The sequence below is a fragment of the Saccopteryx bilineata genome, chromosome 12, assembly GCF_036850765.1.
Source record: "Saccopteryx bilineata isolate mSacBil1 chromosome 12, mSacBil1_pri_phased_curated, whole genome shotgun sequence".
In the NCBI taxonomy this organism is placed as follows: domain Eukaryota; kingdom Metazoa; phylum Chordata; class Mammalia; order Chiroptera; family Emballonuridae; genus Saccopteryx; species Saccopteryx bilineata.
In genome coordinates, this window is record NC_089501.1 from 28,321,261 (window position 1) to 28,458,151 (window position 136,891).

The following is a 136,891-nucleotide window of genomic DNA, read 5'->3' on the forward strand; positions in this document are numbered from 1 at the left end:
AGCATTTTTCCTCCTTTAGTCAAAAATGACTGGCACAACCTTAGTTCTCTGATGCACATTACTACCAAGTCTTGGAAACGCAGGTCAGCAAAAAGCCTGCCCCATAAATTTCAAAGACCCTTACATACTTATAAATGTGTCCTCCAGTCATGCTTAATTTAAACCAAATACTATGGTACCAAGATAAAACTTGCTTTGTTTTGATAAAACCTATATTAATTTGTCATTGTGTAATATATTTGGGATTAAAGTTTGTTCCTTATGTAAAAAAAGTTATGCTCCTGCCTCTGTAAAAGAAGTTTGAGTACTGTACATACATATTAAAGAAGAAAGTAAGTCGAGGACCTCCAATCAAAGAATCCTGTTTGCTGTGAGTGATCAAATTCCTTTTTTGAAATAACATAGTTCCCTTCCATTTACATTTTTTAAATTATAGGAAGATTAATAGATATTTGTAATGTAATCAATGTTGAACTATTATCCAAGAGGTTAAGTAAGTGCTTAAGATATGAGCAAATCAAAGGAACCAGAAACGACTAAGAAAAGTTTAATTGTGATGAATTTATGCAGGATTTCAAAATTAGAAAATATAGAAAAAAGTAATTTTATTTTCAATTTTATAAACTTTTGAAGAAAATAAAACTTCTTTTAAATTACATGTGGGGTTGTCATCACAATCTTTTTCATATTCTAAGCTTCTAACATTTTCAATCCAGCCCTGGATACAAAAACTCTAAACACGAGGGTTAAGGCATCAAAGATGAAAGCTAGTCCACTTACAACTATTTATATTGCAAACGCTTTGCCCTTCTGCAAGAACATGCTGTTTCCCAAACACTAACCTCTCTTTACAAGGTTATGCTTATTAGCTGGGATTTGTAGCTCAATAGCAACACTGTTCATCCTTGCTTCAATTCAGATTGTAATTTCTTTTTAAACTACCTGACCCTTATAATCATATGGTGAGTAGGTTTGATCATTCATCTTCCTGAGGCCAAGTACTTGGTCTGAACACAGAGTCACTTGTATTTCTGAAGCCTCTCAGCATTATGATGACTGGGGAGAAAACTGTTGAGAAAGGTTTGAAAGAAACCTTTCATACAACGATTTCATTGTCTTTCTTGTTCTTGTTCTTTTTCTGAAACTAAAATTTCTGATTGCAAAAATAAAAGTCTTCCTGGACATGAGAATGAAGTTTTAAGAGATGATCTTTGTTTTTAATTAAATGTAAGCTATCAACTATTTTGTTGTTGTTAGAATTTGCTGAGTAAGATTTTGCTTTTTCTCAGGGCCCAGCTATTTTTTAGCACTCAGCAGATGCTCACCGAATGAATGAATGAGTGAATGAAGGAACGCATGAATTACCCAACCTCATGTCTTTGTCTTGAAGCTGTATCTTTTCTCATAGCATTAAAATGTTGCATTAATGTCTGACTTCACAACCGGAGCACCACAGTTCGCATGTTGCCTAAATTGGATTACAGGCTAGAGGAAAGGACATCCTGAGCTAATTGCCTAGACTCGGTTTCTGCCCATTCCTGAACCAGTCGCTGAGGCAAAAGGAATGTGATTAGGCTGTCTGATTTATATAAAGCAGAATGGATGAACTGTGGAGTTAGGATGGAGCCCATTTCACCCACGGAACATGGCTGCTACCCAACAGAGAGAGAATATTCCAAAGAAAAGTCTGGGACCATTTAGAACTGACAGGGGTTGCATAGATATTGACAATGTAATTTCTACTTTCAATATGACTCAGTGAAGAGGGTCAAAAAATGATGATGGAAGATGATTTGACTTTGGGTGGTAGGCTCACATGCAATATAGAAATCAGAAGTCATAGAAATGCATGCTTGAAACCTATATAATCATAATAACCAATGCCACCCCAATAAATTTAATAGTAATATAAAGAACACAACTTGAAAACAGTCAGAGAGAAATGATGCATTATTTCTAGGAAAACAATAATTCGAATAACTGGATTTCTCATTAGAAACTATGGAGGCCATAATAAAGTAGAATAAGGTATTTCCAGTGCTGAAACTACCTTTCCACCCAGCATTCTAAATCAGAGGTAAAGGTGGAAAACAAAATAACGAAACTGATGGACATAAATTATGTGTTAGAAAGAATTTTTTTTCGGGCCCTGGCCGGTTGGCTCAGTGGTAGAGCGTCGGTCTGGCGTGCAGAAGTCCCGGGTTCGATTCCCGGCCAGGGCACACAGGAGAAGCGCCCATCTGCTTCTCCACCCCTCCCCCTCTCCTTCCTCTCTGTCTCTCTCTTCCCCTCCCTCAGCGAGGCTCCATTGGAGCAAGGATGGCCCAGGCGCTGGGGATGGCTCCTTGGCCTCTGCCCCAGACGCTAGAGTGGCTTTGGTCGCGACAGAGCGACGCCCCCTGGTGGGCGTGCCGGGTGGATCCCGGTCGGGCGCATGCGGGAGTCTGTCTGACTGTCTATCCCCATTTCCAGCTTCAGAAAAATAAAAAATAAAAATAAAAAAAAAGAAAAAAAGAATTCTTTTTCTTAAGATTTAAAGAAAATTTCCTTTAAATTGGTTTAAAAAAACTAAAAGGTTTTTAGTCATATTTGACATTATGCTTATTTTTTTAAAGAAGAAACCCTAAAATAGGATCCCACCTATTGTGATTTCGACTTTAACTAGACATAGCTGACTGACCTTGAGTGTTTCTGAAACAGTTAACAGTGCCGTTTCCCGAGAGGTTTTAAGTAAAAAGCGATTGATCTTTTGTAGATTATGGTTAATATTTTTTGCATATTTTCTAAGAAATATTTTGCTACCTAGAGGTCATAAAAACATTCCTCTAATATTTTCCTTGTAGAGCTTTTATGCGTGCTTGAGTAAATTGTGCATTCTCTCACCGAGGGGCGCATAATATCTTATGATTTAAGTCAATTTAGTTTACTCTGTTCTACATATTAACATTTTTGCTGCTTGAGATAAAAATTGAGAGAGGTACATAAACTACAATGTAGTATGTTTCTCAATTTTTTTCCCTGTGGTTCTATTAATTTTAGATTTTTTTGCTACGTTTAGAATTGCTATCCCTGCCTTATTAGTTGAAACTATTAACATTTTTACATACTTTTTATTCCTATTAAGGCTTTTCACTAGTATTTATAAGAACTAATATTGATAGAACTAACCTAACTTGGTATATTTACTTACATTGTTTTTTCTAATCCTACTTTTGGTCTTTCTCTATCCCTGTGCTTTCTGTCTTTTGTAAACTGAATATATTGAGGAATGTTGCCTTTTTTATTTGATGAGGTAAGCCATTAATATTTATTGTAACTATTGATTTAATATGTGTTCCATTTCTTTGCTTTTTCTTTGTTTTTTCATTCTTCATTGAATTTTTTTGACTATCAAAGTTGGGATTTTTAAAAAAGGTTTATTTCCCCTTATTTCAGAATGCTTCTTTCTATTGGTTTAAAGTTATTCTTTGTTATTTTCTAATGGTTATCCTTGAAAATTTACCATGAATACTTAGGTCAACAAAGCCTTAAGTTATTTATTCTCTTAACTTCTATGTGAAGGGGAATGAGATTTTGAAATGCACATACTGATTTCCAAGAACTTTCTCCCACCTTCCCTACACATATATTTCCTGGCTTATACACCATTTTGCTAGTATCTTATATTATTAATTTTATGTTTTTAAGATTTTATTTATTAGAAGAAGGAGAGCAAGAGAAGGGGTAGGAGCGGGAAGTATCAATTCATAGTTGTTGCTTCTTGTATGTGCCTTGACCAGGTGAGCCTGGAGTTTCAAACTGGTGACTTAGCATTCCAAGATAATGCTTTATCCACTGCGCTGCCACAGGTCAGGAACTTTGCTAGTGTTTTATTTATGCTCTTCATTTTAACCTCCCAATGTAAGTATTTTGTAAATATAGATAGTATTAATTTACATTTCCTGCATGATTACCAGTTCCTTAGCTCATTCTTTCTTGCATCTTAAACTTTCCTTCCTCTTCATTTTTTTCTACCCTACAATTCATCCTTATTCTTTAAGTGAAAGCCTATTAGTCATAAATTCTCCTTTGGGAAAAAAAACAAATAAAACAAAAAACCCAAAACGATATATGTCTTTATTTTGCCCTATTCTTGAAAGGTAATTTCACTGGCACTCATTGTAGGTTGACTGTTATATTCACCTACTACCTTGAAGATGTTATTCCACTGTTTTGTGGCTTCAATTTCTTGGTATTAAAAAAATCTCTTGTCAATTTGTCATTCCTTTGTAGGTGGATATTTATTTATTCTGGCTGCTTTTAAGATCTTTTTGTCTTTGTTCTCAAGTTTCCTATATTATAAAAAAAGAACCTGCATTGGTTTTCTTTTATTTACCTTGTTTGATATACATTTCGTTTCTTGCACATGTGGATTCATATTTTTGATTAGGTCTAGAATTTTGAACAATACCCGTTTTTTCTGTTGTCTTATCTCTGAGACTCCAATTAGACACATATGAGATCTTCTTATCCTACCCTTCAGATCTCATGATCCATCATTCCTATTTTCTATCTCTTTGTCTGTCTTTGCTACAATATGTATTAATTCCTCAGTTCACTAATGATTCCTTTACCAATGTCTAACAGGCTCATAAACTATTCATTGAGTTATATATTTCAATAATTATTTTATACTTATTATGTTTGATTCCTTTTAACATCTGTATTTTCTTTTTACTTATCTCTTGTTACATATTTAGTTTAACTCAGTGATTTCTTTACCCATTTCATAAATTATTCCATTTTTGCTAATTCCAATATCTGAATTTCTTGAGTATATAAATCCTGTTTCTCAATCAAAATTGCTTATTTTCTTGTGTGTTTGTTTGCTAAATCTAGAGGCATTAATTAGGCAGGCTTTCTTCCCGAGAGGATTTTTACTCACTTGTTAGAATTACTGTCAGAGTCCACTGACCTGGGACCACTTTGTCTCAGAATCAGTCTTTTCCTGTTTCCCAATAATTTTGGGTTTAACTCACTTTCACTTGTAATAGTCCTTAGTGATTATATTGCTTTCTAATGAGCCAGAAAACAAACTAAATATTATATGTGCTGTTCTTTGTTCAACAACTAATTTTATTTTGTAGAAGGATCATTGAGAGGACTTAGTCAACCATACCGCCAGAAGCAGAAATCATCTACTTCTTTCCTAGTTGATTTTGGTAATTTGCATTTTTCATATAAATTATTCATTTTATTTGTGAAAGGATGAGTCAGCCTACGCAGTCAACTTCATTGTTATTTAATTTTAAGTAACTGCCACAGTCACCCCCACCTTTAGCAATCACCACCCTGGGCAGAATGCAGCCACCAACATCGAGGTCAGACTCTCCACCCAGCAAAAAGGATTATGACTTGCTTCACTGAAGGTTTGGGTGATGGTTAGCATTTTTTATTGTAGCAATGAAGTATTTTTTTAACTACAGTATGTACATTTTTTTTAGACCAAATGCTATTGCAACATTTAATAAACTACAATGTAGTGTAAACGTAACTTTTGTATGCACAATGAAACCAAAAAATTAGTGAGATTTGCTCTATTGAAATATTCACTTTATTGCCATGATCCAAAAGCAAATCCACAATCTTTCCAAGGTCTGCCTCTACTGGTTTAACATACAGTAGTTCTTATCAAAATCCCAGCAAGTATTATGTGTAGATAACGTTATTCTAAAATACATATGGAAAGATAATGGACGAAGTACCTAAAACACTTTTAAAAAAGAATAAAGTAGAAGCAAATAATCTCTTTGATTTCAAGCCTAATTAAACAGAGTAATCAATACTGTCTGGTATTGGTGAAGGTTTGCACACACAAATCAATGGAATAAAATAGACAACCCAGATATAGACTTACATAAATATGTTCAACTGATTTTTTTTTCCCAGTAACTCACTTTGTCCAACAGATTTTTGACAGAGGAGCAAAAATAATTCAGTTGAAGAATGATAGCCTTTCCAACTGACATGGTGTTGGGCCCTGGCCATGGAGTTCAGTTGATTAGAGCATCATCCCTATACACCAAGGCTGTGTGTTTGATTTCTTGTGAGGGCACATGAAGAATCAGCCAAGGAATGCATAAATAAGTGGAACAACAAATTGATGTTTCTCCCTCTCTCTCTTTTCCTTCCTTTTTCTAACAAAAAGAAAAAATCAATCAATAAAAAATTAAAAAACAAACATGGTATTGGAACAATTGGATATCCATAAGCAAAACAGTGACCCTCAATCTAAGTCTCACAAAATTTTTTGAAAATTTTTAATTAATTAATTAAGACAATTACATTTAACAGGGTGACATTGGTCAATCAGATTACATAGATTTAGAGAGAAAATTAAGTATTTTTACAAAATTAATTTGTAAAAAATTAATTTGAGCCCTGGCCGGTTGCCTCAGCGGTAGAGCGTCGGCCTGGCGTGCGGGGGACCCAGGTTCGATTCCCGGCCAGGGCACATAGGAGAAGTGCCCATTTGCTTCTCCACCCCCACCCCCTCCTTCCTCTCTGTCTCTCTCTCTTCCCCTCCCACAGCCAAGGCTCCATTGGAGCAAAGATGGCCCGGGCACTGGGGGTGGCTCCTTGGCCTCTGCCCCAGGCACTAGAGTGGCTCTGGTCTCAACAGAGTGACGCCCCGGAGGGGCAGAGCATCGCCCCCTGGTGGGCAGAGCGTCGCCCCTGGTGGGCGTGCTGGGTGAATCCCGGTCGGGTGCATGCGGCAGTCTGTCTGTCTCTCCCTGTTTACAGCTTCAGAAAAATACAAAAAAAAAAAATTAATTTGAAAGAATCATGGACTTGAAAGTATTGTAAAACTATAAAACTTTTTGAAAAGAACATAAGATAATAAAGAAAATCTTTGGATCTAGGCCAGTGAAAGAGTTTTTGATATCAAAAGTATGATCCATGAAAGGAAAAATTGATAAACTAGACTGCATCAAAATTAAAAACTTTTGCTCTGTGAAAGATCGTTAAGAAAAGACAAGCTACAGATTGGAAGAAAATGCTTGTAACTCGATTTACATATTAAACAAAGAACTAGTATCTAGAATATATATTTTAAACAAACACTCAAAATTCAAGCATAAAGATATAAACAATCCAATTAGAAAAAGGGAGAAAGACATGAAGAAACACATCACTGTAAATTCAGGTGCCATATATGTAAATGGAAAGAGGCAATAAGAAATTTATCCATGTTGTTCAACTTCATTAGCCACTTGTGAAGTATAAATTAAAACCATGGTAAGATATCAGTAGACACCTTTCAGAATAACTAAAATAAAAATAGTGACACCATCACATGCATAAGGAAGTAAAGAAACTGGACATTCAAACATCACTTCTGGGAATGTAAAATGGTATAGTCACTCTGGAAAACTGGCAGTTTCTTAAAAACTAAACATTCAACTACTAATGCCCCAGTAATTGTACTGCTGGGCATTTATCCCAGAGAAACTAATTAAAACTATATTCACAAAAATTTCTATACACAAATGTTTGTAGCAACTTTATTCATAATTGCTGAAACTCAGCCCTGGCCGATTGGCTCAATGGTAGAGCCTTGGTCTGGTGTGTGGATGTCTCAGGTTTGATTCCCAGTCAGGGAACACAGGAGAAGTAACCATCTGCTTCTCCACGCCTCTCTTCTCTCTTCTCCCTCTCTCTCATCTCCTCTGGCAGCCATGGCTCGATTGGTTAGAGTGCATTGGCACCAGGCACTGAGGATGGCTCTATGGAGCTTCTGCCTCAGGCACTAAAAATAGCTGGGTTGGAAATATGGCCCTAGATGGGCAGAGCATTGACCTCAGATGGGGACTGCCAGGTGGATCCCGGTACAGGGATATGTGGAAGTCTGTCTCTCTATCTCCTCACCTCTCACTTGGAAAAGAAATATATATATGCCCAAACTCACTAGATGTTAGCCAGTAGGTAATTGGTTAAACAAACCATCATACATCTGTGCCATGGACTACTACTCAGCACTAAAAAATGAACCACCAATGTACCTGATACAAAAAACAACATGGATGAATTCCCAGAGAATTATGCTGAATGAAAAAAAAGCTAACCTTAAAAGGTTACAAACTATATGATTCTAGCTACATAATATTAATGAAATTATAAAAATGGAGAACAGATTGTGATTATTGAGGGTGAATGAGGGGACAGGGGTGGAAACAAAGTGGCTGTGGCTATGTAAGTGCAACACGAGGGGTCTCTGGGCTGGAATATTCTGTATGGAGATGTTCTGCATCTTAACTATATCAATGTCAATAGTCTGGTTGCACAAGATGTTACCCTTGGGTGAAACTGAGTGAAAGGTATGTGGGCAGGAATCTGTTTTGTTTTTTTACAATAGAAAATAAATATTTATCTCGAAATAAAAGTTTAATTCAAAATACTAGCATTATACATATTTTATACTTTATAGGGAATGGACTCATTATTTTAAATGTTTAAGCCATTTCAAAGGAAAGTATTGGTCAGTTGTCTACATTCCTGTCTTGATAAAAGTTTAATCGAATATGGAAAACTTCTAAGTAACCAAGAAAAATGTTTGATTATAGATCAGGAAAAAATAAACAACAGGGTAGCCCTAATTTAGAATATCCCATTGCACCCAAGACTGAACTAATTTAAATGATATATGATGGTTGTCTTACTAAATCTTGGCATATTACCCACCACACAATAATAATGAAATGTTAAAGTTACATAACCTTTGAGGAAATTCAAACATTACATTTGGTACTGGAGGTTGGATGTGGTCAGGTACATTGAAAATGTCTTTAAATGAACTTAACATGAGCATAACAGTCAAGTTTGAAAAAAATATTCTCCACCGAATGATAATCTGGCTTTTTGTTTCTAGAGTCATTATTGGCAGACAGACCAGTTTGACTTGAAAGCTTTTCATGATCAACCAAGTTACTAAAAGCTGGTATCTTATCCTTCATTAAATGTCTAATTTCTAGAGATGTAAACTGGGTCTCTTCATTCTGGTCTGACTTCCATGTTTCAGACCTACCATTAAATAGCTGATATAAAATTCAAGAGACATTAGTAATTGAAACTAGTACCAGTAAATCTTTGTTGAGACTAAAAGACTGAGTTTCTAAGTTTTCCACCAATGCTAATAGGGTTTGGAGTCAGCAATGACTGTCAAACAGTACTTACAGTAAACACTTAAAAATTTGTACTTTGGGTTTGCCAAAGTGGGAATTAAGGCCCTTTCAAGTTTATTTAAAGACTCAGTTCAATTCTAGCAGACTCCCTCTAGAACAAGTAGGGGTGTTGTGCATGTCACAACTGCACAGGAAATCTGGTTTTGCCTTCCGCCACTTACATTTTAAGCAGAAATGCCATCACTATACAAAACCTACAGAAATCCCACTCTGAGTAATTAAGTGACCAACCTCTTAAAAACCTGCCAGGAGCAACAGTGTCTATAAAAATCTATTTAGTGTGTCAGTTATTTAGTTCTATTTCTGCATTTAAAATTAGGATTATTTGAACAAAAATAAGATCTTACACAATTTTCATGTTAACTAAATGATTGCAAAAACCAAGGATTAAGATTGATATAGTATGTGAATTATAAGGCAATGGGTTAAATGAGCCATTAAGAGGGTGTTCTTTCTTCCTCTTTAAAAAAAATTATTAATTTCTGAGAGAGAAAAAGAGACATTGACTTGTTGTTCCACTTATTTATGTATTCATTGGTTGTTTCTTATAGGTGCCATTATCAGGATCCAACCCGCAACCCTGGCATATTGGGATGACACTCTAGCCAACTGAGCTACCTGACCCAAGGTATTCTCTTTAGATACCAAAAAAAAAAAAAAAAAAGACTTGCTAAAGAATAAGGTAGCGTTGCATGACCAGGCGGTAGCACAGTGGATAGAGCATTGGACTGGGACACAGAGAACCCAGGTTCAAAGCCCCGAAGTTGCTGGTTTGAGTGTGGGTTCACTAGCTTGAGTGTGGGATCATAGACATGATCCCATGGTCATTGACCTGAGCCCAAAGGTAGTCGCTGGCTTGAAGCTCAAGGTTGCTGGCTTGAGCTCAAGGTCGCTAGCTTGAGCAAGGGTCACTTGGTCTGCTGTAGCCCTCTGGTCAAGGCACATATGAGAAAGCAATCAATGAACAACTAAGGTGCCTCAACGAAGAACTGATGCTTCTCATCCCTCTCCCTTCCTGTCTGTCCTTCTCTGTCTCTCTTTCTCTGTCACAAAAAGAAAAAAGAAAAAAAAAAGAATAGGGTGGGGTTAAATTAGACACACTTTAACAGGAGCATTGGTGATGCATTGGCGTTCAGTGCATTCTAAAAAAATATAGGTTCCAGGCCCTGGCTGGGTATCTCAGTTGGTAGAGCATCATCTGATATGCCAAGCTTGTGGCTTAGATCCTCAGAGAAGGCACATATAAGAACCAATGAATGGATAAAAAAGTGAAATGACAAAATCAATGTTTCAGTTTTATTCTCCCTTTCTCTTTTGCTTTAGAGTCAATAAAAATATACATATACAAAAGTTCCAATTTCCCCTTGGCTCTTTCCCTTCTTCCCAATGCTCTGCCTTCATTGGAAGCCATAATTTTGCAAAAGTCCTATAAACATCAGTCTTGACCTTTAGGACCCCCTAGCTCTGAATCCAGATGCTGCCACCAGCAGAAGGACATTTCCTTTTTGGAGCTATTATATATAGATTACCTTTCAACTTAGTAGCTACTCTTTAGAAAAGTATCCATTCTCTAGTAGTATGTTAATGGAGCAAAGAAAAGGAAATTCAGTTAGTAAGACGGGAACAGGATGAACAGGAAGCCAGCCCATGAGTGAACGGGCCCCAGTCCTCAGGTGCTAGCTAGGTGGTTGAAGTGATGAATCCACCCTCACAAATGCCTGTCTTCCTTGCCTCCTTCCTCTACCACCCATTTTCCTTCTTACACATCAAGTGCTTTTACACCCTGAATGCCAAAATGTAAGCTCCTGAGGGCAGGGATTATATTCTTTTGAAACACTCTTGTACCCCTCATGACCAGGGATGAAGGAGCCTGTCACAAAATAAGTGCCAAATTAAGTCAACAATTATTTATTGAGCAACTCTGGGCAGAGGAAAGTGCTAGGTGCTTGGGCCTGCGTTTGTATGCATAAACTTTGTTCTAGTTGGAAAAATTGACTTACCATTAAGAAGCAATACTTCTAAATTTTTTCCACCAAAGAACCCTTAAAGATAAGAAAATTCTGCAAGTCTTTCTGCTTCACATAGTTTATAGTCTTTCTGCTTTTCGGTGTTTCCTACCTCGCTGGGCAGTCTGTTGTCACCTCAACATCACCGCCCTCCTCTTTCTGAAATGTCTGTTCTCTGTATTGCTGGGAAGCCAGAAACTACATTTCCCAGACTTTTCTTCATCTTCTGGTTCGAAGTTAGAGTGGACCAGTGAGAGGTGCTTCTATCAGATTGGAAAGATGGAGAAAAGGAGAGGCCGAAGTGTAGGTAGGCAGCACACGGGCTTCATGGCCATCTCAAGATCTCTTGCAGGTCATCTGCTTCGGTGCTATCAACAGCCTAGCAGGCTGGTGGCAGCCCTTTGAGACCCACTGGTGTCAATGATACAAGCTGAGGACCATGAACTTTCAAGGGCTCAAGATGCAGTGATGTGGGGCCAGCTTCCGAGAGCCACCCTTGCTGCGGCTGCAGACTCACCTGCTCCTCACATGCTGGAGGAAGCTCCTAAGTTCAGATTGAAACCCTTTTACTTACACCAAGTGGCTCCTTTCCTGACTGAACCCTGATAGTAATGTTAAAATAGTCCAAAATCATCATTAAGGGACAATGTGTTCCTAGTGTGCTGTTAACGTAGTGAATGAGGTACTACTCCACTGCATCTACTGACTTCTGAAAACGCAGCGGAAATGAAGAAAGGTCACCCTGCAGGCTTAGGCCCAGGTAGTTTCTTTACTACTCTCTGGGTTACAGTATTTCAGGACACAAATCCTATTTGGTGGGAAGACATGGTTTTCTCTTCATTGACTTATGAACTAGGACCGGACAGTTGTTAAGTCGAGCTGTCATGCATTTTGTTAAAAAAGTGCTATCATGTACCTGTTTCAGCTCCTATCGGTATAAATTTTACTACATGTATTCCTTGCTGAGAGGTCAGGCTGCTCAAATCCTATGGTAAGACTCCACAGAAGTCTTGGGATCCACAGGTCAGGTTTTTGTTTTTATTCACTGAATCATGAAAATATACAATTTTATTTTTTGTTTAAGGAACGATCCCTGATGATTTTTACCACTAAAAATGTCACGTAACTCGTAACTACCCAAACAGCTCTCTTCATCTCATGCTAAAATTTTATTTTTATCACAGCAACTTGGTCATGAGTAAAAAACAGTTATTTACCTTTCAAGAAAATAAGCAGAGCTCTGGCCTTATGTGCTTAGCTCAGTGGTAGAGCGTCAGCTTGATGTGCAGGAGTTCCAGGTTCGATTCCCAGCCAGGGCACACAGGAGAAGCGCCCATCTGCTTCTCCACTCCTCCCCCTCTCCTTCTTCTCTGTCTCTCTCTTCCCCTCCCGCAGCCAGGGCTCCACTGGAGCAAAGTTGGCCCGGGCACTGAAGATGGCTCCGTGGCCTCTGCCTCAGGCACTAGAATGGCTCTGGTTGCAACAGAGCGACGCCCTAGATGGGCAGAGCATCGCCCCCTGGTGGGCGTGCCGGGTGGATCCCGGTCAGACGCATGCGGGAATCTGTCTGACTGCCTCCCTGTTTCCAACTTCAGAAAAATACAAAAAAAAAGAAAAGAAAAAAAAAGAAAATAAACACTGAATAAAATACTCTTGTGAATTGCTCTTTATTATTAAATGGTGAACAATGACTATTTTCTTTATACAGGTTTTCTATTTTATTGTGACATTATTTTCTACATAAAGAAACAAAAATCACACCAACTAGAAAAACTATTCTGCACTTTCCTTGCTAAACTACAGACTAATTTTGTGGAATAAGAGGTTTTCACAAGTCATTCCTTTTTTCATTATAAATTTGTCTAAAAAGATTGATATTCAAAACATTTTGTCTGTGTAGAAAAATTTAATCATTTTAACAAAAGCAGTAAAGACCCTGAAGGACGCAGTGGCAGCCTTTGCAAGGAGCAGAGGGTTGTCAGTCAGTGGCACAGACGTCACCGCTGGGAGCCGGTGCGCGCAGTGGGCCTGACTTCAGGGGCTGTGTCCGTCCGTCGCTTGCTGTCCGAGATTGCGTTCCACCTGTATTCACATCCATATACTATTTTGGAACTGATCCCATGCCCACTAAAAAAGCAAGCTGCACTGACACCAGTCATTCTTTTACCATCAATTACTGCCAAACCAAAACATTATTTTATGACATTTAATGACCAATACAAAGGCCAAATTCTTCCTGCTGTACTGTCATTCAGTTTCAGTAAAGAAGCTGGTTAACCTCAGCCTGCATCCTTCAAGCATGTCTTTGGGGCGCACTGAAAGGAACACTAGGTGTCATTTGATAAGGAAACTTCTTCAGTTAAGAGTCTCAGTTTGCCTCACACAGATTCAGATATGCTCACAGGCATTAAAACCATGCTAATTTCGCTTTCTATAATGTAAGCTTCACCACCTCTCAAGGTGACTCTAAAACTAACGCAAAGGAAAATGTTTAAAAATTGGCTACTGTCCTGTTTTTCATTTTATTTTTTCTAATCGAGACTCTTCTTTGTGTTCCAAATACTGTGTGCAAACTTCCCCTTCAAAATGAATGATTCCTAGAAGAATGCAAGCCACTCGAGTTCCTCTTTGCAGTCACTGAGCTGTGTCCCAGTTAAAATCATTTATAAATTATTACACTTTAAATAACGGTGCTAAAATTATGCCAAAAAAATCAAGTGCTTCTGCTGTTCTTGGGAACTTAACTATGAAATAAATAGAAGTAAATGCATTTGCCTTTGTGATAACAACATTTATCAAGTAAAATTGTGGCAAGAACAATAACAAAAACAATAACAAAACAAAACAAAAAAAAAAACTGGAGTGATTTGTGAAAGCCATTAGGACTTTAGCCACAGGGCGCCGGTGCATGACATGAAACAGCAGGCTTCCCTACACTTTTCTCTCCACTTAACAAGGAGAAAACACGTTCAGGAAAGTCTGACATGCTTTCACTGACTTCAGAATGAGTAGAAACTGCCTGAGTTCTCCCCTGCATCACCCATCCCATTCACTAAAGTGAGCCGATTCTGATAAACACAGGTATCAAGGTTGCTAATCACTCACAGAAGAGTTTTCTACAGTCTCTTTTGTAGAAGAGATTGAGTTTTACTGTCATGCAGCTTCTACCTATCAGAGGCAAAATCTTTTAAGATTGCCAAAATAAAAATTGAGTAAGGTATTTCAGAAAGATGGGAGAATGGCTGTTGGGTGGGTTACCTTCCCAGTGGCCAAAGTGTGAGGGAAAGGTCAAGTGTCGGTTCCATGGAAGCAGAATCCTCATGGAACAGAGCTATCCAGACACGATTAAAATCATCTTTATTTTGGCTGCCAATGTACACTTTAGTTAGTTACTTAATATTTTATTTGTTCCCATTTGAAGTTTATAGCTTGCCATGTAAAACACTGCCTTCACTATCAAACTGTGCTAGAAGAACATTATAAAATACAAGCATTCAGATTAGTGTATTAAAATAACATGGCCTTAAAACGGTGAGTTAATTGGCAAACATCCAATTCCTTTTCTAATGAAGGATGGTACAAAATGGTACTCAAGGTAAATACATTTTAAGTTCTGGGTGCTAGAAATAGTAATTGTGGGATAGTTTCCTCCCCAATAATTTTGACCTAAGAATACAAATGTAACCATTATTCAATAGCATGTAAGGAAAGATCACTAATTTCCATTCTAATAGCTGTAGAAATACACAGCCGAGTAACAGGTTGGGGTATTGATTTGTTACACTCTCCTTCCAAACCACATTGAACATTTATAGTGACTACACATTCCTCAGTAAACGTCCAATTTAAACACAGCCTATGTAAAAACAATCTAAGGAGTATTTTACCAGGCAATCTACAGCAATGCTTAATATATACACACCCAGTATATGAAATGTAGTAGGAAACTGTTCATTGATTTCATTCAGAGTAGTAAGGGGTCTGAAGATTAAGAATAACAGTCAAATAGATAATCTGTGCTGGTATGAACCAGCAAAAAAGCCAACACAAACAGGTAATTTTTAAAATTATTTAGAACATTTCTTCTGGCCCTAATCAAAATTCAATTTTTAATTAAAGTAACAAATCTCGGTTTATGTTGTACTGTGACAAAAAGACAGATGCCCACAGAACACATACACCTTTAAATTTATTCATTCTAAAAACTAAGTCAACAGGATAAATAAATTATAAATGAAAGACATATACAACGTGGGCAAAAAACTAAGTTACCAGATCGAAAAGCATGGAAGTTATGCCCACAGTGATACTTAGAAAAACATTCAATATTAGAAAATATCAAATTTACTCCAAAAGAACCCCCCCCCAAATAAAAATAAAAGTACGGAAACCACCTTTTATGCAATAGCTTTAAAATAATAATAATAAAAAACCACTGTTACAAGAACCTTCCTACATAATTTAGATAAGTACAACAGTGTACTCCTTCAGAATTTTAGCTTTTCACTCCCAGTATGATACCAATAATTACGACTCCGATGACAAGGAGAGAAATGATGATGCACAGGGTTTTTCTGGATTTGCGCTGCAGATGCAAAAACAAAAATATGTTTACAAATGTAGAGAAGCATCTCCATAGCAACTGAAAATCATTTGGTTCATTTCTAGAGTAAAATCAATAGTAATTCATTGCCCTCAAATTTTTTAGTGCATTTTTTTTCTTCTTAAAAATCTCTTCAATACACATAGGACAATTTTCTTTTTCAAAAATATTTTTCTTGAGTTAATGGTGCAATTCAAGGGGTAATTATTCAACTTTTGTTGGTAATTTTTCTGGGGTAGAAAACACAGAAAAATGAAAGCTACTGATTTAAGCAATGGACTGAGGTTAGCTATGTATGAAAAAAAAGAGAACAGTTTAAGAGCTTCTGTATTTAAATACTATTATAAAAAAATTTGTTCTTCAAATTGCCAGTTAAAAAATAATCATGGGGCTGTAAAGTACAATATAGGGAATATAGTCAATAATATTGTAATAAATATGTATGGTATCAAATGGGTACTAGACCTATTGGGGTGATCACTTTGTAAGGTATATAAATACCTAACTGCTATGTTGTATACCCGAAATGAATATAATATTGTATGTCAACTGTAATTGAAAAAAAAATTTTTTTTAACATAGCTGATCTTCAAAATGAATTCTCTGAAAATATAAGCAAGAGTAAATGTTCAGCAATTTTTCCAAGGTTAATTTATTAGTTTCCAAATCATTCTCAATGAAAACTGCATTCAACATCTCAACATAACAAATGAAAAGCAAAGAGGCAAAAAAAATTAAGATACAAAATTAAGATACAGTCATTTAAATATAAAGGTTAAGTATTTTGTTCCATTCTTCATTCCTGGCCCAGCTGCAGATTACTGTATTTCTTTAATGGCTTGTATATTTCACAGCAACATGCAGGAATCCTTTTTCTTACAAAGTAGAAAAATTTATAAATTTATTTTATGTCAACCAAAAGTATCATTTTTTTACAAAAAGGTATGTTTCTGGCTTTGAAGTTACCCTAAAAACCATGAATACTTTCAGTATTCCACATATTCATCTAAATTTGTGTGTGTGTCAGAGAGACAGAGAGAGACAGAGAGAGGAACAGACAAGAAGGGAGATGAGAAGCATCAATTCTTTGTTGCAGCTCCTCAGTTGTTCATTGATTGCTTTCTCATATGTGCCTTGACCAGGGGGCTACAACAGAGTGGCCCCTTGCTCAAGCCAGCGACCTCGGTGTTTCGAACCTGGGTCTTCTGCATCCCAGTTCAATGCTCTATCCACTGCGCCACTGCCTGATCAGGCTCATCTAACTTTTCAACTGAATAATACTTATGTATAAAACACAATTCCTCTAAAGTTTTGATATCATGCTTACATATTTGTCCCAGATTCCACTTGGTTTCCAGACACGTGTAATGCACCATTATAAACAGTCATGGGCACTCTGCTACCGGGGGAAACCTCCCTAGGGTGGGGTAATGAGGCCCTTGGGGTGCCATGGTGATAAGAGCACTTATCCCCTTCCTTTATGCTCATGGTCCACCCAACCTGTTTAGAAGCACCATGTTTTGCATAGGCATGAGTTTATTAACAAGGTTTCCAAGTAGGACTATTGGAAAGCAGTTCTTTTCTCATCACTCAGGGCCTCTGGAATTAAATAAATATAAGGGCAGCTCCAGTTTTAGAGGTGCAGCTTGGGAAGATGTGTTTCTTTTCCCCAGGGGACCTGCTGGCTTTCCCTTCCACTAGGGGGAGGAAAACTACCGTACAACTTAATACAGATCTATAACCCCCAAGATCCAAGAGCAAACAAAATAACATGTAAGCCCAGTCACTGACGAATACTACTAAACACTTTTGAGCAGTTCTAACTGTTGGCATTTACAGATTACTGTGTGTGGTGTGTGCATGTGTATAACTACTCATGAATAATGCAGGCTATGACATAATGACATTCATTCTGCAGAGGTGCATATCTGCATCACATGCACAAGATGGTGACCACGAGTCACTCCATCAGTGAATATAAGTCGCTGTGACTCAGCATTCTCTTATAGCTTCACTGTCCTCTACATGTCACTTAATATGCAGTGGATGTCCAGTGAAAAATGGTACTGAAATTATAGGGAACTTTTATGGTTAGTGAGAAAAGTGCAGAGCAACTGAAAATACCCAAGATGATGTAGATCTTAGTTATTTTATAAGAAGGTAACAAGGTTTGAGAAAATAATTATAAACAACAAGAAAAGTAGAGTTTGGAAAGGGAAGTTAAATGCTAGGGTGGAGTTTAGTGGTTTCCAAAAAGCCTGGCCGATCCTTGTTGAACATCAAAGGTCTATGTATTAAACCAGGGGTCCCCAAACTATGGCCCGCGGGCCACATACAGCCCCCTGAGGCCATTTATCCGGCCCCTGCCACACTTCCGGAAGGGGCACCTCTTTCATTGCTGGTCAGTGAGAGGAGCATAGTTCCCATTGAAATACTGGTCAGTTTGTTGATTTAAATTTACTTGTTCTTTATTTTAAATATTGTATTTGTTCCCATTTTGTTTTTTTACTTAAAAATAAGATATGTGCAGTGTGCATAGGGATTTGTTCATAGTTGTTTTTTTTATAGTCCGGCCCTCCAATGGTCTGAGGGACAGTGAACTGGCCCCCTGTGTAAAAAGTTTGGGGACCCCTGTATTAAACAATAGACTAATAGTTTACGGTCCTAATAGTCATATAATACTTCACACATATTTTATATTTGACACATACATATGGACTCAATATATTAACCTGATTTGACTTAAGAAATCAATTTCTTCCCAGCAAAGGGTCTGCTGAATGCTGACAGAGTATCTATCTAGTAGTCAAGGATATTGCAAGGTAATATAATTTCCATAGGACCCGAAGAGATCTCTCTAGGACAATAAATCTATGCCTCTTTAGTGCACAGTGTCACTGAAAAAAAAAAGGGAGGAAAAGGTAGAAGCGAACAGTGAGAAACAGAGGTTATAAAGGAGATTTCTGGCTTGGAAAGTCCCAGTGACATCAGAGGCTGCCAGAAAAGCCGGTGGTTCCCTGTTGCTCCCCTCAGTACTCGAGAAACACTGAAGTTCCTTCTCCTGTGGGCCACAATTCTGGTGCAAGCCTGAAAATAATCAGGCTACATCCAGTTTTGCACTGACTGGCATATTTCTGACCTGTCTTCCGTGGGATTTGAAATTTCAACATCTCTAGCCACTTTAAGTCTGAATAGACACACACACACACACACACACACACACACACACACACACGTCAAAAGTCTGAGTTAGAAGACAATTTATTACAGTTAATATTACCTGGTAGTCTGATGCCCGTGACAGTTGTTGGTTTGCTTGCTGCACATGCACCTCTGCGTTTTCAACGTTGGCTTCTATGCTATCTTTAAAATAAAACACACACATTGTTAACCAACACATGTGCTGATACTTGCATGATCACTCTCTAGAGCAAGAACTGCACAAATCATGAGGTTTCATTCAAGGTCAGATTAAACACATTCATTATTCAAACAAAATGTCACCTCTCAGTAAGGCCTTCCCTGACGACGTAAAGCAGCAACATCTTCCACTGCCAGCAGCCCCGTCCTTATTTGGGCCTGGCCTTACTTTCCCCAAAGCACTTATCAACATTCTTTTTTTTTTTTTGACAGAGGCAGAGAGAGGGAAAGATAGAGACAAACAAACAGGAAGGGAGAGAGAGGAGAAGCATCAATTCTTTGTTGCAGTTCCTTAGTTGTTCATTGATTGCTTTCTCATATGTGCCTTGATCAGGGGGCTATTTCAGAGCACGTGACCCCTTGCTCAAGCCAGCAACCTTGGGCTCAAGCCAGCGACCATAGGATCATGTCTATCATCCCACACACCAGCCAGCGGCCCCGCACTCAAGCTGGTGAACTTGCACTCAAGCCAGCAACCTTGGGGTTTCGAACCTGGGTCCTCTGTGTCCCAGTCCAATGCTCTATCCACTGCACCACTGCCTGGACAGGCTCAACATTCATTTACTTTACTTTTTAAAAAATAATTGTCTCTCTTTTTTTTAGATTATAAGATCTATGTAGGCAGGATCTTTTATTTGTTGTTCAATTTCACCTGGATCCCCAATGCCTGGATTTAGTAGGCACTCAATAAATATTTGTTGGATGCATAAATGGTTTTAGAAATTTTACCCTGTGACCTATGGGGGTGAGAGAACAGACTAAGAATGGACAGATAATAGTTACATTATAGGTTTGAGTATTTCAATTGAACCACATTCAAAAAACATATTAAATGTATTTTTAGATATATATATTCTCATATTTCAAAATGATAAAAATGATCAGGATCTTGATCAGTGCTGACAGTTACATCTTAAATGAATCACTATTACATTTAAAACTTAAAGTGTTAGTCACTAATTCATTTTTAAGAATTTTTAATAAAAAAATTTTGAGCACCTAAGTAATATTACTAAACTAATCTATTAAAAAAACTATTGGAATGAATGATCGAGCAGATAGATACCTATTTCCTTCCATCTAAAGGCAAGATTGCAGACATAATTATAAATAGCACAAATTTCCCCCAAAGTCCTTATTGTGATGAGAATTAAATTGGAATAAAACTAAAACCAGAGGCCCTGGAAATAAGCTTGAATGATGTTACATGGTGCCCTCCATGATCTCAGCAGTAGGCCTGATTAAATCTAACTATTTTGAAATAAATGAGGCTGGAGCCAAAAACAAGATTTATTTTAGATAATGCCGAGGGTGATGCTTCATCTGTTTAGACTATGCTTTTACCTGCAGCGGAACCAAAAGGCAGAGAAGGAGCAGTGACTTATCTCTTTTTCTTTCTTTTTTTTTTAAATGAGAGGAGGGGAGATAGAGAGACCCCTGCATGCACCCAAATCAGGATCCACCCCGCTCTGCCCACCTGGGGCCACTTGAAAGTGATGTATTTTTAGAGTCTGAGGCAGAGGCTCCACTGAGCCATTCTCAGAGCCCTGAGCCAATATGCTCGAAACAATAGACAATTCAGCTATGGCTATGGGAGAGGAAGAGAGAGAGAGAGACAAGGGGGAGGGAGGAGAATGAGATGGCTACCTCTCCTGTGTGCCCTGACTGGGAATCGAACCTGGGACATCCACACGCCGGTTGACATCCTACCGGCCAGGGCCAGAGCAGTTCACTTGAGAACTAACCACAGGTAAATTGCAGGCAGCCTGCTAACACCTCACGAAGCCCAATCAGCAGGACTTACCTATCATATCTCCTTGCTCATGAATCATTGTCCCCAAGTGTTTAAATATTTCATTAATATCCATAATATCAGCCTAAGAGAAAAAGGCACAAATTATTATAATCAGAAATTCAGTCCCCAATTCATAGAAGGGGAAAATAAAAAAAACCTAAACCACCCTACAGAGAAACTTAATACATAAATTTTAGAAATATCAGAAAATTATTTTATTATAAACAATCCCAAGAAGAAAAAACAGTAACCAGTTCTCTAAAATAAGTTTGTGACATTAAAAATATCAAGCCAGGCAGGACGGAAATGAAGGATCTATGTTAGGAAAGGGCTGTGACTGCTGAGCTTGTTATATAATCTGATTTGTTCTGTTATCACAAGTATTAGTTTTGCTATTTCCTCACAAGGGTAAAAAATATTCTTGTTATATTTCTAGTAAAAATGTATACACCAATTTGACAACTTAAAAGAATAAAACATTAGGTGTAACATCTCATATTAATAAATTTGAAAATACAATGGAATAGTGAAGGATAAAAAAGTTATAAATTTACTCTTCTTCAATACAAAATAACTATTATTTTGCCTGACTAAAGAGTAAAATTTAAATACTTTATTCAGGAGGGGTGGGGCAATTTATATATTCCTCTCGTGTCTTAATTTCCCCAAATGTAATATGGCAATGACGGTGTCACAGTTCACCACTTCAGAGAGATGTTCTGAAGACTAAATTAGACAATGAACATATAGGGCTTATCACACAGTACTTGGCACATGGAAGCCCTCAAGCTGTAGCTATCATTAGCTATTAGTATCTCAACTCCTAGGGAACATGTAATGCCCTAAGAACTAAGGTTTTAGACCTCTTTGATGTCATAAGCATACTAAAGAGAAATAAAACACAGTTTAAGCCCTTGTAAAAGTTATTATTCATGCAGGTGAGATGTTTATCATGTGCCATGGGAGCCATCCAGACTCGCTGAACAGACATTTAACTCTAGACTGTTATTTTTCTCAATGCCAAGGTTAAAAAGAATTAAAAGAATTAAAAAAAAAAGAGTAGAAGAAAGTAGGTTCTCTCATCCCACCACAAAGTCTACAGAGATTATTTTTTTAAAAAGAGGAATTATTCTAATTTACATGAGAAATGCCTCCAAATTGATATATTTATTTAGTTTCTTTTCTCAATCCCTGTCCCAGCATTAGCTAAGCATCCTGAAGACAAACTCACTAAGAACAGGCAGCAGTCCAACTCTATAATGTAAAGCTTACTTCAAGCTGCTTAATAGAAGACTCTCTCTCATGAATAAGGCGGAGGTCATCCTCTGTAATTTCGTCATCCTGCACCTGCACTTGAGGTTGAGTTTGGCTAATAAAAAGAAAAGAATATGGAAACAAGAAAGTCTGTAATAAACAATGGAACTCTTTCCTAGTAATATCAAATAGAATATTTTTTTCAAAGTCAGAGAATGCTCAGATTCTAATATGACATAAATATTAATCATATTTTATTTATATTACCTGTTACTGACACTTTTTAAAGTTATGACTTAGTTACCAGAAACTATATTGGGCAGCTAGGTATTTCCTGTTGTTTGATTTAAACCTCACACAAGGGAATAATGCATATCAAATAATAATTAAGAGATAATATTCACTTGGAAAAATAATTACGAAGTATTATTCTTGTATTAGAATATTTTTATATATTTATATATTTTACAATATACTATATAATTTTTCAAAATTTTTATTTTTTATTTCTATAAAGTAATTTAGGACAGTCATGATATAATATACTGAAGGTTTTAATTCTGTGCTAGGGAACATAATGTATAAAATTTATCTGAATAAATATCTTTCAATCTGTATAATGTTTTAGAATTCTTACCTTTCCCACGATACAAGATTCCTTTCTTTTGAGCTCTCCTCAGGAAAACCGCCCTGAATAAGTTAGCAACAGAGTGGATTTGAGAAGGGGCAAAGAAAAAACACGAAACATCATATTTTCCCTTATAGTAATGTAGACTGATTTACATGGAATGTAAATAAATATATGTGTAGAGGGAAAAAATTTTTGTTCCAATATTTTAGGTTAACTACCTCAAATAATAATAAAATTATATCCTAAGATGACAAGGATAACAATCATTAAATATTCCCAAAAAATAAAAATTATTTAAATAAAATAAATATTATTTAAATAAAATGTAAACTACTCTTGGAAATGGTATCAACTAAGGACTTGTGATTTCCTTTAAAGACTAATTCAAAATTCCACTCTAAATTCTCCTTTCACTTATCCTCCAGGTTATATTTCTACAGATGAGTATTCTTCAGTATTTGTATGATACTATTCTCCAGGTTATATTTCTACAGATGAATATTCTTCAGTATTTGTACGATACTATTCTCCAGGTTATATTTCTACAGATGAGTATTCTTCAGTATTTGTACGATACTATTCTCCAGGTTATATTTCTACAGATGAGTATTCTTCAGTATTTGTACGATACTATTCTCCAGGTTATATTTCTACGGTGAGTATTCTTCAGTATTTGTACGATACATTCACTCTGCTCATTTCCATCTTCATACAACGCAGGAGTAAAGTGCTCTCTACACTAGCATGAGCACTAAGCAACAGCTTCAAGTTCTAGTAAATGTGGGACTTATTAAATCTTTTCTGACAAAATATTTCTATATTTTTAATATAATCTGTAGGTTTTTTTGTTCCACAACCTGGACAAAATAACTACACAGTAATACATAACACCATCACCGTTGTCCTTCTTCAAAACTGAGAAGAAACACTTGAAAATTACACAACTACTGATTTTCTAAGACAGTCACAGATCTTCACGACTTAAAAACATGCCAAGGTTGTCGTTTCAGGGACCTCTATGGAATAGCACGTTCGCTTTTACGGCACCTTCTAACATACTTACGGAGACTCGGGAGCTGGCTCGCACTCGAGCTACGAACTCCTTCTCCTTCTCGGCAGCCTGCCTCTGGACCTTCTGAAAGTTTGTCAGGGATGTTGTGAACTCGGCCACTAAGCGATCCTTCTGTATTTTCCTTTGACGCTAGAGGAAAGGGGGATGGAAACCTACTAGAATCAAGCTGTGAAGTGCGACAGAATTTGCAAAAGTTGCTGCTCTTTATTTAATTCTGAACTTGTCACCCACTCTCCAATTACTGGGCCTTACTGATTGATTCTCAAGAACATGAACATTTTGACAACATGTTCAAATATTGTCTAAATTTACCCTGATGGCAAAAAGGCCATAATGCTAAAATCCTTACTTCAAATTTTCATCCTAAAATTGGAGCCATGATTTTGAGGTTATTTTAAAGTAGTTCTCCTTTTTTTTGAAAATAAAACCTTGCACTCTTACCTAATATTACATCCACTAAATAAGCAAGGAAATAAATATGTGCCCCTAGGAAACCTCGCATGTTGAGTGAGTGCGCAGGGGATATGAAGTTAGTCCTCGAAGGCCAGGAAACAATTACTCAGGTGGCATTTTCTGAGCACTTACTTAATTATGGGTCAGGGCAACTGCATGGAAATAATTTTTGCTTTATTGAACCACAAGATATTACCTGTGCAATTAAATATTGTTTTGTGTTCTGTGAAATAATCTCAAATAGAACTTCCCTTCCCAATTTCCTTTCTAGCGTAACAGTTCGCAGATCCCATAATACATCTGATTCCTTTCACATTCAATACATCAACAATGTGTTTTTAAAGCTTTATACCTGTTCACTGGGAGTGGTGGGCAGAGATCCAAACTCTTTAATGTACTTATCTGTTTCTTTGGCAAGTTGGTTAGTATACTGCTGATTCTGTTGCCTAAAGTGAGGAAACACACATTAAAGAAAAAGAATTATTATACTTCTTTAAGTTACTACTCGGCCACTTGAATCAACCCTGGTGAATAGTTTTATAAAAATCACTTTTTTTATAGACTGGCTCCAAATTTCTCGATGAAAATAAAATTTTCAGGTTCTATTCTTTAATAAATATTGAGGAAATATTACATGGGAAGATCTTTATTCATACAGAGATTTAAGTATAACCAGCTCATTAAGAAAGAAACATGACTCAAGCCAACGTGAGACTGTGAGATGTCTCATGCTTGAGATACTGGGGGTGTGGAAGCATTTTATCTGCATCCCACAACTGGGAGGTTGTTAGTAAGTAAAGAGGGTAGCCTTAAACTTGGCCAATTTTAGGGTACATCTAGCCTCTCATATTTTTCTACCTGAGCATTTATATCCTATAGATACATAAAAAATAGAAAAAGGGGAAGAGGCTATAAGTAATAGTATAAATTTACTATTATTTAAGTTCACTGCTGAAAAAAATTGCATTTTTCCATAGAGTGAACAGGAAACAATAAAAACAGTAAATTATATCAGTATCTTGCTAGCTAGCTTCTAAGTAAAAAGGTTTCTAACTAAAGAATGTGACACTAAAAAAAGACTTGTATTCATGTGGTGCTTTATAAATTACAATATCAGTACTGCTCATATATATTATTTCTCATTCTAAACATGTATAGATCACACGTAGGAGCCTTTAAAATAATGAGATACTACATAGGACTATGCTTAAATACAGATACCTGCACTTAACTAATAAAAAAGAATTATAACCTTTTTGTATGTATGTCCTGAGTATCTTATTTTTAATATGCCTTTTTAAATCTCTAGAAAAAGTAATATAATTGAAATTCTAAAAGAACACTAATGATGTCTATATATTTGAAATCTTCACTGTAAACCTTAGCAAAATATTGTAACTATTAAGAATTGTGTTTTCCAACTCCATTTTACTTTATTTTAACCCTTTGAGTAGTATGAACGCTCATGTATGTCCTCGTGCCTCCTGACCATCCAGAGTATGACTTTAACAAAAATTTTTATTTTAAAAATGTGTAAGGCAACATTAAAAAAAAAGGTAAATGTATGTTCTTCTTGTTCTCATAAATTGCTTATCAAACAAACATGATTTTAAGTTAATAAAACTGTAACTGGGGCCCTGGCCGGTTGGCTCAGCAGCAGAGCGTCGGCCTGGCGTGCAGGAGTCCCGGGTTCGATTCCTGGCCAGGGCACACAGGAGAAGCGCCCATCTGCTTCTCCACCCCTCCCCCTCTCCTTCCTCTCTGTCTCTTCCCCTCCCGCAGCCAAGGCTCCATTGGAGCAAAGCTGGCCCGGGCGCTGGGGATGGCTCTGTGGCCTCTGCCTCAGGTGCTAGAATGGCTCTGGATGCAACAGAGCGACGCCCCAGAGGGGCAGAACATCGCCCCCTGGTGGGCATGCCGGGTGGATCCCGGTCGGGCGCACACGGGAGTCTGTCTGACTGCCTCCCCGTTTCCAGCTTCGGAAAAATGAAAAAAACAAAACAAAACAAAACAAAAAAAACTGGAACTGGAACTAATTTCATTTTTTGAAAAATAACTCACTCCCGGGTGTCAGCAAGCATGAAAAAAACTCACTACTCACAGGGTTTATAAATGATGGTTTAGATTTGGGCATTTTTACCAGCCTGACATCCATATACAACAGAAAAGTACAACACAAATTGGAGATAATTATAAATTCTTCAACCTGTACTTCACAAAAATATGAATTATTATTACCTATCATTTAATTTTTTTCCTCTTCATTTTTCCTTCCAGAGCAAATATTGTTTGGCATGTCATTTATTACATAATATGTAACTTGAAATTTATAGCTGTAAGAGTGCTGAACTAAGACTTAAAACTCAGCTCTAGACTGATGTTGGGCAAATCATCAAACCCCCAAATAGACATGTTTTCCTTATAAGCAAAATAAAAATAGTTCTTTTGATTTATTTCACTCTAGTTTTAAAAGGTTCACATGAGAAACTGTGTTAAAACAGATGGTAAAATCTGTAACACCACAAAGTATTATTGCTGTTCTTCTAACAGCATATTAATTTACTGAAACATGTATTATAAAACTGTTTTTTTTTTTAAAAAAAAGAAACAGAAACTAATGCTTTCTAAATTTAAGAACATAGGTATAAGCTTTTGGGGACTAGTTCATACTGGATATGTACTAGATAGAAACCAAGCAAACATGATCACTGTACCACTGTAGGAATTGGTAACTATGGGAAGTAAATTACACACATGCAGAAGCTTAGAGTATTATATTTCAAAAACCATCAAAAACAACCTATTTTAGAAGTGTAAGAATAGTCACTAAAGAAGTTCCGCTTTGATAGAGTAAGTCATACCTTTAAAAAACAAACATCTGTCTACCCTGGATGGGAAAAACACAAAAGCTTGGTGCATATAAGGGAAAAGAAATACTTTATTAATTTTCCCTTGTTTTCTCCAGTAAATGTAACACTACACACTAGCAAAGAAATATAACAATAGTTATTTTTCTCATCCTTTTCCTTTTTTCTTGTTTTGTTCAATTAAATACTTACAGCTGTTGCCGTAATTCAGGTGAATCTTGAGGTGTCCCAAGTTGATTCAGAGTTCTCTGTATTTCCACAGCTATTAAAATGAAAAAGAAATGTATAACTGTTATAGATGTTATGGTAACAGCAAATAAGTTGGAAATTAATATAAGCAATTAGCCAGTTAGAAAGAGATAGAAAAACAAAGATAAATATAAAAAACAGTTAAATAGAGAAATAAATGGCTTAGTGGCATGTAATTAGTGATAATACATTAACTTTCAAGAGGAAATCGTGTGGAGGCATCAACACAGGACACTGACTTGTGCTCCAGAAGGACTGTGTCCTTCCCTCTCCCATCAGAACATTTAGTACAACGGCACAGGCACTCTCACTTAAAAGTTGTAAGAAACATAACTGTAGCAATTGCATAATTCATGGAATATAAAGTAAAAGAATTATAGTTAATAAATGAGGGAGGAATAACAGAAGTAGAAAACAATCATTTTTCAATTATCTCTGTAATAAGTGACTCAAGCAAGGATCATCAAAGAATGCTAAAACCAAACGACAGTCACAGGAACTTAAATTATCACCATATAGATGACATTAATTATATATAAAAGTGCTAATTTCATCACAGATGAATTTGCAGCTTAACACAATAATCAAATGTAGTGCAACCAATGGTACAGACTGACACTATGAGCATCCTGACAATGCAGTAAGAAAGTCACAATATGACCAATGCATTCTTCTTACCAAAATATTGAACCTGCATCTGATCATGAGAAAAAGCAATCAGACAAACCTCAAGTGGGATCATCTACAACACTGGCCTGAGCTTTTTAAAATGACAGTGTCACAAAAGGAACAAAACTGAAAGCAAGAGAATTTTCTAAATGGGAGAGCCCAAAATAATAAAACACACAAAAGGTAATAAGATTTTTGACTGGATTATAAATGGTAAAAAATGCTATAAAAAAAAAAAAACTGTGGGGATGATCGAATAATTAGAATTTGAAGTTTGAATTTGGAGTGAGAAATATTAAACAAATGTTGAAAAAGTGCCAACAATTAGTGGACCCAGGTGAACGGTATATAAAATGTTTACAATAAACTTTTTTGTAGGTTTAAAATACTTAAAATTAAAGACTAGGGGTTTAAAATTCATGCTAAACTCACAAACCGGAAGTTTATGACCACTGCAATAATAAACAAAACAAAAAACTAAAACAAAACAGAAAAAACAGCTCTTCACAATAGGGAAGGGTCCCACAGTTTTGTGTATGTGTGTGCACAAATAAACTGCCAAGTAGAAGTAAGTTGAAAATCCATCTCAAGGTAAAGAACTTTCACATTTCCAAGAACTAGTGAAAAATAATCCAACCCACCTGTTCTTTTCATTTAAAGTAAGTGGTTTACTTATATAGCTTAACTGCTCTAAAACAGCCATATGTATTTATGGGATCAAGGAAATGATTGTATTCCAAAAGATAAGATAACTTCTGTTCACTGAGGATGACGTAATGAAAATTGCTTGCAAGTCAAAACTGAAAAATATAAATACTGAAGAAGAATCACATAATATAAAGCAATTGTTAACCATTCAGTTAGTTTCAAAGGAATTTCTTTTCATTTTTATTTTGGCAGTAGAATCTTATTTTGTAGGATGGAGAATTCTTGTTCGCTGTTTTTAACTTGTGGCTGCTTGCAATTATATATATATATATATATATATATATATATATATATTACAATATATATATATATATATATTTTTTACCTCAGCAGATGTTCTTGGACTATCTTATGGGGGGTTAAAGATTTTTTTTTTTTAAAAAAAGCATGTTGGGAAAAAAAAAGAAAAAAAAAAGCATGTTGGACTAATGGAAGTATAGAACCTACCTCTCTAGGGATTTATTTCATCTCTAGAGGGTTCTTGTCTTTTAAGCAGGTCAAAGTAAGTGAGAAAGAATAAACTGTTCAATAAAAGATATCAGGAAAACTCACAAACCACTTGGGGATTAGAGAACCCTATCTTACCTCAGATAACAAACTAAATCTGCAACAAATTATTAATTTAAACATTAAAACTTGAAATCATTAGACTGCTTCACAATACTACAAAAATGTATGTATTACATGATCTAAGTTATGATCTTGGAGTGAGGTATAAAATAGTATCTAAATATGACACAAAACTACAAACCATAAAGGAAACTATGACAAACTGACAAAACAATGTTTAAATGATATATGAGAACCATATGCCTATGTTAAAATACATATAAATAACGTGTTTTTGTGTATACATGGGGGAAAATCTCTGCAGCATATAATGAGCAAAGGGTTAATATCCCTAATATTGAAATAACTTCTATGAATTGGTAATAAAAACAGCCCGTGGAAAAATGAACAGAAGAGATCATCTGGAAATTTACAACAAGAAAAGAAAATGTAAGAAATTCAACTTTATTGGTAATTAACTTTTCACATATCCAATTGGTAAAAAAAATCAAGAAAAATACGCAAGTAAGAATTTAATTATAATCAAAAGCCTTAAAAACAAAAGGCAGGGCATATATAAGAAAGCAGGAAGGACACCATGTTGTATGAGGATCTACTTCTGATAGGCCAAGTGGGAACCTACATCCACCAAGAGGTTAATTCCTCTAGTTTCTTTTCTTTTTTTTTTTTTTCTTTTTTTTTTGTATTTTTCTGAAGCTAGAAACGGGGAGAGACAGTAGACAGACTCCCTCATGCGCCCGACCGGGATCCACCCGGCACGCTCTGCCCACCAGGGGGCGATGCTCTGCCCCTCCCGGGCGTCGCTCTGCTGAGACCAGAGCCACTCTAGCGCCTGGGGCAGAGGCCAAGGAGCCATCCCCAGCGCCTGGGCCATCTTTGCTCCAATGGAGCCTTGGCTGCGGGAGGGGAAGAGAGAGACAGAGAGGAAGGGGGGGGGGTGGAGAAGCAAAATGAACGCTTCTCCTATGTGCCCTGGCCGGGAATCGAACCCGGGTCCCCTGCACGCCAGGCCGACGCTCTACCGCTGAGCCAACTGGCCAGGGACTCTGTTTTCTTTTTTTTTTTTTTAATTTTATTTATTCATTTTTAGAAAGGAGAGAGAGAGATAGAGAGAGAGAGGAGAGACAGAGAGAGAGAAGGGGGGAGGAGCAGGAAGCATCAACTCCCATATGTGCCTTGACCAGGCAAGCCCAGGGTTTCGAACCGGCGACCTCAGCATTTCCAGGTCGACGCTTTATCCACTGTGCCACCACAGGTCAGGCCCTAGTTTCTTTTCTAAACAGATATATGGAGCAGCAGCCCGTTCTCAGCCTTTCTGCCTAAGGGTCGTACAAACCCTGACAAGCTGTGAGTGGTGATCCCTCTCCATTCCCATTCACTGGCTTTTCTGGAGGCTGCAGAAGATACCCAGTCCCGACGTTAGCAGAAGCCTATCCAGAAAGTGACTCCAATTGCAATGCTCTTCAAAATGTGGTATTTATTTGAACAGATCATCACATTCGCTGGCACCTTGTATAAACCTGCTGATACAGTAAGTATACTTTGCTGTATCCTAAAAAAATAGAAAACATGAGAAGGAGTTTGCTTTCAATTAGATGAAAAACGAGCCTTAACTGTGTGGTCTTGTTATGCACGCTCATATCTCTAGTACAAAACCAGTTTCCGAGGACACCGGTCATCTCTCCCTGCAGGACACTACCCTAGTCCAACATATTGCTCATATCTGCTTTTAGGATTTGGAAAGCAAGAGCAATATATACTTAGAGGCCTTGGAAGGATGTAAGTATGCCAGCAAGTAGAAGATAAGATCTATGAAAATATAGGGTCCTAAATAAAGAATCTCAATCCCTTAATCTGCATAGTTTGTTGACATGCTCCTGCAAAGTAAGTGATAAAGTACTTTCCTTTAGAGTTTCAATACAAAGAGGCAACGGAGCTTGGTGAGAATTATGCTGCTTCAACCCATTTTACCAAATATCTCAAAGGCTTGCCAGCTCTTGCTTCAACTCTCCGAAAGAAAAGGCTATCCAGCCTGTTCAAAGTGGTGGTACAAGCAGCTCTACAACCTGGCCTTGATGACCCGGTTGATTTAATGGTAACTCAAGTGCCTATGTATTATCAGATGGTATGTAAAAGCAGTCCCAAGTCCCACCAGAAAAAAACCCACAGGAGTCCCTTAGAATCCTGAGGCAAAATCATGCTGTCTTTGGCAAACCGATGTTATCCTTTTGAGGAACAGTTTTGATCTTGCTACTGAACCTTGGATTAAAAGTAAACAATGGTGTATACTAGGTAGCCAAGTGACCAGAGCTGCCCACTATGCCTTAAGTGTTATGTGACCTCGTTGATATACCTTACTATATACATTCATTCTATGCAAGTCTGTCAGCCTGTCCCTCACCCCAACTCCTACGGCACTGATTCCCCTTGTCCAATGAGATAATAAACTAGTAATAAAGGAATAAAAGCCATATATAGGCTCGCCAACATGAACTTCCCCTTCTCAGACTAACATGATTACTGGCAATGCCATATACCAGTTTGTAGCAACAGCAACCAAAAGTAAACACGGGATACAGCACTTCTCTCACTGGTGTCAGCAGCCGCTGAGTGGCAAGATGATTACGCTCCTCCCACCGTAGTGGAGGCAGAATGTTATATTCACTGAAACAGTGGCACTGTAGATCATCTCAAGGTTCTGCCAGCTTCCCAATCCATGTATTAGTCACAATCACGGAAAATACTTCACACACCAGTGCTTCTGAACAAGATATCCACTTTACAGAGGAATAAATGAGCAGATTCTCCCAGGACACTGGGATTCACAGCCCTGCCAGTACTGCATTAGCCAGAACGTGCTGGGCTTCTGGAATGGTCAACGGCCTATTGAGGACACAATGACGGTGTCTCCTGGGAGACAGTATCTTGGAAATGTGTCCTACAGGATCTTCATGCTCTCAAAGGACAGCCACTCCAGGGTGTCCGGAAAGAAAACTTAGATTCGGCAACTAAGGGGTAAAAGCAAAGAGAAATATTTCACATTTACACCAAAATTGCCCACTGGCAAATTTTCTTCCATCCCTGGAGGTGTCTTAGAGATAATATAAGAAATGTAACCACGTCTTCACCTTAGTGGAAGCTGAGATTGCATCTGCCCATTTGGTGCCAGGATAGTATAATGTCGCTGACAGAGGAAATTGTGAACAGAAGTAAGCAAATCATACCAGTGTGAGAGGGAGAAGTGCAACAATCTTAGGAGAGTGGCTGGAGGGAGCCAAGCAGTCTGCCACGTTTAATCATACAAGTTAGCACCACACAGCATGAGAGCGGGAGCAACGAGGACCCTAGTCTGAACATCTGTGTTACTCCAAGCAGCCAATGTGCTGAATGAAGACCCCAGGAACACAGAAAGACTACTGAAGGAGAGAAGTATCCCTACAAACTGCACCCTGTTTTCAGAGGTAGAGCAGCAATTACAGACAAAAAAAAGAGGTTTCTGGGTAGATGACAAATAGGATGGCGATATGAAAAACTGATAATCATTTCCAGTTTCTCCCACATCATGTCTAATAGGTTTCATTTCATTATTTAGCCCGTGGTCTCGTGAATTTATGGGATAGTTATATTCATTTTTCATTGGCTTATGTGCAATTTTAAAGAAAACTCTTGAAACATAAAAATGAAGAAACAAATTCTTCACGTAACCATAAAGAGTTTCTTGAGGAAAAATTTACCTAATACATGGAGGTAGGCTTAAATCAAGGTGCACCTCTTCGCCTGACTGGGCAGTGGCGCAGTGGATAGAGCATCAGACTGGGATGCAGAGGACCCAGGTTCGAGACCCTGAGGTCGCCAGCTTGAGTGCGGGTTCATCTGGTTTGAGCAAATGCTCACCAGCTTAGACCCAAGGTCGCTGGCTTGAGCAAAGGGTTACTCGGTCTGCTGAAGACCTGCGGTCAAGGCACATATGAGAAAGCAATCAATGAACAACTAAGATGTCACAACGAAAAACTGATGATTGGTGCTTCTCATCTCTCTCCGTTCCTGTCTGTCTGTTCCTATCTATCCCTCTCTCTGACTCTCTGTCTCTGTAAAAAAAACCCAAAAAACAAAGAAAAAAGATGCACCTCTTCAAGAGTACAATGAACAAATTAGAAATTAGTTTTACACTTTTCATTTTTCATAATTTGGAACTATTTGAGTCATTATTTCTAGGCAGAAAACTTTAAAGTATATATTAAATTTTTCATAACATCAAGTGAACAATATTCCCTATACATCCAAAAGAGTGTATTGCTCTTTCCTCAAAACCGAAACAGTCCCCTCTCTGAACCTTCAGTTTTACTCCGCAAGACGCAGGTCTGCTGCCCTCTAGTGAATCACTTAGAAAATGCTTCACAGCAAAGAACATTCAGGCAGTCCGGAGGTTACCAACAAGATAGGTTCTGTAGGTTTTTTCTTAAATTGAATTTGTATATAAGTTGAAACAGGTAGCTTTATCTATTAAATGCAACTTAGATAGATGTTTGTCTTAACATAGTATTTATTTTTACCTTTCTGTGTATAACAATCCTTAAACATTTTTTTTCTTTTTTTTTTTTGTGAGGGGAAGGGAGGCAGAGACAGACTCCCACTGAGCACTGATGTGGATCCACCTGGCCAGCCTACTATGGAGCAATGCTCTGCCCATCTGGGACCCTTGACTTGTTGCAACCGAAGCCAATTTTTAGCACCTGATGCAGATGCCATGTAGCCATCCTCAGCACCCAGGGCCAACTTGCTCCAACTGAGCCATGGCTGCAGGAGGGGAGAAGAGAGAAAGAAGCAAGAGGAGTGGGGAGAAGTGGATGGGCGCCTCTCCTGTGTGCCCTGACTGGGAATTGAACCCAGGATATCCACATGCCAGGCCGATGCTCTATCACTGAGCCAACCGGCCAGGCCCACTTAAACATTTTCAAATACAACCTTAAACAATCTTGGACGATGCAGAAGATGATGGACTTGTTGGCGAGGATGGGACTGGGGCTAGCGAGTCAGGTTTGATTCTGCTGCTGGACTTGGTTTCTTAAAGAAGGCATCAAGGGAGGTTTGTACAGGGCTTTCCTTTTTCTCATCATAAATGGCCCTGTAGCATCTCAGGCCTTTGGTAACTGCACAGTAAACTTTGGTGAACCTCTCCGTATCAGGATCTTGCTTCTCTACTCTTGCCATTCCTGCTCCAAGGAGACAAAAGTTTTTAGGTCCCTGTTTTCTTCCCTAAATGCTATAATCTGATGCTCTGGTTCCATAAAGTCTTCATTGGTTAGCTCTTTATCATGAGGGTCAAGTAACTCTATGATAGCATTTTCCCTGATGTGCAACTGCAGTTGATTACCTCCTGGTGCTCCATTCATAAGTACGAGTTGGAAGTTAAGTCGATGTTTGTAACTCGGGGACTTACTTTATACATATTTTTAGTTATAAAACTGCAGGCACCAGTTGGTATCAAAGGCTATGTAATATGAGAGCCTGTTGGAGTTCACTGAAGACCAGGGAAGACGCTGTGTGACCAGTGCAGTGGCAGGCTGCAGACCACCCTAGCAGGCCCATGGAGCACCTTCAGATAACTGTCTCCAAAGAACGGAGGACAGAATACAGCTATCTTCTCTTTTAGCCTGAAACACCACTGTTGCTCAACCCAAATAAGTCAGAGTTGTAACAGCCAATCACAGAAGAAAATGATTAGTAAAAGCCTCGGCAAGTGACTCTGAGATTCTGACTCCGTCTCACCCACAGTAGACCGAGGAACAGGCAGAGTTTAATGCTGACCAGGAAGCAGCCTTGGGGCCAGGCAGTCTGATCTGGAAACCTGACCCTTCTTCAGCCTGGCTGATGACCTTGGCCAATACACCCAACGTCTCCAAGATATTACTGCCTCAAGAGTCAAACAGAGAAAATCACCTGAGTTATCAGGAACTTCAACTGACACAATGTATGCGAGCCCCTTGTACTGGATATACGGTGAGAACTCAATGAGCTCACACTATAAATTGGTTTGTTTTTCTCCCGAAGTCAGAAATGAACAAGAAGAATATTCTATTCTTACTAACATAACTTATTAATGTGAGTCATGCTTTTGGGGAATACTAAAACTTAATTTCTAATATACAGGGGGTCCTTGGGTTATGACAGTCTCAACACACGACGTTTTGAGTTTACACTGCTCACTCCCATAAAAACTTAAAACAATTGAGACATGAGTGTTTTGGCTTACACTGTTAGCATCATACTTACGTACTATGTGGGCTAACTAGTCTGGCTGCGCGTGGCGGAAGAATACGCAGCAATGCGCCGTATGAGTGTTGGCGTCTCCCTGCACACTTCCCTACACCATTTTGGACTGTTAAAAGCGCAAGTGTTCTGTTTGTGTAGTTTTGTTGGTAACTTTTTTCTGTTACTACAGTACTGTGTACAATACAGTACATTAATGTCCTTTTCCTTTTTCTGTGGCTTAGTTGTGTTTTTATATTCTAGATTATGAGTTTACAACTGTGTTAGGATAGGTAAATGACAGGATAGGGTGTGTTTTGACTTAAACCAAAATTTGAGTTAATCACTGTCATAGGAATGGAGTTGTGTAAAAATCTGAGGACCCCTGTGGTGATAAGAATTGGAGAGATAATGATACATATCAATTGATACAAGATAGTTACAGCTCATACTTAGGAGGGAAGCCTCAGCTAGCTGACAAGCATCTAGTGTTATATGCAAGTGACATAATTGAAACTAAACTGGAAAAAAAGAAAACAAGTAAATGTTAAAAGAAACAAACTGTGGATTCCGGCCAGGGCACATAGGAGAAGCACCCATTTGCTTCTCCACCCTTCCCTCTCTCCTTCCTCTCTGTCTCTCTCTTCCCCTCCCTCAGCCAAGGCTCCATTGGAGCCAAGTTGGCCCGGGCACTGAGGATGGCTTCACGGCCTCTGTCTCAGGCACTAGAATGGCTCCAATTGCAGTGGAGCAATGGCCCAGATGGGCAGAGCATCGCCCCCTGGTGGGCATGCCGGGTGGATCCCGGTGGGGTGCATGTGGGAGTCTGACTGCCTCCTCACTTCTCACTGCAGAAAAACACACACACACAAAAAAAAACAAACTCTGTTTTAGATTCAACTCTTCCCTCATCTATGAAACAGATGTTGTAAACATCTGTTTAAACAGTGGTCTAGAGTATTACAGATGATATATATGAAAACTGGTAAGTTGACTACAGTTAGAGAATCACTAGGTTAGGTTCACTACAAGGTACAGGGTGCATGGTATAATGCATCACAAGAAAATGCCTGTATCGGGGAGTTGAAAATAAGTACCGACTCAAAAAGTTTCTAGGACACAAAATCAAGTGAACTCGGTCTATTTCACATATCAAGAAAAAAACCAAGGCAAGTGTATTATAATTGCAAGAGCGCATCACAAGCGGAGAAACTCCCTAGAGAATCCAAAAGACAGCTACTAAAATAACTGTGGGCTTTCTTCCAAATAGGTTCTGTATCCCATGCTCAGTCTTGTGACCTAGACACGGAGCCTGTCTTCTTTGTGGATAAAAGAACAGACATAAAACGTAGAGAGATGGGGTGGATCTTCCAAAGGCTGCGTCTCGAGTGGCCACGCGCCCCGCGGCCACACCCACTGGTTTGCTGTGCTGGCCTCCCCAGCCCCTGAAGCAGATCCTGCCTCCACAAAGCAAACTCAAATTTAGAACCCATTTAACATTAAATTTCTCTCTCTCTCTCTCTCTTTCTTTTTTAGAGAGAGAAAGAGGGGACAGACAGGAAGGGAGAGAGATGAGAAGCATCAACTTTTGTTGTGGTTCCTTAGTTGTTCATTGATTGCTTTCTCACATGTGTCCTGACCAGGGGGCTCCAGCAGAGTGAGTGACCCCTTGCTCAAATCAGCGACCTTGGGCTCAAGTCAGCGACCTTGGGCATCAAGCCAGCGACCTTGGGCATCAAGCCAGGGACCTTCAGGCTCAAGCCAGTGACCATGGGCTTTTGAACCTGGGTCCTCAGTATCCCAGGCCAACACTCGATCCACTGTGCCACCGCCTGGTCAGGCTCTCACTGGTTTTTCTTTCCAGATACTTCAAAGGTAGAAAGGCATAGAGGTTGACAAAGTGGGCACTTAGGGCATTTTAAACTTACTGTAAGTTAACAAAGTGGTTTAAATCTGAATGCATGGTTTTAAAAATGAAATACAAAAATGAATTATTTTACAACTATATGTAAACAATACTTTGGATTTCTAAGACGACCAGAACATTGCAAGCTGTCTCTTAGCAAAGATATTCAGCCCTAACATTTTATCACACAGACCTGCTTAGTTTACCAGATCTCAGAGCCTAGAATCAGAAGCAACAAAGGCCCACTGGAGGTTATGGCCCTTAAGAAGGTGATTTGTGCAACCAGCAAACACAGGCGAGGACGTGGCGAGGCTGGCCTCAAATCTGCCTCTGAGAAACCTTCTCAGGGTTCCCTCCCTGCTTCTTAAGTCGTATGTTTAAAAGAGACAGTGCTTTGTTACAGGTTATTGGAAAGAAAGTTGTACTGTCATGGTGTCTCTATCCCATAGTTCTTGAAAAACCCCAACCACCCTGTGTAAATTTGGGAGTTATGGAACAGACCTTTGCTCTAAGCAAAATTCTATTTTCAAAAATGGGAGAACAGTACAAAATGGTGAAACCACAGTTTGTTTCCTCCTCAAGGTTGTCTTATATGTGCCACTTGAAGACCTGCAAACTTTCAACAGCTTTTTTTTTTCTTGTTTGTTTTAAAATCTGGACGGCGCCCCGGCCAGTTGGCTTAGTGGATAGAGCGTCGCCCCAGTGTATGGATGTTCTGGGTTCCATCCCGGTCAGGGCACACACACGAGAAGCAACCACACAAAAAGTCTCAGAACATGTACATGTGGCCAAAAGCAGCAGATCCAGAGTGAGAAGGCGCATGCGTGGAGCAGGGAGACTGCAGGGCGCAATAGGGGAGGCAGAGCTCCCAGATGTCACCAACAAACATCCACTTCTAGAACGGGATCGCACTCTGCGTGGGGCTGGGTGGCTGAGAGGGACTGTGCTCCCTGCTGGGAGAGGCGGGGAGGGGAGCTGTGAACCACACTCAAGGGCCCAATCTCGGAAAGCACCACCTTGCTCTAAGAGGGGGCAGACTCCTTACAAAGAGGTGGCAGCGCATCTTGGGGCCGATGGAGTGATGGGGACGCATAGGACTGGAGGGCAAAGCCCTCCCAACCAGGCTAGTTCTAAGGGGCAGAGGGAAACAGTACTGCCTCAGGGCAGGACCGAGAGAAAGGAGACCTTGAGCAGAGAGACAAGGCACTTCCCTCCCTTCTCCCTTCGCAGCACTCTCCCCGGAAGATCATACTCATTCTACCAGGTAACAACAAAAAGGACAGCGATACACAGTGTGTCTGAAAAGTCATGGTGCACTTTTGACTGGTCACAGGAAAGCCACAAAAGATGACAGAAATGTGAAATCTGCACCAAATAAAAGGAAAACCCTTCCAGTTTCTGTAGGATGATGTGGCAGCATGTGCGCATGCGCAGATGATGATGTAACACCGTGTATACAGCGGAGCAGCCCACGGCCATGCCAGTCGAGATGTGGCGGTACAGAGAAAAGTTCAGTGTGTTCTGTGGACGGTACAGAGGAAAGTTCAGTGTGTTCTGTGGCTTGCTAAATTCGAATCCGTGACCAAAGTGCAACGTGAATATTGGCGCGTTTATAACGAAGCGCCACCACATAGGAATGACATTACTCGGTGGGATAAGCAGTTGAAGGAAACCAGCAGTTTGGTGGAGAAACCCCGTTCTGGTAGGCCATCAGTCTGTGACGAGTCTGTAGAGGCTACACAGGATAGCTATCTAAGGAGCCCTAAAAAATCTGTGCGTGAGCCCACATCGAACTGCACTGAATAGGTATGAAACTGGGAGAGTTTTCCTTTTATTTGGTGCAGATTTCACATTTCTATCATCTTTTGTTGCTTTCCTGTGACCGGTCAAAAGTGCACCATGACTTTACGGACACACTGTATAACCATACACAGACAAATATCAAAATTTATGAAAATAGCAAAACCTCTATAAAGAAAATACAGAAAGGAAAAAACTGTTGCCACAAAGCAGATATGGTGAAAATTATAACCCAAAATAGTGCCACTATTTTTTTTTAACTCAAAGAGGCAATAACAAAAGAACTCATGAAGAGATGGCCAGATAACAGGCACTGGCAAAGTGGATAGGAAGCTGGAGGAACTCAGGAAAGTGAAAAGCAAGTGCAGACAGACGGCTAAAGGACAAGGAGCACAAGGAAGGCAGACACAGAAAGCAGGGGCGCCATCGCCACTGCCCGCTACAGCTACAGTCACTTTGGGTTGCTTAGGCCACAGCCCACCCCCACCCCCACCACGTTCTGATGGTTTTAGCACCTGGCTCAATGTCACTCCTAATTTGTCCCCACTCCTCCTGATTTCAATATACATGCTAATGACCCTTCCACTATCCTGGCCTCAGTTCTTTCCATATTTACCTCCAAATGATCTTGTACTCTACCCTTAGTCACACACTCCAAGATTATATCAAATGTCTTCTCATTACCCATAACCGTAATTCTTCCACAAAGTTATCTTCATGCCTACTGCTTACAAATCAACACCTCCCGTCAGTCTAGCTCACACACACTGGTTCCCTGACTCCAACAAGCCTCTGACCCACCAGGACCTACCACCCTGTGGTCCTGCCACTTTGCCATTTTCCCTCACACAACCTCCTCCCGCCCCGCTCTTCACTGGCCCCCAACCCAGCTTACCCTCCGCAGTCAGTCATCAGATCGCTCTGTTGCGTATATCCTCAAGTCCCTCGCTCTATTCATCCTGACCACTCGACAAATCTAAAACTCTGAGACCAACACCGCGCCTCCTCCAGTACATGAATGCGCCATATGTCATGCAGCCATGCTCTGCTAATGGACATTTTATCCTTCAGATTACATGTTTAAAGGTTGGAGAACTTACTGTTTATGCTGCCTTTACAAATAAATCCTTCTGAGTTCTACATAGATAAAATAAAGCATCATGCTGACTAAATGATACAATTCTCATGTCTGTTTCCATACTCCATTTATTTAAATGCTCAGAACATTTGTTCTACTCAGAGTAGATCCTGAGTCCTTACAGTGGTCTGCAAGGCTCCACCCGGCCCAACCCCAGCTCCTGCTACCAGTGCTCTATGCACATAGCCACTATGCTACACCCTGGGCTTACTTCCACCTCAGGGCCCTTGCACCAGCTGTTGCCCTGTCAAGAACATTCTTTCTCCAGATATTGAAAAATGCATTCCCTTACTTCCTTTAAATATTTGTTCAACTACCATCTCATCATTATAGGACTATCCTGGCTCCTGACGTACCCCATTTATAAATGTAATCTCCTCTCCAGATAACAAATCCCCTCTGGGATGTTCTTGTCATTGTTGCTTTTCAGGACACTTAACATCTCTTTCCAATACACTATATAATTTATTTTATGTCTGTTTTCTCTCAGGTATTTTGTTTATTTTATTCACTGACTATAGCATCCTAGGACTTCACAGGTATTCAATATACACTCATGGAATGAATGCAAGGTAATGCCCTAGAGTAATATAAGACATGATCCAAATGTATACTGTTATGTGGACCAGACTGTCCTGGATTCAGATACCAGCTTTCCCACTTAACAGCTGTATGAACTTGATCAAGTGACTTAACTGCTCCAAACCTAAATTTTCCACCAGGGGAGAGCAAATAACAATGCACAAAAAATAGATATAAATATCCAATACAAGGCACAGAGTAAACATTAATGAAAGATGATTAAAAGATACTTACTTATATACCTTCCAGAAATTTCTGAATAAAGAAGGGTGTATACACAGGCAATATAACACAGATAAAACCACTGGATGTATTATCAGGGCCAATCTGCCCCCCTGTCCTCCCACGCTGTCTGCAGTCCTATGTGTAGTCACAAATAAGCAGGTCTCAGTTGAATCTTTAGCTAAAGGCTTCCACACACCCCAGCAGGAAAAGAGTCCACAGGCTAGGTGGGCATCCTGATGCTGTCTGCAGGCATTCTCTCGGACTTTAAAAGGGATGAAGACCGAGCGATCCCAGAGAAGTAGATGGCTACACCTCATAAAGGTAATATGCTACTACAGTGGTGGTTTCTTCAAGTAACGATCATGATAGTGTCACTACAAGAGGAAGGAAAACTGGAAAAAATAAATGTACCGAGACTTACAGGACACTATTTTGAATAAACTTTAGGTTCTTCCAATTCAATTATTAGGCAAACAAATTAATAACTAATTTAAGAAAAAAACAACAACAAAACCCAATCTGGAATAAGTAAAAAAGGCAATTACTATTTATTTATTTTAGTGAGAAAGAGAGAGAGAGATAGACAGATAGATACAGGGACAGACAGGAAGGGAGAGAGATGAGAAGCATCAACTCTTCGTTGCGGCATCTTAGTTGTTTATTGATTGCTTTCTCACGTGTGCCTTGACTGTGTGGTTCCAGCAGAACGAGTGACCCCTTACTCAAAACAGCAACCATGGGGTCATGTCTATGATCCCATGCTCAAGCTGGCGACCCCACACACAAGCTGGTGAGCCTGCACTCAAGCTGGTGACCTCAGGGCTTTGAACCTTGGTCCTCGGCATCCCAGGTCCATGCTCTATCCACTGCGCCACCACCTGGTCAGGCAAAAGGCAATTACTCTTTACTGAAAACTATTGCTCAGTAAATGGTGAAAACAACAAAGGATCCAAGAGATGAAGATAAGAGTCATTAAAACCTCTTCCATATGACAACTCTTCAAGTATTTGAAGCAGCAATCCCAGCTGCCCTCTAGGTGAGGTGTCCCCAGTATTTGCAACATGCTGTGTGTCCCAATGCTGCACAGGGTGATCTCTTCACCCTGTTTATTCTTCTCAGTCTCTTCCCATTGTTCACATTCATTAACAGTTTCAAGAACTGAATTCACACAAAGATAATGTGCCTTTCCTTTAAGATTTCCTTATATACCTTGTTTCTTCTTTATTAGGGTAATTTTACACTGCAGTCAGGGCAGCTGAGAGCTGCCATCTTATTTCACTGTCTTCCTTCTCTCCAGTGTCACATCTTGGAATCACAACATTCTCTTTTCTACAATTTTCTGTTCTAGCCTTTGTCAACCAACGATCCCTAACAGCCTCTGTATGTAAATCTTTGAGGGATACAATTAGGCATAAACACATGATTCCCTGCCATAGAAGACATTATAGACCAGATAACAACAATAACAAATGTTGGCACTTAGAAAAAATAAAGGCTAAAAGATGAAATAGAAAAAAAACTCACAAGCCAGTATCTTATTACCAAATGAGTAGAGGGCACTGCTGCCAAAGGAAGAAAAATAAAAACGTATCCGGTGGCTACTACCCCACTCTTTGAAAATAGATAGATATAACTTAAATATACTTAAATAAAAATAGGTTCATAGGTTCATAAGAAAAAAGAATAATTAGAGAAAACAAGATAATCGATCAGGAAAGACATCTCTAAGGAAGTGACCTTTGTGCTGAGAACTGAACGCCAAGAAGGAGCCAATCACATAAAGGTCTGGAAGATGTCTGAAGCAGAGGACGAGCAAGTGCAAAGGCCCTGAGGTTAGAATCAGAGGATGGTCCAAGAAGCAGAAAAAAGGCGACTGTGACTGGAATGTTGCAGCTGCCAAGGGGGAAAGAGGTAGGAGGTGACAATGGGGGGCCAGGAACAGATCCTGGAGGATCTGTTTGTAGGGCTTGAAAATCACTGTTGACTATAGTGCCACAGGAAGTCGCTGCAGAGTTTTAAGCTGTGGGAAAGCATGATCTGATTTATAGTTTTAAAAGTTCACCCTGAACAGACTGTAGCTAGGCAGGAATGGAAGCAGAATAACGTGGAGGTGGCAGTCATACAAAGAAGTGAAAGCAGCAGCTTGGACATGGGAGGTGATAGCTGGGATGGAGAGAAATGGGCAAATTAGGCCAGCAGAACCAATAGGACCTGACTTAGATTGAATATGGGGTATGATGACATGGAGTACTAGGGTTTGGAATTGGAACCAAGAGTAACAAAATTCATGTTCAGGGTAAAAGCATGCAGATGAATAATCACACAGAGGAGCAGCTTCCTGAAGCAGCCAGAGTCATCTCAACATTTTAATTCATAAAACAAAAAGGGTTCACTCACAATTGGTCATAAAAAGCACTCATGTTTGGTTATGTAGGAGAAGTCACAGGAGAGAGGAAAAAGTTGTCGCTCTTGGTTAAAATTCCCTTGGAGAGGACATTAATTTCCACACCTATCTCTGTTTAATGTCAACACGTTAGGCATGAAGAAAATCACAATGGAATCAAAGTTACTGAAGTTTTTCTCCTCGGAGGGGAAAAAAACAATAAACATTTTCAAAGGTGGGATATTAGCAGTAGATTATCTCTCTATCTAACTGCACTTTAAGAGGGAGAAATGTAGGAAGGACAGTTTTCAACTCCTTTTCCCTATAAACTGCCTTCTCATCCACCAATGCTTACCAACAGGAAAAAAAAAACCACTCCAATCTGAGTAAATACACACAGTTCCAGTAAATTCATTAACTGTTTAAGATTGGAACTGTTTTTTCAAGAAAAGCTTGCCCTGGCAAGAAAAAAGAGAAGTTGATATTAGCTTCCCTTTTATGCAATCATGTGTTAAGATGCAAAAACAAGCGATCCCTTCACCAGACTATTAAAAAGAATTGTATTCATTCTCGTAAGTAACAAAAGGGCTCACATTTGTATAGGCTTTGTATTTCATCTTACAGTCTTAAGAACCTTAATGGGGACAAGAGCCAAGCCCTGGTCCTTATTAATAAATGAGGAAAGTATCACACAGAATTAGAAGCTAATTACAACACAAAGTAATATTTTCTCCAACTCGAAACAAGTCTATATTGGACTAACAGCTTTAATCTAAAGCATAAAAAAAGAAACAAAGATTCAACATAAACATTTTTCAGTCACCACCTAACCTTTGTAACATGGGTTCAAGTTCAAACATTTTATGCCTCCCTAGAAAGTCCTGCCTTCCCATATCTTCTGGAAAACAAATGTGCGTGCATGTGCGTACACATGAGAGTGGAGGGGGGAGTGATAAATTTTGCATTTTGTAGCTGAAAACTTCTGAACTCAAAAATTCAGATGAGTATACTTAATATTACATAATCACTTTGTTCATTTTTGAAAAGCTGTTAGCCACTTCATATTCTCTGCTTTCAGATTATTCTAAAAAACAAAACAAAAACCCAAAATACTCAAATGCCAAAATTCTCATTAGCATTGGTATAAAGACTTACTATTTATCTCAAGTACGATGTTTCATGGTCACCTGTTATCATTTCTACCTGTCAATTTCCTCTAGTTCATAATTCAGCTAATCCTGACATGATGCCAGAGTCTTAAGACTGCAAATGTCCCACCACTTAACGCTTAGAACTAACACCTAAATCTTAGCTGGTCTTGTGAATAACTGTTTCTATAGTATTGTGGGATTTTAAAAGTATAAATTATTGGTCCAGATATGGCAATTGTATCTTAATAACAAAGAGAATAATCCTGCATATGTTAGAAGAGTTTTCAGGATTCTTTAAAACTTTGGTTAAAGTTATAGCCTGTTGACTGATTTTTAGAGAGACAGAGAGAGGAAAGGAGAGAGAGGGGAGGGGGAAGGGGAACATTCATTTGTTGTTCCACTTAGTTGTACATTCATTGGTTATTTCTCATGTGTGTCCTGACCAGGGATTGAACCTGCAACCTTGTCCTTTTGGGATAACATTCTAATCAACTGAGCTAACTGGTCAGGGCCAAATTATAGCCTGTTAAAATAGGGAGACCATTATCCAGACCACAGAAAAAATATAGAAGACAATCATGTGCTAGAGAGTGAAACAGCTCACTCAGGGTCACACTGCTACTTGGATCCGAGTTCAGGAAATGTGCATGCACACACTTACAGCTAGTCCAATTGGAAACTTTTCCTATTGTCTCATGGATTGTCCGAACTATTAGGCAATATTCTAAAAAGTCTGATTCTAATCAGGGAATTGCAATACCAATCACAATGAGATACAGCTATGGCTAAAATGTAAGACTGTAAATGCCACATTTAGCATGGATTTGGATCAATACAAACTCTGATACACTGGCTGGGAGGAGGATAACCTGGTACAGCTACTGTAGGCAACTGTTTAGCTGTATCTACTATAGCTGAACATACACATATCCTATGACCCAGCAACCCAATTCCTAGGTACACACATGAAACAAAAGAATGTACAAGCGTGTTCAGCATTGTTTATAATAGCAAAGAAACAACAACAAAAAACCCCCAAACACTCCAAATGTCCATCAACAATAGAAAGAACTGACTGTGGTATGTTTGAATATGGAATACTATATAGTAATGAAAATCAAAGACCTATACTACATTCAACCACATGGTTGAATTTCAAAAACATAGTGGGAGAAAGAAGTCCAACACAAAACATATTACTTGGTCTATTAAATGAAGTTTAGAAGCTAAGAAAATGAAACAGTGATGCTACAAGTCAGGACACTAGCTATCTTTGGAGAGGGGATAAACATAAGAAGAGCCACAGGGGCTAGTAATGTTCTAGCTATTGACGTGTGGTGTTGTAACAGGCAATTCAATGAGCTACACACTAATAATGGGCGTACTGCTCAATATAGATAATATACAGCTATTTTTTTAAGTTAAAAATAATTATATGATAGATTTCATTATATTTATTCTGTTTCTTTCAAAAACATGAGTTCTTTCTGTGTGTTCTGAATACATTTTTAAGTATTGTCTGCGTTGGCACAAAGATAAATGGCCCCTGTGAAAATAGCCTACTCTGGTTTACCTTACACAACAGACTCGGCCGTTTCAACCCACCAAGGCTGGCTTAGTCTTATACTATACACATCACTGGTGGCAGTTTGTCTTAAAGAAAGTACAGATGATAAAAAGTAAAAGGGGGTACATTTCATCTCCAGATACTGCTAATCAAAAGGCTACTTTTGAACATATCATGCCCAAGTTGGAAACAAAATCTAAACATTTCTTTGGTTCATGATGATTTTTCTACACCTGAGATAACAAACAGTTTAACTGATGCGCCCACTACAGTGTGCTGAGAACTGCTGTCTGGGCCAGGCCGAGAAAGACTGGAAGCCCAGTGAGGGCAGCGACAGAGAACACGGTCTGCGCCACGAGCAGAAGAGGGAGCACTGCGGGCACAGGTACCTGCTGATGCTGTGACAGAGTCCACAGGGCACTTTCTCTCACAGGGTGAAAAAAAAAAAAAAAATATATATATATATATATATATTTGTGACAGAGACAGAGAGAGGGACAGACAGACAGGAAGGGAGAGAGATGAGAAGCATCAATTCTTCATTGCGGCACCTTGGTTGTTCATTGATTGCTTTCTCCTATGTGCCTTGACCGGGGGTTACAGTAGACCGAGCAACCCCTTGCTCAAGCTACCAACCTTGGGCTCAAGCTGGTGAGCCTTGCTTAAACCAGATGAGCCCGAGCACAAGCTGGTGACCTTGGGGTTTCGAACCTGGGCCTTCTGTGTCCCAGTGTAACACTCTATTCACTGTACCACCGCCTGGTCAGGCTGAAAATATTTTCTTAATCATTTTAAAGGCTGCACAGAGAAATCCCTAATAAAATTCTTAAAGTTATCTATTATATATATATATATATATATACACACTAATTATTTATACACACTAATAAGTAAATTATTATATTAATATAATTCATTTTATCTAATATATTTTATATTTAAGTATTCATAATATTTATTTTTTTAAATTTTTTTTAATAATTTTATTTTTAATGGGGCGACATCAATAAATCAGGATACATATATTCAAAGATAACAACTCCAGGTTATCTTGTCGTTCACTTATGTTGCATACCCATCACCCAAAGTCAGATTGTCCTCTGTCACCTTCTATCTAGTTTTCTTTGTGCCCCTCCCCCTCCCCCTTTCCCTCTCCCTCTCCTCCCGTAACTATCACACTCTTATTAATGTCTCTTAGTTTCACTTTTATGTCTCACCTACGTATGGAATAATGCAGTTCCTGGTTTTTTCTGATTTACTTATTTCACTTCGTATAATGTTATCAAGATCCCACCATTTTGCTGTAAATATATTCATAATATTTAAGTATTTTGTTTGATATAAATTATATTACTGCACTATGACTTAAATATTTCACTAGTAAAGCAAATTGGTAAGACTATATACATTATTATCAACAAAAGGTTTAAAGAAAAAAAGTTTAAATATATTTTGTTCTATCTTAGTCTTTGCAAAAACAAAGCTGCCAGAATAAAATACTAGAGGAAAAAAAAAATCCCATCTTACTAACTACACTGCTCACAAAAATGAGGGGATATTTCAAAATGAATATGAAGTGTTGAAATATCCCCTCATTTTTGTGAGCAGTATATTATCCTTGGGTTCTTCCAAGAATAAAAAATCTTTTCGCTTACTATTTTCTGTTTTGGTATAAAGTAAACCATACAACTCAGTACTCTGCTAGTTTTCATTGATCTATATCAAAACTAATTTAATAATAAGTCCGCCCACTGCGTGGTCAGGTAGACTTTAGCTTTAGCTGCACAGACACCCATACTCTAACTCAGGGGTCCCCAAACTACGGGCCCGCGGGCCGCATGCGGCCCCCTGAGGCCAATTATCCGGCCCCCGCCGCACTTCCGGAAGGGGCACCTCTTTCATTGGTGGTCAGTGAGAGGAGCATAGTTCCCATTGAAATACTGATCAGTTTGTTGATTTAAATTTACTTGTTCTTTATTTTAAATATTGTATTTGTTCCTGTTTTGTTTTTTTACTTTAAAATAAGACATGTGCAGTGTGCATAGGGATTTGTTCATAGTTTTTTTTTTTATAGTCCAGCCCTCCAACGGTCTGAGGGACAGTGAACTGGCCCCCTGTGTAAAAAGTTTGGGGACCCCTGCAACTACAAGGGCATTACCTGCTTCACAGCATCTTCTCCTTAGGTTTCTTTGTACAACTAGGTAATTCGTGCAGACAGGAATTCACAGGATGCAAATGTAGTGAGAAGACAGCACCTAAATGTGGTGCAAAGTACCACTTTATTCAGTCACACCAGTATTATTAGCATTACCAGATGGAGAGAAAAGGGAACTGAAATTTCACACTTCTGCCTTTCACTTCCATGTGATTTCGTCACAGCCCTTCTCGGACACATACACTGGATAGTAGGTTAAGTTTTTAACAACTAACTCTAAGTCTACACTTACCTTCATTTAGACACTGAATCTTGGAATTAGAAAAAATACAGTGATGGCTGGTTTCACTATATTCATGACCCCAAATCCCAAAGGAATATTCAACCTGCCATTCACACTTCTCTGCTTCTGCGATGTCAATTCTCTCAATTATCAAAACTACCAGCACTCACTTTCTCTTCCTTCCATTCACTTCCACCAGCCTTTCTTCTCATTCTCTCTCCAATGCCTTTGTCTCCTATTTTGTTTAAAAACAGTCCATTCCGAGAGGAACTCCCCATCTTCACCCACCACGCTGACTGTTTCTAACACAAACTCTGTACAGTGGAAGAAAGGCAAGCCAGCAACTCGAGATCCGGCCCCTCCTCCTCTCGCCTTCAAAGACATTTCTTTTACAATTATACTCTCCACGGAATCTCCCTCTTGTAATGGCAAAATGCAACCCTTCCTTTGTCCTTCTTTCTACTTCCACGGTAAAATCTGCCAGTTGCCTACCAAATACTGACTTTTCCCTTCTCTCTCAATTGAAGCAATCCCCAATGTTAGTAGGCCTGCAATCCAGACCTCCCAGCACCTAGGTGTAGCCATGTGACAATATCCAAATTCTGGGCAGTAATATAAGCAGAGGTGAGTAGGATTCTGGGAAGTCTTGGTCCTTCTTCCTCCTTTTCTCCATTTACATCTGGAACATGGATAAGAGACCGCTCTTTCCAAAGTCACCAGAGATCAAGTCTCTCCTGTCATCTTAGTCTCTCAATAGCTTTAGACACAGATGCCTCCTCACTCGGTCTTGGAACACACATACACTATCTCTCTTTTTATATATTTAGAAACTCACATCTTAATTTTCTTGTTATCTCTCCAGTCACTCCTCTGATTCTTCATGCTGCTTTCTTCCTGCCTTCCCGACCTTGACATTTTCTAATGTTCTGTGCCTTTTCTCTTAACTCTACTCACTCCTTTGTGATCATTTTGGACCTATGATTTTAAATACCATTTATACTCTGATGACACTCTGATCTCCTAACTCATATATCTAAAATAGATGTTTGACATCTTCCCTTAGATGTTTAAAAGACATCTCAAGATTTACTTGACCACAGCAAACTCTCACCATTTCTCGTGGTCTGCCGTCTCAGTACACACTCCCCACCATTCACTTGGCTGCTCAGTGCAAAAGCCACGAGTCATCCTGATGCCTCTCTTTCTCTCTCAGTCCATCCACATTCACCAGCAAGTTCCGCTGGCTCTGCCTCCGGAGAACATCCCTCATTTCTCTCCGTCCCCACAGCCCACCACCCTGGTGCAAGCCAACATCTCTCTCCTCAGAACCCTGCGATGGCCAGTGCGTCCCTCTTCTACTTCCCCAGTCTGTTCTCCACATGAAGCCAAATCAATCTTTTCAAAGTGCAGATCTGATTGCACTTCTTCCCTGCCTCTTAGAATGAAATCTGAACTCCTCCCCAGGCAGCCTCCGAGGCTCTAGGTGAGCCGCCCAACCTCCTCTCTGATTTCATTATTGAATTTCTGCTCACTCTACCCTCAAGTGCTGTGTGTCAGCCACACTGGAGCTTCCTTTTCTTTTTGTATTTTTCTGAACATGCTAAGGAGTAGATGCTCAATAAATTATTTGCAGCATGAATAAAGTCAGCCTCTCAAAAATAAAAGCCGCTTAGTGTGAACCAGTATCTCAGAATTTATAACTCTTAATAACAGACAGGGAAAGTATCTGACCACCACAGGCTGGTCACTCAGGAACAGGGGTCACACTCATCCTGAGGCAGGCAACTCCAGTTATTTGAAAGCCCTTATTTCTTCCCTGCAGCTAAAGTCTGACCACTGTGGCTTCTGTTCATTTGTGGAGACCTTTTAATCATGCGGAATACGTTTCTTATGTTTTATACAAGACAGTGCTTCAAATATCGAAAGGTGGTGACTGTACTTTCTCACGGCTGAGCACTCCCCATAGGAACAGGTCATGACAAGGCACAGGAGTGGGTCTGGCCACCGCTCCGATGCTGCCCTGAATCGCAATGCAGTCGCATACCCAGCTATTAACTGTGCCATGTACATGCAGCCCTGCTGCAGTTTATCACCTCTCATCCGTCTGGGTCAGCTGCTCTCTTCCTCGGGCAGCACGACCTCACTGAAGTTAACCCTCACCCCTTTCTGTTCAAGCCCACATGCAGTCTCCACCTGATGTAGCTTACATACCACCACGTGCTTCCTGCCACTACCAGCTCAGTGCACCACAGGAACTTCTCCTGCCTACAAGTCCTGGTGCCGTTTAGCGTGGCAATACCTACGCTATTCTTTGGAGCAGGGGTCCCCAAACTTTTTACACAGAGGGCCAGTTCACTGTCCCTCAGACCATTGGAGGGCCGCCACATACAGTGCTCCTCTCACTGACCACCAATGAAAGAGGTGCCCCTTCCGGAAGTGTGGCGGGGGGCTGGATAAATGGCCTCAGGGGGCCTCATGCAGCCCGCGGGCCGTAGTTTGGGGATGCCTGCTTGGAGCAAGGTCTCCTGGCCTTCTTACACAAAGGTCCAATTTTCCACACATATATAAGTGAAAATGATAAGCTCTCTTAATTTTCACATGGTCACCAGTGCTATTTCTAATCAGTAGCAGGGAAGCCACAGAAAGGAGAGGCCCTGCTGACATCATCGGAACAGGCAACGCTGGTGCCCTGGGACACACTGGGACAATCCTGGAGGTACCCGTCCCACGGTCTCCGCTGTGGACAGCATGATGCCTCTACACTGTTCACTTCCTTGCTCCTTTGAAAACAGCCATAGAAAACAAGAATTAATCCAAATCAGAATAAGCATATTTCTACACAGCTGTGCACAGTGGTACTTTTTTAGAAACATCTATAATCCAGTTTTACTCCGTTTGTCCAAAAACACACTGACATCTCATCTACATCACTCATGTAGAGAAATAATAGTTGGGAAGCTAGTGATTAGGTAAAGATACACAGTTTGGTCATCTGAAAACAGTCCTTATTTCTGCAAGGTGTTAGCATCTGGGTAAAAAAGAGTACCCTTAACGAAGTAAACTGAAGAATAAAACTACTAACACTCGGAAAGAGCACTGCTCAGGTAATGCCCAGAGGGCCAAAATTCTGACCGCAAGATGACCAGAATGGTCCAGTTATGCAATGAGCTGTGATGCAAAACAAAACAAAAAATCTATAGGCTCAGTGATTCTTTTAGCCATATATATATCGATAGATAGATAAATAGATAGATAGAGAGATAGATATCTCCTGGGGAATATTAATTTCTTTTTTTGTGTGTGTGTGTGTATATATCTGAAGTTAGAAACGGGGAGGCAGTCAGACAGACTTCTGCATGCGCCTGACCGGGATCTACCCAGCATGCCCACCAGGGGGCAATGCTCAGCCCCTCTTGGGCACTGCTCCATTGCAGCCAGAGCCATTCTAGCACCTGAGAAGGAGGCCATGGAGCTGTCCTCAGAGCCTGGGCCAACTCTGCTCCAATGGAGCCTTGGCTGTGGGAGGGGAAGAGAAAGACAGAGAGGAAGGAGGGGGGGGGGGTGGAGAAGCAGATGGGCGCTTCTCCTGTGTGTCCTGACTGGGAATCAAACCTGGGTCTTCCACATGCCAGGCCAAAGGTCTACCACTGAGCCAACCGGCCAAGGTGGGAGTACTATTAATAATTTCTAAAAAAAATGCCACATTGGATCGGTCTCCTAGTATTCTGTCTTTGACAGACATAGCAAAGGATCTGTGAGGAATCCTGATAGTCTTCTTCTATATCTGCCTCATCAACAAAATGTTCCCTTCTTAGTTCTTCCCTGCTCCTGAATAACACAGCACATGGTCACCCTTTACAAAATCAACCTAAACCAGATCCTGCCAGATTTTTTCTTTTTATAAACATACATTCCTTAAAAACTTGATAGTGCTACCCAGTTCCAAACTGGTGAGATTTCATCAGTGAGTCTCATCAATCTCATTTAGAACCAGATAGTTTTAAAACAAACCTAAGTGTCTACTTCTCTAAATCTTTACTTCATTCATGAAATTATTGTGTGACGTGCCTGAAGCTCTAAAGAAAAATGCAGTTAAGTATTATCTATTGTACATACAATTATTTTTATATCCACTCTAAAGAATTCTCGCCTTTTAAGATCTATTCTTAAAGGAATGCTTCTCCCTCCCTCAATCACTAGTAGTTGCCCTTTTATTAATCTCCACCAAGTTCAGTTAAGAATTGAAAACAGTGAAGGCAGTTTAAAACTCAACTCACAACACTGTGTGATCTTCTGGATGTTGGAAGAGATACGCTGCGCCAGCTGAGTGGGGTCACCACCAGTCCCTGGAGTGTAAGACATGGCTGATTCGCTTAGCAACAAATTTCATCAGATGTTGGTGGGCTACGCAGTTTTCTAAGCAGCCACCTAAATAACATAAAAAAAGTCACATAATTGTATTTTTAAAGTTATTGGCTTCACAAAATGTCAATTTGGGAGATTACAAGTAAAAACCCAATGAACCCAACAGGGTTGAAATCTATCAAACAGACATGTCACATAGTAAAACTCCTATGTCTATAAAAAAAGACAACTGAACTTTAAAGGACAAAGTCAAGTTAAAACATGTTAAAATAAGGTTCATACTGTACATTCTGTTTGAACTTCTCTAATTTCTCTAAAGAAGAGTTACTAAGTCCCTTTTCTGTATATAATTTGAGTTGTCTATATTTTTTTTTCTTTAACTAAACTGTGAGCAAGTATAAGGCAGGGCCCACCTGCTATTTATCTTTCTTTCTACAACATTTCAAATAGTTCCTGGCACAGGCCAGTTATTTAAATATTTATTAAATGGAATACAGACTTCAGGCTTTCCCCAGGAATTCCATTACTATATCTAAGTTAACACACATAGTAACAGCTCAGGAACATATGATTAATGGAGCTCTCATTTTAATGGGGGAAAAAATGTTCTAATTTGAAAGAACAAAGCCAACAAGTGAGGAAAAAAGGAATACCCTGTGAAATCCTCATCACACACACACACACACACCTTCCTGACAGAGCAAGAACAACTCTTCTTCCAGGAGCTAAGCTGGGGCACTGCTACAGTAAGAAGGAAGATGAGCTTTTCTTCTCCTATCCACACCACACCACCCAGACTTTGAAAAGAAAGAACAAAAAGCAGCATCCTGTGTACAGGATGTGCACAACAAAGAAGCTGAATTAGTCCCACACCATCTTTTCACTGAGTGTGCACTGAAAACTGCAGAGCTGTAGGTGGTCAGCAGGTGAGCCGACACTCTGCTACGAGCCTGCCACAGGCCCAGCATTCAGAGAAGCACATGAGAACTGCAAGCCAAACAACAAAGATGAAGCAACAACTTTGTCTTTTTGGAGAAAAAATAAAGTTAATAATGTAAAACAATAAAAGCAATACAAACCATTAAAAGGTCAATAGGGACAGGGACTATGAAAAGGCAACATTATCACACTTATCTGGAGAGAATTCATGATACAGAAGCATAAGATTTGGGTATGTGGGTATGACTGGTATGGAAAACAAAGGCAAAGCAATAAAGCCTGGAGTAGCTAGACTCAGAACATGTGGACAAGGCAAACACACTGTCGTTTACCAAAGGAAGGAGAGGTGCCCAGTCTACTCCAGGGCAGATGATTCATGGCTGGGACAAGTGGGAGACAAGAGCAAAAGAAAAAGAGAGGAATGACCTAACACTGTACCTCTGTGAAAAGAAAAGCATTTCCAATAGACTGACTAAATTCAATTTCAAAATCTCCCCTTTAAAGTAGGTAGCAGCAAATAAAGCTCGTTTTAACACTGAGCAAACTCTGGCCACCCTGAAATTCCTGGGAGCTTTTAAATGCTCTTTATTCTTCACTGATCCACAGGTCCAACTTATCTATCCTGGGCCCTCTGGACCTCACCACGTCCTAGACATAGAACAAACCCAATTTCATAAAAGAGTAAATTAAAACCTCAACGCAGACAGCAGAACCACTGCAGCAGGGAGCAGGAATAAACTTCCTGCCAGAGAGCCTTGAACTTGCGCCTGCAGTGACCTGAAGCTCTGGGTTCCAACAGAACAAGACTGGATCTGGGGATTCAATGAGACTAAGCATCCTATCAACCACCTACTGGACCTCAAAATTCTGCATCTTTTCTTTTTCAGTAAGAACTTTATTGAGATGTAATTCAGATATTAGGTGATTCATCCACTTAAAGTATACAATCCAACAGTGATTTAAGATATTCACAAAATTGTACAACCATCACACATTTAGAACATTTTGTTACTCTAAAAATAAAGCCCATCCCCATAAGCAATCACTCCTCCTTCCTCTCCAACCTTCCCAGCGGTAGGCAACCACTAAGCTAGTTCATATCTTCACAGGTTTGCCCATTCTGTATATTTCATATGAATGGAATTACACAATACGTGTTTTTTGTGACTGGCTTCTTTCTCTCAGCACGCTTCCAAGGTCCATCCATACTGAGGTATGACTTGAACTTCATTTCTTTTATAACCAAATAATATTCCATTACATGGATAGAAACCATTTTCTCCTGGCTTAATGACATCTTTCTTTTGCCTTTGCCTCTACCAACTACAGGTCTAGAAAAACTGGCTCACAGCCAACACGAACACACTGAATGAGGAAGTGTTCCTTTTCCTTATTTATGCACTCTCTTCTAGTCTCTTGTGGGGGAAGGCTCCTCTGTTCCCACACACAAATAACCTATAAAGAAATGAGTCTCACATCCGTGTTTTGCAAGTCATACTCTTAACTCTACTTAGCGTCTACATGTCCTTGAAGACGCAGGATCTCACCAGTTTCCTTTCCACCTGCCAGTGGAACTGGCAACCAGAAATCTCTCACTTGGACAAGACACTAATCATTCAGGGAGGGACAAAGCAAGAGAAATGGTTTGTTTCTTAACTAGCATAAAACACTGGATTTCACTTCACTTCATGTCCCCAAAATGTAAAAATAAATTTGTCAAAATATAGCATTTGACAGAAAAGGCAATGTTTTTTTTTTCATATCTGATCTTAAAGAAAGTAACGACCTAAAACACAAGAAGGGGAGGCATCTTGAAAGGCATTTTAATGTATTTTTTAAAGTCTTTATATAACCAATTAATGAGGGGCAGGAGGTCTATTTTGTAGACTGCTCTATTCTCAGTATTAGCTATATAATAGGTGCTTAATAAATATCAGTAGAATGAGTGAATAAATGTACCTATTTCCTAAGAACACACAACTAGTTTGAGGGTAAATGTCACCTTTACTGAGACACTGAACTCCAGGGCCTTCTTGCAGATTGAGTATCCCGGGCTTATTGCTGCCTTGAGGCCTGTGCTTGGTGCCATTTCCTATCCCTAGAAGGCTGTTTTTCCCATGATCTCCATGTGACTGGTTCCTTTTTTCCCCAAGCACATCTAGTCACATGCTAGGGAAGCCTTTGGTGACCACTCGGATCTGAAGCGAGAAGTCACTTGACCGTACGCTGCCACAATCCATTGACCTCTCTAACTTCCTGCATCACAGTGCTAATCACCATTTTAAATGATCTAGTTAGTGCATTGTTTAATACCTAACCCTACCTCTGGAATAGAAATATGAGGGCTTAACCCCATCCTTTAGTTCAGCTCTTCCATCTGTTAAAACTATTTCATTATTTGTTTAGTTCACAATACCAAGGATTATTTTACACCCTTTCATACACTAAGCTTTCAAATTAAATGGAATCACAGCAAACTTTACTCAGACTTACTGCAAATGCTTTATATATTTTTAAACCACCAGCACTTAGCTAAAGCTTGGTATCCTAAACAAAACTTTTGGTTTGACTTTCTTATCAAGAGCAGCAGAAATAAAAGATCTGAAGAAAGATGACTTAGACCTTAAGCAGTTAATATGGTATCATATTAACTTCTACAGAAACTTTGAAACTACAGCATAATTCTTAACTAGTCACAAGTTTGAGACAAATGTCTCCAAGTGGCCTGCAAAGAAGAGGCTTGTCCACATCACAAGACAGTTCAACACCATTATCAGTTTATGCTCTGGGGAGCCTCAGGCCACCCCAGAAGGAACGACCACCTCCAACATTACTAACAGAACAGCATTTCATAATCATTTCCTTTTCTTCCAAATTCTGTACAAGTTTTAAATTATATATAGTTACAGTCAGGATACTCTGATGGGAATTAAACAAAATTAATATATGGCTTTTGTATAAAGCCAGGCAAATGCAAGAAACTTGAGAGAAAAATACAGCATTTGACCAGAAGAGTAATGTTATTTTTTTTCTTTATACTTTAATTGAAAGTAACAACCTAGAAAACAAGAGAGAGGGGGGCATCTTGAAATGTTTTATGTATTTACGAACTAAGAAGATCAAGAAAAATTAGCTCTAATCAAGCTAAGTAGGAAATCAACCACAATGCGCCTCTGAACAAACGTATATGGCTCCTTTACTATAGCCATATATTTTCAGTTATTCCATATCCAGAAGGAGAACTTTAAGATATGTTTTTTTAATTAATAGGTTAAAAAGAGGAAGAGGTCAGTTCGCGTCCAGATCGCGGCAGAAGCGGCCGCCTGGGCTGGCGGGGCTGGCGTGGCTGGCTCCCGGGCCGGTCCCGCCCTGGTGCGCGCAGCCCTCAGGTGCGCCGGGGCGAGCGCGGCCCGGGGCGGACGGGGGCGGCGGCGAAGCTGCAGGCGCGGGAGTGGCTAGACCGGCCCGGCCGCCTGGCCAGGCCGCCTGATCGCCCACCCGCGCCCGGCCGGGGGTCGTGGGGAGCGGCGGGCCCTCTGGGACCTGGGAAGCACCCGACCGCTGCCTCCCGCGAAGCGTAGGGCAGCCACCTGACAACGCGTATAAACAAGGAGGCGCGGCAGCTGCAGCACATCGCACTCCGGGGCCTGATTACGGATCCCGCTCCCCGTGCTCGTCTTACCCCAACCTCCCCGGCTTCCTTCTCCTTCTCCTTCTCCTTCTCGTCCTCCGGTCACAGGCTCCCACGGCCCCAAGAACCCCCAGCTACAATTATCAGCTGATGGGTGTTGGCAATGGGACGCCCACTGCGCATGCCCGCAGTACAGCCCAGGAAGAAGGCGGGGCTTACTTTCCTCCCATTGGATATTGGGGTTGAGTGACAGCGGCAGTCGTCTCCCGCCCTCTTTGGTTTCAAGCTAAGGAATAGGGGTATCAGCAAAATTGCAAGGGAGGTATTATTCTTTGAGGACTGACAATCAGATGTTGAACTTCTTAGCCTGCATGCAAAAAAGAAAAAAAAAAAAAAAAAGGCAGGAGAAGGAAATGGAGGGCGGCTGTTTTCTCTATCTGGAGAGGCCAGCCTCCCTAAGCTCAGGTTTTCAGCCCGCCTCATCGGCTCATTCCAGTCTGCTTTCCTAACCCTTTACTCTGCAGTAGACGGGTTTCACAATTCCAGCAAAAAATGCAAACGCAAATCAATAATCGTAGCAGGAACAATGAAGGAACAAGTAGCATCACCTCCGTGTGCTCATTAGGTAGGCAAGTCTTTACACCTTACATCTAAGCATCTTTGAAAGGCTGGGCATACTTCGCATGGGGTTTGAAAAAAGCAGAGGCCTGACCTGTGGTGGCGCAGTGGATAAAGCGTCGACCTGGAAATGCTGAGGTCGCCGGTTCGAAACCTGGGCTTGCCTGGTCAAGGCACATATGGGAGTTGATGCTTCCAGCTCCTCCCCCCTGTCTCTCTCTCTCTCTCTCTCTGTCTCTCTCTCTCTCTGTCTCTCTCCCTCTCTAAAATGAATAAATAAAATTAAAAAAAAATTAAAAAAAAAAAGAAAAAAGCAGAGAATCTTCTAATGATAAATATTTAAACATAATGTAATTGTTAGATAAAAGGCATCACTTTCTTTAGATGATTAATTTCACCAAATTATTGCAATAAGAAGATAGATTGGCTTGGCCTTTGCTTATAATGAGGCAATACTATTTTCTGAAAGGATCTTGAGGACATCACAAGTCCAGATGCACTTAAGTAGAAAGAATAAAAAAACTTCAGGGATAAGAAACACAAAATCTCTTCACTTATCTTTTATTTTCTACTTTTGACAAAGAAATGGGAACAAGAAATATTTTCTATTTCTCATCTTTATTGGAGAAAACTACTGTGTGAGCATGATACTAAGCAGCACCTTAGACTCTGTCCCTGCAAAGAGGAGCCGTGAGAGGAAAGAGAGGTGGGCATGCTGGCCAAGCGGAAACACACATCCCACCTAAAGGCACAGCATGAGTCAGCTAGAGTCCATTGTAGACTTTGAGGGATTTGGGCCCAGTATAGTCAAATTATTTGCTTTGTTAAGAAATAAAGGAAATTCAGAATTTTATGTGAAATTTCTCCCTTTTACAATACAGTGTGTCTGTAAAGTCATGGTACACTTTTGACCGGTCACAGGAAAGCAACAAGAGACGACAGAAATGTGAAATCTGCACCAAATAAAAGGAAAACACTCTCAGTTTTCTGTAGGATGATGTGGCAGCATGTGCACACATGCAGATGATGACGTAACAGCGGAGCAGCCCACAGCCATGCCAGTCGAGATGTGGACGGTACAGAGGAAAGTTCAGTGTGTTCTGTAGCTTGCTAAATTCAAATCCGTGACCAAAGTGCAACGTGAATATCGGCGCGTTTTTAACGAAGTACCACCACATAGGAATAACATTACTCGGTGGGATAAGCAGTTGAAGGAAACCTGCAGTTTGGTGGAGAAACCCCGTTCTGGTAGGCCATCAGTCAGTGACGAGTCTGTAGAGGCTACACGGGATAGCTACCTAAGGAGCCCTAAAAAATCTGTGTGAGCCCACACCAAACTGCACTGAATAGGTATGAAACTGGGAGAGTTTTCCTTTAATTTGGTGCAGATTTCACATTTCTATCGTCTTTTGTTGCTTTCCTGTGAACGGTCAAAAGTGCGCCATGACTTTATGGACACACTGTATTTATACATTTTTTCCTTCTTTTTTTCCAAATGAGAGGAGGGGAGATAGACAGATTCCCGCATGCACCCCAACTGTAAGGTCGGTGGATAATGGGGAAAGGTCAGGCCTGCAAACTTTGGCTAGGACGTCCCACAACCAAGCGTGCCAAAAGAAACTTTCCAGGAGCCCTTTGGAAAAAAGTGACCGTCTGCCAGCCAGTGAGATTTTACCACATCATATTAGCTCGACCACCCTAGGAACCCTTTAAATATCTCCCACGGGTCTAATTATTCACACACCCGTCCTTAATCTCTCTGCTGCCTGTTCCACTGCACAGGCCTTTTTCTGGCCAGGGAAACCTCACCTAAAACCTCCATTCCTGATCTTTCCTTCTCTGCGGACTCCCAACTCTCTCCCCCTCCTGCCTGACCCCTGGAGGTGCCCCACTCTCGGGGCCTCTTTCTAGTCCTTCTGCGGACCTCTTTCGCTCGGGTCTCTTCCCTCCGAGAGCACCCTCCCCTCCTTTTGCAAAACCCTGTTTCTTATTCACCACTACCAGTCTCTCATTCTCCTCCCCTGTTGACCAGGGGCCCCTCCTTCTCCATAGTGTTCTTAAACCCCTCCTCCGTCAGGCCATTTTCAGTCTAGCATTGACCCTTACACCAGTTTGCAGGAACCCAAGGCCCAACCCCAATTTTCTTACAAGAAGTTCTGGCCCTGTCCTGCCTTTGGCTCCAGTGTTTCCTGCTGGATCTGGGTGCCAGGCTCCCCACAAGCCCCCCTCCTCTTATTCTCAATCCCCAAACCCCTACCCGGGACCTGTGAATATGGCATTTAAAGTTTTTAATGGTCCCAACTAGTAGAAACAGGCCAAGGCTGTTTGCCAGGCCTGCATACAGCGGAAGGTAATGCTCCAAACCTAGGCTCTTGTGTCAACCCTGAGGCTGACAGAGCAACAGAGGCAAGGCACAGGAAGTGCCCAACCCAAGTCCAAGCCACAAAGAGAAATCCTACCAGCAGCTTGCTTTAAGTGTGGCAAGCAGGATCACTGGTCCCGGCAGGACCCCTGCCCGTGACTGCCCACTGAGCCCTGCCCTGACTGCAAGCACCCCGGTCACTGGTGGAGCAATTGCCCCTTTGGGCAACAGGCTTTTCCTCAGTGCCATTACATGGAGGACAAGCCACCCGAATGAGAGGCCAAGCCAGCTAGGTGAGTGCATTGCTCAAACTTCTAGGACACGGCCTGGACTCGGAGAACCAGAATATGCTGCAACTAGTGGGTAAGTCCATCTCATTTCTTGTGGACACGGGGGCGACTTTCTCTGTTTTGCCAACACACCCTGGACCTCTAGTTCCCTCATGGGTCTCGGTTATGGGAATGGATGGGACCCCTTCCTTTCCCCTTTTTACGCCACTCCTGACATGCAGTTTTGCCTCAAGCTTGCCTCCATACAGGACCACTGGCAGTCGGAACCACTCGACTCCATCCATCTCTGACTCACCAAAAGGCTGGACCCTGCAAATCCCCCTATCACTCCTCTTTTTTTAAAATCCTTACAGGACCACATCCGCGAAGTTTCTCAACTCACAGCCAAACAGATGTTCCTCCTGACACCCCTCAAAGCTACCACCCTCTGATCTCCCCCTCTCCATGATGCCCCTATTCAGCAGAAAGTAGCCAGACAAATAAATGGCACCCTTATTCTATTTAACACAAAAGATCAGAAGGTAAGGTCAGTGGATAATGGGGAAAGGTCAGGCCTGCGAACTTTGGCTAGGACTGCCCACAACCAAGGGTGCCAAAAGAAACTTCCCAGGAGCTCTTTGGAAAAAAGCGACCATCTGCCAGCCAGTGAGATTTCATCACATCATATTAACTCTAGGAATCCTTTAAATATCTCCCACATGGGTCACCACTTGCGACTTCCCTGGCCTCCATCTTTTCTTGGGACCAGGGAACCTCATCAGGTGGAAAGCGCTCTATACTCAATAAAGACTTCATTATTCCACACTTCATGGCTCTGGCCCCTTCCTTCCTTCTCGGCAGGAAAAAATACCTTACACCAACCAGGATTCATCTGGCAATCCCCTCTGAGGCTGATGCTCTACCCATCTATGGCCATGCTTGCAACCCAGCTATTTTTAGAGCCTGCAGTAGAGGCTCCAGGGAACTATCCTCAGCACCTGGCCAATGTGTTCGAATCAATTGAATCCACTGAGTCATGGCTGCTGGAGAGAAAGAAGGAGAGAAAAAAAGAGAGAAGGGAGGAGGAGGGGTAAAGAAGCAGATGGTCGCTTCTGTGTGCCCTGACTGGGAATCGAACTGGGGACATCCTCACGCCAGGTAGACACTCTACTGCTGAGCAAACCAACCAGGGCTGGTAAATTTTTATTAAACATTCTGTGATCAGATAAACTATGTTTCAACTTCTAATAGGCAATGGTGCCAACCATAAAGTCTTAAATCTAGAGAGGCTCTTATAGAAGATCTAAGTCTACTTCCTCATTTTACAGTCTAAGGAAGCTGTAACCCGAAGAAACTTCATCAAGTCACCCAAGTTATTATAAACAGCAGAGGTCCAGATGACCTAATTCAGAATCTTGAATCATTCAGCAAATATTCATTGAAAACCTGTCATATGTCAGGTACTCTGCTGGGTGTCGCAGATAATTAATGTGACTAGTATTTTCCTTTAGGGAGATCGAGGAATGAGATCCTTCCCAGGACATTGTAAAAGGTGCTATGATCAAGATTTATACACAGCACCATGGGATCCCAGAGATGAGGAAGTGATAACAGAATCTTGAAAGACTTGTAAGAGTTCACCAGGAAAACAAAATGGGAGAGGCAAAAGGAAGAGCACATAAAAATTTATAAAACTATCAGCAAATGCAAACTCTTAAGGATCACTATATAAGTTTATTTAGCTAAAGCATAGTGGGTGGGGTGGAGGGCCACGAGACTGAAAAGGCAAGTACCGTTTATATAATGGAAAGCCTCTACATCATGTTAAATGAATATCAAATAGGAGTTCAACTATTATAGGATTCTAAGCAAGGGTGTGATGTGCATATAATTTCATGCAATAAAGGAAACTCTGGAGGAGTGGGGAAAATTAAAAAGAAATAACATTGGAACTGGAGAGAGGGAGATTATGACCATTTAGGAGGCTGCTGAAATAAGAATTTCCCCAATATCACAGATATTGAAGGACTTGCAGTAAGGCAGGGGTCCGGAACCTATGGTTCGCGAACCAAATGTGGCTCTTTTGATGGCTGCATCTAGCTTGCAGACAAATCTTTAATAAAAATAATAATAACGTTAAAAATATAAAACATTCTCATGTATTACAATTCATTCCTTTTCTACCGCTCATGTTCATAGTTGCGGGTAGTTGGAGCCAATCACAGCTGTTCTCTGCGACAACACCAAATGTTTATTGGATAATGTGTAACGTACATGGGTCGTTGTATGGCTCTCACGGAATTACATTTTAAAATATGTGGCGTTCTTGGCTCTCTCAGTCACAAAGGTTCCCGACCCCTGCACTAAGGTAAATGCATTGGAGAATAACGGGAGAGGACTGCTTTGAGAAATACTTAAGAAAACTTGGAAATCAATTAGATATGGAGATTACTCAGACTCTTAGGACATGAGAAATTGAGCTGAACACAATGTGGCTGGGATGTAAAATTGTTAATAAAGTAGCTGCAGTTTGAGGAAGGAGGTGGGTGAAATAAGTAACAAAGTGACAGTAAGTTTAGAGTCAACATGTGCTATCTAGTTTGAGATGTTCCATGTCCTACACATACTTGAAAATGTGAGGTGGAGCTCAGGATAGAGCTGTAGTTAGAACTATGGAAAGAAAGGAGCTCACTAACACAAGGAATAAAATGTTTTGAACTTTCTGTGTTTAAGGAGGACAGAGAAAGAAAAACCCTGAAAAGAATCAATCAGAGAAATAGAAAGTGAACCAGGAAAAGGTAAACTAGAGAATGAAGGAAAATATTTCAGAAAGAGTTAATGATCTGTATCAGTGGTCCCCAACCTTTTTTGGGTCACAGACCAGTTTAATGTCAGAAAATATTTTCATAATCGGCCTTTAGCGTGGCATGGATAAATGTATCATGTGACCAAGACAAGCGTCAAGAGTGAGTCTTAGACAGATGTAACAGAGGGAATCTGGTCATTTTTAAAAAATAAAACATCATTCAGACTTAAATATAAATAAAACGGAAATAATGTAAGTTATTTATTCTTTCTCTGCAGACCGGTACCAAATGGCCCACGGACCAGTACTGGTCTGTGGCCTGGGGGTTGGGGACCACTGATCTATATTACATGTTGCAGGAAACTCAAGTAAATTAAGAACTGAAACTTATGCATTGGACTTGAGAATTAAGAAGTGGTCATGAAAAAGAAGGATATCTTACATTTTGTGACAACATGGATGGACATGGAAACTATTATGTTAAAGTGAAATATGCCAGGCAAAAAAAGAAAGAAAAAATTTTAAAAAAAGAAAAATACAATATGACCTCACTCATCTGAGGAATACAATGAACAATGTGAACTGAGGAACAGAATTGAGACAGAGGAGAGATCAAAAGGACCAGAGGAAAAGAGAACAGAGAGAGAGGGGATGATAGGATGGGATAAACCTGAAGGGAAGGGGGGAGGACGCTATGGGAGGGGGGCTAGGGAAATGTTGAGGGGAATACGGGGGAGGGGGGATGCATTCGGGGAGACCCTAGAATCTATGTAAACACAATAAATTAAAATCAATTAAGAAAAAAGAAGTGGTCAGTGAATTTAGGAAGAGGCATTTCAATCATTCAAGGAACTATCACAGAAAAATTTATATCTGCACAAGTGCCGGTGTATTCTCCAAACATCCGTTCATCCTTTGATAGAACCTTGAGGGGAAGCACAGTGCAGGTGAGGGTACATAACCTCTCCGTGCTATCCTGCTCCTTACCCACCGAATCAGAACCAAAGCACAGCTGTCTGACTCTTCCTCTTGGATTCCTTCCAATTCCTCATGTTTTAAAATATGCTGTGAGATGACGTCAGAGTAATGGCGGGGTAGGAAGCGATACCGATAATTCTCCCCCAAAACTCAACAAGATCTTCAACCAGAAACAGAAAAACCTATACTTGGAGCTTCCAGATGCTTCGCAATACACCCAAAGGTATGATTGAGTGAAAAATTGGCTAAATATATAACCAAAGCCCGAAGGAAATAGGGAGTAAGAAATGCTCCTCCTTCCTCACTAACCTAAACAGGGCGGCTTTCTCTGGTAACTGTGAATATAGAAACTGAGGCGGGCAAAGGGGGTGAATAGATCCAGGCTGCCGCAGCACAAACGGCCGAACCAGGCTGTGGCACAGAGATCCAAGCCGAGGAAAATCTGATCCTGTGGCAACCCGGGCAATACAAGCTAACACTTGCGCCAAACCCAAACAAAGAAAGAAAAGCAGAGCGGCCATTTTACCCGGTCTCCTGGTCGGTGCGCAGTTAGTGGGCGAGAATTTCTTCCTGGGAAAGCCACGCACGGGAGGGAGTGAGAACTAATTCCAACGGTGGAGATTTTCCGTGCTGGAGGGTGTTTCACTCAGAGGGAACCGCGGCCAGCCTCATATCCTGGTGTGCGCGCGCAGATAAGGAGTGAGCGATTCCTCCGAGTGCCTCGGCAGTGCGTGTTATCGCACAGAGGGGCAGAGTCAGGGGCCTTTGTGTGGGCCAAAGCGGAATCTCGAGCCGCCCCAGTGCCTTGCAAAAGCCGCGCACGGGGACGGAGTGAGACTCAATTCCAACGCTACAACTTTTCCCTGCGGTTGGGGGTTTCACTCAGACCGTGAGACTGCTGGCCAGATATCCTGGTCGCAGACAGTGAGTGAGAGTTTCCTCCAAGCGCCCTGGAAGTGGGCGCCCGCTTCTGTTTCTGGACAGAGTGGCAGAGCCAGAGGTCTTTGAGTGGGCGGAAAGCCCGCCTGATTATGCTAGCAGCTCTGACTGACTGAGCCTTACCCAGAGCCCTGTGCTGAGTGGAAATAGAGTGGGGAGTTGCCAGCTCTTTGAGCCTCTTACTATCCAGGCAGAGGCAGCAGCAACCCCATAGCTGGATTATCAGGCTACTAATTAAGGAAGGAAAGACTAGGAGAAAGGCTCCAGGAACACGGACTCTCTCACTGTCGGAACCTATAAATGCTATTGAGCTTCGACTGCCAACGAGACTAAAACACAATACATGACATTGCCATAGAGACTTATCAACTGCAAACCTCTACCTGAGCGTGCCAAAGGGGCAGAACCCGGGGTACAGAGTCACCAACCAGGAAGAGGGACAGAAAAGAAAAAGCAAGAAGATAACCTCTCAAAATCAAGAATAATCTGCAGACTTTATAACCTATCCCATTTTATTATATTTGTTCGTTTGTTTCTCTTATCTTCATTCTTGATACTTTTTTTTCCTCCTCCAATTTGGCCGATTAACTCTCTACCGGTCTTACTCTCTCGTCTCCTTGAACTACACTACCCATAAGTGTTACATCTCCCATTATCTTTTCTCTTCTCTTCCTTTCTCTCTATGAGGGTTGCACTCCAGAACCCTTAACTCTCTCTCTCTCTCTCCTTTCTTTTTTCTTCTTTTAGTGGTTACCTCTTTTTTTCTCTCTCTTTCTTTTCTCCCTCTATATTAGTTTCTTCCTTTCTCCTTTACATCTCCTCTCATTCAAACCTCAATAACAAACAAATTATCTTATCTGGGACTCAAACCTATGTTTGTGGCATTTTGGGGGGTTTTTACTTCACCTTTTTAACTCACTAGCAGTGCTCTCATCCCTGGCTCTCCATATTATCTAGTTCTTGTTCCACTAAATACAATAGTAATTTTTTAATTTGTCCCCCCATTTTTCCATTTTCCTCTTATTCCTCTCATCATAACTCTTAGACAACCAACACCTAAAAGCAAATCATTTCATTCTTGTCCCAAATTTTTTCCTTATTTGCTTTTTGTGGGTCCATACGCTCTTTTTTTTTCTTTTTTCTATCCTTTTTTTTTTTTTTTTTGCCCCTTTATTACTTTTCCCCAATTCAGGCCCTCCATCACAGGCATTGTTTGTTATAATTCACAGTCCACCACAAGATTTTCTCAAAAAAGAGGGGAGAGGAGAGGAGAGGAAAAAAGGAGGGGGGGGAATAATTTCCTTTTTTTTAATTTTTATTTTATTTTTCTTTATTTCATTATTAATTTTTTTTAAAAAAAAACAACTCTTTTCGATTTTTTATTTTTTTTATTGTTATTTTTTTTAACTTTTTATTCTTTATTAAATCTCATTAATACTATCAACAAAACCACCCTCAGATGCCATTAAGGAAGAGAAAATCGAATATCATGGATACAAAAGAAAGAGGTAACACAGCTAGATGAGGAAAAATCTATGGAGAAAAAATTTAATATATTGGAAACCTTGGAGCTAAATGACAGAGAATTCAAGATAGAAATACTAAAAATCCTCCGAGATATACAAGAAAACACAGAAAGGCAATTTAGGGAGCTCAGAAAACAACTCAATGAACACAAAGAATATATGTCCAAGGAAATTGAAACTATAAAAACAAATCAAACAGAGATGAAAAACTCAATTCACGAGCTGAAAAACGAAATAACAAGCTTAGCTAATAGAATAGGTCAGATAGAAGAGAGGATTAGTGAAATAGAAGACAAGCAACTTGAGGCACAACAGAGAGAAGAAGAAAGAGACTCAAAAATTAAAAAAAAATGAGATAGCCCTACAAGAATTATCTGACTCCATCAAAAAGAATAACATAAGAATAATAGGTATATCAGAGGGAGAAGAGAGAGAAAATGGAATGGAGAACATACTCAAACAAATAATAGATGAGAACTTCCCAAGCCTGTGGAAAGAACTAAAGCCTCAAGTTCAAGAAGCAAACAGAACTCCGAGTTTTCTTAACCCCAACAAACCTACTCCAAGGCATATCATAATGAAATTGACACAAACCAACAGCAAAGAAAAAATTCTCAAGGCAGCCAGGGAAAAGAAGAATACAACATATAAAGGAAGGCCCATTAGATTATCATCAGATTTCTCAGCAGAAACTCTACAAGCTAGAAGAGAGTGGACCCCAATATTTAAAGTCCTGAAAGAGAGGAACTTTCAGCCACGAATACTATACCCATCAAAACTATCCTTCAAATACGAAGGAGAAATAAAAACATTCACAGATACAGAAAAGATGAGGGAATTTATCATCAGAAAACCCCCACTCCAGGAATTACTAAAGGGGGTTCTCCAATCAGATACAAAGAACAAAAAAAAACAGAGCCACAAGTAAAAGCTCCAAGAAGAACACAATAAAACCAAATTTAAACTGTGACAACAACAAAAAGAAAGAGGGGGAGAAGATGGAGATTAACAGTAGCAAAGGACGATGGAGTGCAAAAGTACTCACAAAATAGTTCGCTACAATGAACAGGGTAGGGACCCTTTTCATTACTCAAAGGTAACCACCATTGAAAAAACCACCACAGAAGCACATGAGATAAAAAAGATAGCAACAGAGGAAAGATGTATGGAATACAACCAAATAAAAACAAAAGATAGAAAAACGAAAGAGAAGGATCAAACAAGACACAAAACCAACAGAAAGCAATCTATAAAATGGCAATAGGGAACTCACAAGTATCAATAATTACACTAAATGTAAACGGATTAAACTCACCAATAAAAAGGCACAGAGTAGCAGAATGGATTAAAAAAGAAAATCCAACTGTATGCTGCCTACAGGAAACTCATCTAAGTAACAAGGATAAAAACAAATTCAAAGTGAAAGGCTGGAAAACAATACTCCAAGCAAATAACATCCAAAAAAAAGCAGGTGTAGCAATACTCATATTGGATAATGCTGACTACAAGACAGGAAAAGTACTCAGAGACAAAAATGGCCATTTCATAATGGCTAAGGGGACACTGAATCAAGAAGACATAACAATTCTTAATATATATGCACCAAACCAAGGAGCACCAAAATATATAAGACAGCTACTTATTGATCTTAAAACAAAAACTGACAAAAATATAATCATACTTGAAGACCTCAATACACCGCTGACGGCTCTAGATCGGTCATCCAAACAGAGAATCAACAAAGACATAGTGGCCTTAAACAAAACACTAGAGCACCTGGATATGATAGACATCTACAGGACATTTCATCCCAAAGTGACTGAGTATATATTTTTCTCCAGTGTACATGGATCATTCTCAAGAATTGACCATATGTTGGGCCACAAAAACAACATCAGCAAATTCAGAAAAATTGAAGTTGTACCAAGCATATTTTCTGATCATAAAGCCTTGAAACTAGAATTCAACTGCAAAAAAGAGGAAAAAAATCCCACAAAAATGTGGAAACTAAACAACATACTTTTAAAAAATGAATGGGTCAAAGAAGAAATAAGTGCAGAGATCAAAAGATATATACAGACTAATGAAAATGACAATACGACATATCAGAATCTATGGGATGCAGCAAAAGCAGTGATAAGAGGGAAGTTCATATCGCTTCAGGCATATATGAACAAACAAGAGAGAGCCCAAGTGAACCACTTAACTTCCCACCTTAAGGAACTAGAAAAAGAAGAACAAAGACAACCCAAAACCAGCCGAAGAAAGGAGATAATAAAAATCACAGCAGAAATAAATGAATTAGAGAACAGAAAAACTATAGAAAAAATTAATAGAACAAGGAGCTGGTTCTTTGAAAAGATCAACAAAATTGACAAACCCTTGGCAAGACTTACCAAGGAAAAAAGAGAAAGAACTCATATAAACAAAATCCAAAATGAAAGAGGAGAAATCACCACGGACACCGTAGATATACAAAGAATTATTGTAGAATACTATGAAAAACTTTATGCCACTAAATTCAACAACCTAGAAGAAATGGATAAATTCCTAGAACAATACAACCTTCCTAGACTGAGTCAAGAAGAAGCAGAAAGCCTAAACATACCTATCAGTAGAGAAGAAATAGAAAAAACCATTAAAAACCTCCCCAAAAATAAAAGTCCAGGCCCTGACGGCTATACCAGCGAATTTTATCAAACATTCAAAGAAGACTTGGTTCCTATTCTACTCAAAGTCTTCCAAAAAATTGAAGAAGAAGCAATACTTCCAAACACATTTTATGAGGCCAACATAACCCTCATACCAAAACCAGGCAAGGATGGCACAAAAAAAGAAAACTACAGAGCAATATCTCTAATGAATACAGATGCTAAAATACTAAACAAAATACTAGCAAATCGAATACAACAACATATTAAAAAAATAATACATCATGATCAAGTGGGATTCATCCCAGAATCTCAAGGATGGTTCAACATACGTAAAACGGTTAATGTAATACACCATATCAACAAAACAAAGAACAAAAACCACATGATCTTATCAATAGATGCAGAAAAGGCTTTCGATAAAATACAACACAATTTTATGTTTAAGACTCTCAACAAAATGGGTATAGAAGGAAAATATCTCAACATGATAAAGGCCATATATGATAAACCATCAGCTAACATCATATTAAATGGCACTAAACTGAAGGCTTTCCCCCTTAAATCAGGAACAAGACAGGGTTGTCCACTCTCTCCACTCTTATTTAATGTGGTACTAGAGGTTCTAGCCAGAGCAATCAGACAAGACAAAGAAATAAAAGGCATCCATATCGGAAAAGAAGAAGTAAAGGTATCACTTTTTGCAGATGATATGATCCTATACATCGAAAACCCCACAGAATCCACAAAAAGACTACTAGAAACAATAAGCCAATACAGTAAGGTCGCAGGATACAAAATTAACATACAGAAGTCAATAGCCTTTCTATATGCCAACAATGAAACAACTGAGAAGGAACTCAAAAGAATAATCCCCTTCACGATTGCAACAAAAAAAATAAAATACTTAGGAATAAACATAACAAAGAATGTAAAGGACTTATATAATGAAAACTATAAACCATTGTTAAGGGAAATTGAAAAAGATATAATGAGATGGAAGAATATACCTTGTTCTTGGCTAGGAAGAATAAATATAATCAAGATGGCTATATTACCCAAAGCAATATACAAATTTAATGCAATTCCCATCAAACTTCCAATGACATTTTTTAAAGAAATAGAGCAAAAAATCATCAGATTTATATGGAACTATAAAAACTCCGAATAGCCAAAGCAATCCTAAAGAAAAAGAATGAAGCTGGGGGCATAACAATACTTGACTTCAAACTCTATTATAGGGCCACGACAATCAAAACAGCATGGTATTGGCAGAAAAATAGACACTCAGACCAATGGAACAGAATAGAAAGTCCAGAAATAAAACCACATATATATAGTCAAATAATTTTTGATAAAGGGGCCAACAACACACAATGGAGAAAAGAAAGCCTCTTCAATAAATGGTGCTGGGAAAACTGGAAAGCCACATGCAAAAGAATAAAACTGGACTACAGTTTGTCCCCCTGTACAAAAATTAACTCAAAATGGATCAAAGATCTAAACATAAGACCTGAAACAATTAAGTACATAGAAGAAGACATAGGTACTCAACTCATGGACCTGGGTTTTAAAGAGCATTTTATGAATTTGACTCCAATGGCAAGAGAAGTGAAGATAAAAATTAATGAATGGGACTACATCAGACTAAGAAGTTTTTGCTCAGCAAGAGAAACTGATAACAAAATAAACAGAAAGCCAACTAAATGGGAAATGATATTTTCAAACAACAGCTCAGATAAGGGCTTAATATCCAAAATATACAAAGAACTCATAAAACTCAACAACAAACAAACAAACAATCCAATAAAAAAATGAGAAAAGGATATGAATAGACACTTCTCCCAGGAAGAAATACAAATGGCCAACAGATATATGAAAAGATGCTCATCTTCTTTAGCTATTAGAGAAATGCAAATCAAAATGGCAATGAGATACCACCTCACACCTGTTCGATTAGCTGTTATTAGCAAGTCAGGTAATAGCAAATGTTGGAGAGGCTGTGGAGAAAAAGGAACCCTCATACACTGTTGGTGGGAATGTAAAGTAGTACAACCATTATGGAAGAAAGTATGGTGGTTCCTCAAAAAACTGAAAATAGAACTTCCTTATGACCCAGCAATCCCTCTACTGGGTATGTATCCCAAAAACTCAGAAACATTGATACGTAAAGACACATGCAGCCCCATGTTTATTGCAGCATTGTTCACAGTGGCCAGGACATGGAAACAACCAAAAAGCCCATCAATAGATGACTGGATAAAGAAGATGTGGCACATATACACTATGGAATACTACTCAGCCATAAGAAATGATGACATCGGAACATTTACAGCAAAATGGTGGGATCTTGATAACATGATACGAAGCGAAATAAGTAAATCAGAAAAAAACAGGAACTGTATTATTCCATACGTAGGTGGGACATAATAGTGAAACTAAGAGACATTGATAAGAGTGTGGTGGTTACAGGGGGGAGGGGGGAATGGGAGAGGGAAAGGGGGAGGGGGAGGCGCACAGAGAGAACAAGATAGAGGGTGACGGAGGACAATCTGACTTTGGGTGGTGGGTATGCAACATAATTGAACGACAAGATAACCTGGACTTGTTATCTTTGAATATATGTATCCTGATTTATTGATGTCACCCCATTAAAAAAATAAAATTATAAAAAAAAAAATAATATGCTGTGAGAAGATTCCTTCCCAGTCTTTTGAAAACTAAGAATAAGGTTTCATCCCATGCCCTGGCCGGATAGCGAGGTTGGTTAGAGCGTCATCCCAAAGCGCAGAGATTGCCGGTTTGATCCTGCTCAGGGCACATACAGGAAGAGATGTTTCTGTGTGTGTGTGTCTCTCTCTCCCTTAATTTTAAAACTAAAATAATTTTTAAAAATTTAAAATTAAAAAAATTTTTTAAACATCACTAAAATGTTATTAATTTGAGTCTACATGAAAAGAATATGTACGGTTTAAGTGAGCCTGCAAAACTTAGAGGCGTGGAGGCTAAAGGAGTTCCTGACATTTGTCACATACCATCCGACAACTGATTGCTACTTAGTGAAATTCAGCCAAGTGCCTTGAAGCAACTAGGACTCGAAAACTCTGGTGATTCGACAATTGATTAATTCCCATCCCCCTACCCCCCTGACAAATTCTGTACGTTTGAGGGAGATATCTATGTCTCAAGACTTGTCATTTAGATTCTTCAAAGCTAGTCATTTTGGGGATCAATTAGATGAAAGTAAGTTCTTGAGTAGGAATTATCTGCATATTTATTATGTTCTTATTAAAATAAATACCGCCTCTGCCCTGTGGGGTGGGATGCTCTCCGCTGCTCTATCTCCAGTGTTTAGAGTAGCAGTTCTAGTGGATGGAAGGAGATATTGTTTGTTTATTTAATCATCCCTGAACTAAAAATATGTTTTAATGACCACCATGTAATCTTATGGGAGAGCCAGAGAAGTAAAAGACACAAGAAAATATAGCAAAACAAGGAATTGATTGATAAAGGACAGGTACAGGTTGACTTGTGAAAGTTTGTTTTTGATTGATGATACAAAATCAGAGCTGTTTTAAGAAATCTGTGCTAGATTAAAAGGCAGCTTAAATAAATATCTAGCAAATAAGAGTTTGTTTTCTTGAGCCTATTTTTTAAGCACCTCGCAGCTCACTCTGAAGTCTGCTTGTTTTCTAAAACCCTACAAGTGTCTAGTAATATGCCAAGCACAGACCAGATGTTGCTCTGAGCTTTTCAACATTGAAGGTAAGAAATAGGCATCCCCTAGAAATCTAACATGGACAATTATAACATGATGACTGGCATGTTCATTCTAATTTTACCTCCTAAATATGTTTATATGTGCCTTATTCTCCCTGCCCCTCACTGTCTGCATCCCAATCCACTGCAGTACTCTCCTCACTGACATCTCTACCTTTAGTTCTACTCAACTTTGTTATCCTCAAAGCCACCACTTTAAAGTATTTGAAATATATGAAAACTTCACTCCAGACTTTATGCTACCCCTGTGGTTGCAAGATACACCCAATTATACTCCTTAAAAATTAGAGTGTGTGGGTTGAGCAGGGTGTGTGTAAGTTAGAAGAAGGAAGCAGAGAAGGGTATTTTTGTAGAAAGGTCTGGGAAACCGTGGTATAATATATTCTTAAAGACTCATAATCACTTGTGTAAGTTAAAAGCTTTGAGAAGTAAAGAAACAAGTGTAACTTTTTTTTAACCCAGTATTTTCTGAATATATTTGACCATACGATGCTTTTATACTTAATGATGGCAAGGACCTTAAAAATATGTGTTATAGGAAACATAGCTCTCCAAATCAAGTCTTAACTTTCTCATATAAATAAGGTGATTATATTGATATATCCAGTTAGCCTAGGGCAGTCCCAGGTGTGGCATGATGACCGGGTGCTCCGGTCTGCTGAGCACCCACTTTCATCCTCAGAAGTGTCCCAGTTCAGATGCTGTATCATATGGTCACCTTATATATGAGGACCTACATGATCTGGAGCCTATCTTTCCCTGCATCAAAATCCATGCTCTGGAATAGAGGGTGGATCAAGGTAGGTTTATAGTTGCTCATACTGAATATAATACAATAATTAGTAAATAATGATACAAAAATAAACTGTTCTGCACACTCGCAACTGTAAACCTATTTTGCCCCACTCTGCACATTAGCTGAAAGAACTTCTCCATTTGTTTTCACTCCCACCTCCCTCCCACCAGCTTGCTAACCACACACCAGGGATTTTCTTCTTTCTGTGTTTTCTTCATGTGGTTTTCTTTATCTAAAATATGTCCTCTCTTTCTCCTCATTTTTAAAATAAACTCTTTATTTTAGAATAACTATAGACTTATAGAAAGGTTGCAAAGGTAATACAGGGTTCCCATATACACTTCACCCAGATTCCCTTAATATTAACATCTTTTATAACCATGGTGTATTTGTCAAACTAAAAATTAACATGAATATAGTAGCAGCAACTAAACTTGGGCCTTGATTTAGATTTCACTAGTGTTTCTAATTCTAAGTAATTATTTTTTTTTAATCTATAAACAATTTGACTACAGGTTTTGATGAAAATAAAAGTTTTCAATTCACTTGGGTAGAAAGCTACACTGGGGATTGCTGGTTGTATATGTTTGATTTTAAAAGAAGCTGCCAAATTGTTTTCCAAAGGAGCTGTGCCACGTTGCACACCCACCAGCAATGAATGGGAATTTCTGTTGTTCCAAATACTTGTCACCACGTGAAACTGCAGTCTCCTTTCATTCCCCTTCTCTCCCCCTTTGTCCACCTCCACCTCCATCCCACATCCTTTTCTCTCTGGCCGTCACCCAGTGTTGTCTGTGTCTGTGATATATATATATATATAATATATATATATATATATATATACACACACACACACACACACACACACATACACACACACACACATATACACACACACACCCATATATATATGTTGTTTTGCTAAGTCCCTTCACCTTCCTTCATCTGGCCCCCCAAAACCCCTCCCTTGAGCAGCTTTCCATCTATTCCATGTGTCCATGCCTCTCTTTCCATTTTGTTTGTCAGTTTATTTTGTTCATTAGATTCTACATCCAAGTAAGATTATATGGTATTTTTTTTAATAATTTTATTTTTTAATAGGGCGACATCAATAAATCAGGATACATATATTCAAAGATAACAAGTCCAGGTTATCTTGTCATTCAATTATGTTGCATACCCATCACCCAAAGTCAGATTGTCCTCTGTCACCTTCTATCTAGTTTTCTTTGTGTCCCTCCCCCTCCCCCTATTTTTTAACAGCAAGTTTGATGTTTATAATACAGTGCTGTTGTTTATAATCTCTACCCTATACATTAGATCTCCAGGATTATTTTTTAACTACTAGCTGCAAGTTTGTACCCTTATATAACATCTCTCCAATCCTTCCCCATCCAAATGCTAAAAAAGCCTTTCAGTAATTCCTGGGCAGCAGAAGCATACGGAAAGGGAAAATGTGGCCCGTCACCAAGAAAACACGTCGTAGTCACGTGGGACTGAAGCCCCTTCCAGATAGGCCATGGAGGACCACTGTTCCTCAGAAGAAAATTTGTAAGAGGTCTGAAGGAAAAATGGATAAGGGGAGGTATTTACTTTTGCCTTTCTTCTTCTTAATTCTACTGGATCAAAGTTCACCCCATGGGGCACTAAGTTTCCCGACTCTTTCAGGTTGTGTTACTCAGGTTTTCTAGAAAATCAGACCCAAAATTTAGAACTGTACATTGTTTGAGGAAAGATCTAGAGCTTCTGGATTTTGTTGGTGCGGAACTGTGCCTTGGCTGTGGGGGTCCATTCAGGATACAGGACCGAGGCTTTGTGGAAACCCAAACTCCCGGTAGAAAGGCTGAGAGACCAGGGCTGCTAGAATGTCCCTGGAGGCTGGGTCTCCTGGGAACAAATGGCTGAAGTCACCTGGGACTGAGCCAATCTGGGGAACTTTATATACAGTATGAGAGGGAACTACAATAGCCAATAATTACACTTGAAGAAAAAAACAAAAGTACACACAAACACAAAAGCACAATAAAACAAGTCATTTGTAACAAATGGAAAACAAATCTGAATTTAGTAAGGAGAGACTATATTTGGAAATTACTGCAAAGAGCGGGAAGGGACTGTTTGTTGCATTGGGGAGAAGAACCCTTTGACCATAGATCTGCAGATGTCTCGTGAATTAGGAAATAGACTTTTTTCTTCTTAAGGGAGAGGTGTAAACAAGACTAGAAAGAATTGGGTGTGAGGACTTGGAATGAACAGATGTGACAAAATCAGAAAATGTTCCACTGTGAGGCCATTCTATTCTGGGAGGGGCGCTGTTGAGGAGAGCCGGCTGTTCGCTGGCTCAGGCTGAGGCTGGACCAAAGTCCAGGCACCTGAGGAAGACGAGAATCTTAACTGAAGCTTGGCTAGCAAGCGTTTCATTCTGATTGATCTGCACCAACCAGAAGTTTAGCTAATCATTTATGAGGCAATGAATGGGAATTTGGCCTTGTCATAAGTAAATGAGCAGGAGTGGGGGTGTTGGAGGAGGAAATTCCACAAGTCTTATCTATGTCATATGAGGAAGGATGGTTATATTAAGTAAGCCATTTCCCACAACACAAATATATGAAGGTATCTTTTAACTGTCACTGTTTTTCAAGATCACAGGGCTCAGGTAAAATTTAGCATTGTCAGATACCTAAGAGACTGGCAACATGAGAAAGAATAATAATACACAGTGGCTGACAGGGTCAGTGCATGGGGAAAGGAACATTATTACCTTATAGTGTGGCGCTTTTCAAATTGACCCAGCCTTCTGCAAACTTTCAAACATAATGTAATAGCTTTTCAGCCCATCAACCTCATCTTCAGAAATCTATACTGAAAAAAATGCTTGGACAAATGTATTGATATAATATATATCGATATTATTTTAAATATCCACCATTTGAGAACAACATAAATATCTGTCAGTGAGTCATTAAAGGCATTTGCACACATGTAACAATGTGGCATTAACAAAGTGTTAGAAGTAGTGTGGTGATTAAGAATTGCTCTCTGGAGTCAGGGGTTGCCTGGGTTCAAATTCCAGCTTCAGCACTTATTGACATGTAATCTCAGGCCACTCAGTCTCTCTGTGCATCAGTTTTTTCACCTGTAAAAGAGAAGTGTATCTGTGTCACCCTGGCCCTTTAGCTCAGTCAGTTAAGAGAGTCATCCCAAAAGAACAAGGTTGCGGGTTATCCTCAGTCAGAGCACATGTAAGAAGCAGCCAATGAGTGCATGACTGAGTGGAACAACAAATGAATGCTCCCCAACCCCCCAACCCTCTCTCCCTTCCTCTCTCTGTCTCTCCAAAAATGAAAAAGAAATTAAGCCCTGGCCAATTGCAGCTTCTTTCCGGAGCATGAAGTTTGCTGGTTCGATTCCCCAGTCAGGGCACATACAGGAGCAACTTGATGTTTCTATCTCTCCTTGCCTCTCTCTCTGAGAGAGAGAGAGAGAAGAAAACAGAAATGTACCTGTGCCATAAGCTTGTTAAGGAGATTAAATGAGTTAATGCATACTAGCATGCAGTGTCCGTACTATAATATAAATGTAGTAGTATAATTAATATTACTAGATTTAGGTTATTTACATCCAAAGGTGTCTTTTATGTATTAAATATAAAATACGGTTATGAAATAAAATGTGTTATTACACCTTATATATGTATTTATTTATTTATTCATTATATAATTTTAAAAATGTATATATAGAGAGAAAGGGAGAGAAATAGTATCTAGAAGAAAATACATGCAGACTTTAACTTTTAAAAGGTTTACTTTATGTACTTTTGAATTATTCAGTGTTTTTTTTTTTTAACAAAAAATCCATGTGGAAAAAAATTAAGCCATCTCTTATTTGACAGTAAATAAAAGATACATATATAATCAGGGAATGTGGTGAGGGAGGGATACTGTGGTTCTGGGTTAATTTGGTCCTTGGGTAATCAGTTTTTGGTCTTTGAAGTTGAAGAGAGAATGATTTCCATAGATTCAATTTGTGTTGAGATCACTCTGGAATGCAGCATTTAAATGTCAAACTATTTTACAAAGCTATAGTAATCAAAACAATATGGTATTGTCACAGAAACTGATACATAGCTCAATGGAAAAGAGTAGAGAGCCCAGAAGTAAACTCATGCATAAATGGTCAATTAATTTATGACAAAGGAGCCAAGAATATATAACAGGGAAAGGATAGTCTTTCAATAAATAGTGTTCGGACAACTGGACAGCCACATGCAAGATTGAATATAAGAACTGAAATCATAAAACTCATAGAAGAAAACATTGAAGTTTCTTGATACTGTCTTGCAAATAACATTTTGGAATTGACACCAAAAACAAAGACAACAGGAACTAAAAAGATGGCAGTGGAGTAGGCAGACGCACAGACGCCCAGCTCTCACCACCAAACTGGAATACAAATCAATTTAGGAAAAATCAGCATGAAAAACCAACTCTGAACTACAAGAACAGCTCTCAAAAACCAAGGAACAAAGAAGAAGCCACAAAAAACCTGGTAGGGAGCACCTAAATCTCCCCTGCTTACAGGAACGGGGTGGGGGGGTGAGGCTGAGAGCCCAGAGGGGATCTCACACAAGGGAAAAGGGCAGAAACTACTGCTCACAGCCACTTGCCTGGCAACCAGAGAGTGAGGTGTGTTGAAAAGACCAGCTTATCTCCCAAGTGGAAAGGACAGGGAGAGGGACAGACTATGAGGGGCTAGGAATGCAGGAGACGAACTAAAAAAGCTGACTCATCCATGCTGGAGGCAGCCATAGCTGGGGGAGGGACTGAACCTTTCACAAAACAGAGCTGAATTGCTTCTGGATCAGAGATCTCCGGACATCTATCCAGCTCCAATCAGCGCAACAAGACACAGCTGAAAACAAGAAGTGGGGAGGAGGGGCAGTAACTCAAGTCTCCATGGAGATCTGAGATACACCTCCCCCTACTGAAGCTGAGAAAACACCCTGCCCCCAGTGAGATTAGCTGGCTAAAGAGGCCTTCAGAGTCTCAGGTTACACCCACCACCACATTCCTGGATACAGTTTCAAGGAAGCCCCCTGCTGAGATCAGTAAAAAGACTATCACCTGTTAAGAAAACAAACAAATCAAGACTTCAAAGCTGCCCAAATCTGAAAGTGGATTACAGATAACAGCTGATACCAACCCAAGAAGACCTAGAAATAACACAACTGAAAACTGGAGGCAGACAACACCAAGCCTAGACTCAACCAACTCTACAAATAAAAACCCCCAAAACAGACAATAAGAAGTCAAAGAAATGCAATCCAAATGAAACCACAATAGACACCTTCAAAAGATGAACTGAATGATATGGAAATAATCAAACTTCCAGATGCGGAGTTCAAAATAATGATTGTAAGGATGCTTAGGGATCTTAGAACAACAATGGATGGTCATTATGAACATCTAAATAAAGAAATAGCAAGTATAAAAAAGAATCAGTCAGAGATGACAAATACAATATCAGAAATGAAGACCACAATGGAAGGAATTAAAAACAGGATAGGTGGAGCTGAGGATCGAATCAGCGAGTTGGAGGACAACTGGAATGAAGGCATAAAAGCAGAGAAGAAAAGAGAAAAGAGACTCAAAAAGTCAGAGGAAACCCTTAGAGAGCTCTGTGACAACATGAAGAGAAATAACATCCGCATCATAGGGGTTCCTGAAGAAGAAGAAAAAGAACAAGGGATAGAGACTTTGTTCAATCATATCATAACTGAAAACTTCCCTAAATTAATGCAGGAGAAACTCTAACAAGTCCAAGAAGCACAGAGGACTCCATTAAAGAGAAACCCAAAGAAACCTACACCAAGACACATCATAATTAAAATACCAAAGCTAAGTGATAAAGAGAAAATATTAAAAGCTGCAAGAGAAATAAAAGTTATCACCTACAAAGGAGTCCCCATAAGGATGACATCCAACTTCTCAACAGAAGCACTTGAGGCCAGAAGGGAATGGCAAGAAATATTCAGTAATGCAGAACAAGAACCTACAACCAAGACTACTTTATCCAGCAAGGCTATTGTTTAAAATCAAAGGAGAAATAAAAAGCTTCCCAGACAAAAAACAACTCAAGGAATTTATTACAACCAAACCAATGCTGCAGGAAATGTTAAGGGGCCTGTTGTAAACAGATCAAAGTGGGAAAAGAATATAGCAACAAAGGAATACACATTTAAAGAAGAAAATGGCAATAAACAACTTCATATCAATAATAACTTTAAATTTTTTTATTTATTCATTTTAGAGAGGAGAAGGAGAAACAGAGAGAGAGAGAGAGAGAGAGAGAGAGAGAGAGAGGAGAGGGGAGGAGCTGGAAGCATCAACTTCCATATGTGCCTTGACCAGGCAAGCCTAGAGTTTCGAACCGGCGACCTCAGCATTTCCAGGTTGACACTTTATCCACTGTGCCACCACAGGTCAGGCTCAATAATAACTTTAAATGTAAATGGATTAAATGATCCAATCAAAAGACATAGGGTAGCTGTGTGGATAAGAAAACAGGACCCATACATATGCTGTCTACAAGAGACACACCTTAGAACAAAAGATACACATAGATTGAAGGTAAAAGGGTGGAAAAAAACATTTCATGAAAATGGAAATAAAAAAAAGCTGGGGTAGCAATACTTATATCAGACAAATTGGACTTTAAAACAAAGGATATAGTAAGAGATAAAGAAGGCCACTATATAATGATAAAGGGAGTAATCTAACAGGAAGATATAACTATTATAAATATCTGTGCACCTAATATAGGAGCACCCAAATATATAAAGCAGACTTTGATGGATTTAAAGGGCGAGATCAACAGCAATACTATAATAGTAGGGGATTTCAATACCCCACTAACATCACTAGATAGATCCTCAAGAAAGAAAATTAACAAAGAAATAGCAGACTTATTGGAAACACTAGATCAACTCGATTTAATAGATATCTTCAGATCCTTGTACCCTAAAGCAGCAGAATATACATTCTTTTCAAGTGCTCATGGTACATTCTCTAGGATAGACCACATGTTAGGGCACAAAAGTGCTCTCAACAAATTTAAGAAGACTGAAATCATATCAAGCACTTTCTCCAATCACAATGGCATGAAACTAGAAATGAACCACAACAGAAATGCTCAAAAATTCTCAAACACATGGAAACTAAATAGCAGGTTGTTAAATAATGAATGGATTAAGAATGAGATCAAAGAAGAAATAAAAAAAATTCCTAGAAACGAATGACAATGAGCATACAACAACTCAAAATTTATAGGACACAGCAAAAGCAGTACTGAGAGGGAAGTTCATAGCACTACAGGCACACTTTCAGAAGCTAGAAAAAGCTCAAATAAACAACTTAACCCTGCATCTAAAAGAATTAGAAAAAAAAACAGCAAGTAAAGCCCAAATGTAGTAGAAGGAAGGAAATAATAAAGGTCAGAGCAGAAATAAATGACATAGAGGCTAAAGAAACAATACACAGGATCAATGAAACTAAGAGCTGGTTCTTTGAAAAGGTAAACAAGATTGATGAACCTTTAACTAGACTCACCAAGAAAAAGAGAGAGAGGACTCAAATAAATAAAATTAGAAATGAGAGAGGAGAAATAACAACTGACACAACAGAAATACAAAATATTGTAAGAAAATACTATGAAGAACTGTATGCCAAAAAACTAGACAACCTAGATGAAATGGACAAATTCCTTGAAACATACAATCTTCCAAAAATCAATCTGGAAGAATCAGAAAACTTAAACAGACTGATTACACCAAATGAGATCGAAACAGTTATCAAAAAACTCCCAACAAAGAAAAGTTCGGGGCCCGATGGCTTCACAACGGAATTCTACCAAATATTCAAAGAAGAACTAACTCCTATCCTTCTCAAACTATTTCAAAAAATTCAAGAGGAAGGAAGACTTCCAAACTCCTTTTATGAGGTGAGCATAATTCTGATTCCAAAACCAGGCAAAGACAACACAAAGAAAGAAAATTATAGGCCAATATCTCTGATGAATATAGATGCTAAAATCCTCAACAAAATATTAGCAAACTGGATCCAACAATATATGGAAAAAATCATACACCATGATCAAGTGGGATTTATTCTGGGAAGGCAAGGATGGTACAATATTTGTAAATCAATCAATGTGATTCATCACATAAACAAAACGAAGGAGAAAAACCATATGATAATTTCAATAGATGCAGAAAAAGCATTTGATAAAATCCAGCACCCATTCATGACCAAAACTCTCAGCAAAGTGGGAATACAGGGAACATACCTCAACATGATAAAAGCCATCTATGAGAAACCCACAGCCAACATCATACTCAATGGGCAAAAATTAAAAGCAATCCCCTTAAGATCAGGAACAAGGCAGGGGTGTCCCCTTTCACCACTCTTATTTAACATAGTCCTGGAAGTCCTAGCCACAGCAATCAAGCAAGAAGAAGAAATAAAAGGCATTCAAGTTGGAAAAGAAGAAGTAAAACTATCATTATTTGCAGATGATATGATATTGTATATAGAAAACCCTAAAGTCTCAGTCAAAAAGCTACTGGACCTGATAAATGAATTCAGCAAAGTGGCAGGATATAAAATCAATACTCAGAAATCAGAGGCATTTTTATACACCAACAATGAACAGTCAGAAAGAGAACTTAAGGAAACAATCCCCTTCACTATTACAACCAAAAAAATAAAGTACCTAGGAGTAAACTTAACCAAGGAAACTAAAGACTTGTACTCGGAAAATTATAAAGCATTGATAAAAGAAATCAAGGATGATACAAACAAGTGGAAGCATATACCATGCTCATGGTTAGGAGGAATAAACATCATTAAAATGTCTATTTTACACAAAGCAATCTATAAATTCAATGCAATACCAATTAAAATACCAATGACATACTTCAAAGATATAGAACACATATTCCAAAAATTTATATGGAACCAAAATAGAACATGAATAGCCTCAGCAATCTTAAAAAAGAAGAATAAAGTGGGAGGTATCACAGTTCCTGATATCAAGTTATGCTACAAGGCCATTGTACTCAAAACAGCCTGGTACTGGCATAAGAACAGGCATATAGATCAATGGAACAGAACAGAGAACCCAGAAATAAACCCACGGTTCTATGGACAACTGATATTTGACAAAGGAGGTAAGGAAATACAATGGAGTAAAGACAGCCTCTTTAACAAATGATGTTGGGAAAATTGGACAGCTACCTGCAAAAAAATGAAACTATTGAATAGATCACCAGCTTACACCACTCATAAAAATAAACTCAAAATGGATAAAAGACTTAAATGTAGGCCGTGAAACCATAAGCATCTTAGAAGAAAACATAGGCAGTAAGCTATCCGACATCTCTCGGAGCAATATATTTGCTGATTTATCTCCACCGGGAAGTGAAATAAAAGACAGGATAAACAAATGGGACTATATCAAACTAAAAAGCTTTGCACAGCTAAAGACAACAAGAACAGAATAAAAAGACAAACTACAGAATGGGAGAACATATTTGACAATACGTCTGATAAGGGATTAATAACCAAAATTTATAAATAACTTGTAAATCTCAACACCAGGAAGACAAACAATCCAATCCAAAAAATGGGCAAAAGAGATGAATAGACACTTCTCCAAAGAGGACATACAGATGGCCAATAGGCATATGAAAAAATGCTCAACATCACTAATCATTAGGGAAATGCAAATTAAAACCACAATGAGATATCACCTCACATCAGCCAGAATGGCGCTCATCAACAAAACAACACAGAATAAGTGCTGGCGAGGATGTGGAGAAAAGGGAACCCTGCTGCACTACTGGTGGGAATGCAGACTGGTGCAGCCACTGTGGAAAACAGTATGGAGATTCCTCAAAAAACTGAAAATCGAACTGCCTTTTGACCCAGCTATCCCACTTTTAGGAATATACCCCAAGGACACCATAGAACTGTTCCAAAAGGAGAAATGCACCCCCATGTTTGTGGCAGCATTGTTCACAATAGCGAAGATCTGGAAACAGCCCAAGTGTCCGTCAGAGGACGAGTGGATTAAAAAGCTTTGGTACGTATATACTATGGAATACTACTACTCAGCCATAAGAAATGATGACATCGGATTATTTACAATAACATGGATGGACCTTGATAACATTATACGGAGTGAAATAAGTAAATCAGAAAAAAACTAAGAACTATATGAATCCATACATAGAAGGGACATAAAAATAAGACTCAGAGACATGAACAAGAATGTGATGGCAACAGGGATGGGGGTTGGGGGGAGGGGGGATGGGGTGAAGAAGGAGAGAGGGGCTGGGGGAGGGGAGGGGCACAAGAAAACCAGATAGAAGGTGAGAGAAGGCAATTTAACTATGGGGGAGGGTTATACAGCACAATCAAATGTCAAAATAATCTAGAGATGTTTTCTTTCAACATATGTACCCTGATTTATCAATGTCATTGCATTAAATTTAATAAATAAATTAAAAACAAACAAACAAACAAAAAAACCCAAAGACAACAAAAGAAAAAATAAACAAGTGGGACTACATCCAACTAAAAAACTTCTCTACAGCAAAGGAAACCATTAATAAAATGAAAAGGTAACCAATGGAGTAGGAGAAAATATTAGCAAATTATATATCTGATGAGAGGTTAGTAACCAAAACTATAAACAGCTCATACAACTCAATAGTAAAACAAACAGAAGAAAACTTAATGAAAAAAATGCGCAGAGGTCTGAATACACATTTTTTCAAATTAGACATGCATAAACATGAAAAGGTGTTCAACATCACTAGTCATCAGGGAAATGCAACTCAAAACTACTGTGTGATATCACCTCATACCTATTAAATAGGCTGGTATCAAAAAGACAAGGAGATGATTAATGGTGAGGATGTAGAGAAAGGAAACCCTTGTGCACTGTGAGTGGTCATGTAAATGGAGACAGCCACTATGGGAAACAGTATTGAAGATCCTCAAAATACTAAAAACAGGACTAAGATCAAAGGCAAAACTAAACAATATTGCATTGTAGATTTCTGTTTGGTAGATTATTGGGAAGTTATTAATGGCATTCAATGATCAGTTAGGATCTTATCTGTTTTGGAAGAATAACAAATTGCTCTTTTTTTAAAATTATTATTTATTTATTTATTTATTTATTTTACAGGAACAGGGAGAGAGTCAGATATAGGGATAGAGAGGGACACACAGACAGGAACAGAGAGAGATGAGAAGCATCAATCATCAGTTTTTTGTTCTGACACCATAGTTGTTCATTGATTGCTTTCTCATATGTGCCTTGACCGCGGGTCTTCAGCAGACTGAGTAACCCCCCGCTCAAGCCCGTGACCTTGGGTCCAAGCTGGTGAGCTTTTTTACTCAAGCCAGATGAGCCCATGCTCAAGCTTGCTATCCTGGGGTCTCGAACCTGGGTCCTTCCACATCCCAGTCCGATACTCTATCCACTGCACCACCGCCTGGTCAGGCACAAATTGCTCTTTATAAGACATTTTCCATCACTTATAAACAGGGTAGGGCAAAGGTAGATTTACAGTTGTTTGAATGGAAAATAATACAATAATTAATAAATAACCATACGAGAATAAACTCTGTATATCATGTACTCACAACTGTAAACCTACTTTTGCCCATCCTTGTAAATAGGAATGCAGGGGTTCAGAATGAGTCACCCCAGAATGTTCTGTGGTTTAAGGATTGTTTTGAGCTCAAAGCAATTTTGCTTCAAGCTCAAGAGAAACTTCTGCTACTCTCTTTAACTACCTAAAAGAACCTGAATTAGGGACTTTGGCCATAGTAAGAGATTGTCAGCAATAACCTTTCTGACTCACCTATATGGCGAGGCAAACTTTCATTTATTAAACATCTTCTGTTCTTATTATTTTGCAATGAAACTCCCAAGGTACATTACCTCATCCTTAGCTCAGAATGTCCTATATACATCCTTAATCGCCCTCTCTGTCTCTGAACTTCTCCTGCATGTGGACTCACTGACTAGCTCATGTATGTAGGGTTCCTATACATATATATGTATTAAACTTGGTTATTTTCTCTAGCTAATCTGCTTCATGTCTATTTGATTATTATATCAACTGAAAGAACCTTGAAGGTAGAGAAAGTGTGTTCCTGACTCATGGGATCATAAAACATTGGATGGGAGTTATTCGGAATCAATGAATGGCATTTTAGGGTCAGTTATTTTACCTAGTACAAACACTGTAACCCCTGTAAGCTGTAAGTACACTGTCAAGTGAAAGTGAAAAGCACCAGAAACAGCCAAACAATTAAAAATCCACATGTGTACGAGCTTTATTTTTCTTTTATGAATAACAAAAGAAATGTATGTGTACAGGAACACAGAAATCAGAAACCTGAACCTTGCTTGTCCTTACTAACTTACTTCAGTCTCATTAACTAGAGAACTTCCTACAGTAGATACTGCCCTTCCCCACTCCTTGACCTTCAGGGAGTGCACCTCTCCTTTTTTTCCAGACTTTTAATCTCAAAGCATTATAATTGTTCACTTCTTGGCTTACCTAAAGTAAATTCTGAAATTATTCAGGCTAGGGATTGACTTTTATCTGCATTCTTTGCACAAAGCATGGGTGCTTAGCTAGAAGGTTTTTTACCAAGTGTGAGTGGAATGAAGGCATTTTTCTGACTCCAAGTTTAGAGTACTCTCCTTTTTAAACAGTACTTCTTCCCCTAGAGCAGTATTTCTCAATAAGTGTTCTGTGGAACGCCACAATCATTTGGGGATGTAATCCCGGTTGTTTATTTTTTCTTTTGTTGTTTTTGTTTTTGGTGTCAATTCCAAAAAGTTATTTGCAAGACCAATATCAAGGAACTTCAATGTCTTCTTTTAGGAGTTTTATAATTTCAGTTCTTATATTCAATCTTGCGTGTGGCTGTCCAATTTTCCCAACACTATTTATTGAAGAGACTATCTTTTCCCCCTTGTGTATTCTTGGCTCCTTTGTCATAAATTAATTGACCATTTATCATGAGTTTATTTCTGGGCTCTCTATTCTGTTCCATTGAGCTATCTGTCAGTTTCTATGACAATACCATATTGTTTTAATTACTATAGCTTTGTAAAATAGTTTGACATTTAAACATTGAAATGCTGCATTCCAGAGTGATCTCAATACAAACTGAATCTATAGAAATCATTCTCTCTTCAACTTCAAAGACCAAAAACTGACTACCCCAGGACCGAATATAAACCAGAATCACAGTATTCCTCACCACATTCTCTGATTACATACATTTCTTTTATTTATTGTCAAAAAAGAGATAGTTTAATTTCTTTCCACATGAATTTTTTGTTAAAAGAAAAAGTTGAATAGTTCAGAAGTATATAAAGTAAAACTTTTAAATGTTAAAGTCTGCATGTATTTCCTCCCAGATACTGTTTCTCTCGCTTCCCCTCTCTTTAAAATCGATAAATTAAAAAGATATATTGCTGATTTCACTTCAGTCCTAGAGATTATAATTTCTGGGTGTAGGGCTTGGAATTCTTAAATCCCTCATGTGCTTCTAATGAAGGCAAAATGTTCAAAACTTTCTTAGAGTTGTTTTTATGAAGCAGTGCCTAGGAAGGGAGAGAGTAGATTGACACCTTACTGGCATGCTTTCAAAGTGTTTGGTGGGAAGCTCTTCTGTGTGTGTGTGTGTGTGTGTGTGTGTGTGTGTGTGTGTGTGGTGGGGGGTTCGTTTTTGTACAGACACTTCTAGGCATTTACCCGTTTAGCTTTTGTGTCTCTTTTGGTCAACCGAGTATTGCTCAGAGTGACCACTAAGGGGCAGCAGAGTACAGAAAAAAATAAGAGGACCTCAAAGCATAGTGGACACATTATCTTTAAAATAGTTCAGTAAAAAGACATACCCTAGGTCCCCTCGTACTTTTACCTACTACTTTAAGAATTTTATTTCCAAGCATTATAATTTATATTACTATTGGTTAAATTATTTCCCTCAAAACCAAGAAAAGAAATCAACAGAGAAAAAATAATAATAAGTTAATAGGACAGAGCTGAGTATAAATTTTAGCTGAGTGATGCTAGAGAACTAAAGGAGATAATAAAAGGAAAAAAAATAACAAGATAAACAGGACAACTGACCCAAGAAAGAACACAAATAACATAGAGAAAATAAGACCTCATTAAACAGTTCATATTAGTACTCATAGAGAAATTCTAGTGTGAATTGCATAAATAGAACAAGAGTGGACTGGAATAATAAGTAAAATCAGGGAATAACAGAAAGTGCTTTGAATTGTAACACGACTATTATTCTTCTGTAATTTCTGGGTAAGATCCAATAGATAAAACAGCCCCTTCATATAAAACAACAATACATATTGGACATAATCAATACATTTTGGACCTTAAGGCACTAGAGAGTAAACATAAGCAAACAGATTTTGGTGAGAAAGACATGCTTGAAAAGAATGGAGATGTGAAAAAAACTTAAGTTTTCCTTTTCAGGGGTTTTAGCCTAAGGGGAAGATTAGGTTAGCCCATGGATTAGCAGGATCTTGTGGGGAAATTTTTCTCAAGAAAAATTTAGTTTTCTAGAGAACCAGAAAACTGAATCCAGAGTAACTGTGGTCTCTGGGGAGAGTATGGGAATCTCAGTAAGAGCCAGATTGGGGATCCCTAAATTCTTTCTGCCTATAATTCTGGCTGATGCCTGGAGGACACGTATGGTAAACAGATGAAAACATCTTACTAGCTGAGTGAAATAAGTCAGATAGAAAGGGAGAAGGAAAGGTAGGGAAGAGAATGAAGAGGTAAAAGGGGTCAAACATGCTATGAAAGAAGACTAGACTTCAGGTGGTGAGGACATAACAGAGTATACAGATGACATGTTATAAAATTGTACATCTGAGCCCTGGCCGGTTGGCTCAGCGGTAGAGCGTCGGCCTAGCGTGCGGAGGACCTGGGTTCGATTCCCCGGCCAGGGCACACAGGAGAAGCGCCCATTTGCTTCTCCACCCCTCCGCCGCGCTTTCCTCTCTGTCTCTCTCTTCCCCTCCCGCAGCCAAGGCTCCATTGGAGCAAAGATGGCCCGGGTGCTGGGGATGGCTCTGTGGCCTCTGCCTCAGGCACTAGAGTGGCTCTGGTCACAACATGGCGACGCCCAGGATGGGCAGAGCATCGCCCCCTGGTGGGCAGAGCGTCGCCCCTGGTGGACGTGCCAGGTGGATCCCGGTCGGGCGCATGCGGGAGTCTGTCTGACTGTCTCTCCCTGTTTCCAGCTTCAGAAAAATGAAAAAAAAAAAATTGTACATCTGAAATATATATAATATTATCAACCAATGTTATCCTAATATATTTAAATTTAAAAATCTTAGCTAAAAACAACAGATCTGAATTAAGAGGAGCTACTACCCAAGAAATAGAGTTCACTAACGCAAAAGAGAGAATAACAGAATTTGCGGAGCTACTACCCAAGAAATAGAGTCCACTAATGCTTAAAAGAGAGAATAACAGAATTTGCAGTCTCCACAATTTAATATTCATAATGTCCAAAAAAAAGTACAATCCACAATCATCCAACATACAAAGAGCCAGGAAAATGGGACATAGTCTCAAGAAGAAAGAAACTCATTTGAGCTTGACCAGGCAGTGACGCAGTGGATAGAACATTGACCTGGGATGCTGAGGACCCAGGTTTGAAACCCCAAAGTCAATGGCTTGAGCGTGTGCTCATCTGGTTTAAGCACGGGATCATCAGCATGACCCCATAGTTGCTGGCTTGAAGAACAAGGTTGCTGGGTTGAGAAAGGGGTCACTCGTTCGGCTGGAGCCCCTCAGTCAATGCACATATGAGAAACCAATCAATAAACAAATAAGGGGCTGGACTATAAGTTGATGTTTCTCATCTCTCTCCTTTTCTGTCTGTCTGTCTCCTTTTGCTACAAACAAACAAACAAACAAACAAACAAACAAACAAGAAAAGCTTTATCTGAGACTAACCCTGAGATGATAAATATGAACTAGGAGATAATAATAAGAATTTTAACTTATAACTACCTCAACAAAATAAAGCAAAAATAATGCTATCCATGACAGAAACATAAGAAATCTCAATAGAGAATTTAAAACAATAAAAACAAATAAAAATTCTAGAATTGACAGAAATATATAATAGTTAAAATATTGCTAGATTAATTTAACCAAAATGAAACTTACTGAGAAAACAGTGGTGAAATTGAAGATAGATCATTAGCAATTGTACAACATTAGGAACACAGAGGAATAAAAGATTGAAAAAAAAAAGAATATAGCCCAGGAGAATCATTAGATAGTATCCAATGGTTTACCATAGTGTAATTACAGAAAGAGAGAAGAAAGATGATTTTATTTATTTATTTATTTATTTATTTGAGAGAGAGAGAGAGAGAGAAAAGAAACAGACAGGAAGGAAGAGAGATGAAAAGCATTAGCTTATAGTTGGAGTACTTTAGTTGTTCATTGATTGCTTTATCATCTGTAACTTGATTCTGGGGCTCCAGCCAAGCCAGTGATCCCTTGCTCAAGTTGGTGAGCCTGCTCTCATGCCTGCAACCTCAGGGTTTCGAAACTGGGTCCTCAGCATCCCAGGCCAGCATTCTACCCACGGCGCCACCTCCTGGTCAGGCTATGTTGTGTTTTTTTTTTTTCTTTTGGAACTAATAACACTGGGGAACAAAAGTTTTGTTGCATCCACAAAAAACACTTGTCCTTACCTAATTCGAGTATGCCGATCTCAAATCTGACATTAGTTTTTCTCTGTAAGCTACAGTTTTTTTGCAATTCAAGATTTTAGGTTTTCATCTTGCAAAATTTTCAATGTTTAATTTAACATAATGAAGTAGAATGTCTTCTTGGGCATCATCTTTGTGAAAATATAATAATTTATATAATGCAGTCAATACACTAAAAGATATGATTGCATCAGAATTTGTCTACAATTTCAAAATAGAACATATTAAAACACTTACTTTAATAATAAAATTTGCACAAAACTTATTTAAATTCTATTCAGGCAATAATTTGTGTTTGTAGCTCTTGTGTTTGTGTACTTGTTGAGGACAATCTCGTTTGATGCTCCAGCAGTAGTCTGCCATCATATTTCTGTCTCATCGCCCCTGATAATGCTCTTCCATTGTCTACAGATCTTGTTTTTGTTTTTTACAGAGACAGAGAGAGAGTCAGAGAGAGGGATAGACAGGAACGGAGAGAGATGAGAAGCATCAATCATCAGTTTTTCGTTTTGACATCTTAGTTGTTCATTGATTGCTTTCTCATATGTGCCTTGACCATGGGCCTTCAGCAGATCAAGTAACCCCTTGCTTGAGACAGCGACCTTGGGTCCAAGCTGGTGAGCTTTGCTCAAACCAGATGAACCCGCGCTTAAGCTGGCAACCTCAGGGTCTCGAACCTGGGTCCTCTGCATCCCAGTCCAACACTCTATCCACTGTGCCACTGCCTGATCACGTCTTCAGCTCTTGATGAAAGCATTCTCCCTGCTCATCACTAACAGCTCTAAGATTTTCAGGAAACTTATCAAGGTGACTGTTCAGGAAGTGAATCTTAACGGTCATGTTACATCCAATGTCATGGAAAACCAACAGCATCCTTTGAACCAGAAGTTCATAGTTTTCTGCTTTTTTGTTGCCAAGGAAGTTCTTTGTAACTGCCACAAAAGACTGCCATGCTGCTTCCTCCTCCTTATTCATCTGCCTGGCAAATTCTTTATCACGTATGAGGGTTCGAATTTGAGGTCCATCGAATATACCTGCTTTTATCTTCTCTAAAGACAAGGCTGGAAAAGCAGAAATAATATGTTGAAAGCATTCACTTTCTCTGTTCAAAGCCTGAACAAACCGCTTCATTAAGCCAAGTTTGATGTGAAGTGGGGGAAAAATGATCCTGTCTCGATTAACTACAGGTTCATTCACAATATTTTGCATCCCTACTTCCAGAGCTTCATGTTTCGGCCACTCCTTCTGTGTGCAGTGTTTCTCCCGAGCTCGGCTGTCCCACAAACACAGAAAGCAAGGATACTTTGTGAAACCTCTCTGTTGTCCTAGCAGGAAATTTACCATTTTAAGATCCACACAAATGATCCAGTTATGCTCCTCATACTTTAGAAAGTCGAGGACAATTTTTATGTCATTATAATCTTCTTGCAGATGAGTTGAATAACCAATTGGAACCGCTGCATAAACATTACTGTTGTGTAGGGGAACACATTTCAGATGCTGTTTAGAGCTGTCAAGAAATAGCAGCCATTCTGTTGGACTGTAAGTGGTAACACCTAGCTGGCTGAGAAGACTACTGATATCATAACAGTAAACAAAGTGTTTGTCTTCGGAAAAAAGTCCACAAAAAGTTGTTCACGCTTCCTGAAATGGGATACTTTAGCTGACCAGGGAAGTACTTTTTTTTCTTGAAGCCTGGAGGCTAATAACTCAGCTGCTTTCTTTGATAGGCCCAAATCTCTTACTAAGTCATTCAATTCAGGTTGGCTAAACTGCTGAGGGGTTAATGACTGCTTGGCATCAGAAGAAGACCCTTCAGATTCTACAACCATTTCCTCATGCATCTTATCAAAATACACTTGATCATCATGTTCACTTTCTTCATCTTTAGAAGAAATAAAACCATTGAAAACTGGAACTGGGAGTGTCTCAGAGTGTGGGATAGGTCGTATTGCTGAAGGAATATTAGGATATGCGATCATATGCCTTTTTTTTCTTGCCGATGCCCTTTGTATGGATCAGACAGAAATAACAGTCACTGCTGTGGTCTTTAGGTTCATGCTAAACCATGGGAATACCAAAAAGCATTCCTTTGCGTTCTCCTTTTGTCCAGTTACGAAGCATTTCCTCACAATTATGACAGACAATTCTTGTCTTGATCGCCAAGCGGAACTTGAAAATAGGCAATATATGCATGTGTCACAAATGATGAAATATTGCGCTTTTGATGTTGAAGTGTGTAACAGCCACATATAAAACAGAAGGTGCCAGGACTATTCTTACATTTACGCTTACTCGAAGAAGACATGATTCAATCTTAAAACAAAATAAGAGGGTGTTTTTATCAGATAATAATTTTTTACATTTACAAACAACTACCATGGCCTTGGCAGGTTGGCTCAGTGGTAGAGCATTGGCCTGGCATGCGGGAGTCCCAGGTTCGATTCCGGGCCAGGGCACACAGGAGAAGTGCCCATTTGCTTCTCCACCCCTCCCCCTCTCCTTCCTCTCTGTCTCTCTCTTCCCCTCCCGCAGCCAAGGCTCCATTGGAGCAAAGTTGGCCCAGGCGGTGAGGATGGCTCTGTGGCCTCTGCCTCAGGCACTAGAGTGGCTCTGGTTGCAGCAGAGCGACGCCCCAGATGGGCAGAGCATCGCCCCCGGTAGGCATGCCGGGTGGATCCCGGTCGGGGGCATGCGGGAGTCTGTCTGACTGCCTCCCCGTTTCCAACTTCAGAAAAATACAACCCCCCCAAAAAACAAAAAAACCCCACAACTACCATTATGTAAAAGTGATGTTTGTAAAACATTAATTGCCTTATGGTTATGTTCAATCCAAGAGTTGTTGCCCTTTAACTTCAATTTAAAAACCAATGCATGCCATTAACTGTAACAAAAAGAAATTAAAATTACGTAAAAACTAGAGCATGCACCAAAAAACGGATTTTATATTTGGAATCAGCTATGCAGAAATATATAGAAAAAGTTCTAAAACCTCATGTAATAGAAAATGAAAAAAAAAATTGTTCCCCAGTGAATCTCCGAGAGATGACACTTAAACCATGTGAATGCCTCATCTCATCAAAATCTTTCACTCTTCTGCAGCCTTATTTACCACTCATTGATAATTTCTGCCTGAATATTAATGTTATGGCTCCAAAATTATGATGTATTAATTCCAGCACTCTCTCAATATGTATCAGTTGGAAATTGTTACTTACTCTAAGGAAAAGCCCTCTTACATGTATGTATGTATGTATCTATTTATCTATCTATATTATAACTCACAGATTCCCATTTTTTTCTGGCTTATAATTTTTTATCCCCTAATTGTTTTTGTACTTAAATTGTTCCATATTTGGCCAATGGATGCCCATTCAGGCTGTAACATTGTTCATGTAAAATACTCCAATCTTTTTACATCTCTTTCTTAGTTTCTGATATAAAAATATGCTCCACTTTCCTCCTGTGACTTCCCTGCCCCATTGCTTGAATGAATCATTTCTTTGAGAAGTCCTGGTACCTTTTACTGGTGAAAGGTATTAAACACCAACATGTGGGTCTCAGGAGTGCTCATCACTCCTTAAGTGTCTTTGCTTCTAAGGAAGGTGAAGTTTCAAGACACTCTATAGAACCTAAGGCTGTTATTCTAGGGCCGAGTACACAGACCTGAGGAAGCGTCACTCTCCTTTTGCATAACAGCAGCATTACTTGGGCACCAGTGAAGTGGGAAGTGCTAAGCCTTTCCTATGTAGACACTGAAACTCATGGACAGGGCGACGTCTTTGGTGGCAGTGTGGAATTCTTTAGCCAGCTTGAAAGTAAAGGAGAGATGTAGTGGACTCTATTAGGACAAGCTGAGGTAGAGAATTCTGGGAGAGGGGGTGTGTCACGTGGCCATTTTATTGGGTAGATTGACTTGTGAGCACATGTATGCTCCCATTTGAGAACTCTCAGAAGTAACTGGGAGATACTTTGTAAAAAAGAGACTTAGATTTATGCAGTCAAACCAGTGAGGACTGGGAAATAAGTAAAAATGGATTGATTTACAAATCACAAACTGGTGAAGCCTGCAAGTACCATGAATGTGTACACACACATCACACATACACAGACCTTTAAAATTCTGTGCCTGGTGGAGCCTGGTACCTAGAAGTTATAGACATGTAGATATAAGACATACATACACATGTGTATGCACATAGCTCTTTCTAGGATCCTATACTTTCAACAGAGGACAGACCTATGGTATGAGATAAATGGCAATAAAAATAGTCCATTCTCTATTTCAAAGATAAGGATTTATTATTATTATTATTATTATTATTATTTATTTTTTTTTTTATCAGTGAGAGGAAGCGAGGCAGAGACAGACTCCCACGTGTGACCCGACCGGTATCCACTGAGCAAGCCCACTAGGGGGCGATACTCTGCCCATCTGGGGCCTTGATCCATTGCTTTCTCAGCAATTGAGCTCTTTTTAGCACCTGAGGTAGAGGTCATCCTCAGCACCCTGGGCCATCTAACTCCAGTCAAGCCAGGGTTACAGGAGGGGAAAAGAGAAAGAGAGAGAGAGAGAGAGAGAGAGAGAGAGAGAGAGAGGGTGGGGAGAGAGAGAAGTGAGAAGGGGAGGGATGGAGAAGCAGATGGGCAATTTTCCTGTGTGCCCTGACTGGGAATCAAACCCAGAACATCCACACGCTGGGCTAATGCTCTACCACTGAACCAACCAGAACCAGCCAGGGCCAAGATAAAGACTTAGATACTAGGTTATATAAAGAGAAAATTAATTATTCAATAGTGTTTGAGCTCTATTTGAACCTTAGATGACTTAGCATGAATCTATTCCTTCTAGAGTCATGACTAATCTACATACAACCTCCAGGCCATCCCAAGTGTTACCTACTCCTTTGTGGTAGGTTTCTAACTAGACTGTTTTGTTTATTTGTTTGAGGATAGGAAGGTGAGGGGCTAGGTGAGTTACTGCTTACTTTAATCAATCTTATTGATTTTAGACATCCGAAACTGCCTATTAACCTGGAAAATACTTACACACTGATTATATTAGTATCAACTTGATAAGATTAATTTTCCAACTCATCTCAACCTGTCTAAACTATGAATGGATATAAAAGTTAAAAAAACACAAACTCTGGAAATATAAGCAATAAAAGAAATATATTTGCCAAATAAGTTCATCAAGTTATTAAATGTGAATGTTTCCTCAGTCTTCACACCTTATACTTTAGGGATTTTTGAGGTTATAATTTGAAGGCGCTGTAATTTATTTCCTCCTTCTTAAAAAAAATGAGGTATAGTTTATCATTATGACTGGTACTCAGGGGAGATAGCAGTAAATAAAACTCAGCTTCTAGTAGCCTAATTATTTCTCAATTCAGGTGGTCACAAGTGAGATTTTAAAAGGTAAAGTCACAAAACAAAGAGATTTTCTAATTATTAGCCAATCACAAGCTATAAAATATATATGTGATATATATTATTGGACTAAGTATATTGTCAGCCATTTATTTAATACTAAATTTGACTATAATTTAATGGCTTTCTGCAACAAGTTGCCATTGTAAATATATTAAAAACTTGGGAATAACTATTTTTTTGGAAAGACTAAGAAGTTATGGTTAATATGCAAATAAATAAATAAAAGGCAGGAAAGCTACTTCATTACATTTTAACTAGAGTTTTTTTTTCTCTACCAGAAGCATTTCAAGTTGCCATCTCCTTATTTTAAATTGCTGAAACAGAAAATCTGAGAACTTTAAAATAATTCGAACAAGAAGGCAATGGTGAACAGTTTTTCCCAAGCTGAAGCTGTGGAACTCTGCTACAGGAACGTGAATGGATCCTGTGTTAAGACTCCTTACTCGGCAGGACCTCGAGCAGTTCTGTACGCGGTCCTTGGTTTGGGGGCTGTGCTGGCCGTGTTTGGGAACTTACTGGTCATTGTTGCCATCCTGCACTTCAAACAGCTGCACACACCGACGAACTTTCTGATCGCATCCTTGGCCTGTGCTGACTTCTTGGTGGGGGTGACCGTGATGCCCTTCAGCGCGGTGAGGTCTGTGGAGAGCTGCTGGTACTTTGGGGAGAGTTACTGTAAATTTCATACGTGTTTCGATACTTCCTTCTGTTTTGCTTCTTTATTTCATTTATGCTGCATCTCTGTTGATAGATATATTGCCGTGACTGATCCTCTGACCTATCCAACCAAGTTTACTGTCTCGGTGTCAGGAATCTGCATTATTCTCTCTTGGTTCTTTTCTGTCACGTACAGTTTTTCGATTTTTTACACTGGGGCCAATGAAGAAGGAATTGAGGAACTCGTGGTTGCTCTCACCTGTGTAGGCGGCTGTCAGGCTCCCCTGAATCAAAGTTGGGTTCTTCTTTGTTTCCTTCTATTCTTTATACCCACTGTTGCCATGGTGTTTATATACTGTAAGATATTTTTGGTGGCTAAATATCAGGCGAGGAAGATAGAAAGTACAGCCAGCCAAGCTCTGTCCTCCGCAGCAGAGAGTTACAAGGAAAGAGTCGCAAAGAGGGAGAGAAAAGCTGCCAAGACCTTGGGCATCGCAGTGGCAGCCTTCCTTGTGTCCTGGCTACCGTACATTATTGACGCTGTGATTGACGCTTATATGAATTTCATAACTCCTCCTTATGTTTATGAGATCTTAGTGTGGTGTGTTTATTATAATTCAGCTATGAACCCCTTGATATATGCTTTCTTTTACCCATGGTTTCGGAAGGCAATAAAACTCATTGTGAGTGGCAAAGTCTTAAGGAGTGATTCATCAACCATTAATTTATTTTCTGAGGAAGCAGATAGAGATTAACAAGATTACTGCGGAGACTTCAAAACCAACGTGGGTTTAAGGTCAAGTGCAAAATTAAACACTTGGATCTAGAACAGCAGGTGGAATCATTTGCCATGTAGGAGGATATTGTACTTAACAGTTCTAAAGACTTTGTCATCTTCATGCATTTTGGCAGGTTTTAGAGTTTAGTGATAGGTGATTAAGGTTTGCTGATGACTTCCCATTTAGTCTTCTTCTAAGGTTTTCTAATTTTTACAGTAATTTCTAATGCCTTCTCTATTTCCTACTTGTTTCTTCCAATATTTGGAGTTTTGTAGTTTCACTCATACTCATCATTAATGTTCAGTTTTCTAAAATACACAGAGGGTGAAATTAGTCCCTGTCTAACTGGCAACTTAGATTCTTTGGGGACAAAAATCTTCTTTAAAACATATTTTGTTTGAGAAGTGAACATAAGATTATAAATTGTTGAAACTTTAATAAATCTACAATGACTATTAAAAGCTAAATGTGGAGCTTCTTAGTGAGTGAAGATTGTCTGAAAAACACTGAGACGCTTGTGATTTCTGAATCCTAGTTCTGCTTCTTTTCATTCTAGAGAGACTGCATTCACAAAGAACACGCATTGTGGTTATATGATTACACACTACATCTCACTTTGGGAGAACATAATTTATTAAAATGAAGAATGCATGTAGACAAAAGGATGGCTTCTGTAGTTTGTTAAAAGTAATTTGAGGTAAAATTATTTTATAAAAAGCTAATTCAAATTCACATTTTTTTCACTTTTGAGTACTTTTATTTAAAAGACACTGTATTTGGCATTGGAAATAAAACTGGGTGATCCAAATATAACCAACGATTATTTCAAAATAGCAAATACCCAACCTTGTATTATACATTCCAGGGACAGCTTGCTTTTTTATCTGATAACACTTCCTAGTCACATCAATTTTAATGAAAAAGATTTGTTGAGTGTTTTAAGCTAGAGTAAAAATTTGAGAAGCTAATAATAGGGTGATTTGCCTTCTCAAGTCTTTGAATCACAGCTGTACATTTTTAGGGTATATGTCATTTTTCACAGAATATTCTGTAACAAATGTGTTTAATAAAAAAGGAGGTAACTAAGAAAACAGTTACATAACCATTACATTATATATGTTTTATAAATGAGCCACTTTGGAAATACTTTATACAAGATTAAGTTGTTTCATATATGCTCATTAATACCTTTAAAATAGAGCTGACTATATTTAGGATAGAAAAGTTAAAGATAAAGGAGGATATAAGAAATATGAACATCTTTGTAGCAGAATACCTGTTTGTGATTCAGACCATGTGTCAAGGAACAGGTCTACTGCCTTTCAAATGACCACAATTAAGGTCTCCCACTCTCTGTAAGAAGAGCTCAAAGTTTTGTCCTTTTGATGGTGAGTCAGTAATGTCTTCATAGAAATATGTTATTTCTCTCAAATACAAGTGTAAACTTCACTGACACTCATAAATAGGTAGGAAAACCATTTGAGGGGACTTAAAGGTAAATGACATTGTATTCTGTTCACTTGCACTATGTAGAGTATAATCTTATATGTACTGATTACACTAATAAATACCATCCAGTGATATTATTAAGCTTTTGTTCACATCAGTAAGTAGGAAATACACTTCTAATTTATTCTATCTTGTTTTTCTTTCTTTCTTTCTTTCTTTTTGATAATTCTTCATAAAGGAAGTTTTTTGATTAAGAAAAATGTTTGGTTATTTTCTCCAAAACTAACTAGATTATCAGTATAGCACCTCTCTTCCCTTTTAGATCTCATTTTTTATACAAATAAGCTGTTAACTTCTTGGCCATCAGCAATTTCAAACTGCTGTAGGGCCATGGTTATGTTCGAAACAAAACACACCAAAGATGAAAGTAGATTATTTCTGCAACACTGTCTACAATGTGAAATCTGACCTTAAAATATGTTGTTGAGATTTGTTTCTTAATTCTAGTGAGCTTTGGTTTCCAATTGTCTGCTTCAGCCAATGGGAAGCTGCAGAACTATTGTGAAAAAGTAATGAATCAATTATGCCTCGGGTTTTACAGTACATAAATACTATGTCTCTCACATATGTATTATGAATTAAAAATAAATGTTTACTTTTTATTAATAAAGTACAAATTGACTTAAAATTACTGGATTCATAATAGCTTTTGTTCACATTTATTTTTCTCAATCAGTTGATACTAAAAATATGACTGTTATACTATGTGCAGCTTTGTGTATATGTATATTTTTAAGTATTGAAATGAAGTGTTCAGACATAGAAACTTATAGGACAATTGTTGTAGTTTGCCTAAGTGTTATTTGGGATTAGAGCAACTATATCAATTAATGGCAATGCTATAAGAAATCCATCAATGCCAAAGCATAAAGGCAAAGCAGATCATTATTATTACCCAGGTCTTCTCAGAGAGCTACAAATATAACTGGGTGTGGCTATAATAGCTTTATTTATTACTGAATTGTAACTGATTTGATGCTTACTTCAATTTCATAAATGCTTCATGTGTTTTAACCTTATAAAATGCTATGGTTATTTTTCTTCACCTACAATGCTCTTCACTTATGTTTTTGCTCTTCATTTTTGATACATTGTAACCTATTTATTTGTTTTTATTAAATTTGTTGGGGCAACATTTGTTAATGAAATTATTTAGGTTTCAAGTGTACAATTCTATGATCAACCTATTCAATACCAATCTAAAAGAATGACTCTTCAGCATTACATTTATATTTTATAAAACAAGAATATATTAGCAATGTTAATTAAAAATCAGATTAATTTGAAATAAACATTAATGGGAAAATATACATCCTTTTTATTCTGTTTGCTATACAGCGTGAAGCAAAAATAGATCCAAGTTATTTGTATGGAAAATAATACAATAATTAATAAACAATAACACAAGAATAAACTGTTTTTACGTTCTCACAACTGTAAACCTACACTTGCCCCACCCTGTATTTTAAAACTGTCTGTTACAAGAGCAAAAACTTTAGATATTTTCAGCCTTTCGCAGTTAAATTCTTACACTTTACATATAAAGTAAGTTGATCTTTTACTAAAAATACTAAATTGCTATGTACTTTTAACTTGCTGATAACAGTCTACACTATTTCAGTTCCTATTGCAGTGCCTTGCCACATTGTTCTTCGGTCTTTAGCATTTTTTTTACCAGTACTTTTATTTCCTAATGGAAGGTTGGGAATAACATTCTGATTACATAAGGCGCACTTTTTTATTGCAGACTTCTAAATTGTTTTTCACTCTCCCTTCAGTATGTTCAAATAGATGAACTATTTATTTTTCCTTGCTCAGAATTATTGATTTTGCTAAACTTGACTTTTGTATTTTAATAGATACTTCAGTATTTTTTTTAAAAAATATGGGAATATATGAGGTGATAGCTCAGAGATTTATGGTGCGGATTGTAAATGTCAAGTTGTTTTTGAAACCATGCCCCTTCTTTTATCTGCAAAAGCTCTATGCGGCATCAGAGTTCAAAGTGACATTCAAAAGCCAGGTTGTCTACGTTTGAGTCCCATCTCTGCTGTCTACTAACTTCCAATTTGGTTATGTTACTCATCCTTTGTGTATCTTAGTTTCTCAGCTATAAAATGAAGATGATAATGGAATATTCTCATTTATTAATAGTTTGGTCAGCAAATAGTTATTGTTTAGCAGCTCATATTACTGGTGGGAAAAGATGTGACAGACAGAGAGAGAGAGACAAGGGAGCTCCTATGAGATGGAAGGAGGCAGAGACAGGGCAGATGGAGGACTTCCAAGAGGATTGCCTACCTCATAAATTTCACCAAGATGAGTCATAACAGGGACCATATATTTTATTATCATTAAAATGGTCTCTACTGCCTAGTTTAGTGTTCTCCTTAGAAACTGATGAAATATCACCCTTTGCCATTAGACACAGTTAAGTGCTTATCTTTTCAACTGATGCCTGTGTGTGTGTGTGCGCGTGTGTGTGTGTGTGAGCGTTAAGTGTGAGAACCGAATATAATATAAATGTCAGTTCCTATATAATTCCTGGGAAGATAGTTTGTGCCTTTTTATTTCCGAGAAATACTGTTGGTTGTTCTGACTGATGTATCATTTTCATTCTACAAAGAATTCTGCTGGGTCCACCCAATCTGATCACTTGGAAGATCCAAGAAGACCCACTTTATGGTGGGCAGTTAAAGACAGCTGAGCACTTGGTGTCACACGGTTAGTGTTTCATCATTGCCTGGGCTCAGTAGCACAAAAGCAGTCATCTTTCCAATGTGCTGTATCCTCCACTGTAAATAGGATGGCCTTGTTCTAGGACCCCAGACAACCACATTGTGATTCTCCCACTGGGGCCTTTCGTCACCTCTACACTGCATCTTTTTCTCCTAGTTATACCTCCAGCATCATAAGGTCACTAAATTGTGTGGCAGTCATGCTGCAGCCCAAACGTGTTGCAGAGCGCTCTCCTGCTCGAGGCTGCACCCCAAACTAGCAGACTTTTTTATAATCCAGTTTATGGACCAGAGCGGTATTCCTCAGTGTGGAATATGTTGCTGGCAGACCCTGAAGAGGTCTTCCTGGTCTTGAGCTTTCTTCTTTGCTGTAGGGGATGTAAGAGGTACTCGACTGTTTTTTTCTTGGGCTGGGACACCCTTGATTAATTTAATAAAGTAGAGGGCTCTGAATCTGCATAGGGCTTAACTGCAAACTTCTAGGAGACATGTTTCTTATCAAGGCCAGGAACTAGGTACCTAGTGTGCGAAGTCCTGCTTGCCTGTCTTATCTGGTCATCAATGTAGCAAATCAAAGTGATCTTCTTTAGGGTGCCCAGATGGTCCAGACTCCTTTCTTGAAGAGGAATCTTTCTCTTTGGTCTGCCACAAAGGCCCAGTGAATAACTAAGGGATCATTTTGAGGTTGGTAAGAAATCATATCACAAGAGACAACAGATTTGGGTTGAGACCACATAAAGCATACTGAAAGTATTAGTCCAGATCTGATGAGCCACCCCTAACATCACCACTATCTACATTCACTGTTGTATCAATTCTAGCCCTCACTTTAGTCCTAATAACATGAATTCTATCTAAGGCTTCCCTCTAAGGTAGAATTTCCCAACCAATGGTATAATAGTGTGCTGCAAATGGGTTAAAAGAATGCCTGGAGAGAGTGACCCATTCAGTGGGTAGGGGTGTCAGACCAGGCCCTGGGGCTCAGGCCCTGAGCAGCCTCCTGAGTCTCTTCTGGTGGCTGCCCAGCTGATCAGGGTCTGGCAGTATGCTGACAAGTGGGCTTTCCCAACCTCTTTCCTAGGGACACTTATCCCACTCATGAGAGCTTCACCTTCTTGACCTAATCATCTTCTGAAGTTCCCACCTCCAAATACCATTATACTGGAGATCAGGTTTCAATATACCAACGTTGAGGGGACACAATCATTCTTTCTTCAGCAACGGTTGCCATGTATATAATGACGTGAAAAAGATGTGGGAGCATAAACTCAAAACTAGGTGTGGTAAGTTACTGCCCAGAGGGAAACAGCAGGCTCAGGTTATAGCTGTGTCTTTATTTCTCCCTAGGCAACCGCTTTCTAAGCCAAACATCCAGGGGGAATTGGGGCAACGGCACTTTGTTTTAGCATCCTTTCCCACGTGATGAGGACCCTCGCCCCCACTGGCTTCAATAGTGAGCTGAGCACTATTTCCAGTGTGAGATGGAGCACTTTTAGACATCTTAAAAAAAGAGTCAAAATCCTGGATTCCACTGCTGTTTTTGGACCTGGAAACCACTAGGTTCTCATTGTTAGCTCTGCTCACATTTAGTGCTCTTGTTTCTTTTCCTGTGCACACAGATTATTTCATTTATGAATTTTGCTGTACTTCCTCCCCTCCCATTTTTTAAATGCTTGCCTTTTCCATGTATTTGCAGCACAGGGGCTGGTGAATGAATGACCGATTGAACAATCTTGACCTAAAATATTTGTTGTTGTGGGACCTTAGTTGTTCATTGATTGCTTTCTCACATGTGCCTTGATCAGGAGCCTCCAGCTGAGCCAGTGACCCCTTGCTCAAGCCAGCAACCTTGAGCTTCAAGCCAGTGCTCATGGGGTCATGTCTCTGATTCCACGCTCAAGCCGGTGACCTGTGCTCAAGCTGATAACCCTGCGCTCAAGTTGGATGAGCCTGCTCTCAAGCCGGTGACCTCGGGATTTCAAACCTGGGTCCTCAGGGTCCCCGGCTATCTACTGTGTCACTCTATCCACTGTGTCACTGCCTGGTCAAGCTTGAGTTAAATTTTTAATGAAATCTTTTTCTTGTTTCAGAAATAAAAGTGGGAGAGATAAAAAAAAAAGCATGTTTTATCTGACTTCATGTATTTTGTAATCTCTCCTTTTTTACATGAGCAAGGTGTTTGGTCTTAAAGGTAAGAACTGAGAGATTTTGTTTTGCAGCTTCTTTCCTAACAAAAGGTGTTCTCCCTCCTAACAATGCAGCTCTGGCTGGGCGCAAGAATCCAGAAACAAGCACCTCACAGAGGCAGCAAGAGCACCAGGACACTGTAGTCACACATCATATCAGCAGCAGAAGTAGGTAGATGCCTGGTTTGCAGAACTACTTTGATGGAGTACATTAATGAAATCCTCTTAATCTGCCTCTCTAAGTCCCTAAATTCCTGGTAATATTGCAAGGACAAAGGTCGGTGTTAGGATAGACTGTTGCTGTCAGAACCACCTGGTCCTCAGCAAACACAAATTCCCATCAGGCAGCTTTGCATTTGCCTTGATTTTCTCTGCTTCATCATTTAGTTGCTGCTGCAAAGAGATAATTTAATCTCTGAAACGAAATAGGCAGGGCCTCTCCATGAGGCTTGCAGTTAAACCAGCAGCACAGAAAAAAACCTATCTATTGGGGTTCGAGCCTATAGCTGCAGTCCTGAAATTCTCCATAATTTTACCTTTGAATTTGTGTTTTGTATGTGAAGTCTGAAGGGACAGTGGAACACACACATGTGATTGCTGTGCATCGTACCACCTTTCCTCCTCCCGGGACAGGTGCTCAGCCACCTGCTCCTCCACCCCTGGCACTTTGGGTCCTGTCCAGTCTTCCCACTTCCCCATTCAACCCACTGCCACTGCCATTCTCTCCACACCCCGGTGAAGAACTGGGTGCCGTGCAGGGAGGTCTTCGGTCTAGTGCTCACTCTGCAGTCTCGTGATAAGGCATGACGGGGGTCATCGCGTCCTCGGCTGGTAGGGCCACAGCACACTCCACAGGCAAGTCAGTGGGGCCGAGCTTCTCATCTACCCCCAACCCAGTACTGAGTGGGTCCTGGTGTAGAAGTCACTATCCTTAGGGAGTCACCTGTCTGCCTTTGGTTCAGGTGGCAAACCCAGGAGAAGGGCAGATGCCTAGCTCGGCTTCCTGGCCCCCAGCCTGAGCACAGCATATTGTTTCAGTGAGGGCAGCAGGGGGAACCTGGCAGTGGGAGGCATGGCTAAGCTGCAGGACTGGTTCTTCTTTCTCTCTGCAGAAGTCTTTTTGCCCTAGGGAGTAGAACATTACATAGTAAAATCAAACACCATGAGAGGTCAAGAGAGACCAAAAAAACCAAAACAAAACAAAAAAAGTAAGCTTTATACTTTAAGAAAATTTTTCCCATATTTAAAAAAAAGAACCTTACATATTTATTTTACATTGAGCTCTGCAAACTATGTAGCCAGTTTATATACAGGGAGTAGGTAATTTTATTGTGAAATAAATACTGGGTGAAGCTATTTCATGCCAATTGAACTTCAAGCAATTTTAGGATTATGAATATCAAGAGTGTTTCTACAAAGTAACAGAACACAGAGAAATATGTTTTGTAGAAAACTTATAATTATCAAAGGAAGTTTTCTTTCATGATTCACACCTTACACTACAGGGATTTCTTGTGAAAAATTTCTGATGAGGGAAGTTTATTGGCCAGCTTTTAAAAACATTTTAGGTGTTAACTTCATAGACAATGTGAAGGTGGAAACTATTAAAAGGTGCCTTCTCCATTATGTAATTATATTATATGAGATTATGCTTTGGAAAGAGGAACTTCACAGGTATAAAGAGCCAAGTATTTAAATTAAAATTTTCAATTATTTCAATGATCTGATTACTTGCCAGATAAAAATTTATAGGTTTTTCTTAGAGTTAACTATCTGTGAAGGTTAGAGATAGTTACAGAAATAATTGCATGAATTAAAGACAGAAAGAATAGTTTTCTGGGCTCTACAATTTCTTTTAATCTATCTTTATAATTACAATGGGGAAAGGAGGTAATCTGAAGCAATATTTAAAAGTAGTTGCTAAAATATGTAGCTTAATTTTTTTAAACTTTCAGAATTGAAAATATCCTCCCCTATCATAAGACAAGACAGGATCCCAGCAAGCATCAGACTGCAGAACCATGAGCAGCGATCTTCCTCCACCTGCTACTGTGCTGCTTTGCTATGAGAACGTGAGTGGATCTTGCATTAAAACTTCCTACTCGCCCGGACCCAGGGTGATTCTCTACGCAGTGTTTGGCTTTGGGTCTTTACTCGCTGTATTTGGAAACCTCTTGGTGATAACGTCAGTTCTTCATTTCAAGCAGCTGCACTCTCCAGCCCATTTTCTCATCGCCTCTCTGGCCTGTGCCGACTTCCTGGTGGGGGCGACCGTGATGCCCTTCAGCATGGTCAGGTCCGTGGAGAGCTGCTGGTACTTTGGACAAAGTTTCTGTACTTTCCACACGTGCTTTGATGCAGCATTTTGTTACTCTTCTCTCTTCCACTTGTGCTTCATCTCCATCGACAGGTACATTGCTGTCACTGACCCTCTGGCCTATCCCATCAAGTTCACAGTGTCTGTGTCAGGAATTTGCATCGGCATCTCCTGGACCCTGCCCGTTGCTTACAGCGGCGCCGTGTTCTACACAGGTGCCAGTGAGGACGGGCTGGAGGAATTATCCAGTGCCCTTCACTGTATAGGAGGTTGTCAAGTTGTTGTAAATCAGGACTGGGTGTTGATAGATTTTCTGATATTCTTCATACCTACTCTTGTGATTATCATTCTTTATAGTAAGATTTTTCTGGTAGCTAAACAACAAGCTATAAAAATTGAAAATTCTCAAAGCAAAGCAGAATCATCCTCAGAGAGTTACAAAGCCAGAGTGGCCAGGAGAGAGAGAAAAGCAGCTACGACCCTCGGGGTCACAGTGGTGGCATTTCTGATTTCATGGTTACCATACACAATTGACTCATTAATTGATGCTTTTATGGGCTTCATAACCCCTGCCTATATTTATGAAATTTTCTGTTGGTTTGGTTATTATAACTCAGCTATGAATCCTTTGATTTATGCTTTATTTTATCCTTGGTTTAGGAAAGCTATAAAAATTATTTTAAGTGGGAAACTTTTAAAGAATAGCTCATCAACCATTAATTTATTTTCAAAATAATGTAAGCACTAAGTTAAGAAATTCAAAAGCTCTTTTAAAAATTTGAATATTATGAATTTTAATAAAATAAATGCATAATACCTTTTTGATTTAGAGAAATAATTTTCAAATTAACCAGGAAGAAAGTCATGAGAAGGTGCAGCCATTAATACTTCCCCATAAACTATTGTAAAGATTTTTGCTATCTAACTAATAAATAAGAAAGTGAGTTTACACTTGTCATTTTTCTCAATGCAATCTACATGTACTGCCACGTGCTCTTGTTTCTCACAATTCTAGGGGCTAGACTTCTAAAATCAAGGTGTCAAAATGGTTGATTTCTTCTGAGCATTCCTCTTTTGTCTTTTCTCTGGGTCCTCACATAATCTTTCTTCCGTGTGTCCCTGTGATCTAATCTCCTCTCTTATAAGAATAGCAGTCATATTGAATTAGAGCTCACTCTAAAAAAACCCCACCTTATTTTAAATTAATTACTTTTTTAAGACCTTATATCTAAATATGGTTACATTCCAAAGTACGGTGGGGAGGGGGTTAGAACTTCAATATATCAATACTCTGGGATACAATTCAGTCATAACAAACACAGTCTGTTGATACTGCGCCTCTGTGACTCTTTCTCCTTGTTCTTTTGTAGTCAGTTTGTGCCTCTCAGTAGCTTTTCGGGCAACAAGTAAACTTCTACTTAAAGGCTGGGCAGATTCTTGAAATGTTTATTTGTAATATTGTAGGGTCCAGTGATTCAGCCTTGAGATCACGTATTAATTACAGACATTGACAGAAGTTTTGCAAGTGGAAAAATTATTATCATTAATAGTTATTATTCCTACATAAAATTTTCTCATGTGAAAATATTGTGAAGGCTTCTCTGGTCAAGATGGTTGCATAAAAAATGGTACTCACATCCTGCAATAACCACATCAAAATTACAACTAAACGACTGAGCAAGTATGATTCAGGCCTACCTGAAATCTAGCTGAATGCAAGTCCTACAATTAAGGTTATATAGAAGAAACCACAACAAGACTGGTAAGAGGAGCAGAGATGCGGGAAGTGCTGGTTCCACACCCACATGTGGCAGATAAATATCTGGAGGGAGGCCCTGGTCAGGTAAGTCAGGAGGTTAGAGCATCATCCAGATAAGCTAAGGTCACAGGTTGGATCTCTGGTCAGGGCACACACAAGAATCACCCAGTGAATGTGTGATATGTGGACAAAAAATCGATGTATTTCTCTCTCTCTTCCTTCCCTTCTCTCTTTCCTTTCCTCTGTCTCTAAAATCAGTTTAGCTACAGAAGTCTCTTTTGAAGAGCAAGGGATCCCAGCCCCACACCAGACTCCCAGTTCAGGTTTCCAGTGCCAGGAATAGAAGTCTCCACAGCGTCTGGCTGTAAAAGCCAGCAGGAATAGTGGCTCAGTGTGACAAAGAGCAGCCGGAGTCCCGGACCTTCCTCTTACAGGTCCAAGCATAGACTATCTAGGACGCATTCCCTCTGGACTCCAGCAGCTCAAAGGGCACCAGGATATTGGGGAGGAACTGAATTTTCTGGGTCATAACAGGGACTGGAGGAATGGTTTTTTCCCAGATAGAAGCTCTGGCAGAAACCTTTGTTTATTTGTTGAGCCCCTTCTCCACAGAGAGGTCAAACATTTTATGATAATCTAGCAAAAATCTTAAAAGAACAAAACAACAGCAACGTGTGCTATAATTTTATATTTTTCTTCCTGGAATATTTTATACTGATAATTCTATAATAGTCTATTATAATGCATAGCTGGAGTATTTTATATAAAAAAAGCTAAATTGCAATTGAATATAAACATTTGATGAGGGGTTTCTTTGGAGTTATTCAGGTAAAATGACTGAAGTACTTTTTTGTTGTTGGTTATTTGCTGAGATAGTTCACTGCTTTCAAACAGATATTAAGTATTGATATTGATTATACACAAGTACCTGTGTCAAGAATTGCCAAGAATAAGAAATGGTTTTGGTATAATATTTCCCTCAAGGAAAGTAATTTTGTGGGCACTATGGACAACACACTTGAAGTTATATTATTGAGGACCAAAAAAGTGTCAGGGATGCTAAGTCCTGTGAGCAGAAGACTGATTGCCATCACAGTGCTGGTCCTTGGCGTTGGTCATTCCCATGACATCGTCTTCTCATCCACATGTGGTCCCATTGACTGAGGGGTTAAAGTTATTTTTAAAAAAATATTATTTTTTTAGTAAAAAGCAATTTTGATGATTCTTCAAGCATGTTTGGACTTGTGTAAGAAGACAAGAGTGTAGACACGATTTTGTCAAGAGGATTAATATCCAAAAATAAAAAAAAGGCACCTGACAAATTAGAAGACAATGAATAGATTAATAACATAACAGTCAACAAAAAAGTTTTATGCTATCACTTACCATACTCAGTAGGTCAGATTAGCTATAACAGATTTTTAACTATGTTATGATGTTTCTTTTTTTATTTTATTTTAATGGAGTGACATTGATAAATCAGGGTACATATGTTCAGAGAAAACATCTCCAGGTTATTTTGACATTAATTATGTTTCTTATTATTAAAATATAGAGGAAAATCATAGAAAAAATTCAGTGAAACATTAGATAATAGACCTATTTATTCTACATACATGTCTCATAGAATTGCACTGCTGTAAAGTTAAATTATAAGTAATATATAAGACAAAAACTCAAAGATAAATTTAAAAATCCAGTAAAGAAGGATAAAGCAGCCTGCCCTGTGGTGGCACAGTGGACAGAGAGCCGATCTGGAATGCTGAGGTCGCCAGTTCAAAACCCTGCGCTTGCCAGGTCAAGGCACATGCAACAAGCAACCAATGAACAGCTAGAGTGAAGCAACTGCTTCTTGTCCCCTGACTCCCCTGTAAAATTAATAAAGTTAAAAAATATTTCAAAATAAAGACATTTTAGGTCTGAAAATACTGGTTTCTACTTCTGAAGCCACCATAAACTCTGGCATTGGCTAAATAGAAATCTATTGATGAGCGTACAAAAATGTTACCTTTGTGGTGGCTACTCCTGCTGGCTGTCTTCCATTGGATAAAATTTATGCCACAGAAAGTTTACCCCTTAAAACTTCTGAACATCTTGAGTAGCCTTTAATAAAGTAAATTCCCATATCACGAGTCTGGAAGTGGTGGGAGACGATAGAGTCTCTGAAAATTGGCCTCTGAGAGTGGAACTGCCTGGCAGTAATGGGTGTGGTGGCCTTGGTGGGGGCTTAGTCTGAACAGGCGGTCAAAAGTGAGACAGAGAATCCAAGCATGCGAAAAGATGGTCCAGTACACAAGGTCATGGGAAAAAGGAAAAATCAAAATGAAAATTAGAAAGAATTATGAAAGAAGTGAAAGCAAAAGTATGCAAATAACAAAGTGATCTATAAAAATTGTGGTACACAGGAGGGAAATCTGATTTTGGCCATGATGAAATAGTCTGTATCAAACTACCTATTCTACCAAGAGCAAGTATAAAACTCAATTGAACATGCAGAACAACGATTTGAACACTCAGCAACCAAGATAGCCAGGACTGGGTAGAACAAAAGTATAGAGAGAAGGGGAGGAAACACAATGAGGTGAGCTGGGCCATCTCCATCAAGTATTAGATCAATACCAGACCAAAGAGAGCATCCCCAGGACCAGCTCTGCCTCTCAGAATAGCATCCATTCTGATAGTCACCGCCAACATCTTCACAATAAGGTTCTTTTCAGTGTTTTAAAATAACAACCTAGAATGTTGAACCAGAAATCAAGTAGTCTCATTTTGAAGATGTGACCTTCTCATTTTGAAAGCTTAAATAAGGAAGAATCAAGAACTTATTCAGAATTGCTAAATGGATAGATAATTGTATATTATTTACTTTCAAAGAAATGAAGCAGATGTCCCAAGATGCATGCTGGGAAGTATTCTTCAAATTATCAAGGAAAGCTTGAAGAAATGGAACTTTAGTCATTCTATTCACTCTTCTCTCTAGTTGGGTGAGGACACCTGGTTCCTCAAATATAAGGTGGGCAAAAAGAGGTTTAGAGTTATTTGTGTAGAAAATAATACAATACATAATAATACAAGAATACTCTTTTATTTACTCACAACTGTCACCCTACTTTTGCTTACCCTGTATGTCACTAGATTTGGGGCAATATGGGCTTGGTGCATAAAAACATAAAGTGACTTTTACATTTTATCTACCAGTGCAGGCACACTGGCTCTGTTGACTCTCCCTCTCACTTGTTTAAGACATGCAATAGATGACATAAACTTTCTCAAAATTTCTGGGATTTAAATCCCATTTAAAAGTCTATTCTAATTCAGATTAAAACTTTAGAACCACATCCAGTTTAGCGATCCTATCTTTCCTCTTTCTTATTCCAGTTAAGCATAACCAGTCGGAGGCCTTAGGGTCCTACAGCGGGGAGGGGTGTAAATCTGCTTTTATAGTTTCTCCTCCACTCTCCTTTTTGTCTTGTAATCCTGTTTTCCCTCTAGGGTAGAGTAGGAATGAAATAAAGAGAAGATTAACAATAGGACAAAAGTTTTCTCATGCCTAGTAGTGTCATAGGTTTGATGAATAATGCTCTAAATTTGGCAGGTGCCCAAATATAGTCTCTGTTATGAGGTATACATGTGTAACTCTCACGTGTGACTCATTGTGAGGACGGCCTGCCCACTGTCCTCTTCTCTGATGTGAGTGAGACACTCTAGTTGACTTTTTCTAAGTCTTCCTTAGAGTCTGTCTATGGGAGAAAGTTTATATGCTTTTGTTTCTGGTTCTCTTTTCTAGGGCAACACTCCATTGAGTAAAGTATCAGCAAAATGATTCCAGCTTCATTCCCTCTTAAGGTCTGCTTATTTAACAGTCATACAGACCTCCTCAGTGTTTCTGTTGAGAAGAGGCAAGTAGAATTGGACAGAGATGGCTAGGAGGAGTAGGGCTAGCAGACAATGAAGTTTTACTGATTAAGGATGTCAAATATTTATGAGTTTAATGTGGGCTAATAGACACATTGCTTTTCTTGCGTGTTTCCCATTTCAGGGTGCTCCAAGTGTCTGTGACACATCCCACAGCACTAGGGGAGGATGTAGGAGAGTCAAACCAGGACCATATTATTGGAAGGCTCAATACACTGAGGTAGGTCATGACCACCATGCAAAGGATACCATATTTGGTATAAAATTATTATAATGCTCCTTTTCTTCTGTTGTGGAATAGAGCAGAAGAGGAGGGTGAGATAAGGAATGAAAAATCTGATATGCTTATCTCTAAAGCCAGGCACTAACACTGGGCACAAGGAGGATAAAATAACTTAATTAAATATTGATTATAGTTTTAAACTGGAGCACATTAGAATAAAGATCTCTAACACTTAGAGTAACTGGCTATCTTTGATATCTACCTGAAGGGATGACGAAGGAAGTTTTGCTTTAGCATGTTTGGAGGCTGTGATTGGAGAAAAATTAATTTCATGTTGTTTCTCATGCCTTAAAAATATTCCATAATCAGTTAACAGATATTTCCTAAAAAGCACTGTTAAACACAAATTAAGTGTATAATAAATAAAATAATTGATTTAGTTATGCCATTACTTGAAGATTTGCTTAGATTTTTAATTAGATTGATTGTGTATTATCAATACCAACCACTGTTCATTTACAGTTTAACACTTTGACCTTGTTTTGTGTGCGATTACCTCTAGCCTCCAATCCTAAGAGACAAGAGTACATAACATTTCTGTGCCTTTTTCTCATTAACAAAGTTCTGAGTTAGGGCTCTGGGAAGACCACAGAGATTATTAATGCTTCTTTCTCCCACTTACATCATAGTGAGTGAGGACTCTCTCACACTCTCAGTCAATAGGGAGATGATTTATTTAATGCACTTTTATTTTAGAAATGTTTTAGAGAAGTTCAAAACATGCCAGGTGAATGTCAAGTGCAGATCTGACACTGAAAACTTTAAATAATGCTAGATAAACAAAGCTTATCTCCAAATCTGCCCTAGGTGTGAGAATCGCAAACTTTGAGAAACTTGATTGCTGCTTAAATTTGATCTTTATTTGATGTAAATCTATTTTAAGGACAGTATTGTGAGCAAGATAAAAAGAGTCACATATGTGCAACAGCCTTAAAGAGAACTTACAATTTACATAATGTCACAGCATGGGGCTAGGTGCCCTTTATTCACAAACCTTAAATATGCAAATGTAAAATAACAGGTTTCCCTAACAGTTTCTGCAAAGAAAAAGTGGGAAAATACAGGACAGTTCTTTTTATAGGACAGATTCGATATTTCTCATATGATTATGTTCTGGGATATCGGCTTCCATTGGCTGACCTCAGGTTTATTATCGTTTACTTCTGTTTTACTGTTTCTAATGTTTGGCGTTGACCAGGTGCTGCCCTGGTCTGCTTTAAAGGGCGTAAAAGTCTTACCTGTGGAAAATGTCACCTTTGCTATTAAAGTTACTCATGGCTTAGGCCAGTAAATCCTAGAAATTTGAGTTTCAGAAATAATAGTGTTGGTTAAAAATTTGGTGAATAAACACATAATACAATTTTAACTTTATTAGCAAAGGACATTAAAAATAGCACCAGCAGGAACAACTTTATGTGCTTTGCCATTATTTCATAACAGAAAGTAGATTTTTATGACTAATTGTAAGAAAGTCCTTATTAAACAATAAATAACAGCATTGTGAATTGAATAAATGTTTTATTATGAAACACTTGTTTCATTGTTCTTATTTTTCTCATTTTTCTGTTCAGTGAGAGGTTTGCTGCAGTCCAGCACTAATTCTCAGACCAAAATTTTCACACAGCTTGGTTAAGATTTGAAGAAAACAATAAAATGCATAAATATTGAGAAATAGCTTAGAAATACGTGTTTTTCTGTGTAGGTTCTCTGCACTTTCTAGAACCGTGACCTTTACCTGACGACTGTTTCCCAGCAGGCAGAGTAAGACGGTGGACATCCTCCTTGCTCCTCCTTCAGTGTCACAGCATTCTCCCTCCCTCCTTCCTAAAACCCTTAGTATCACCAGATTGTACACTCCTGCCTCTGTTCAGCATTGTCAAACACTGACCACAGGGTCTTTCTTCCTTCTTTCACCTTAATACCCATAATTCTCTCATTATCTGCAGTATTACTCTCAATATATACATATTTAAAACAAATACATACTTCCTATAAGTACTTTGGAAATATTAATTCCTAGAATACGGTGTAGGTAGTATTATTATCCCCATTTCATAGCTAAGAATACTGACTCTTAGGAGATTAAGAAGTTGGCAGAGACTGGATTAAAACCTGGGCAGACTGGCTTCAGAGTCATGGTCTGGACCATGTGCTAAGCTTCCTCACTGGTATTAGAGATCCTCTCCTTCGAAGATCTTACCTCCCACCCTTCATCAGTCTCTCATCCACATGGTTGTAACCTACTCTTCTCTGAAATCTTGGTACATCTGAGAATCAGATCTTTAATTTTTTTATTTAAAACGTCACACTCATTATATAGTTTGAATATTCCAGTGAATTATGTGAAGCACTTGTAATCCAATACATTACTATCTCTGCACAAAAGTGTGAGTATGCAGACAAAGGGGTAAGAAATACATGCTAGAAATGACCTTATGTGAGGTTAGACCTCAAATTAATCAGACGTAAACTTCCAATGTTATAGCATTTGGAATTTCAGCACTTTGACTTGTAGTAAAACCTAAAATACACTCCTCCACCCCGTTTTGTGTATCTGATCACCTTTCAGACTCACTGGCTCTGGAGCAAGCATAAGTAACTTTTCACCTCTCGCTTGCTGGTTGTAGCTCTCTTCTTCACCCAGCTTAAATGCCAGCACTAATCATTCTAACGCCTTAGATGTAAAGGTAAAGCTGGAGAAAAGATTATCTATTTGTTCTTATTATTTTTGTTAATGTTCTCATATCTATCTATTATTCTATCTATCTATACTATATTATTGGTTCTTACTGAGTAACTCAGTTCCAACTGTAAGTCCTTTTCTTACCTTCTCTTTACTCACACAGTTCTATATGGTAGATAATATTACTCCCATAATAGAGTTGAGTAACCCAAATCTGGGACAAGTTAGTAAGGTCACATGACCAGGATTTCTCCTTAGAGTTTTTTGATTGAAACCTTTATGCATTGATTCTCTAGGGACCCTGCCTTCCAACCTTAGAAAGTGGGCTTTCCCTATAGTGTATACTGAACACATCTACTGTCACTGTTTATCACTTTTTAAGAACTGTCACATGTAGTAGGGGAAAAAATGGAAGGTAGAAGAATGACTCTTGGTAGCTTCTGTAGCTCTTAATGCAGCAAATAATTAATATTAGAGAGGAAAGTTTGGAAAAACACTTAACATTGAAATATAGTTCCTAAGATACTATAATCACTCTAAGATGTAATCCCTTAATACATATATACCAATGGAGCTACAATTTTGTTTTATTAGACAAGCAAAATATAGTAGAGATACACACTTAGACTTAGAGATATTCTTCTAAAATAGAACAAGGAAACACACAGAAAAACCTAATTTTAAGGATCAGATAAGAATAGAGATGTGTACTGGCAATATCAATTTTAATATATTTATTTCATTACAATGACAGATAACTTACAGAGTAAATACCCCATATACATATACTGTCCATTATATGGAAAGTTAGACTTTGTATAAGCATATTGAAGTAAATACATATATGAAGGTCATGTTACATATCCTGTTTTATAAACTAGATTAGAGTTTTCAGCTTTGTTGTTTTTTGTCACAAAATATACTGTGGCTGTCTTTTCATGTCAGTTTATATAGAACTTCTTTGTGCTTTAATGGTTTAATAACATTCCATTATATAGGTGGAACCTAATTTAACTTATCCCATATTGAGCAAGGTTTTTTTCCAGTTAATAGTTAAGACTTACACAATAAATGTCCTGTCATGTTAGCTCTTTTCGTAAGATTACATGCCTGAAATGGAAGTACAGAGTCATGGGACATGTGTCATTTAAAATTTTTATGTAACTCTTTTAACTTATCTTAGAAAGGAGGAACTAAATTACATTTTCCCCAAATGTATATGAACGTGTAAAATTCTCATAAAAGTAATCAATTTCCTATACTTTAATTACCATAAGATATTCATAATCTTTTTAATACTTGCCAATTGGATATATAAAACTCTATCACATGTTAAAATAATTTGTAAAATTGGTATTTTAATGAATTTATTAGTCATTTGTATTTTTTCTCTATAAAGTTGCTTGTTCAATTGTTCAATGGAATGATTGTCTCTGTCTTATTCTTTTGTAAAATGTTTTTACACTTATTTTTTATTTTGCTACAGAGACAGAGACAGAGAGAGACAGACAGACTGGAAGAGAGAGAGATGAGAAGCATCAATTCTTCACTGCGGCACCTTAGCTGTTCATTGATTGCTTTCTTATATGTGCCTTGACTGGGGGGCCACAGCAGACTGAGTGACCTGATCCCCTTGTTCAAACCAGAGACCTTTGGCTCAAGCCAGTGAGCCTCGCTCAAACCAGATGAGCCCGTGCTCAAGCCGGCGACCTCGGGCTTTTGAACCTGGGTCTTCTGTGTCCCAGTCTGACACTCTATCCACTGCACAATTGCCTGGTTAGGCAACAAGTTTTTATGCTCTTAAACATATGAACCCTTTCTGCATCGTGTATATACCTCTGGTAGTTTTCCCCAAGTCTGTCTTTTTTTCCTTAACATGGCTTTTTTTTTTTAAATTTAAACTTTTTAAATTGAGTGCATGAATTTATATGAATTTTCTGTAATGACGTCAATGAAAACTTACAAAAGTACCTTGTCTCTAATTTTTTAACAGTTGGAAAAATCAGCTTTGATTTTGTGAACTATGTGAAACAAAAAGATTAACAATATTTATCTATTTAGTTATGTGCTGCATTAACATTAATATTTTTAAAATAATCCATCTTTTTTCAATAACTTACAATCCTTTTTAAATCATAGAAAATGTATAAACTTTGAATAGTGTTTATAGAAATAAATGATAGAAAATTGCCCTCCATCATGACTAGAAGGTAAAACAACACAGTTCATGGGAATGAGAAAACTTTTACATAAAATGACAATCACTATTGCAGAAGTTGTACCATTGGCTCATGGTTATTTCCAAAATTACAAAATGCTCTCCCAATGTAAAATGAGTCTCGTCCTGAGCCAGAATGCCTGGTGTATACGACTCAGAGACCTACAGGAGTTCCGAAAACACGAGCCCTAGAAACAAGCTTCTCAAAATAAAAGAGAAGTTAATGTATCAAATCCATAAAAAGCCAGGGAATATAAAACTGGGAATGCAGAATCAGGAAAGCTTTGAAAATTCCAGGTAAGCTTGGTAGGCAAGGTAAGAGAGGTCAGAAGACCTGGGAGAGGAAAATAATTTAGAACAGACAGTGGGGAAGGGTAATGATTTGAAGAAACCAGAAAATATGCACTCGTGGTCACCACTCTTTAGTAAATGTGGTTCTATCAAATGCTTAACGATGATCACTTCATCTAAAAAGCATAAAGGTTAGCTGTTAAAATTGAAGTTACATTTCTTCTTCCCAATTTATTGAGTTATTGCTATGTACTGTATTTCATATCATAATTATTAGAAAATTTCTGATAGGTCACAGGAGCAATTAAAAATTTTCAAATCATCAATTTGACATTGTTTTATTTAGAAATTAAAATGATTATTAACGAACTGTGTTGTATTAGTTGGCCACTATAAATTTTATTGCTTTTCTAAACCAAGGGTAAAGAAATTATAGATCAAATGATGTAGAGTTATAATTACTGAAGCAGGAACATACTTTATAAACATACGAAAGTGTTCTATAACTCAAGAACAAATTACTAAATGAATCAATTACGTGTGGTGACCATGAGATCAAAAACCCTGTGATACTCAGGGTTTTAGCTGCTTTTCCCTTTCTCTTAGCCACCATGATTGCAGCTCTGTGATAATGCTTCTACTTCCCCAAAATAGTTTCAATTCTTTTAGTCTATTTCCCAGCCACAAGAAAAAATACTTCTGTATAGAATCATCTTAAAAAAGATAGATATAAAAATAATAAAAATGTTATCAGTATCTACTTTGATTTAGAACAAGTTGATACCATCTATGGAGCAGAGGGCACTTACTAATTAATTCCCCCATCCCAGCATTAGAGGTACCTGTGGCGAACACGGCACCACCATATACAAGGTGCAGGAGCCAGGAGATGCTAAAGCTAATTCCTGACACAGACCCCGTACAGACATGAATTATATATATATATATATATATATATATATATATATATATATATATATTTCACTGCTTTCTAAAAGTTTCTCTTGGGAAAAGAAAAAGAAAATCAGCAACATGAAAGTTAATTACAGAGAAATTTTAACAAGTTGGGATTAAGTAGAAAACTTTATATGGAGAGAAGTAAGGAGGAGAAAGACAACAAAGATGTTTTCAGGTTCCAGAGGGAAGAGCCAATAGAATAAAAGGAAAAGGGAGGGAGGGGAGTGTCCGCAGGCAGGCGGTACAGAGAACTCTGCCACTGTTAACCTATAGCAATATAACATTATTAATCAAAGAAATGTATTAGGAAAAGTGACAGAAAAGTATAACTTTAAAGATAACTAAAAAACATCGAGTCAAAATGTAAATCTCACAGAGTAATTGTTTTTTTTCTTTATAAGTAGCCTTAGATGACTTTTAAAAAGTCATTTCAGTTGGGAAAATGTAAAGACATCTTCAACTTTCTCTGTCTGATTATTTACATTTGTTCTGAGAACAAACTCAGAGTTGCTGAACCGGCCTTAAAAACCCGACCACTCAGAATAACTTTCATGGCTTTCCTAAACCAAGGATAGAATAGAGCATAAATCAAAGGATTCATGGCTGAGTTATAATAAGCAAACCAACAGCAGATCTCATAGACATAGGCAGGGGTTATGAAACCCATAAAGGCATCAATTAATGAGTCAATTATATATGGTAACCATGAAATCATGAATGCTATCACCGTGATACTCAGGGTTTTAGCTGCTTTTCTCTCTCTCTTGGCTACTCTGGATTTATAAGTGTCTGATGATGATTCTGTTTGCCCACCAGTACTTTCAATCTTTTTAGCTTGTTGTCTAGCCACAAGGAAAATATTACTATAGAGAATTATTATCACAACAGTAGGTATAAAAAAGAGCAGAAAATCTATAAACACCCAGTTTTGATTTATGACTAACTGACAACCTCCTGTACAGTGAAGGGCACTGGATAATTCCTCCAGCCCGTCGTCACTGGCACCCGTGTAGAACACGGCGCCGCTGTAAGCAACGGGCAGGGTCCAGGAGATGCCGATGCAAATTCCTGACACAGACACCGTGAACTTGATGGGATAGGCCAGAGGGTCAGTGACAGCAATGTACCTGTCGATGGAGATGAAACACAAGTGGAAGAGAGAAGAGTAACAAAATGCCGCATCACAGCACGTGTGGAAAGTACAGAAACTTTGCCCAAAGTACCAGCAGCTCTCCACGGACCTGACCATGCTGAAGGGCATCACGGTCGCCCCCACCAGAAAGTCAGCACAGGCCAGAGAGGCGATGAGAAAATGGGCTGGAGAGTGCAGCTGCTTGAAATGCAGGATTGCAATCATCACCAGGAGGTTTCCAAACAGGGCCAGCAGGGCCCCGAAGCCAAACAGTGCATAGAGGATCAGGCGGGGTCCTGGCGAGTAGGGAGTTTTCACACAGGACCCTGTCACGTTCTCGTAGCAGAGCTGCACAGCTGCAGAGGGGGTCGAGTTGTCGATCATCATGCTGCTGTAAACATCTGGAGAAGTTCCATCCTTTTGTCCATCACATAACTGGAGCACTGTTATATTTCCTGAAGGGAGAGAAAAAAAAAAATTTTTAACTGATTACTTCTGCTATAGTTTTTAGATATTATCTGCATGACCTGTCACATACCCATATTAATTTCTAATCTGTGACCATATGAAGTCACAATATATTCATAAATACTCTATGAAGTTAGGAATTATTATTATTATATTATTATTCTAATAAGTAAAATATAATTGAAAATAATTTTTTAAATCCAATAAGAAGTCAGCTGTAACTAAATTCGTTCTAAAATTTCTTTTGCCACAGTAGAGTACTTGCTCTGTAGTTTACCAACTATTTTTTATTCTCTGGTCTTGTTACAGAGAATGTTCCTGTTTATCAAAGTTAGTGAGGTGGCTGTGATATGTTATTTATAGTTACCGGCTCCTATCTGCCCACCTGCAGACTGTCTGGAGCATAATGACGGTCCCCTCAGGATGCACAGCCAAGTCCCACATCCCACTCAGCTCGCGTGGAGTCCCTGTAGTGAAAGGTGCAAACAGGCAAAGATGGTTATATTTCATAATCTCCACTTAACATTTATGTTTGGTGTAGAATGGTCTCCATACTAAAGCCCACAGGGATGTCTAAAGGAAAATGAGAGAACATTCTCACTTGTAAACAATGATGCAAAAATCCTCAACAAACTCTTGCAAAGTAAACCCCATAATATATAAAAAGGTGATACATCATAATTTTAGTCTATGTCAAGGATGGAAGTTAGCTTTAAAGTTAGAAAATTTAATATTATGATTCACCACTTTAACAGATTAAAATTTTATGATCGGATGAAATGCAACAAAAGCATTTGATCAAATTCTAAATTTATTCATTAGTAAAAAGAAAAACTCATAGAAGTTGAAAATACAAAAGAACTTTCAAGCAAAAAAAGTTCTGTAAAGAAAGGGCCTATCAGCTATGATGTACTTACTAGCAGAATTTGAGAGCATTTTCTTTAAGATGAGTAACAAGGCAGAGATGTTCCAGGAATCAGAAGAGTCAGGGGCTTAAGTCCTCACAAGACATCCATAAATCCAACGATTTTCCAGTGTCTGTTACAGTCTCTGAGCAACCAACAGAAACACATAAAGTCAACCAGCCTCCCTTTAAGAAGAATTAGAATCTCACTGCAGGGCTGCCTTACCACACACAGCTGGGCTGTAGGAGACTACAGGAGGACAGGGGATGATATAGTTCATTTTAGCCACATCAACACACATAAGAAAGTACCTGCTTTTCTATGTTCCTGGCTAGCCCCAGCATCAGATCCTAATCATTAGGATCTGTGATGGGCTCATTATTCGAAGCCCAACACCTAATTTCTATTGTATTTAAAATCACATTCTGACTCTTTACTATGGCCTGTGAGGTCTCCAATAGTCTTAGTCCTACAAACTCTCTAACCACATCCCATTATATTCTCCCCACTCAATAGCTGCAACCATTTTCCCCTATTTAGCCTCACACTACCCCCAACAACGTGCCTCAGAAGCTTCGCACAGGCCAGCTCATCTACTGCACTGTACTGTCCTTGGATGGTCTCAGACTTGTCTCCTCGTCACCCTTCAGGCCTCAGTTTTTACATTACTTCTCCCAAAATACTGTTGTCTCGGCTACTGTTGGTGTCTCTCATTTATTCTTTCATTTACCTTGTTTTCTCGTTGCCTTAATGGTACTTATGAGAATTTGCCATAATCTTATTTGTCTATTTACCTGAGTTTTGTCTGTCTGTCTCTCCAGATGATGTGTAAGCCACATGAGGTCAGACAGTTCCTTAATATCACTATGAGTAAGACACGTTTTACTGTGGCTTTTTTTTTCTCTGTTCCTTTGTTTTTGCTTGGTTTCAGTCAGTGAGGTGAATAAATAAAAATTAAAATGCATGCCCCAGCATTGGAAGTATCCTTGTAAATATATATATTTTTAAAAATGGAATAAAGTAGGTGTGGCCTGTTGGCACAGTGCATGGAGTGTCAGCCTGGAGCGTGGTTGTCCTAGGTTGATCTCTGGTCAGGGCACAACAAAGAAGTGACCATCTGCTTCTCTTCCCTTTTCTCTCCCTCTTCTCTCTTCCCTTCCTGCAGCCAGTGGCTTGATTGGTTCGGTCATCAGCCCCAGGTGCTGAGGATAGCTCGGTTGGTCCACAAGTCAGCCTTCGGCACTAAAACTACATCAGTTGATTTGAATATCAGCCCAGACAGGGATTGCAAGGTGGGTCCCTATTGAAGTGCATACAGGAGACTGTCTCTCTGTCTTCCCTCCACTCACTTAAAAAAATAAAAAAATGGAATAAAGTAGTAAGTGGGCCTTTTCTGAAGAATGTATTAAAATGGCATTAAATCATTTAGTATTTGGTGTTCAGCAAGACTTTTCATTCTTAAAACTCAATAACTGGGGTCTAACCCTTTGTAATCATAATCTCAGCTGCTGGTCATTCCCAAGTCTGGTGTTATCTGGGAAAACTGGACTTAACATACCCAACCATATCTATGCCTCTCTGCTTGAAATTCTGATTTCTTTAATGCTGGTTACTAGCTGTGCTGTGCTTTCAGATTCAGCCCACACTGTTTCAATCTAGGATAAAAAGTGTGTAACTAGAAGTGAAGGAAAGTCAGGCATCATTAAGCCAAGGACATATGAGGATGTGTGTCTTCAGCAGTACAACCCTTAGTGTTATTAATAGTGAAATCACAGATCTTGGATTAAATATCAGAGAAGGGAATTGTAGGTGCCTGTAGTAGTCAGAACAATGCACCCTCAAAGATGTCAGTGTCCTAGTCCTCAGAACATATGAATATGTTGACCTACATGGTAAAGGGAACTTTGCTGATGTGATCTTGAGCTGAGGAAGTTATCCTGGATTATCCACGTGGACTCAATGTTTTCACAAACATCTTTATGAGGGAAAGAGAGAGGGAAGAGAGTCAGAGTGGAAGAGATGTGATCATGCGGCAGAAGACAGAGCGATGTCCCCTCTCCTGGGTATCAGAAAAATGAATGTCAGTTTCACAAATTCCCATGAGCTCAGAACAAAACCAAGATAGGGAAATACAAGGTTGACACCAGTTGTCTCTAGAAAATGAGAATTAGAGTTTATATCTCCTCTTCTGTACTTCTTGGTATTTTCCAAAAATTTTGAATAGATGATATTCTTTTTATAATTAAAACAAATTTATTTTAAAAAGAACAGCAAACATGCAAAGAGACTCATTGTCTGTATTGTCTCAAGTACATTAAATTTTTTAGCTCTGTAAGCATTAACGATCACCAACAAGACCCAGGCTAGGTAAGTCCTTCCCCTGTGCTCCTGGGGAAGAGGCTGGCTGTAGCCCTATAACGCTCATCGGTGCTGATCGAAGGCAGAGCTGGTTCACAACTCAGTCCTGTTCTATGTCCACTTTGTGACCTAGGACCTAGAACCGCAAATCGTAGTAGAAGTTTTCAAGTTCAGGAAAGTAGATTTAAAACATAATAGTACATATTAATTTTTATTCTGATCCTTTTGTTTAAAATGCATTCCCCTACCATTTTTACCCCTTAAGAAATTACCCATCTTTAAAACTTAATTCAAATGCTACTTCTTCTTTAAAATGTTTTAATTGAATTTATTCGGGTGACATTGGTTCTTTGCGACTGCAACAATGTATGGAGCACTGCCTGAGCCAGGTACTATGACATAGTATTTACATGATTATCTCACCTCATGTTTACAACACTGCTGGATAGGTGTTCATACTTCAGATGAGAAAACTGAGGTAGTAAATAACTTGACCAAGATGACAGGAAAAAGAGGGATTAAATCTGAATTTGGTCAACCTGCCTCACTCCTGAGACCTCACTGTTGAACGCTGACCCCTCCAGCAGTGAATGATTGCCCCCTCTCTAAATGTGGTAGCTCCTTGTTGTAACTTTATTGGGAACTGATTTTTCTAAATTCTGCCTATTTCTTCTTATTTTTAGTTATTTCCATGCCTTTGGACTGAAAGTTTTTTTTGTTTGTTTGTTTTACAGAGGCAGAGATAGACAGGGACAGACAGACAGGAACGGAGAGAGATGAGAAGAATCAATCATCAGTTTCTCGTTGCGCATTGCGACTTCTTAGTTGTTCATTGATTGCTTTCTCACATGTGCCTTGACCGCGGGCCTTCAGCAGACCAAGTAACCCCCTGCTGGAGCCAGCGACCTTGGGTCTAAGCTGGTGAGCTCTTTGCTCAAGCCAGATGAGCCCGCGCTCAAGCTGGCGACCTCGGGGCCTCAAACCTGGGTCCTTCCGCATCCCAGTCCGACGCTCTATCCACTGCGCCACCACCTGGTCAGGCTGGACTGAAAGTTTTTAAGTGCAATGATGACATTTCAGGAAATTTTGATCCAACAGAGTTTAGCATCATACTTGGTACATAGTACTTTCTCAATAAATGTTAGTTGAAGTGTTGAATGGTAATGTTACACTCCTCCGAAGCTCAGCTCTAGGAGAAGTTAGTCAGGGCTACACATTTAGGACTTTTGATAACATGCATAAGGCCTTCAGAACAATCCTGGGCTTGCTGTTCAGGATCCACACCTGCAGTGGGATGAAACGCCTAGGTTCTCCTAAGTCAGAAGAATTGAAAGTATATAAAAAATATTTGTTTTTAGGAAAGTTTGCCTTGTGTCTCCAAAGTATTCCAGAATGACTGATGTTATATCTCACAATATACTTACTGTGGTCAAATATGGAAATAGAGAAACATCACTTTTAAGACTGACAGTTACTTTCATGCTAAACTAAGAGTGGGACAGCATGACCTGGCGGTGGCACAGTGGATAGAGCATCAGACTGGGATTCAGAGGATCCAGGTTTGAAACCCTGAGGTCACTGGCTTAAGAGCAGGCTTTAATCAGTTTGAGTGCAGGCTCACCCGCTTGAGTGAGGGGTTGCTGGCTTGAGCGTGGGATCATAGACATGACCCTATGGTTACTGGCTTGAGCCCGAAGGTCACTAGCTTGAAGCCCAAGTTTACTGTCTTAAGCCCAAGGTCACCAGCTTGAGCAAGGGGTCACTTGCTCTCTTGTAGCCCCCTGGTCAAGGCACATATGAGAAAAGCAATCAATGAACAGCTATGGAGATTAAGGAGCTACAATGAAGAATTGATGCTTCTCACCTCTCTCCCTTCCTATCTGCCCTGCTCTCTGTCTCTCTCTGTCTCTGTCACATACACACACACAAGGAATGGGACAAAATGAGACAAAATGAGGTAACCATGACATAGTCACTGGGATTTTGTCTATATTAGTCCATTTTTCAGCATAACAAGTAATGCTCAGTGGTTTGCAGGAAACGTTTAATTTTGCTCATGTTACATGAGGACCATGCTACAGTGCCAGCTGGTCTGCTCCCAGCTGTGGGGGAGCCACAGGTCTGCTGTTGAGTCTTCTCATTCTGGGACCCAGGCTGAAGGAACAGCTGCTGTTGAGGCAAACTGTTCTCAGGGTAGACGGTAGAAATTTAAGAGCTTGACTGAACCACACAATTACATTTAAAGCTCGAGTTTGAACATGCATTACATTGACCAAGGTATGTCACATTTTCAGGCACTGCATCAGTGGATTTGGGACCCTTGCTCCTCCAAAGGAGTAGAGAGCAGGGAAGACTGCCATGGGAAAGGAGCGTAACACAGGTGTGAGGAGTGTAGAAAAAAAAAATCTCAGTGGCTCATGTGAGAGGTGTCAAGGATCAGGACTCAGGATGGTGAATCCTTCTTTTTTGATTATCAAAGTCTTTCTCTACAATTCCAACTTCGCAGCTCTTATAGTTCTAGAAAAAAAAGCTATGTAAACTGTAAAACTCTGCATAGAAGAGGGTGTCTGATCCTCTCACACACCTTGTGGGTCAGAGTTAGTGTGAATTTTTGATTCTTGATGCTCCTGAAGAAATAACTTTTTGGAACAGAGCTATTCAGAAGCAATTCAAAAGGCCTCTTATTATGGAAATTGCCCTGCTGAAAACTCTAGGTCAGGGGTAGTCAACCTTTTTATACCTACTGCCCACTTTTGTATCTCTGTTAGTAGTAAAATTTTCTAACCACCCACCGGTTCCACAGTAATGGCAATTTATAAAGTAGGGAAGTAACTTTACTTTATAAAATTGATAAAGCAGAGTTACAGCATGTTAAAGCATATAATAATAATTACTTACCAAATACTTTATGTCAAATTTTCGCTGTTTGGCAGAATAAATCTTTATAAAACAACTTACTATAGTTAAATCTATCTTTTTATTTATACTTTGGTTGCTCCGCTACCGCCCACCATGAAAGCTGGAACGCCCACTAGTGGGCAGTAGGGACCAGGTTGACTACCACTGCTCTAGGTCATATAGATGGCACATATTTATACTTATGTACATATGTACATATACAGTAATGTATGTTATGTATTCATATATGCTGCAGCTGGGGTGAGCTATAACCTGCTTTGACTAAATTGTAAGAAAATAGTATAATTGGGAGATGTTTAAAGAAAAAATAATGGTCAGGTTCAGACTAAACAAGAAAGATCTATCCTGGAATTTGAAATTATGATGTTTTGTGAAACAAGGAATTGAAAAACAAAAACAAAATTTTAAGCAAGTGAAAAACACCAAGGAATGACTCTGTTTGTTGAGCTGTTTTCTAGTAGAATGTTCTAGATCAGTGGTAGTCAACCTGGTCCCTACCACCCACTAGTGGGCATTCCAGCTTTCCTGGTGGGTGGTAGCAGAGCAACCAAAGTATAAATAAAAAGATAGATTTAACTATAGTAAGTTGTTTTATAAAGATTTATTCTGCCAAACTTAGCGAAAATCTGACATAAAGTACTTGGTAAGTAATTATTAGTATATGCTTTAACTTGCTGTAACTCTGCTTTATAAATTTTATAAAGTAAAGTTACTTCCCTACTTTATAAATCGCTATTACTATGGTACCAGTGGGCAGTTAGAAAATTTTACTACTAACAGAGATACAAAAGTGGGCGGTAGGTATAAAAACGTTGACTACCCCTGTTCTAGATGAAGAAGAACATTTATCAGGCTGCAGGCTGTCACAGTTAATGGTGAGGTCTGACTGTCACTGCCTCCTGTTCCTAGTTGATCACAAAGTCATCACGCTAAGAAGGGATACCTAGTATTCAAACTTAAAGTAGAGTGTTTAACCAGGATGTTCATGAATTTATATAAAAAATAAAAGACTATGTCTTGGTGGCTCAGTGGATAAAGCATAGTTTTGATGCATTGAGTTTTCAGGTTCAATTCCCAGTGAGGACACATAGGAAAAGCAATCAATGATTGCACAACTAAATAGAACAATTAACAGGAACGGTGAGTGGATGTTTCTCTTTTTCTTTTTTTCTCTCTCCTTTTTCTTCTCCCTTCTTCTCTTGCTCTCAAATTAGTGGAAAAATTAAAAAAATATTATGTCTTAATATATTTTATATTACTAAATATTTTTAAATTAGTGACAATTTTTTAAATCTATACTTGAAATTAAGCATTTTCTTTTATTTTCAATGTAGGCAAAAAACCACACAATAATATTAGCACTATCTCTGGTTTTTGTCACCAGTAGAAATCAGTTTTTGGAATTACAGTATAACTTGTTGCAGATATTGTGAGATTTCATTATTTTCATCATTATTATGTAACTACAACAGTTTTATTTATTTATTTATTTATTTATTTATTTATTTATTTATTTTGTATTTTCCTCAAGTGAGAAGTGTGTGGGGGTTGGGAGGAGGCAGACAGACAGACTCTTGCATGTGCGGGACTGAGATCCACTCAGCATGCCCACCAGGGGGTGATGCTAGGCTCCTCTGGGGCGTTGCTCCACTGCAATCGGAGCCTTTCTAGTGCCTGAGGTGGAAGCCATGGAGCCAATCTCAGTACTCGGGCCAACTTTGCTCCAATGGAGCCTTGGCTGCAGGAGGAGAAGAGAGAGACAGAGAGAAAGGAGAGGGGGAAGGGTGGAGAAGCAGATGGGTGCTTCTTCTGTGTGCCCTGGGCAGGAATCAAACCCGGGACTTTCACACGCCAGGCCAACGCACTACTGCTGAGCCAACCCGCCAGGGCTGCTACAACAGTTATTGCAACTAGTTATTTAATGCTTTCATAAAGCGCATATATGATTATATTTCAAACATGGCAATTTAAATGAGAATTTGATAATTCTATTTCAATATAATTGTATTCCTTATAATCCTATGTGTTTAAAAAATATTTTTTTTAGGTGAGAGGAAGGGAGATAATGAAACAGACTCCCACATGCACCCTGATCCAGATTCACCTGACAATGCCTGACTGGGGCTAATGCTGCAATCAACCAAGCTGTTTTTACACTTGAAGCTGACCCTGGGACCAAGCTAGCTCCTGCAGCCCCAGGGGTGGTACTGGAGCCAATCAATCCATTGGCTCTAAGAGGAGAAGAGGGAGGGAAGGGAAAGAGGGAGGGAATGAGAAGCAGATGGTCGCTTCTCCTGTGTGCCCTAACTGGGAATCAAACCCTGGATGTCCGTATATCAGGCAGATACTCTATACACTGAGCCAGCAGCCCATGGCAAAAAAAAAATTCTTTTTAATCAATTTAAAAGTCTTGTTCTGAAAGAGGGTCCATGGTCATTACCAAATTTCCCAAGGAATTTGTGGCAGAAAAAATTAAGAACACTTGCCTTAAATTTAGTTAAATTTCACAAATGGCCAACAGATATATGAAAAGATGCTCATCTTCTTTAGCTATTAGAGAAATGCAAATCAAAACAGCAATGAGATACCACCTCACACCTGTTCGATTAGCTGTTATTAGCAAGTCAGGTAATAATAGCAAATGTTGGAGAGGCTGTGGAGAAAAAGGAACCCTCATACACTGTTGGTGGGAATGTAAAGTAGTACAACCATTATGGAAGAAAGTATGGTGGTTCCTCAGAAAACTGAAAATAGAACTACCTTATGACCCAGCAATCCCTCTACTGGGTATATATCCCCAAAACTCAGAAACATTGATATGTAAAGACACATGCAGCCCCATGTTTATTGCAGCATTGTTCACAGTGGCCAGGACATGGAAACAACCAAAAAGCCCATCAATAGATGACTGGATAAAGAAGATGTGGCACATATACACTATGGAATACTACTCAGCCATAAGAAATGATGACATCAGAACATTTACAGCAAAATGGTGGGATCTTGATAACATGATACGAAGCGAAATAAGTAAATCAGAAAAAAACAGGAACTGTATTATTCCATACGTAGGTGGGACATAATAGTGAAACTAAGAGACATTGATAAGAGTGTGGTGGTTACGGGGGGGAGGGGGGAATGGGAGAGGGATAGGGGGTGGGGAGGGGCACAAAGAAAACAAGATAGAAGGTGACAGAGGACAATCTGACTTTGGGTGGTGGGTATGCAACATAATTGAACGACAAGATAACCTGGACTTGTTATCTTTGAATATATGTATCCTGATTTATTGATGTCACCCCATTAAAAAAATAAAATTATATTAAAAAAAAATTTAGTTAAATTTCACTCGAAAAGATAGAGTGAGAAAATGTTATTATCCCCGAATGGTAAACTATCACCATGGACATTCTACTTATACCTCAGGGCAACATCATTGTCCGAGGGCCCAACCAGGTTTTTTGATTGCAACAATTTTCAATTTTGCTTTTTATATCTTTTCTCATATCAAAGATGATGAAGGAGCTGGAGATCAGACCCTGCCGTCAGTTCCTGCTCCCCCTGGGGTGTCCACCGCAGATGTCATTCTTGCTCTCAGTGCCCCCCCCCGTTCATTGGAGGTACGAATATTGAACCACGACAATAATGTTCTTGTGTTTCTGTGAATCACAGAAAGCTAAAGTCTCCCTCCTGCTTTTAAATTTTAGTCCTACTCACAGTTTTATTAGCTGTCCAGTTTTCTCTAGTATCTCACAGATCTAGTAGATAAATCAGGGCCTTCAAGTAAGAAGAGAGTAAATTATGGGATATCTGTGTGTCTCATTTGTAATATAAGTCTGTTAATATTCACTTTGCAGGGTTTGTAGGTGGTAAGTGCGATGCTTAGGTTTTCAATAAATATTGGTTGCTTCTGGGAAAGCAACTAATATGCAGAATTCTGCCCCGTAAAGTAGCTGAGTATTCTTACTTCCAAGACAGTGTTGTGCCCAGTGGATTGAAAATAGGTGTGAATTTATTTCTAGGAATGTAAGAAGAAAATATGTTTTTTTAAGGTAATGACTGACATACTTTGCAAAATTATATTTATTGCTATATCTAAGACAAAGTGTTCCTAGTTCCTCAATGTCTTAAAACTGTATATACTAGGATAAATTTTAATTTATGAGTCATTTGCAACTTAATTATCTCTAAATGGAAAAAAAGGAACAATTTCTTCCAAAGAAAATTAAGCATTATAAATACATTAAAAATAGTTTTATAATTTTTTTAAAATTAAAAATAAAATGAGGTCAAGAGAAGTTATCCTTCTAGCAAATAAAAAGAAATAAATGGAATCAATACATTTCAACCAACTTCAAAATAAGCTTTTACTTACTTCTTTATTTTGTTTATTGAGATTGAGATATCATGTCTATATTTTTATCTATAACATCAATCTACACATCTGTACACCAGAGACTACAAATTAATTTACAAAAAGTTTTCCAAATAAACAATTATTAATCTGAAAAACCTAAGTGGAAGTAAAGTGACAAGAGGCCCGAGGAAAAGACTTTGGAGAAATACAAAAGCGAGATGCACGTAAAAGGTGTCAGTACCTCTACTAATAATAGTTTGTGAGAAACGTTTGGCTCAATTCTAAGCAAGCATGCAGCACAGGCACTTGTCTTTCCAAAGAAAAGCATGTATTATCATAAAATTAAAATATAGTAGTTTTAACTTGTGTGACTTAAAAAAAAAAAAGGAGGTAATACCAAAATGGCAAGATGTGGTTCATTATCACTTTTATCTTTATTATTTTTGTGTGGAAAATATTCCACATATTTTCAAGTTTTATTATAAAAGAAAAGAAATTAAGCATTCTTTCAAAAATACAATACATTAAGAAATAATAGTACATTTACTCAGTGATCATTGAAATAGACAAAGCTGGCGTACGAACCTGTTTAGTGAATGGGATCCACAGAGACATGGATGCTAAAGAGAACATTTTGAAAACTGTGTCGAACACTTGACTATGATTATGAAAAGTAAGGTGAAATTAGAATTCCAACAATGCTTCTCAAAGTTAGATTACACAATATTTGAGCTTGAGGACTTCTTACAAAACAAATAGTACAAGCCCCTCGTTTTTTAAATGAGGAAACTCGGTAATGGGAGAAGACGTTAAGATGACTGAAGTTTCACCTGGCCCCGTCAAGTGGTCAACCCAGGATGAGAACTCGCAAATCCTGACCTCAGTGTGCTCTTTTTCCTCCACCTCCACATCCAAGTTGTCTCAAGGAAGTGATGAATGAGGACCTAAATATTTTCCCAGAGTCTAAATTTATCCAATAAATAGTTAGATGACTTCTCTCTCATTCCTCTATTCTGCTATAGAAATGTTGAATAAAGGGAGTTCTATGTCTTTTTCCATATTGAGAATTAGATTTTCTCCTCCACTTACACCAGGCTGCCTGGAAGCATGCCCATGAACTCATGACCCCACGCTGCCCATGCCACAGCCGCACTTATTTTTTTCTGCAAACTTTTACTGTTTGCCTGAATTCAGTTAAAGGAGTCATTCTTGATATAAATCAATAGTGGTTGTTCGAGGTGAGAATATCTCCCGACTCAGGGTGAGTTTCAGAGCCTTCCTGAACCACCGGTAGGAAAAGACATAGATGATGGGGTTGCAGGCCGAGTTGAAGTAAGCGAACCAGATAAAGATGTCAAAGACCACTGGTGGTGTGATGAAGTGAAGGAGGCTGTCCACCAGCGTGTCGATGGTGAAGGGAAGCCAGCACAAGAGGTATATGCCCACAGTGATGCCCAGGGTCTTGGCAGCTTTTCTTTCATGCTTGGCAACCCCAGCCAAGCTTTGGTTGAAGGCTCTAATCTGCTGGGCCTGCCTGGCAGCAACCACGAAGATCTTTACATACAAACTAATCATGATGAGGCAGGGGAAAAAGAACACAGGGAAGTTTAACCAGCCCCAAAATTTGTTGAACAACAGCTGGCAACTGCCCACACAAGGCATCTCTTCCAGCCACTGGCCGAGCCCTCTCTCTACTACATCTGTGTAGACAAAGAAGGCAGTGTAAGCTGCCGGAATCCCCCACCCTGCCAGGATGTACCTGCGAGCCACCCTTACCGTGAACTTGGAGGGATAGAGCAGTGGCTCACAGATGGCACAGTGGCGGTCCATGGAAATGAAACAGAGATGAAAGATGGAGACGAGGCAGAAGACAGTGTCTAAGTAGGTATGCAGGCGGCAGAGGAAGTCTCCAAAAAACCAGCAGCTCTCCACTGAGCGAACGGTGCTTAGTGGCAGTACCAGCAGACCCAGGAACATGTCGGCCAGGGCCAGAGAAAGCAGCAAGAAGTTGGTGGGAGTGTGAAGTGCTCTGAAGTAGGACACAGTGAACACCACAAACAAATTTCCCAGGACTGTAATAATTATGCCTATTGCACAGGCCAGGTAGATGGTCAACTGCATGCCCAGAGGATGGACAGTCCTGGGGCAAGACCCATTCACCTGGTAGCAGAAAGTCCGGGGGTGTTCTTCAGCACCTTGATCAAGGACGGTGCTCATTTATCATTCCTACTCTTTCTTCTTCTCTCTCTCTCTCTCTCTCTCTCTCTCTCTCTGAGAGCAGGCTACTTGTCCCATCAAAAAAAAAAAAAAAAGAAAAGAAAAAAAGAAAAAAATTCTTTATCCGCTAAACAAGAAAGTGAGATCTAGAGAGGAACTAAAGGGCAATTTACAACCTAATACAATCTCCCTGTGTCCTGAATCAAATGCACCCTGAAAATCAAATGCAGCACAGGATTCAAGGTCTCCTAAGAGTTACTTCTGCTCATCTTGCTTTGTTTGCGCTTTTTTTGAAACTAGTTAAGATTCTATCCTTTAGGAAAGAGAAAAAGGATATAAGTAAATAATTTTTCAAAGAAAAAAATAATTATTTCACAGCAGGTTTATGCAATTATTGAGAGGGTGTCTCTTCCATTTTGATAGGTTACCTGTGTGAAAAGTAAAGTGATGATTAATGTTTTGAGTCCAAACCAGGTGAAGAGTTAATTCTTGTTAACAAATTATTATTTAGATAAAGAATAAGTTCTGGGTCATCTCATCAAGAATTAAATACATTGACAATAAAATCAAGAGATTAAGCTTTTTAATTACATTCAACTCCCCCCTGCCCCCAATTCAGCATACAGGTAATTGAAAGAATGAAATTGCCCCATTTCAGTTTTGCATCCTACACAACTTCTAAAGTTAACACACAGTACTTATACAACTTGGGAGAACTATCTGATATAAAAATAAAAACCATTTTATATCTCTTAACCCTAGGCTGTAAAATTTTTAAGCAAGTTCTAAGAAATCGAATTCAGAGTTTCCAAGCTACTTACAGGAGTAGAAATCAGAATCATTTACAGGAAGAAGTTCTCGTAGCAGGTAGACATAGGTATGCAGAACCCATCTGCAAAGATGACAGATGTGCAATCTGTTAATGATTTTATACTCTAAATAGAAACTGCTTCTCCGTGTGGTATGTTATGCAAATGAGCATTGAATGAATACCAAGGGACCTAGTTTGCACCATTCACAGGTCTCAGTAGTTGAAGTTTTTCTTCTCAATACAGTACTGTCATTTCTCCCCCAGTTAATTAGAGATGAAAAGTAAACACACTGGACTTATAAAGTCTTTTGTGTAATTGTTCAGTGAGATTCATATGTCTTTTCTGCTTTTGGATTATTTCTGTACATTTGTCTCAACAAGGGAGAATAATTGCTCATAATTCCTTTGGTTTGTGACCTCCACATTGAATTTATCATCATGTCTTGTTTAAGTTCTATGTTTTATACCAAAGCAATCAGTGATGAGACAGTTCACCTGGACCCAGAAGAGTTAGATTCTTCTTCTGCCACTTTCTAGGTACTCACTTGTCCTCTGCCACTCTCTGTCTCCCCATTGGTAAGACTACGTACCATTACTCATATGTCTGTGCTGCACAAGGGCATTATCAAGGAAAATAATGTGTTCAATCATATTCTGATTTCTATGTTTCTTGGTACCAAATTCTAGAAGATGGAATGCCTCTTGGTGAAATTATTTCACAATGTAAGTCAAACTGAGGTTGAAAAAATGACAGAATTCTAAAGGTAATAATAGATTACATCTGCCACCAGGGCCTGTAGGAAACGGTGGGACAAGTACTAAACAAATGAAAAAGGTTGACATGTACCTGCCCCTTCTCCAAAAAGCCCTTGCTAAGCCCAGTGGTAGTTGCTTTACTAAGTCTGTGAGCATGGAAATAAATTTCTCACTCCAGAAGTTAATTATACCAGGAAGGATGCTGTTTTACCACAAACCATGATGTCCCTTGGTTACAAGTCATAATCCACATGCAATCAGCCAGGAAGTCCTATGTATCTAAGTCTAATCTAACCAAGAATCTTTGAAAAATAGGAAAAAATGTCTTATGACTAGAATAAGGCTTGAAGAAGGAACCTCTCAAAAAAGGGTTTTGGTTCTGAAGTATATTACACTGAAGCTGAAATGCCTTATGCATAGTCCTACTTCAGTGGTTAGAAGTGGGCCCTTCACTAAATTTAATAACATATTCCTTTGGCCTAAAATTCAGGTAGTCTCCTTTAAACTCCAAGCCAGGCTAAATTTCCCTCCTCCATCCTCCTGCAATGTAGTTGAAGGGCTATGGTCTTTCTTATTAGACCATTAGGTTTTTGAAGACAGAATTTGAGTTTAATTAATCTCTGAACCATAAACCCTCAGAACAGCACTTGGCACATAGTAAATGCTCATTAAATATTTGTTGAACTGAATAACTTTTAATACAAAGAGCAAGGTATTCTTGGCAGTCACCATCATCTTAAGATAATGGCCACCCTGTTTAGCCTAGATGAGTCCGGGAAAGAAGAGCATTACATTTAGAATAATGATGGGATTTCTCACTTTTCCTTGGACTAGCCTGGGAAGAACATGTGAAGTTGTTTTGAGAAATGATTAAGCTCATATTCATGGACACCTTTTAATGTTAAGTTACACATTTTATATTATTTTGAGGATTAAATGAAAAGACTGAGCGAGTGTTGAATGACTGTCCTTTCTGTTTAGTCTCTCAGGTTTGGCAATTCATATCTTTGTTGAATTCCCAAAGAGGGTGAGAGAATCATCATAAAAAGCAAATTGTAAAATGCTGTTGACATTGTAAGGTGGTCTATTGTTCGATCAGGTCCTGAAGCCTGAGGAACTTCGCCTGTTTCTTTCATTCTTCAAAAGGAAGGAGTACTTTAGCAGCCTCTGAATGTTGTCTTCCAGATTAGGGCAGAGGAAATCTTCTGAAGGATTAAACCACTGCAGTCAGACAAGAATAAACCAATACTCTGCTGAACATCTTAAAACTTAATTCTGATTTCAAATATAATCTTGTGAAAGTAATAATTTACTGATATCTCAGGACCTACATTTGCTATATTCAAATTACTAAATTATAATTATTAACTTTGAGAAATTATGAATTTTCAACAGAACAAATAGATCAAGAGTGTACTGGGAATTCTTAACAAAGTGGATATTTTATTAAAGGTGTTTTGGAGTAATGAGAAGTTTCCCAATAACAAGGGTAGATTTAAAAAAAATTATAAATTCATTTACGATGTGTGTGTGTAAACATTAGACACTTTAGGATTAAATATCGTGCATATAAGTGTCATTGGCCAGGTCAGAAAATGAAGGGGGTTTGATTAATCAAACATTCTGTATTACCTTAATAATTACAGCAATAAAATACACTTAGCATTAAAATCTATGGTAATGGTAACAGATTTTCTTTTTGCAACCTACCAGTGTCTTAAGGTTATTGTTATAAAAAATAAACTTCCTTCATAAAAATACAGGCA

At 38.9% G+C, this 136,891-nt stretch overlaps 5 protein-coding genes across 5 annotated transcripts; 2 read left to right on the plus strand and 3 right to left on the minus strand.

Annotated features, from left to right (window-relative positions):
• Positions 1-12,875: 12,875 nt before the first annotated feature.
• Positions 12,876-58,066, minus strand: STX7 (syntaxin 7). Its single transcript, XM_066248041.1, has 10 exons — positions 57,944-58,066; positions 53,235-53,385; positions 27,515-27,584; positions 24,808-24,901; positions 23,994-24,131; positions 22,937-22,989; positions 22,318-22,414; positions 21,055-21,127; positions 19,111-19,193; positions 12,876-15,812 (listed from the first exon to the last, which is right to left on the minus strand). Exons 2-10 carry the CDS (start codon positions 53,317-53,319, stop codon positions 15,723-15,725), a joined length of 783 nt encoding a protein of 260 aa, XP_066104138.1. The 5' UTR covers positions 53,320-53,385; positions 57,944-58,066; the 3' UTR covers positions 12,876-15,722.
• A 39,206-nt stretch (positions 58,067-97,272) lies between these two features.
• TAAR9 (trace amine associated receptor 9) lies at positions 97,273-98,322 on the plus strand. Its single transcript, XM_066248242.1, has one exon. The coding sequence runs from the start codon at positions 97,273-97,275 to the stop codon at positions 98,320-98,322; it is 1,050 nt and encodes a 349-aa protein (XP_066104339.1).
• An 8,478-nt stretch (positions 98,323-106,800) lies between these two features.
• On the plus strand, positions 106,801-107,832 carry LOC136316295 (trace amine-associated receptor 6-like). The gene has a single exon (XM_066248279.1). It carries the CDS (start codon positions 106,801-106,803, stop codon positions 107,830-107,832), a length of 1,032 nt encoding a protein of 343 aa, XP_066104376.1.
• An 11,848-nt stretch (positions 107,833-119,680) lies between these two features.
• Positions 119,681-120,718, minus strand: LOC136316347 (trace amine-associated receptor 6-like). The gene has a single exon (XM_066248370.1). It carries the CDS (start codon positions 120,716-120,718, stop codon positions 119,681-119,683), a length of 1,038 nt encoding a protein of 345 aa, XP_066104467.1.
• Positions 120,719-132,530: 11,812 nt separating this feature from the next.
• On the minus strand, positions 132,531-133,575 carry TAAR5 (trace amine associated receptor 5). Its single transcript, XM_066248243.1, has one exon. The coding sequence runs from the start codon at positions 133,556-133,558 to the stop codon at positions 132,545-132,547; it is 1,014 nt and encodes a 337-aa protein (XP_066104340.1). The 5' UTR covers positions 133,559-133,575; the 3' UTR covers positions 132,531-132,544.
• Positions 133,576-136,891: the final 3,316 nt, after the last annotated feature.

Bases quoted from the DNA above. Each gene is read 5' to 3' on its own strand.
- STX7 (XM_066248041.1), bottom strand. From the start codon at position 53,319: ATGTCTTACACTCCAGGGACTGGTGGTGACCCCACTCAGCTGGCGCAG. The intron at 27,585-53,234 runs GTGAGTTGAGTT...TCATTTTAATAG, and splicing joins CCAGAAGATCACACAGTGTT to CTGTGGAAATACAGAGAACT. The intron at 22,415-22,936 runs GTAAGAATTCTA...TCTTTTTATTAG, and splicing joins AATCTTGTATCGTGGGAAAG to CCAAACTCAACCTCAAGTGC.
- TAAR9 (XM_066248242.1), top strand. From the start codon at position 97,273: ATGGTGAACAGTTTTTCCCAAGCTGAAGCTGTGGAACTCTGCTACAGG.
- LOC136316295 (XM_066248279.1), top strand. From the start codon at position 106,801: ATGAGCAGCGATCTTCCTCCACCTGCTACTGTGCTGCTTTGCTATGAG.
- LOC136316347 (XM_066248370.1), bottom strand. From the start codon at position 120,718: ATGATCGACAACTCGACCCCCTCTGCAGCTGTGCAGCTCTGCTACGAG.
- TAAR5 (XM_066248243.1), bottom strand. From the start codon at position 133,558: ATGAGCACCGTCCTTGATCAAGGTGCTGAAGAACACCCCCGGACTTTC.